Genomic DNA, 144,179 nt, shown 5'->3' on the forward strand with positions numbered 1-144,179 from the left:
TACGTTACGCCAGCAGAAAGATCCGCTGATCTTTCTGAATCTGGCCCTTAATTTTTTACAAAAATTTCGGTATTTTTTTAGTTGTTGCGCAAAAAATAAAAATTGCAGAGGTGATCAAATACCACTAAAAGAAAGCTCTATTTGTGGGAACAAAATTGTAAAAATTTAATTTGGGTACAGTGTAGCATGACCGCGCAATTGTCATTCAAATTGCGACAGTGCTGAAAGCTGGCTTGGGCGGGAAGGTGCGTAAGTGCATGGTATGAAAGTAGTTAACCTGCATAATGGTCCGGGTCTTAAGTGGTTAAAGCGGTGGTTCACCCTCCTTGACATCATTATACCATTACATTCGGCATCGTAGCGCGAGCTACAGTATGCCGGTCTTAAATTTTTAATCCCCGTACTCACTGTGCTATCGATCATTGAAGAATCCGACTCCCGCGGGGAATGGGCGTGCCTATGGAGAGGGAAGGGGATTGACGGCCGGCTCTGGCACGTCACGCTCCCCGAAGACAGCCGGAGTAGGTCTCGGCTCTTCACGGCGCCTGCGCACAGGCTATGCGCAGGCGCCGTGAAGAGCCAAGCCTATTTCGGCTATTTCCGGAGAAGCGTGACTTGCCAGGGCCGGCCGTCAATCACCTTCTCTCACCATAGGAACGCCCATTCCCCGGAATCTTCAATGAGCCATAGCACAGTGAGTACGGGGATAAAAAATGTAAGACCGGCATACCGTAGCTCGCGCTACGATGCCGAATGTAATGGTATAATAAAAAAAAACATTTTTTTTTTTTTTAACAGGGTGAACCCCCGCTTTAATGACACCCCCAAATCAGTTCGCATTTCGCAGTAGGATCTGCTAATTTGGACAGGAATCGGATCGCATGGGTGTGAACACCCATGCGATCCGATTCTGCTACGGACAAAAAAAAGGGTCCTGTGCGAGTTTGATGCGAATTCAGCCAAATGATTTGTATGGCTGAAATCGCATCGCACAGAGATCGCATGTGATTTGCAGTGCGGTGCGAATCACATCCGAACTCTGACATCGCAGCAGTGTGAACCGGCCCTTACAGCAGAAAGTAAAATATATATATTTTTTTTTTCAAAATTGTCTGTCTTTTTATTTTAATAGCGCAAAAAAAAAAAAAAAAAACGCAGAAGTGATCAAATACCACCAAAAAAAAGCTTTATTTGAATGTGAAAAAAAAATAATTCTATTCGGGTACAGTGTCACACGACTGCACAATTGTTCAAGTGTTACAGTGCCATATTGGAAAAAAACGGCCTGGCTGTGAAGGGGGAGGGGGTAAATCTTCCGGGGCTGAAGTAGTTAACAGACCAAGCTGATCAGCAAAAGTGGAAGTTAGAGGGTTGAGACAAACTATTTAACACTGACAGGAGTCTTTTACACCCCAGATCTCATATTTAAGAGGTGCTGTCCTGCTTTTTTTTCTATTACAAGGGGTGTTTCCATTTCTTATAATAGGAATAAGTGACACAATTTTTTTTGTTGTTCTTTTTAAAAGAACAGTGTAAAAATAAAAAGGAAAAATAAATTAGAAAAATAAAAATGTAAAACTGAGCTTGCGCGCAGAAGCGAACGCATACGTGAGTAGCCGCTGCATATGAAAACGGTGTTACTTTTTGTCTACTTCCTCGGTACTGCCTTATTTACTTTGCGACAATGGGCTAGATTCAGGTAGCTGCGCGCAATATTATGGCAGGGCAGCGTATCGTATTTACGCTGCGCCGCCGTAAGTCCCTAACTTACGGCGGCATAGCGTAAATGGGGCCGGCGTAAGCGCGCCTAATTCAAATGATGATGAGGGGGGCGTGTTTTATTTAAATTAATGGTGACCCCGTGTATTTTACGTTCGTGAAAGAATCCGAGTGCGCATGCTCGAAATTCCGCCGCAAATAGTCATTGCTTTCAACGTGAACGTAAATGACGTCCAGCCCTATTCGCGAACGACTTACGCAAACGACGTAAAAAATTCAAAGTTCGAAGTGGGAACGACGTCCATACTTAACATTGGCTGCGCCTCCTAATAGCAGGAGTAACCTTATGCCGAAAAAGCCTAACGGAAACGACGTAAAAAAATAGCGCTGGGCGTACGTACATTTGTGAATCGGCGTATCTAGGTCATTTGCATATTCTACGCCAAAAACGACGGAAGCGCCACCTAGCAGCCAGCCTCAATATTGCACCCTAAGATACGACGGCGTAGGAGACTTACGCCGCTCGTATCTTAGCCTAATTTAAGCGTATCTGGTTTCCAGAATACGCTTACATTTACGACGGCGTAGATTCAGAGTAACGACGGCGTATCTACTGATACGCCCAGCGTAACTCTACGTAAATCTAGCCCATATTCTCTTACTTGATATGTAAATGATTACTCGAGTAACCCATGGAGAGAGGATTATGTAGACAGATATGTGCAGCACCAGCCATGGTAGAAAGGCATAGCAGGGTCCGCAGCTGTAGATTCCAGGAAAGGATCAGGGTAGAGTTATGGCTGCAAGGACCACAGATGGAAACTGGTAATGGTCTGTAACACACAGTGGGAAACAGCAGGAGGTAGGGAACATGCAGATGTATTTTCAGGCACATGGCATTGATTGATGGAGGGCGTGGTTTCTATTAAAGTGGCTGAAGGCAGAAATTATACCGTGAGATAAGCAAAATGTTAAATGTAGAAATACTGTACGATGGATCCCACTGCTATATTACAACATATCGGTTGAACTGGATGTACTTGTTTCAACCAGACTATATATTATATATATCTGTATTTTTTTTAACCACTTCAATACAGGGCATTTTCACCCCCTTCCTGCCCAGACCAATTTTTAGTTTTCAGCATTGTCGCAATTTGAATGAAAATTGCGCGGTCATGCAATAATGTACCCAAATGAAATCTTTGTTTTTTCCCCGCCACAAATAGAGCTTTCGTTTGGTGGTATTTGATCACCTATGTGATTTTTATTTTTTGCGCTATAAACAAAAAAAGACTGACAATTTTGAAATAAAAACAAAGGGCTAGATTTAGAAAGCCTGCCGTAAGTTTGTGCGGGCGTAGCGTATCTCAGATACGCTACACCGCCGTAACTTAGTGAGGCTGGGGCTGGATTTACAAAGAACCTGCGCCCTAAGTTACGGCGGCGTAGCGTACATCTGCCGGCGTAAGCACACCGAATTACAATTCTGAAGAGGTGGGCGTGTTTTATGTAAATAAAACATGACCCCACGTAAATGACGTTTCTCACGAACGGCGCATGTCCCAGTGCGCATGCTCCTAATCACGTCGCAAATAGTCAATGCTTTCGACGTAGCGTAATTTACGCAAAGCCCTATTCGCGAACGACTTACGCAAACAGCGTAAACTACGCAAAATTCGACGCTGTCCCGACGTCCATACTTAACATTGGCTATGCCTCATATAGCATGAGCAACGTTATGCCGGAAAAAGCCATACGCAAACTACGTAAAAAAATCCGCCGGGCGCACGTACGTTTCTGAATCGGCGTATCCAGCTCATTTGCATATTCTACGCTGAAATCGACAGAAGCGCCACGTAGCGGCCAACGTAAATATGCAACTAAGATACTACGGCGTAAGAGACTTGCGCCAGTCGGATCTTAGCCTAATTTCAGCGTATCTTGCTTTCTGAATACAGAAAGAAGATACGCCGGCGCAGCTTTGAATTTACGTGGCGTATCAATAGATACGCCAACGTAAATTCTTGCTGAATCTAGCCCAAAATTTTTAATTTTGCTAAAATAAATATACACAATTAAAAAAAAATAATAATTCTGCGCAAAAGTTAGTGTCTACAAACTATGGGATTTTTTCTTGGCATTTATATTAGTTTTTATTACTAGTAATGTCGGTGATCAGTATTTTATTCCAGGCCTGCGACATTGTGGTGGACAGATCGGATCGGACACATTTTTTACTCGTTTTTGGGAACCAGTGACCTTATTAAAGTGATCAGTGCTAAAAATATGCACTGACATTGTACTAATGGCATTGGCAGGGAAGGGGTTAACATCAGGGGCAATCAAAGGGTAATCAGTGTTCCCTCAGTGTGTTTCTAACTGTATGGCTGATGGGCTGCCTGGGACAATACACAGATCTGTCTTCCTGCATAGCAGAAAGACAAGATCTTTGTGTGATCCCTTGTCAAAACGGAGATCTGCCTTGTTTACTTTGGAAGATCCCCGTTCTGCCACTGCGGGGAATGATCGTGGGTGGCCGGCGGACATCTGATTGGCTCACCCCCTGACCAATCGGCCTGCACCCACATATTGCTGTGTATGAGCCAACGTACCAGCACAGTGATTTGCGCAGCTGAGCCAACCTACCACAGTATAACTGCGGCGGCTGGTTGGCAAGTGGATAAACAAAAAAAAGTCAGACAATTAAAAAATAAATACAAATATTTTTTACTTTCTGCTATAAAAAATATCCAATAAATTAAAAGAAATCAAATTTCTTCATACATTTAGGCCAATAAGTATTCTGCCACATATTCCAAAATAGCGTATATTGATTGGTTTCTGTAAAAAAATTGCTTCTACAAACTATACTGAAATTTGAAATTTTTACATTTTGGCTTTGTTCACATTAATGCCTATGCCCTACACTTTAGTACACCTCGTGTGAACAAGGCCTCAAAACAAAGCTATTTTTATTTCTACATTTCTAAATGTCTTAAGCCTGGTACACACGATCAGATTTCCATCGGACAAAGCGTAGGACTTTTGTCTGAAGGGCGTTGGCCGTGAACTTGTATTTCAAACAGACGGCAAATCTTTGTTAGCCAACAAATACAAAACTATGTGTTTTTTAAGCTCTTTAGCGCCACCCTTTGGGCAACTTTTGCTAATGTTGTGTTATGGTTAGCATTGCTTCTGAGCATGCGTGTTAGTACTTTGGATTTTTTTTGGACGGAGTTGTATACACACGATCGGATAATCCGATATCACATATTTGTTGTCGAAAAATTTTAAAAGCATGCTATCCCACATTTGTTGTCAGAAAATCCGTCAACAATTTTCCGATGGAGCGTACAAATGGTCGGATTTTCCAAGAAAACCCTTCTATCACACAATTTCCATCAGAAAATCCAATTGTGTGTACGAGGATTTAGGGCTCATTTACACTTGCTTTGGCTTCAACATACATTAACCGGTTAAGCCCCGGACCTTTAGGCAGCTAAATGCCCAGGCCAGGTTTTGCGATTCGGCACTGCGTCGCTTTAACAGACAATTGCACGGTCGTGCGACATGGCTCCCAAACAAAATTGGCGTCCTTTTTTTCCCAAAAATAGAGCTTTCTTTTGGTGATATTTTATCACCTCTGCGGTTTTTATTTTTTGCGCTATAAACAAAAATAGAGCGAAAATTTTGAAAAAAAATCAATATTTTTTACTTTTTGCTGTAATAAATATCCCCCAAAAACATATATAAAAAAAAAAAAAAAAAATTCCTAAGTTTAGGCCGATACGTATTCTTCTACATATTTTTGGTAAAAAAAAATCGCAATAAGCGTTTATCGGTTGGTTTGTGCAAAATTTATAGCGTTTACAAAATAGGGGATATTTTTATTGCATTTTTATAAAAAAAAATGTTTTACTACTAATGGCGGCGATCAGTGATTTTTTTTGTGACTGCGACATTATGGCGGACACTTCGGACAATTTTGACACATTTTTGGGACCATTGTCATTTTCACAGCAAAAAATGCATTTAAAATGCATTGTTTATTGTGAAAATGACAATTGCAGTTTGGGAGTTAACCACAAGAGGGCGCTGATGGGGTTATGTATGACCTCATCTGTGTTTCTAACTGTAGGGGGGTGTGGCTGTAGGTGTGACGTCATCGATTGTGATTCCCTTTATAAGGGAACACACGATCGATGACGGCGCCACAGTGAAGAACGGGGAAGCTGTGTTTACACACAGCTCTCCCCGTTCTTCAGCTCCGGGGACCGATCGCAGGACTCCAGTGGCGATCAGGTCCGTGAGGCCCGCGGCCACAGAGCTTCGGACCGGGTCCTGTGCACACGCCCGCGCGACCCCACGGCTGGGCTTAAAGGGCAACGTACAGGTACGTTGATGTGCCCAGCCGTGCCATTCTGCCGACGTATATCGGCGTGAAGGGGTCCTTAAGTGGTTAACAAAGCCTGTCCGAAGCCATGTTTTAAAGCAACTGTAAACTAGCCCTTAGTCTTCTCATTTACAATACAATCTGACTATACGATCAACTTTAGATTCATCAAAAATATGTAACATCTACATTTTCCAGTTCCTTATATAACCACTTCAGCTCTGGAAGATTTTACCGCCTTCATGAGCAATTTTTTGCTATTTGTCATTGCGCTACTTTAACTGGTAATTGCGCGGTCATGTGGAAAACAAACAACTGCGCTAATAATCCCAAGACAGACACACTAAGGCAGCAGCTGGCGTGCGATACACAAAAATTATACAAGAAACAGAAAAGCCGCGCCACAATTATTACACAATTCTTGACAAGATTCCTAGAGAGTTGGAGTATTAAAATCAATATGCATGTATATTACACCATAAATCTCTTTTTTGAAAAAAATAGTCCATAGGAAGGCAAGGTGTAGCACTTATTCATAAGGTTCTCCTTGCTACAATCCTGTAGATAATGTCCCAAGCCCACACCACCAAGTGACATATATGGCAAATACGTGACCCTCCACCGGAAAATGAATGGCCGCTTACCAGAGGGCAAGCAAATCGGACGTTTGGCTATAGCCCAGCCGCGGCCTTTAACTCCTCGGTGACCCGGGATGAGAGAGGTTTTAACAGCAGGCACTCGATACAAGACCACTCCGATCCGATCGTTTTTAGGACATGAAAGAAAGGTGTACCATAGCGTGACTCCGTTTCACAAAAGATTTATTTAAAAAAATTGAGAGATATACTCACAAACATAGGTTTAAAAACAGCATAAATTCAAACAACTGCCGGCCGGCATACAAGGAGCCCTCCTCCTCTGCGTGGCGACGTCACTGCGTGGCCTCCCAGATGCGTTTCGTCATCAACAGACGTTTTCAATGGGGGTCATGCAATACTGTATTATTTTTTTGCAATATAAATGAAAAAAAGCAAACAATATTTTTCACTTTTTACAAAACATATCCAATAAAATACTTCATACAATCACATTTCTTTAAATTTTGGTCAAAATGTATTCTGCTACATATTTTTGATTACAAAAAAATAAATAAGTGTATATTGAGTGGTTTGTGTGAAAGTTATAGTGCCTACAAACTATACTGGAATTTTTTATTTTTTTTATACTACTAATGGTGGTGATTAGCAAACTACAATGGGACAGTAATAGTGCGGCGGGAAATCTGACACTGATGCTGGGGGGAACTGACTAACTACCACTGACAGTGATCAGCTTTAATACTATACAGTTGAACCTTGTATTGCGAGTAACGCGCTTAACGAGTGTTTCGCAATACGAGCACTGTATTTTTAAAAATCCTGACTCGGTTTGCGAGTGATGTCTAGCAAAACGAGCAGGATTCAAGCCACAGGGGTATGCAGTACCACATTTGGCCTGAGGTGGGGGGAGGGTGCCGGAGCCGTTCGGAAATGCTTGGAAAATCTCGGAAATACTCTGTTTTCGAGCCTTTCCGAAGGTTTCCGAGTTCAGCCGAGCTGTCCTCTGTCCTTTCCAAGTGTTTCCGAGGCTCTCCAGTGCCCCCCATCTCTGGCCACATGCAGTATTGCATGCCATTAAAGTCAATGCGGAACAAATTATTTTCGTTTCCATGGACTTCTATGGGGAAACTTCTTTGATATGCAAGTACTTTGGATTACAAGCATTCTCCTGGAACGGATTATGCTCGTAATCCGAGGTTCCACTGTACACTGTCACTGTACTAATGACACAGGTTGGGAAGGGGTTAACATAAATAAGACCATCAAGCGGTTAAAAGTGTGCCTAACAATGTGTAATGTGTGTATTGTGTGCTGCTTTTTACTAAATGTCTCTCGGTTTCTCATCCCTGAACTGACAGATCACTCCCTCTGTACAGAGCTCTGTGTTGTTTACCAATACAGAGCCGATCAAGCAGGTCCTGGCCATGAATCATTGACCGTGACTTGCCGACAGTCTCCCGCTATGCACAATCACAGCAGGAGACGGGCGGGTGTGCACATGCTCTTGCCCTAAACCCGGAAAGAGGCAGTGACGTAAGGATACGTCGGTTTGCCTACAGGGGCTGCTTATCCTGATAATTAGGGCACCGATCATCAGTGTCCTGATGATCATTGCAGCCCCAACAGTGCCCACCAGGGCTGCCAATCTGTGCCCATCAGTAATGCCTGTCAGTGGCCATCAGTGTCACATATCAGTGCCCATTAGGGCAGCCTATCAGTGCACATCAATGAAGGGGAAAAATTACTAATTTAGAAAATTTTATAACAGAAGCTAAGAAAACCTTTTTTCTTTTCCCACATTTTTTGCTCTTTAATTTATCTCTATCAGGCTAAAAAAAAATTGGCCTGGGCAGGAAAGTGGCCAGTAGGCAAGTGGTTAAAGAGGAGCTTCAATCATTTTTTGGTGTTCATTAACCACTTAAGCCCCGGACCATGTGGCTGGCCAAAGACCATAGCACTGTTTGCGATTTGGCACTGCGTCGCTTTAACTGACTGTCCTAGGGAGTGATTCTAACTGTTAGGGGGCGTGGCTACGAGTGACACGTCACTGATCGCTGCTCCCGGTGAGAGGACGAAACCCCAGTGCGCATGCTCAGAATAACGTCAAAACGACTCCCTAAGATACGACGGATCACTGCCTACGACGTGAACGTAACCTACGCCCAGCCCTATTCACGTACTACGTAAACAATGTAAAATACGACAGCTGTGTTCCCTGGTCCATACGTTTGCATGAGTTGCGCCTCATATATGGGGAATAACTTTACGCCGGGCGTATGACTTACGTAAACCGCGTATATTATGTGCCGGGCGCATGTACGTTCGTGAATCGACGTATCTCCCTCATTAGCATATGTGAATAGGAAAACAATGGGAGCGCCACTTGCGGCCAGCGTAAATATGCGCCCACGATACGCCGGCGTAGGAAAGTTACGCCGGTCGGATGAAGCCTATTTTTAGGCGTATCTTGGTTTCCGAATCCGGCGCATTGATACGCCGCGTAAGTGTAAATATGCGCCTTCGTATCTCGAGATACGTCGGCGTAAGTGCTTTGTGAATCCGGGCCTATCAGTTTTCCTGCAGGTTTTTCTCTTCAGGTTTACCAAAACCATGTAGTACAAGGGCCTGCCTGATTGCATACAAATTGAAACTCTTAAAGCGGTGGTTCACCCTAAAAACTACATTTTCTTATTCCACTGCCCCCCCCCCCCCCCCCACATTACAATCCGATTAAGGCTCTTATTATTTTTTTCATGCTGCACATACCTTAGTACAGCATATTCACCCGTGCATCCGGGTTGCGAGTCCCGCGGGAGTGGGCGTTCCTCACATGCCGGTGATTGACATTTTGCCCAAAAACGAGCTCCCCCCCGTCGCGTAAGCCGCGTCACGGTTGGCGAAAGGAGCCGAACGGCGAGTCGGCGCTATACTGCGCATGCGCATCGCCGTTCGGCTCCTTTCGCCAATCGTGACGCGGCTTACGCGACGGGGGGGAGCCTGTCTTTCGGCAAAATGTCAATCATGTGAGGAACGCCCACTCCCGCGGGACTCGCAACCCGGATGCACGGGTGAATATGCTGTACTAAGGTATGTACAGCATGAAAAAAATAATAAGAGCCTTAATCGGATTGTAATGTGTGTGGGGGGGGGGGGGGGCAGTGGAATAAGAAAATGTAGTTTTTAGGGTGAACCACCGCTTTAAGGTTTGACCTCATATTAGATGGTTTTGGTAAACCTGAAGAGAAAAACCTGCAGGAAAACTGTTTTTTTTTTTTTAAAAGCCTATGGCGTGTGAAACACAAAAAACTCCAGCCGGTGCCAAAAAAATGTGCACACACATCAAGAGTGAAACGCAAAACGTGCAACGGGTGCTATGTCTATCCTCCATAAAGAAGGACCTGACCCTGATCCCCCGGGGCGTTAGGCTCCAGACAGGGACTGAGGTACTTCACATGGTCCGTGCAGCCGAAGCCACATGGACCCCATTCTTTGGAGGGTCTGCCGAAACAGAACCCACCCAAGTACTAGGTGGGGCTCCCCCAAAGGGAGACTCCATGAGAGCAGGCGAACTAAGCCAGAAGTCCATGTCCACCCACTCGCGGTCTCCTCCTGGTCCCTTCCGTGATAGGCGGAACTTTGTTTGCTGAGAAACGCCTATAACGAACGTTCTCTCATCCTCGGGTTTCCCAGCAGACACTGTGTTCAGTGTTCCACCAATCACGGACGCCTTTTAATCCTCGGACAAGAGGACGTCCGTGATTGGCGGAACACTAAACACAGTGTCTGCTGGGAAACTGAGGCCGAGGATGAGAGAATGTCCGTGATAGGCAGAACTGTGTCTGCTGAAAAACGCCTATCATGGAACAGACCAGGAGTTTTAAACAATGAATGGACGCACGCAGCCTGTCAATTTCAGGTACAGTGAAGATGGGCACAGTGAGGATGCAATTGGCACAGTGAGGTTACAATGGGCACAGTGAGGTTGCAATAAGCACAGTGAGGTTGCAATAAGCACAGTGAGGTTGGCACAGTGTGGTTGCAATGGGCACAGTGAGGCATGCAAATGGGCATTGTTGACCCTCTTTTCCGCTTACAGTAGCTGCTGCATTCTCACCCTAGGCTTATACTCGAGTCAATGCGTTTTCCCAGTTTTTTATGGTAAAATTAGGTACCTCGGCTTGTACTCGAGTATATACGGTAACTAAACAAGCAGACATTAAAAAATCCATGTAAAACCACGCTATTGCCATCAACGCAAAACTATTTAAGTTCCCAACTGGGGGCATATACTTTATAGCAATGCACAAACACATATAATGTATTTTTTTTTGGATAGATGGAAAGTGTGCTAGGATACTTGCAATGTTGTATATATATTGCAATACCCTTTTTTGCTAGGTTCAAACAGACTATCTGCCATTGTTAATTTTTGCATTTGGTTCAGACATGCATTTAATCAGATGTTTATAATATGAGCATCTACCAAAGCAATCCATTCAATCAGACAAACATGTTTTTGCTGGTTGGTAGACCTAAAGAACGATTAGACAATCATATTGTAATGTAATGTAAAGCACCACAACAGGATTTGTAAACTACATGTCCAAAAATGATCAACAACAGATCGAAGATCTAGGCCAATAATTGGGTACAATACTATAAAATTGTCAAAGAATGATTTATGTTAGGTCAGCATTATAAATGTGAATGGTGCCAAGTGATCTTATTCCACTAGGAGAAGAAGGGGTATAGGGAGAGAGCCTTCCTGAGGACAGGTACCATTGATACAGTAAAAGCAACTAATACGGCTTCAAAATAAATTCATACTAGGACAATGAGGGCAGTGATGTGTGACATGAGCATTTTCTGTGCTCACTATGCATATAAAAAGCACCAGGCGGTACTCGCCACTAAACAATACAAATACAAGGTTACAGAGCTGAGAAGAATTTCTTCAGTACATAGTATACTCGTAATCACACGTTTCCCTACATCCCTATTCAACAATATCTTACTCTACTAGCCAACCAAGCAACATGACTGGATATACAAAGTTTGACTTCTTAACAGCTTCATAATGTATTTTTTCTGTAAAATGCACAGAAACATTAACAGAAAAATGCATAGCCTCTATGTCTCAGCTTTTGGAGGTTAGTCTCTAAAAAATGGACGAGTTTTACCACTTCAGCCCTTCCTGACCAGAGCATTTTTTTGCGATTCTGCACTGCGTCAATTTAACTGACAATTGCGCGGTCGTTCGACGGTGTACCCAAACAAAATTTACGTCCTTTTTTCCCCCACAAATAGAGCTTTCATTTGGTGGTATTTGATCACCTCTGCGGTTTTAATTTTTTTGCGCTATAACCAAAAAAGGAGCGACAGTTTTGAAAAAAAAGCAATTTTTTAACTTTTTGCTATAATAAATATCACCCAAAAAAATATATTAAAAAATGTTGTTTTCCTCAGTTTAGGCCGATACGTATTCTTCTACATATTTTTGGTAAAAAAAAAAAAAAGAAAATCGAAATAAGTGTATATTGATTGGTTTGCGCAAAAGTTATAGCGTCTACAAAATAGGGGATAGATTTATGCCATTTTTATTTATAATTTTTTACTAGTAATGGCGGCGATCTGTGATTTGTATCCTGACTGCGACATTATGGCGGGACACATTGGACACTTCTGACACTATTTTGGGACCATTGTCATTTACACAGTGATCAGTGTTATAAATAGCCACTGATTACTGTATAAATGACACGGGCAGGGAATGGCTTAAACACTAGGGGGCGATAAAGGTGTTAAGTGTGTCCTAGGGAGTGATTCTAACTATGGGGGGGATGGACTACCACTGACATGTTAGGGAGCAGTAGATCTCCGTCCTGTCACAAGGCAGAACAGTGCCTTGCTTACATCTTGCATCTCCCCATTTTGCCTCTCCTCACTGCAAGCCATACAGCACCACCAGATTAAGTAAATCATCACTTCTATCAGCTTGAATGCAGAAAGTGACAATTTAACCACTTGCCGAATGCGCTATAGCCGAATGACGGCTAGAGTGTGGCCAGATAGTTCTGGGAGACCGCCATGTGATGGCCTCCCGTGATTGTGCCTGCCGCCGGAAGACACTGCTGATCACAGATTGAGGTAAAGAGCCAATCAGCGGCTCCTTACCACATGATCAACTGTGTCCAATTGCAGCTGATCACGGATGTAAGCAGAAGCCAGTTATCAGCACTCCTTTCTTCATGCTGAGAGCATGAGGAGAGGAGAGCCGATAACCAACTTCTCTAAAAGGAACATGTACACTGATAATCAGGGAACAGAGAATCAGTGTCCTGATTATCAATGCAGTCCCAACAGTGCCCACCAGTGCTGCCAATTTGTACCCCCCCAAGTGCTGCCAATAAGTGCCTCCATATTTGTGTCACCTATCAGTGCAGCCCATCAGTGCCGCCTCATCAGTGCCCATCAGTGCAACCACATCAGTGAAGGAGAAAAATTACTTGGAGGTCCACCCGGAATTAAAGCACTCTGCTTAACCACTTAAGCCCCGGACCAAAATGCAGCTAAAAGGACCAGGCCCCTTTTTGCAAATCTGCACTGCGCCGCTTTAACTGACAATTGCGCGGTCGTGCGACGTGGCTCCCAAACAAAATTGGCATCCTTTTTTTCCCACAAATAGAGCTTTCTTTTGGTGGTATTTGATCACCTCTGCGGTTTTTATTTTTTGCGCTATAAACATAAATAGAGCGACAATTTTGAAAAAAATGCAAGGTTTTTTACTTTTTGCTATAATAAATATCCCCCAAAAATATATATATATATAAAAAAAAATTTCCTCAGTTTAGGCCAATACGTATTCTTCTTCGCAATAATCGTTTATCGGTTGGTTTGCGCACAATTTATAGCGTTTACAAAATAGGGGATAGTTTTATTGCATTTTTATTCATTTTTATTTTTTTACTACTAATGGCGGCGATTAGCGATTTTTTTCGTGACTGCGACATTATGGCGGACACTTCGGACAATTTTGACACATTTTTGGGACCATCGTCATTTTCACAGCAAAAAATGCATTTAAAATGCATTCTTTATTGTGAAAATGAAAGTTGCAGTTTGGGAGTTAACCACTAGGGGGCGCTGTTGGGGTTATGTGTTCCCTGAAGTGTGTTTACAACTGTAAGGGGGTGTGGCTGTAGGATTGAAGTCATCGATTGTGTCTCCCTATAAAAAGGGATGACACAATCAATGCAGCCGCCACTGTGAAGAACGGGGAAGCCGTGTTTACATACAGCTCTCCCCGTTTTTCAGCTCCGGGGACCGATCGGGGGACCCCCGCGGCGATTGCGTCCGGGGGTCCCGGTCACGGAGCACCTGTACGTACATCTGCCCAGCCGTGCCATTCTGCTCACGTACATATGCAGGAGGCGGTCCTTAAGTGGTTAAACCAGATGACTCTGATCTATCCTTAGCTATATGACAACAGACACCTCTGTTGATCTGACCACCAAATGTTTTTTTTTTCTAGACCTCTTCAAACTTACATAGTTAAAAAGGTTGAAAAAAGACACCCAAGTCCATCCAGTCCAACCACAAAAAACAAAAAAAATTAAATAAAAAACACAGTACAATCCCATAAACCCAAGTCCATACCCACAGGTTGAAAAAAGACACCCAAGTCCATCCAGTCCAACCACAAAAAACAAAAAAAATTAAATAAAAAACACAGTACAATCCCATAAACCCAAGTCCATACCCACAGTTGATCCAGAGGAAGGCAAAAAAAAAAAAAAAAAACAGCAGAGCATGATTTGCTACAGCAGGGGAAAAAATTCCTTCCTGATCCCCCGAGAGGCAATCGGATTTACCCAGGATCAACTTTACCTACAAATCTTAGTACTCAGTTATATTCTGTACATTTAGGAAAATATCCAGACCTTTCTTAAAGCAATCTACTGAGCTGGCCAGAACCACCTCTGGAGGGAGTCTATTCCACATTTTCACAGCTCTTACTGTGAAGAAACCTTTCCGTATTTGGAGGTGAAATCTCTTTTCCTCTAGACGTAAAGAGTGCCCCCTTGTCCTCAGTGTTGACCGTAAAGTGAATAACTTAACACCAAGTTCACTATATGGACCTCTTATATATTTGTACATGTTGATCATATCCCCCTTTTTCTCCTCTTCCCAAGAGTGAATAAATGTAGTTCTTCTAATCTTTTCTCATAGCTGAGCTCCTCCATGCCTCTTATTAGTTTGGTTGCCCTTCTCTGCACTTTCTCCAGTTCTCCGATATCCTTTTTGAGAACTGGTGCCCAAAATTGGACTGCATATTCCAGATGAGGTCTTACTAATGATTTGTACAGGGGCAAAAATTATTATTAATACAAGAAAGGACTTTGCTTGCTTTGGAAACCGCACCTAGTACAAACACTCGCCTGAGAACCAGGCAGAGGATCCAGGATTGGGACCCTTGTGTGGAATCTACTACTCTATAAAGGGCTCTCCCACCACCACCACCCTCTTTTCTTTTTCATTGGACACCCCAAGATGCCCCAGAGACTGCTGCATGGCTCTTTGTGATCAAACCCCTCAAACATCTGTGGGACCGCCACAATCTAAACCTCAGTGTCTGGAAATGTCCCTGTTTTATAGTAACCACTCCAGTAAAAATTTAAATTGTTCTTTATATGCTGAGGAAATATAATGACCCTGATTTACTAAAAGAGTAAATGCTACATTTTAAAGTGAATTTTCACTTTGCAAAATCATTACACATTATTATTAGTAAATTAGGTGGAACAGTGGAAATTCACGTTACAAAGAAAATCCAATTGTGCAAGATTTTTTTTTAAATAATTTAACTTGAATGGTTGAAGTCAGCACAACTTCACCTTATTTGCTAAACTTGAAAAGGGCTGGGGCTACCCCTATTCTGCCCCTAGCAGAGAAGAAAATGGACTCTTTGCACCCAGGTAGTGCCGGTAGAAATTCATTTGAAAAATGTATTTTGCAGAACATTCCTTGGACTTTCTAATGGTTAGTAGGGTCACATCGTTCAATGTTCATTTTTTTTACTGCAGCGAAAATTGGAAGGTGCAGGATGGAAAATATTTCTCAAACATACAAAATGCAAAAGTGCGGTAACCCAGGGCCACACTTGGGATTGCATCACAGTATCCTGGTACAGGTTACTTACCTTGGCCCTAGTATCCTGCGATGTCCTCCCGCTGTGTCCTCCACCCGATGTATTACTGTTTCAGGCTCCATTCCCTGCGAGCGTCGTGACACATGGGGGCGGCAAATTCAAAAAAGGTACAAAACACATAGTGATTTGTCCAGTGCCCAGCATGCACTTTTATATTATATATACTGTTCTTTCTGCCTGGAAACTTGAGAACATCCATAGCATCTAAAAAGCGTCCCTCTATGTCAAAAGCAGTTTTAGACCAGCTAGAAAACAGCAATAGTGAATTAGAATCACTTGCAGAATTGAGCGATAGTGATTCGTGGGGAAATTCATCATCAGACAGTGACGACAGCAACAATTCTGCGACTGAGCAAATTTCAGGGTTTTTGGTTTGATTACATTATTGAATAAAATGTATTATTATTATAATATTTTGTATAATTATTTATAGTTATTTATTATAATTTATGATTCTGTGTTTCAATTTATTTATTATACCCGGGATGTCTACTTGTTTGGACAGATTTAAGTGAGTTATTCCTAAGAATTACAGGCCTACAATATAAAACACCAAATTTCCATGCAAAACAATGTACCGCTTTGACATTCAAAAATCAGACATAATCATACCGCCAGGGAGGTTAAATCCTCTTTTTACCATTTTTCTAGCATAATGCACCAAGATAAAAACAAAATCACTTTTCAAAGTGAAAGTTCACTTGGTAGTGGGCTGGGTTTCTTGGAGAATAGGGGTACGAATGGAAGAGTAAGCGGGTGATTCTGTTTTGAAAAAGGCTGCATATGCTGCCAACAAATGACTGATGTTGCCATTAGGCCTTGTTCAAACAGGCGTACTTAAAGGATAACTAAAGGAATTTTTTTTTTTAGCTAAATAGCTTCCTTTACCTTACTGCAGTACTGGTTTCATGTCCTCATTGCTCGTTTTTGCTTTGATGTTGCTGTAAAACTGCTCTGATCTCCACACTTCCTGGTTGTCTGGCTCCTTATAACCATCATACTGGGAGCTTTTCACTGTAGGTCTAAGCTGTCATTACTGTGTGTCTAAAACTTAACAGAACCAATCAGATTCATTTTAAAAACAAAACACTGCCCTGGATTTGTTTGTTTTTGTTCTGTGTGTCTCTTTACTTCACATAAACATGAAACCAGTTTAAAAACAAAAGTGAAACTAACCTGCAGGCACATTATATGATTGAATTTAATCTATTTTTAATCATTTTTAAAAGGAATCAGTTAACTTTTTTCTCTATACACTGTAAACAGTCATTTCAGCAAAAAAAAAATTCCTTTAGTAATCCTTTAATCTACATAATACAGATTTTTCTCTTGTTAAAGGTTTGTTTAGCTCTTCAACTCTAGACTATGCATTTTTAATTGATGTGGGACCTATCTTTGATCTAAATCAATGCCATACTTGCACCAACCTAGGCCGAGGCTCCCTTGGTTTACATCTATACCTGAGGGTTATCCTCCCATTGGCCGGCAGGCTATTTCTAAGCCTACTGATCTTACTCACAGCATATAGTATGCTACATTGTATCCATTTGGATTTGTTTTTAATCTTTGGTGTTCTGATTCTTTCAATGTATTAAACCCCCCTCCGCCGCTCACAGAGGTCATTGGGTCCTCTCCCCTCTGTGGCATGGAGATGAGTGAGAGAAAGATGGCCCCCACCCAGCTCCATACCATTGCAGGGTGGAAGCGACATCAAAACGTCACTTCCGCCCATAGCTCTTAGACCCCCTTTCACACTGAAGTGTTTTTACAGCGTTTTAACGTTAAAAATAGCGCTATTAAAACGCTCATAAAACTCTCTCTATGCATCTCAATGGACCCTTTCACACTGAGTCCTGCAAGCAGCATCTTTGGAGCAACTTTTGGGTGCTGAAAAAAACGCTCCAAAAATGACATGAATTGAAAGCGCTGTAAAAACGCCTTACCCTTTCACACTGAGGCACTGCAAAAACGCCCTAAAATATTAGGGTCTTAGCGGTGCTTTACCAGCACATTGGGATTGCAGATGAGGCTTTGCTCGAATAACGCTTGAAAAAAAGCTCGAAAAAAAAGCTCGAAAAACGCCCTAGTGTGAAAGGGGCCTTAAAGCAACTTTTTTTTTTTTCCAAACAACTTTTTTTTTTTTTTATTGCACTTTAAGTGTAAATATGAGATCTGAGGTATTTTTGACCCCAGATTTAAAAGGTAGTGTCAGGTTTTTTTTCTATTACAAGGGATTTTTACATTCCTTGTAATAGGAATAAAAGTGACAATTAAAAAAAAAAAAAACAGTGCAAACTTAAAAAATAAAAGGTAAAATCATTTATTTATTTTTTTTAACGCGCCCCGTCCCGCCGAGCTCGTGTGCAGAAGTGAAAGCATATGTAAGTCGCGCCTGCATATAAAAACAGTGTTCAAACCACACATGTAAGGTATCGCTGCGATCGATAGAGCAAGAGCAACAATTCTAGCCCCAGACTTCCACTGTAACTCAAAACATGCAACCTGTAGAATTTTTTAAACATCACCTATGGAGATTTTTAAGGGTAAAAGTTTGTAGCCATTCCACGAGTGGGCGCAACTTTGAAGCGTGATATGTTGGGTATCAATTTACTTGGCTTAACATTATCTTTCACAATATATAAAAAAAAAATTGGGCTAACTTTACTTTTGTCTTATTTTTTTATTTAAAAAAGTATATTTTTGCCCAAAAATGTGCGCTTGTAAGACCGCTGTACGAATACGGTGTGACAAAAAATATATTTGGGGGATCCAAGTAATTTTATAGCAAAGAAAAATGGTTAAAAAAAAATGGTCTCCTAACATTTTTAGCTAGCTCCTAGATTCAATGCAATTTTGTCAAGCCCTGTTCTAAACATTCTGGATAACAAAATTCTTTGATATAAACTGGTATATTTTACAGGCATGCATAGATCATTACAACATGTTATTTCCAGCTCTGGAAGGATAAAATGATGGATGTAAAACAGATAGACTAAGAAGACAGATAAAGAAAAGATATAAAAAAAAAAAAGGAAAAGCTAAAGAGAACAGAAAAAGAGAAAAGTAAAAATAAAAGTAAGATACAGTAGAGAAATATATATATATATATATATATATATATATATATATATATATATATTAGATAGAGCTATAGATAGAGACAGAGAGGCAGGCATTTAGACAGACAGAAAGATAGATGGATAGACAGATGGATGGATGGATGGATGGATGGGTAGATATGATTTTGTGGATAATGCAGTAAATTTTGTGGCCTGTACTGGATTCAATAGTCATATACAATATACTGGAACACATGAACATAAAATAACCAGCACAGCAGACTGAGTCAATAGACATGGACAGCCAGGGCAGGGAGGTTGAACAGTCTGTCTGCAGCTCAGTTTTGTTCTATGACACGTCCATTGTTCCCCGCACGTACCAGTGACTGACACTCCAACAATCCCCCAATAGGAGAGGTGCCAGCTGTCATCCTGGGTCAGGAGACACTGGTGACGGGCTTGTCACAGCTTCAGATGTTGCTCTGGTTTCATAGAGACCACAAATGATCTATGTGAGAAATGAACACTAGAAGAGACTTGGCATACTTGCATACTAGGGGACCAATCAATGCACTTATCCCAGGAATATTAACTATAAAACAACAGGGCGCCAAGAATTAAAAAAGGCAGATGTGTATATATACACAAACTTAAAAAAAATAAAAATAAAAAATAAATCCTGGGGCACAAGTTTCTGAAATGAAAACTAACTTATGAGTTATTAAAAAAAAAAAAAAAAAAAATTAGATTACAAAGCATGTAGGACTTTAACCACGTAACGAGTGGCCCATGTAGCTTACTGTTACAGGATGGCTGCTCTGCACAGAATCATGTGTATATATATGCGATTCTGCATTTCCGGGTTGGGGGGGTGCTCGTGCACGCTGCCGGAGCGCAGATTGTGCTGTGATGTGTGATATGTAAACAATACAGAGCTATGTCCTGTCAGTGAGGATGTGGCAGTTTTTGTTTACCTGCAAAACAGGGGATAAAAACCTTACTGTAAACACCTAAACACTGGTTAGGCACACATTAAACCCTTTGATCACCCTAGATGTTTAACCCCTTCCCAGCCAGTGACAGTGATAGCGCATATTTTTAGCACTGATCACTGTATTAGTGTCACTGGTTCCCACAAAGTGTCAGTGTCCCCCATACTATCACAGTTCCGCTATAAGTCGCTGATCGCCGCCATTACTATTATTTAAAAAAGAAAGTAGATACACCATAGTTTGTAGATGCTTATTGGGATTTTTTTTACCGAAGATATGTAGCAGACTACATAAGGGCCTAAATTTATGAAGAAATTAGTTTTTTTTTTTAATTGGTTTTTATTTGATATGTTTTATAGCAGAAAGTAAAAAAATAATCTCTTTTTTCGTTTATAGCACACAAAAGAAAAAAACCCAGGAGGTAATCAACTATCACCAAAAGAAAGCTCTATTTGTGGGAAAAAGATTACATCATTTTTGTTTGAGTACAGTGTTGTATGACCACGCAATTGTCAGTTAAAGTAACGCAAAAAAAAAAGCAAAAATGGTCTGGTCATGAAGGGGGTAAATCTTCCAGAGATCAAGTGGTGAAAGGACATCTGTTGCAGAACTTTTCATGACATACATTGCTATTCATAGAAGACTTGCTATCTACTTACACAATTTGAGCTACCCAACATTATACTCAACACAGCTTTACAACCTGTTCTTAACCACTTCAGCCCCCGACCATTTTGCTGGTCAATGACCGGGCCACTTTTTGCGATTCGGCACTGCGTCACTTTAACTGACAATTGCGCGGTCGTGCGACGTGGCTCCCAAACAAAATTGGCATCCTTTTTTTAACACAAATAGAGCTTTCATTTGGTGGTATTTGATCACCTCTGCGGTTTTTATTTTTTGCACTATAAACAAAAATAGAGCGACAATTTTGCTATAATTAACCACTTCCTTACCGCGTCATTGTGAAATGACGGCGGCAGGAACCCCTCCTCGATCCAGGAGGACGTCATGTGACGTCCTGGGCTTTCCGGGTGGATATCTGAATGATGCCTGCAGCTAGAGGCATCATTCAGATATCCTTCTCTCCTGCCGGCGATTCTGCACAACTTAAGAACGATCATAGCGGCGATTCCGCCGCTAGATCGTTCTTACAGGCGGCGGGAAGGGACATCCCCCCCTCCCGCCGCCATCCGGTGCTTCTCCGGGCTCTCCCGTGCCATCGGGGGCCGGGAGAACGAATCGTCCGGCGCTCGCAGGAAGCATAGAGATGACTGGTGACCAGATGGTCACCAGTCATCTCTATGACCGTCGGAGGACCCGGGCGCGATGTGATGACGTCACGCCCGGGTCCCCGTAAGTAAACAAAGCCGCAATTGCGGCTGCTAAGCAACAGCAAGCATGAGATCGGTGAATTTTTTTTCACCGATTTCATGCTTTCCAGCCTGGAGGAGAGATGTGGGGTCTTATTGACCCCGCATCTCTCCATAAAGAGTACCTGTCACACACATTCCTATTACAAGGGATGTTTACATTCCTTGTAATAGGAATAAAAGTGGTAATAAAAAAAAGAAAAGAAAAAAAAAAAGTGTAAAAAAATAAATAAATATGTAAAAAAAAAAAAAGAAATAAAAAATATTTTTTTTAACGCCCCTGTCCCCAGTAGCTCGCGCGCAGAAGCGAACGCACACGCAAGTCCCGCCGACATATGTAAACGCTGTTAAAACCACATATGTGAGGTATCGCCGCGTGCGTTAGAGTGCCAGCAACAATTCTAGCACTAGACCTCCTCTGTAAATCTAAACTGGTAACCTGTTAAAAATTTCAAAGCGTTGCCTATGGAGATTTTTAAGTACTGAAGTTTGGCGCCATTCCATGAGTGTGCGCAATTTTAAAGCGTGACATGTTAGGTATCTATTTACTCGGTGTAACATCATCTTTCATATTTTACAAAAAAATTGGGCTAACTTTACTGTTTTGTTATTTTTTTAATTCATGAAACAATTTTTTTCCAAAAAAAAGGCGTTTGAAAAATTATTGCGCAAATGGCGTGCAAGATAAAACGTTTCAATGACCGTCGTTTTATTCCCTAGGGTGTCTGCTAAAAAAACATACATAATGTTTGGGGGTTCTGTGTAATTTTCTAGCAAAAAAAATATGATTTGTACATGTAGGAAAGAAGTGCCAGAATAGGCCTGGTATGGATGTGTGTAGAACTGCCCTGTATGGAAGTGGTTAATATCCCCCAAAAATATATAAAAAAAACTATTTTTTTCCTCAGTTTATGCCGATACGTATTCTTCTACATATTTTTCGTAAAAAAATAAATAAAAAAAAATCGCAAGAAGCGTTTACTGATTGGTTTGCGCAAAAGTTATAGCGTTTACAAAATAGGGGATAGTTTTATGGCATTTTTATTAATATTTTTTTTTTTTACTAGTAATGGTGGCGATCAGCGATTTTTATCGGTACTGCGACCTTATGGCGGACACTTTTGACAAATTTTTGGGACCATTGGCATTTTTATAGAGATCAGTGCTATAAAAATGCATTGATTACTGTAAAAATGCCACTGGCAGGGAAGAAGTTAACACTAGGGGGCGAGGAAGGGGTAAATTATGTTCCCTAGGTGTGTTCTAACTGAAGGGGGGGGTGTGGGACTGACTAGGGGAAATGACAGATCGCTGTTCATACATTGTATGAATAGACAAACAGTCATTTCTCCCCCTGAAAGTTTACACACACAGCTCCCGGTTCACGCTCTGTAACGAGCGATCGCGGGTGCCCGGCGATGATCGCGCGCGGCACAAGGGGCGAGCAGGGGGTGCGCGCGCCCCTAGTGGCTGAAATGCAAAATCACGTAATATTACGTGATTTTACGCAGCCGAGCCGACCTGCCGCCGTAAAACTGCGGCGGCTGGTCAGCAAGCAGTTAATCACTTAAAGGACGCCTAACGCACATTTACGTTACAGCTTTCAATGGTATACCATTTTTGTAAAAGCCATCCGAGCATGCATGCCGTTCCTGAAAATACCGTTGTTATGGCAGCAGCTAGCTGTCATACGCTGGTATTTTCAGGAACTACATGCATTTCTCTTTAAGATAAAAGTGGTCTCTGCAGCGGATTCACCATGAGATCACTTTTATCGGTGGCGGTAGAGGACATCCCCCTCCTGCCGCCCTCTGGTCGTCTCTGCTGCTTACATCAGTAGTGGCAGAGACTATCGCGTCCGCTCCCCTCACTGCCTGGATGCCAATTGAGGGAAAGATGGCCCCCGCTCAAGGTCTTTTTGACCCCAGGACCATATCAAGAGGTCCTGTCATACTTTTTTCTATTAAAAAGGGATGTTTACATTCCTTTTATTAGGAATAAAAGTGACCAATTTTTTTTATTTTTTTAAAGGACAGGGTCAAAATAACTTTTCACATATTTATTTGTAAAAAAAATGAAACCATTTATCATTTTCCTTCCATTTCACAATTTTGTGGCACTTTGTGTTGGTCTATCACATAAAAACCCAATGAAATAAATGTAAGTTTTTGGTTGCAACATGACAAAATATGGAAAAAGTTTCAAAGAGGTATGAATACTTTTTTAAGGCAATGTATGCAGCTATGTTCCACAGTCCCTTTGTTTTGTGAAAATTTTGCAGCACAATACCTTAATTAACAGTGTCCTGACATTCTCCTTCCCTGTTGTGAGGACTACAGCGGGAGGGGCTTAGATTCCCCTCTGACATCAGAATACAGCACATCCATGTGTTTGCAGAGAATCAACAGACAACCCCCACACTGGAAAGTGGGGACATACCAAGGAGGGCTTGTGGGTGGATTTGGCAGCTTTGGAGCCAAAACGTATGGCTGGATGGGGAGCCAGCCTTGGGGGAAGTCTCCATGTGAAAGCTGATGGTGAACTGAAATTAAAACAGCATCCTCAACGATAATGTCCAGAGCCATTCGAAAGAGCGTTTGTCCCTCAAAGGCCATATGGATCAGCTGCTTGTTGCAAGAAAATTCTGCAGTCCAGCACTTTAGTTAAAAGGACATTATACACGTTATTTAAGTGAACATTTTATTGATGGAATTTGTTATTTTGATGTTTGTTTTGTCACACATTATGTTTTTAGCACGTTTGATCACATATCATAAGACAGCACGGCACTAAGCCAACGGTATACTTTATCCAAAGGATCCTACAAATATATTCTCAAAAGAGTGGGAAACAAGCTGAGTGGCTTCTAATTGGGCCTTTGCACCTAAGTTTATCACCACGGCCATCTGTTCCACATCCTCAACGATTCGATAATCAATGGCAAGGGCAGAAAGATACCTTTCAAAGGATTTGAACTAGTCAAATGTGGTTTGACAAAGCAAGATTACATCTAAAATCAGGTGTAATACAGGACATGTCAAAGAGAGCATAGTTCTGGAAAGAACCTCCAGCTGCCTATTAGTTGCATGATGGATCCCTAAAAGCATAAGCATCCTCCATGGGTATAATAGTTACCTTGTTAAACCAACATGGTATCCTTTTAATTTGGGAGGAATAGCCGTAGACTGCATCTCCTCAGGGGAAAGCGCATCAATCAAAGACTTGAGTCAATGGCTCAGAAGCCACTATGGCTTCAGACAAATTGGATATAGCAATTGCTTGAGAGGATACAGTAGGGCTCTTGTGGCCTCAGCAGAGTCTGAAGACAACTGTGTAATTTGGGTCAAAAAGTCCTACATGATCGTGGTAAAAATATTAACCGAATAGGCAAATGACCCAGCCATAGCTAACTATGTGAAAGAAGAGAGGCTCCAAAATAAGGACATACTTATTTCAGGCTACAGATGACACCACTATCAGGCAGCAAATTGCAAGTGATCCATGATTCATTAGTAGAGAGTGTACTGGGGGCACCCTATGCCCCATTTCAAAAGTCAGACATGTTGCAGCAATGTAGAGTCTCAAGGTCCGAGGCAAGGCCACGAGTACTCACAAAACCAGGTGGGAGAGTCGCTTCCAGGCTCACTCCACAAATGTCCAGTCCAGCAGGGTTCAGATGCGGTATGGTCCAAAAGCTAGGCTAAGAACAGCTGTGAGTCAGTGGAGACCATTATCAGCTTTGTAGAGGATACTCATGATTAATTAAAAAAAAATTATAAAAAAATAACATGGTTAGCTGGTTCACATCTGTACAGTGCTTTGTAGGTGTGTTTTACATGTGTTTTTGGTGCATTACCATTTATACTCTTTAAAACATGCATTTTGATGAAAACGCATCAAAGATGCAGCAAGCAGGACTTTTTTTTAATGCACCTCACATAAAACGCACAGGTATTCCAAAAGTTCTTTGGTGTGGGCCTTTTTTGAGACGAGTGCATCAGATCACACCGCTGCCATTTGCAACATATGTCTCAAGCGTATCTCACGTGGCCAAAACATCACCCGCTTGGGCACCACATGTTTGACCAGACATATGTCAACCTGCCATGCAGTTCGTTGACGAGCGTACCTCTAAGACCCACACCAAAGAACAAAGCGGACCTCCCCTTGCCCCTCATCAGCTGGCATCTCCAACCCCACTATACACTCAGTCCTCTCTGAAGCCTGCACTGTTAGGACTGAAGGTGTAGAATTAAGTGTGTCACAGCCTAGTACATGCGGGCAATCTACTATCGGTACACCAATGGAAGATTGTACCAGGCAAATTTCCCTGCCCCAGCTACTGCAGCGCCGAAAGAAGTTCTCTCCCAGCCATCCACATGCCCAGCGGTTGAATGCTAGCTTAGCTAAATTGCTAGCACTTCAACTGCTGCCTTTTCAGTTGGTAGATTCTGCCCCCTTCCGTAAATTTGTGTAATGTGCAGTACCTCAGTGGCAAGTTCCCAAACGCCACTTTTTCTCATGGAAGGCGATTCCGGCTCTCTACCACCATGTGGAAGGCAAGTGGTAAGTGGTAAGGTGCATATTACCGCTGACTCATGGTCCAGCAGGCATGGACAGGGACGTTACCTATCTTTCACGGCGCAGCATTGGGTGACTCTGCTGGCAGCTGGAAAGGACGCAGGACAAGGTACAGTAGTGTTGGAGGTTGTTCCGCCACCACGCCTCCAAAATGCTACTACTGGTTGACACACCTCTCTCCTCCACCCCCTCCTCTTCTTCTTCCTCTGTTGATGTGTCCTCGGAACCAGCAGTGCTCCGTAGGCGTTCAAGGGGGTACGCAGGCAAAGAGATGCCATGCGGTGCTTGAGCTGGTGTGCTTGGGGGGAGCCACACTGGGCCAGAGGTTCTGTCAGCTCTGCAGGGGCAGGCTCAAAGGTGGTTTACGCCACGTCAGCTTAAGCCAGGAATGGTGGTTTGCAACAATGGCACCAACCTCCTCTCTGCCCTGCGACAGGGACAACGGACCCATGTGCCCTGTTTTGCTCATGTCCTTAAAGGGGTTGTAAAGACAAAAATATTTTCCTCTTAAATTAAAGTCTGACAGTAGTTAATAAGATAAGGCTTAGCCTCCATGCCTGTGAGGGATAAGAGAGCATCTTCACGCAGGGCTGTAGTCATAGGGAGGGGGTGAGCACATTCTGCTTTCCACCATGCAAAACAGCTCAGATGCTGGTGGAAAGCAAGAAGAGGAGAGACAGGAAATGGCATTTTCAAACCTGGATTACAGTATTTTGGAGGTCAAAAGGAAAAACGAGGTAAGTGATATTTAAGTGCTCTAGCTTACAGCAATCAATTGATCTAATAAAAAACAAACCTTTATAGCTAGATTCAGAGAGAGTTACGCCGGAGTATCAGTAGATACGCCGTTGTAACTCTGAATCTAAGCCGTCGTATCTTTGAGGCCCCGTACACACGACCGGATCTATCCGCTGGGATTGATCCGCGGATCAGTTCCAGCAGACAGATCCGGTCGTGTGTAGGCCCGAGCGGACATTTTCCAGCGGATAAAAATCCAGCTGACGGATTTCCAGCGGATACAAATTTCTTAGCATGCTAAGAAATCTATCCGCTGGAATCCAGTCCCTCGGACTTATCCGGTCGTCTGTACAGACTCACCGGATAAGTCCGCCCGATCCCCATCCCTCGCATGCGTCGAAGTGATTCGACGCATGCGTGGAAGTATTTACCTTCCAGGGTCGCGCACGTCGCCGCGTCATTGTCGCGGCGACGGCACGTCACCGCGGATGTTTTCCGCTGGGATTTTGATCTGATGGTGTGTACAAGCCATCAGATCAAAATCCGGAGGAGGAATGTCTTTTGGAATGTCTTTTGAGAATACACTTAGGCCTCGTACAGACGAGAGGATATCCGCTGGAAACGGTCCGCCGGACCGTTTCCAGCGGATATCCTCTCGTCTGTACGAGGCCTAAGTGTACGAGTGTACGAGGCCTAAGTGTATTCTCAAAATGAGATACACTTAAATCTAGCTAAGATACGACGGCCTGCGCCGTCGTATCTTAGCTTTCTACTTAGGCCGGCCGCTAGGGGCGTGAACGCTGATTTACGCCTAGAATGCGTAAATCAGTGAGATACGCCTATTCACAAACGTACGCTTGCCCGTCGCAGTAAAGATACGCTGTTTACGTAAGACATACGCCGGCGTAAAGATAAAGCTGCTCCCTAGGTGGCGCAGCCCATGCAAGGAATGGACGTCGGAACAAGCCTATCTTTTTATGTCGTTTGCGTAAGTCGTACGCGAATAGGGCTGTACGTAAGTTACGTTCACGTTGTAGGCAGTGTTCGACGTATCTCAGGCATTCTATCCGAAGCATGCGCACTGGGATATGTCCACGGACGGCGCATGCACCGTTCCTTAAAAACGTCAATCACGTCGGGTCACGAATCATTAACATAAAACACGCCCCCCTGTTCCTCATTTGAATTAGGCGCGCTTAGGCCGGCCCATTTACGCTACGTCGCCGTAACTTAGGAGGCAAGTGCTTTGTGAATACAGCACTTGCCTCTCTGACTTACAGCAACGTAGCGTAAATGCGATACGCTACGCCTGCACAAAGATAAACCAGTCTTTCTGAATCTGGCTATTAGTGTTCCTTTAATTTGGTGGTGCAGCGGTTCTTGGGCAGGTACCGGGCTTACAGGGTGTCCTGAAGCAGGCCAGGAAAGTCTGTGTGCATTTCCGACAGCCATATAATGCCAGTGCTCGGCTGGCAGACCTCCAAAGGGAATACAACCTGCCCAAGAACCGCCTAATCTGTGACATGCCCACCAGGTGGAACTCTACGTTGGCCATGCTGCAGCGGCTGCACACACAGCAGAGGGCCATCAATGAGTATCTGTGCCAATATGGCAGCAGAACTGGGTCAGGGGAGCTTGTTTTTTTTCCCCCACGCCAGTGGGCCATGATCAGGGATGCATGCACTGTCCTGTCACCATTTGAGGAGGCTATGAGGATGGTAAGCAGTGACAGTGCATGCATCAGTGAGACTGTCCCTCTTATTCACATGTTGGAGCACACGCTGCATGGAATAATGGACAGGGCCCTTGAGGCAGAACAGAGGGAGGAAGAGGAGGACTTCCTTACCTCTCAAGGCCCCCTTTATTCAGACAGTGTTCCTGCTTGCCCGCCTATCACACAGGAAGAGGACGAGGAGGAGGATTGTGTCAGCATGGAGGTGGAGCCTAGCACTCAGCATCAGCAGCAGTCTTCAAGGAATCACTTACAGTCCCAAGGAACCCGTGGACTTGTACGTGGCTGGGATGAGGTGGCTGCGGATCTTGTCGTCCTCAGTGACCCAGAGGACTCCGCACCGAATGCCTCAGCAAACCTAAGTTGTATGGCCTCCCTGATCCTGCAAAGCCTGCGCAAGGATCCTCGTATTCGTGCTATCAAGGAGAGGGATCATTACTGGCTGGAGACTCTCCTTGATCCACGTTACAAGAATAAGGTTGCGGACCTTATCTTGCCGGCGCAGAGGGAGCAGAGGATGAAACATCTTCGGGAGGCCTTGCAGAAAGGTCTGTGCAACGCGTTCCCAGAGACTGGGGGGGTTACAAAATCCAGGTCCTGGACAACGTGTTGCTGAGGCTTCGGTCAGTCACAGAAGGAGCGGTGGAGAAGGTGTCCGTCTGACCGATGCGTTAAGACAATTTTTTAGTCCGCAGCCCCAAGGTATGACCGGTTCCAGGAACCATCACCAGCGTCGGTTTTACATGGTGCGGGAATACCTAGGGGCAAGATCAGACTTGGGCACCTTTCCCACTGAAAATCCTCTGGCTTACTGGGTCTTGAGGATGGATCACTGGCCAGAGCTTGCACAGTACGCAATTGAGCTACTGGCTTGTCCTGCATCTTTCAGAACGCACATTCAGTGCTGCTGGAGGCTTTGTAACGGTTCACAGGGTGCGCCTCTCCACCGACTCGGTCGATCGACTGACCTTCATAAAAATGAATCAGGCTTGGGGCACCACCAGCTACCAAGCACCTGATGCTGATGTAACTAAATCATTTTTTTTTTTAAATGTCAGATCCCTTCAAGACTGCCTATGCTGATGCTGAGTGACTATACTATTATGCTTGCTGAGTGACTATCCTTTTCCTCCTCAATGATCATGCTGATAGTTTGTAAGAACATTTTTGGTTCTGGGCACCGCCACCAGTGGCTAAGGCCCAATTTTTCTGCCCCTGTTTAACAGGGGCGTGTAATTACAATTTTTGATGCAATACTTTGCAGCGGTCTCATTCCTGTGCTCCAACTAGAGTATCTGTGAGAGGTTGCAGTGTTGTGGCACCAGCACCAGTGCCCAAGACCCAATGTTTCTGCCCCTGTTTAACAGGGGCGTGTAATTACAATTTTTGATGCAATACTTTGCAGCGGGCTCATTCCTGCGCTCCAACTATAGTATCTGTGAGGGGTTGCAGTGTTGTGGCACCAGCACCAGTGCCTAAGACCTAATTTTTCAGCCCCTGTTCAACAGGGGCATGTAATTACAATTCTTGATCTAATACTTCACAGCAGGGCCCATTCCTGTGCCCACCAAGAGTAACTGTGAGGGCTTACAGAGTTGTGGCACCACCACCAACTACAAAGGCCCAATTTTTCTGTCCCTGTTCAACAGGGGCATGTAATTACAATTCTTGATCTATTATTTCACAGCAGGGCCCATTCCTGTGCCCACCAAGAGTAACTGTGAGGGCTTACAGAGTTGTGGCACCAGCGCCAGCACCAAAGGCCCAATTTTTCTACCACTGTTCAACAATTGCATGTAATTACAATTCTTGATATAATAGTTCACACAGCAGGGCGTTCCAGCGCCCACCAAGACTTAAGCTGGCCATACACCATACAATTTTCTTATTTAATTTTCTTTAGATTTACCTTCAACTGTGTAGTAAAAGGGCCTGTCTGATTGCATACAAATTGAAAGTGTTTAGATTTGACCTCCATATTATATGGTTTTGGTATATCTAAAGGAAATCTATAGAAATCTATAGACGAAAGTTGTACAATGTATGGCCAGCCTAACTGTAAGGGCTCTTTCACACGTCCGTTCCGTTCGTCCGTTTTTTGGACGTCCGTTAACGGACCGCAATGCTTCCCTATGGGCTAGCGTCCGTTAGCGGATGAGCATCCGCTAACGTCCGTTAGCATCCGTCTGCGTTCAGTTCCGTTTTTTTGGACGGAAGAAAACCCTATTTTTCTTCCGTCTAAAAAACGGAACGGACGAAAAACGGACGTTAACGGATGATCCGTTTATCATCCGTTCCGCTAACATCCGTTTTTCTATGTAAAAAGCCCCAAAAGAAAAAAAAAAAAACGGATGAAAAAACGGATGGAAAAACTGATGCAAAAACTGATGCAAAAACTGATGAAAAACTGACGAAAAACGGATCAACTGATGAACAAAAAACTGATCTGAAAAACTGAACGGACGTGTGAAAGAGCCCTAAGGGCTTACAGTGTTGTGGCCTACTGTCAAACATCCAACTTACAAACGACTCCTATTTGCACATGGAAGGAGACAACAGGAAGTGAGAGGAAATCTACCCATAGGAAGGGAAATTCTCTTCTGTAAGAGGTGTCTCCTGTCCACTGATGCTTTATCACCAATCCTTGTTTCACTAAAAAAAACACATTTTAAAAACATCATTTGTCATTGGGACAGAAAGTGAATTGCAATCTTCTGAACAGATGCACACAGACAGCAAAACAAATGTTTACAGGGGTGATAACCCTTCTCTATGTTTTCAGAAAAGCTTAAAAATTGATTTTATGGCTGGAGCTACACTTTAAAAAAGTACCAGTTCAAAATTACAAACAGATTCTACTTAACAACAAACCTACAGTGCCTGTCTTGTTTGCACCGCCTGTATAATGCTGTTCAAAGTATATAGGGCCAAATGGGCTTGTAATGACCTGGGGGGAATGCTATTTTCTCAATGATTTTCATCCATATTGCAGGGACCAGATATTACATTAAAGCTGCAAGCAGTTTTAAATAACTTTTTTTTATAGTAATCTCATTTTGTGCAGGGACGATTCTAAACACGTGCCACCTCACAGGCATACTATAGACACCCATCAGGGGGGGGCTGCCGCAAATTTAGAAGCGGGGGGCCCTTTACAAAAAAAAAAATAAATAAATAAAAATAAGGAAATATATATATAAAAAAAGGGATGTAGCCACCCGGGCCCTGGGGACCTCTGAGCCCTTTAATAAAAAGAAAAAAAGAAATAAAATATATATATATATTTTTTTTTTAAAAAGGGGGTTGCCATCTGGGCCCTTTAATAATTCTTTTTTTTATAAAAATAAATGACAAAAAAAGGGGGTTGCCATCCGGGACCTCTGGGCCCTTTAATAAAAAATAAAAATATATATAAAAAATAAACATAATAATATATTATATATATATATATATATATATTAAAAAAATTATAAAAAAAGGGGGGTTGTCATCCGGGGCCCTGGGGAACTACGGGCCCCTGGGGACCCCCAGACCTCTAAAAAAAAAATTGTCCCTTTAATAAAAAATAAAATAAAAATATATTAAAAAAATATATATTTTTTATTTAAAAATAAATAAAAAAAGGGGGGTTGCCATCTGGGGCCCAGGGGGCCTCCGAGCCCCTGGGGACCTCCGGACCCCTAAAAAAAAAAAAAAATTTTTTTTTTTTTTTTAAAGGGGGTTGCTTTGGGCCCCCAACAGTGACAGGGCCCTGGGCAGCTGCCCCATTTGCCCTGTGGTAAAGACGGCCCTGGTTGGATCCTGATGTGAGAGTGATTCATGTGGGGACGTCGTCCTACCTGTCATAATCACGGAGAATCTCTGACCAGCCTTAATCCATCTATGTTTCATCCAAGAGTCTTTTGAAGTGCTTACTGGCGCTGGTGAGGCGGGTAACATGCAGCCAGGACTACCCTCCACTGGGTATCCAGGAACATCACTCAGAGGTCAAACCAACAGAGGGAGTGACAGACTACAACTGGGAGTTGTAGTCCGTGGTTGTGTGCTGTGATGCTCCCGGTGGGTGGAGTGAGAAAAGCGCAGCAAGAATCAAGGAAGGAGAGGAAAGAAAAGTTGTGCTACAGCTCCGGGTTTGGATTCTTATGCTGCAGGGCCTGCCTGGGCACGCTGTCGGCTGCAATCAGTGCATGTAATAGAAAATTGACCCCAGCACAGAAGCATCGCCAAGCCCCCCTCCCCCCCAGGAATGGAGAAGACCATGCAACTTTCAAGGAGGAGGACCTGTCCTGCTGAGCTGGCAGCTGCCATCGGACCATGGCTGAGGTGAGAGACCCTGACCCCCACATGATCATCCTATTTATTTTACCCCCTGCTGGGAGCTGGTCATGACCTGTGGGTCCTGCTGGAAGCTAGCCATGGTGGCTTACAGGCCAGCAGGATCCACGGGTCATGACCAGCTCCCAACAGGACCCACAGGTCTGCAGACAGCCCCCTGCAGGACCCACAACCAGCCCCCTGCAGGACCCACAGATCCAAACCAGCCCCCTGCAGAACCCACAGCCAGCCCCCTGCAGGACCCACAGATCCGCGGCCACCTCTCAGCAGGACCCACAGGCTGTAGGTCCTGCTGGGAACTGTCTGAGGACCTGTGGGTCCTGCTGGCTGCTGACCTGTGGTTCCTGCTGACCGCAGCAGAAGACACCAACCCTAGCGATGACACTGCTTGTGTGTGTCTCGCACATCGCACAAGATTTGGTCTGAAATTCCTGGCGGCACTGTGAGATAGACGGAACACTGATCCAATGCAGTAAAATAGTGACGTGTATCATAGAAGCCGCAAGCTGGTCTAGGAGGCGGGACTTTTGTTATAGTGGCTGCCCGGGAGACTCAAATCCAAGCTCTGTGACAGCAGGAGATCATCGCTGCTCTTTGTGATCCAGGAGCACTGACAGGCTGCAATTGGTGTGCACTGATGAGCTGAATTTGGTGGGAACTGGTAGGTTGCATTTGATGGGCACTGATGGGGCTGCAATTGGTGGGCACTGGTAGGCTGCATTTGATGAATTGATTTCTTGTATCATTTCCGCAGTCTCTGACCATCTCTTGTATCATTTCCGCAGTCTCTGACCATCTCTTGTATCATTTCCGCAGTCTCTGACCATCTCCTGTATCATGCCTGCAGTCTCTTACCATCTCTTGTATCATGCCTGCAGTCTCTGACCATCTCTTGTACCATGTCTGCAGTCTCTGACCATCTCTTGTACCATGTCTGCAGTCTCTGACCATCTCTTGTACCATGTCTGCAGTCTCTGACCATCTCTTGTACCATGTCTGCAGTCTCTGACCATCTCTTGTATCATGTCTGCAGTCTCTGACCATTAGTGTACTCTCTTCCTGTAATTTGTTTATTGTTAAGAGATCACTGGAGTATCCAAGGATAATAAAGACCCCTTAAGGGAGCATCTCTGTGTCTGAGTCCTTGCCATAGAAACATTTGTAACGGGGAGGAGTTAGTAAGATGACCACGCCCATGTGGGGGCGCCAGAAATATTTCTGCACCCAGGCGTCGGTGACCCTAGGATCGGCCCTGCTACTGGCGTTTTTATAACGTTATTTTAACGTCCAGTGTGTATGAGGCCTCAATGTTGAAAAAGCAATACAATAGTAATTTATTCTATAACCTGCCGCACAATCAAAGTTGACACTGCTACTTTGTACATGAATACTTTATGGAAAAAAAAAACACTTTTCACAAGCTTTACTGAAAGAAAAAAAATAGAACAGCATTTGGTAGCTTGAAAAAAAAAGAGCAAGGGAAACGTTAAGGGTTGAGATAAGTATATTAGCCGAGTGAAGACAAGTCTTGGTGACACACATTAATACAATGAGACTATCTACACAATCTGCAAAGGCGCACACGTTGTCCAGGGGTCTCAAGTGTGTATATGCTGCAGTTCAACTAATTGATTGAGCAGCACAGCAGACGTTTAATTAAAGGGAAGGAAAAGCCCAGTGTCACACAGGAGCAGATGGACTGGGCCCTAATTGGTAATTATCTAGTGAATGCCAGCTGAGAAGTCATTGCATCCAATGCAAAGGGGACACAGACTGTCACAACTGACATGTGACAAAGTCCAGGAAACAGAAGGATGTTGGGAAAACAAGAGGTGGTCACAGCAAAGAGAATTAAGGGGGATGGTATCCAATGCAAAGAAAACACTCAGGAAGCTATGAGATGTGTACAATATGCAAGCAATCCTATAAGGATAGGTTATTGGTTGACGACAATTTTATTTAAGCAAATTAGATCATATCAGTGCTATACAAGCTGTACTGCTCTCTGGAGCTGAATCATATAGCCCCATTGAGATTTTAGATAAGGGTTTTATTGTGTATATACTTACTGTATTTACAAGAGTACTCGTCTTGTTAGTAAATGTTTGAATCAGTCCGAAAAAAAAGAAAGACACAAAAACAAAAAACATAAAAAGATACTACTGCATGACCATATGTTTTGCTTAGCAATTACTGCAAAAAATGCAAAGTGCATTAACCTATAAAAGTCAATTACCGTACTACACATATTTCACTAATTTGACATGAGTAGACTGCATAACAACTTAGGAGCAAATTTGGTTTAATTTAGAGGAGCTGTGCCTGGCAGAAATGTCCAGCTTTGGCTGTAGTGACGGGACTTGGAGGCTGCTGCACAAACACCTAAGTGTCTGTAATTTATAAAAATGCATGTTTCTTTACACTAAAACCCATGTCTATACAGTGAGAAAAAAAAACTCCAGCATCAACTTATCCTTGGAGGAACTACAGCATAGAAATGACTTCAAGCAAGAGCAAAACACATACTCATGGAAAGAATGTAACACTGACTTGCGACTGTTGTTAAACCCACCAGTAATTGATAAAATCAACTGAAACTTATTTATAGGTACCTTAAATTGGAATTAAAGTCCCCCAATAATTGTTAATATAGTATATAATAATACAGGACCATCAAGCGGAAAATCTTCTATCCTTTACAACCAAGGAAGTTGCCATCTTTTGTTTGATCTAAAGTTGCCATAGTGTTGCACATATAATCAGTTAGGACATCAGCCATTTAATGGCTTGACAGTTCGGTTGAGAGCACAAGCAACCATTGCAATTATCACTATTTGCAGATTGCCGTCGCTTCCGCCCTGTAGTGATATGGAGATGAGTGGGGGCCATCTTCCCCTCAATTGTCTCCATACACAGGCAGGAACAGGATCCGATCGCCTCCACAGCTGCTGACGGCTCCGGTAAGTGGCGGAGAGCACCGAAGAGCGGCGGGCCCTCTTCAGCCACCGATAAAAGTGATCTTGTGGCGTATCTGCCACAGAGACCACTTATCTTGAAGTGAACCGCCCGCTGAAGAAGAGTATACCGGGGTTATAGTAGCTAGCGACAGTACTCCTTTTTAAACAGCCAACGTATTCCTGCGGCGGGCGGTCCGTAAGTGGTTAAGGGGTGCCAAGGCCTACTCTGGGTTCAAATAGTGGTTTCTGAAGCACAGGAAGATTTAGAATGAAATCCCACAGAATCACAAGAGAAAGTACAGGGTAAGCTACATGGAAGACCTCCTGTTCAATGGTCTTGAGATTGATTGAGAGCCCAACAGTCCCTGAAATAAAATAGCAAGAGCAGCAATCTGAACTATGAGGCTCCATTTCCATTGACGTTTTTACAGCCACTTTTCTGAGCGTTTTTTGCAGCTTAAAAACAGCTCTCCATGTTAGTCTATGGCCTCATGCCCACCATGACGTTTTTGAGCTGTAGATGGCTGAGCCGTTTTGAAGCTGCAAAAAAAAAACAGGACCAGTGCGTTCTGAAGCTCCAGAGTAGAGCTATAAAAACGCCAGACGTTAAAAAACGCTCAAAAACGCTATCGCAGCGTTTTTGAGCTCCAGCTCAAAAAATAAATAAATAAATAACATGGATAGGCGTTTTTAAGCTGTAAAAAAGGCTAAAGAAAGTGGCTGTAAAAACGTCCATGGAAATGAAGCCTAATAGTGCTGAGAGCCAAACACAAGTCCAGCCCAGCTGCAGGAAGGAAAGGATTCATCTCACAGACAATCTCCTAGGGTGGAAGCCCTAAGGCTCACACCAAGCAAGGCCTGCCATCTACGTTTGATGATGGAAGTCTTACCAGAGTACCACATCCGCCTCGGCCAATCCAGGGCAATGAGGATCACTGGAATGCCCTTTGTCACAAACTTGCAAAACAGATAAATTAGGAAGATGTTTAAAGGGGAAGAAAGGAAAGTTTTTTTCTTGGGTTCCATTATGGGCCACAGGACCAGTATTCAGTTATATTACGTTATGCTGCTACCCTCAGGAAATTGGGCACTGGCAAAGCAAAGCTGTAAGGACAGTTTGTTATAACCATCCCCACTTCCAGCATGCCTTAGTTATGTAAGGAAGCAATAAAAAAAAGTGGATCATAAGAATAGAGGGAAGGGACTTGTGTCCCATAATGTGCTCCAAGAAAAGGATTTTACAGTTAGTCAAAAATCCTGTTTTTAATAATACAATACGGGAGATAGGAACATAATTAATGTACACTGGTATGTCTAAAAGCAGTTTAACGGTGGGGCAGTCAACAGAGCAACAAAAGGCTATTAGGGCCACAAAAACGAAAAACGTCAACAATGGTGGCTCAGCACTCAGCAGTGCCGGTGTTCTGCCGAGCTGGTTCCTCCTCTCGAGATGGTTCCCTCCGGAGTGCGCAGGCGCAATCCGAGGCAACGGAAATCTCTGAGCGGGAACAGCTGTAGACGCGCTCGCGCCCAAAGCCTGATTATAGACGCCACCGATGCTTGATAATACACGGCGCTCTATACAGCAAGGGGCAGCAAGTGGTGGATGTGATTATTGACCAGTGATTTTTTTTATTCGTTATCCACGCCGCTCTTTACAGCAAGGGTCGGATGTGATCTTGAGCAGTCCTTTTTTGGGCTTGGTTTTCTCAATAAAATAGACATCTTACATCTGCCCCTTGCTGTATAGAGCGGCGTGGATAACCAATTAAAAAATCACTGCTCAATATCACATCCACCCCTTGATGTGTAGAGCGGCGTATACTATAGAGCGCAGTGTATAAGCAGGCATCGGGAGCAAGCTCATCTAAGCTGACAATCAGCTGTTGAGGCTCGGAGATTTCCATGGCGTCCTATTGCGCATGCGCTGCGCCTGTGCAGTTGAGGCAGAACCCTATCTGATAGAGGAACCAGCTCGACAAGACACCGGCTGAAGACCCTTATGGCTGAAGCAGACATCAGTTGAGGTTGGACGATACACCTGGAAAAACCTAATGAAAGTAGGAACAGAAGACTAGCTGGCAGCTTTGCAAATCTGTAAATACAGATGCCTGCTGCTGAAAAGCTCAAAAAGCACTAACTGATCTAGTAAAGTTTGCTCTTACTGGGAAAAGGTGGAACCTTGCACTTGAGGTCATAAACTTGAATGGTGAGCTGACAATCCACCGAGCAATAATAGAACGAGACACAGGCTGTCCTCTAAGGGGCCGTCAGGCACAACAAAGAGAGATAGAGAGAGTCGAACTGTTTAAAATTGCTGTAGCTGGGAGATAAACTCAAACAGAGCATACTGCCTCCCAACAATGCAGACAAATCTCCTAAGATGAAAAACTCTGCTACGTATGGGACTTTAAGGTGCCCAACTAAGTATGCGATATAGACTGGTAAAATATCACCAATTTATTCACGATTAAAAAACAATTAAAATTACAAAATATTTGTGCAGAATATGGCCTATTTGAAAACCCACAGTGTATTAACATTAAAACATACACTCACCAGAATCTTTATTAGGTACACCTTGCTAGTACCGGGTTGGTCCCACTTTTGCCTTCAACAAGGTGTTAAAAACATTCCTCAGAGATTTAGGTCCATATTGACATGACAGCATCACACAGTTGCTGCAGATTTGTCAGCTGTACATGCATGATGCGATTGAGATCTGGTGACTGTGGAGGACATTGGAGTACAGTGATCTCATTGTCACGTTCAAGAAACCAGTGGTGAGATGATTTAAGCTTTGTGACATGGTGCATTATCCTGCTGGAAGGAGCCATCAGAAGGGTATACTGTAGTCATAAAGGGATGGACATGGTCAGCAACAATACTCAGGTAAGTCGTGATGTTTAAACAACGCTCAATTAGTACCAAGGGGCCCAAAGTGTGCCAAGGAAATATCCCCCCCCCACCATTACACCACCACCAGCCTGAACCGTTAATACAAGGCAGGATGGTTCCATGCTTTCATGTTGTTTACACCAAATTCTGACCCTACCATCTGAATGGCGCAGCTAAAAATCAAGACTCAGACCAGGCAACTTTTTTCCAATCTTCTAGTGCACAATTTTGGTGAGCCTGTGCTAAATGTAGCCCGAGTTTCCTGTTCTTAGCTGGCAAGAGTGGCATCCGGTGTGGTCTTCTGCTGCTGTAGACCATCTGCTTCAAGGTTCCATGTGTTGTGCGTTCAGAGATGGTATTCTTCATACCTTGGTTGTAACCAGTGATTACTTGAGTTACTGTTGCCCTTCTATCATCTCAAACTAGTCTGTCCATTCTCCTCTGAGGCCCCGTACACACGACAGAGGAACTCGACGTGCTTGGCACGTCGAGTTCCTCGTCGAGTTTTGGGATGAAGCCGCCGAGGAGCTCGGCGGGCCGCCTTCTCCCATAGAACAACGAGAAAATAGAGAACATGTTCTCTATTTTCTCGTCGAGCTCCTCGGCGGCTCCATCGATCCAAAACTGTACAGACGACAGAGTTTCTCGGCAGAATCCGGGTTTTGACCGAGTTTCTCTGTGAATTCTGCCGAGAAACTCTGTCGTGTGTACGGGGCCTGACATCAACAAGGCATGTTCCTCCACACAGCTGCTGCTCACTGGATATTTTCTCTTTTTCGGACCATTCTCTGTAGACCCTAGAGATGGTTGTGTGTAAAAATCACAGTAGATCAGCAGTTTTTAAAATACTCAGACCGGCCCAGCTGGCACCAACAACCATGTCAAAGTCACTTAACCACTTAAACTCCGGAAGGTATTACCCCCTTCCTGACCAGATATTTTTTTGCGATACAGCACTGTGTTACTTTAACTGACAATTGCGCGGTAATGTGACGCAGTACCCAAACTAAATTTGTGTACTTTTTTCCCCCTCCAAATAGAGCTTTCTTTTGGTGCTATTGAACCACTTCCTTACTGGGCACTTAAACCCCCTTCCTGCCCAGAGGACTTTTTGCGATTCGGCACTTAGTCGCTTTAACTGACAATTGCGCGGTCGTGCGACGTGGCTCCCAAACAAAATTGATGTCCTTTTTTTCCCCCACAAATAGAGCTTTCTTTTGGTGGTATTTGATCACCTCTGCGGTTTTTATTTTTTGCGCTATAAACAAAAATAGAGCGACAATTTTGAAAAAAAAAAATAACATTTTTTTACTTGTTGCTGTAATAAATAGCAATTTTTTTTTTAAAAAACATTTTTTATCCTCAGTCTAGGCCGATACGTATTCTACATATTTTTAGTAAAAAAAAAAAAAAAAAAAAATCACAATAAGCGACTGGTTTGCGCAAAAGTTATAGCACCTACAAAATAAGGGACAGAATTATTTTTTTTTTATTATTTTTTTTTTTACTAGTAATGGCAGCGATCTGCGATTTTTATTGAATAAATCACTCAATTAACAAACTACTGAACCCAAGTGTCCATTTAAATTTCAAAATGTGCTTAAACAATAATGTAGCAAAATCCATCATATGCTTATCCACTACATGCAAATCATTCACTGTGTTCCCTTCCACTGGTGCACAAAACACACTCCCCAGATCTCTATGCTTATCTCTCTTAAGAAAGGCATTTAAGCTTTACATTGCTCCCCGGGGCACAGTATCCTCGATCTGTAAACAGTCTCCCTTCAGGATGCCGAGTCGGTGAAGCATACCGGTTATGCAGACTGTTTACAGATCGAGAAAATCCTATGATGTAAATACAGTAAGCCCTGGTTCACACTGGGTACGATTTGGAACGATTTGAGATGCGATTTGACATGTCAAATCGCATCTCAAATTGTCGGCAATGGCACTGTCCTAATCAGTGCGACGCCGCATCTGCGATTTCAAAAAGTAGTTCCTGTACTACTTTTTGCGATTTCGGGCCGCGATTTACATTAAATTGCGGCCGAAATCGCGGCAAAATCGCAGCCGCGAAATCGCGGTAAAAATCGCGCATTTTACCGCGATTTTGAATTTGCAGCAGTGTGAACCTAGGCTAAGACTGCTTTCACACTCTGCTGGCCGAGCGTCGGCGGTAAAATAGTGGTAATACGCCGCTATTTTATTGTCGGATTTGCGGCGCGTTTCGGCCGCTAGCAGGGTGCTTTTTACCACCACTAGCGGCCACGAAAGGGTTAAAACCGCCCGCAATGCGCCGCTACAGTGGCGTATTGATGGCGGCGCTGCCCATTGATTTCATCGGGTAGGAGCGGTGAGTTTACCTCTCCTAATGCGCTCCAAAGAAGCTGCTGGCAGCACTTTTTCTGACGCCCTGCCAGCGCAAGGGCTTTCACACTGGAGTGAATAGAGCAACTGTTTAAGGGCGGATTGCAGCCGCTATTATTAACGTTATGGCATCTGCAAAATGCCCTCAGTGTGAAAGGGCATTGTTTTGGGGAAGGTAACATGTTTTTTGTTGGGATTTAATTTTTGTTCTGTGTTCTGTCACAGTTGGTATGGTTAAAAAATTCTTACTGCTATGAAGTATTTTCCTCATTAATATACAATATGTCAGGGGTTCATAAAGCAAAGCAGCTGATTTTGTAAATTCTCTGCACAATTTTTGATATATATTCACTATTTGATTGATTTTGGTAGCCATAAAGATAAGGAAAGAAAGCTGTAGTGTGGAGTGCGTCAAAGCAATTGAAATAGATCTTCAGACATCTCTTAAAGAGAAGATCCGGGAAAAAAATTAAATTTAATTAAAAGTCAGCGGGTAAGGGAACCCGGCAGTGTAGCCTTACGGCTTCACGCCGGGAACCCTTCTGCTGACATCGCTGGACTCCAGGACAGGTAAGTGTCCATTTATTAAAAGCCCCCGGTCCTCTCTCCTATTAGCCCAGTGGCCAGGGGAGGAGGAGGGAGCCCCGCGGTGATGTCACTGCCGCGTCACGGTTGCGGCCGGACTCCCGGAAGTGGGAAAGGATACCTGTCAAAGACAGGTATCCTGTCCCTCCTCCCCCCGAAAGATGCCAATTGTGGCACCGAAGGGGGGAGGAATCCTATGAGCAGAAGTTCCACTTTAGGGTGGAGCTCCGCTTTAAGGATGTTTACAACAGTAGAGAGACATGGTAGAATAATGTCCCTGTTAAGGTGTAGGGAAGAATCCTTCTTGGGGAATAAAAAAAAAGAGGCCCTGAGTTTTAAAACGGGAGTTCAACCAATTCCTTTTTTTTTTTTTTTTTCCCCCTTAGCTTCCTGCTCGTTTTGTCTAGGGGAATTGGCTATTTGTTTTAAAATATGATCCGTACTTACCCGTTTTCGCGACGCTTCCGGGTATGGGTCTTCGGGAGCGGGCGTTCCTTCTTGATTGACAGTCTTCTGAGAGGCTTCCGACGGTCGCATCCATCGCGTCACTCGTAGCCGAAAGAAGCCGAACGTCGGTGCGGCTCTATACTGCGCCTGCGCACCGACGTTCGGCTTCTTTCGGAAAATCGTGACGCGATGGATGCGACCGTCGGAAGCCTCTCGGAAGACTGTCAATCAAGAAGGAACGCCCATTCCCGCAGCCCATACCCGGAAGCGACGGAGAGGATGCATCGGGTAAACGGGTAAGTACTGCTCATATTTTAATACAAATAGCCGATTCCCCTAGACAAAACGAGCAGGAATCTAAGGCTAAAAAGTGCCCTCTAAGGGTGAACCCCCGCTTTAAGACAACCTTGTTCTGGAACAGGAAAAACAGAACTCGGGTAAGTATTTGGAGGCGACTGATTATGAAAGTTTTTTTTTATCTTCATGGAGAGAATGCATTAAGCTAAAAAACCTTATGCCTTTACAACCACTTTAAAGCCATCAACCTAGAAATTTGCTTCACAAGGCCCCTGAACAGTGTTCCTCGTCCCGACCAATCTCTCTCCTTAAAGTAGATGCCAAACTGTTGGCCAAAGTATTGGCCGGACGACTGAACACTGTGATCACCGCATTGGTACATGCAGATCAGTCTGGCTTAATGCCGGGCAGGGGAACCGATATTAATATCCGTCGCCTCATCACCCATCTTTCCAGGGCAAGTGGGGACGGTACGGGGGTGGTGGCCTCAGACACAGAGAAGGCTTTCAACTCGGTCTAGTGGTGCTACCTCTGGGCCGTCCTGTGTAAATTTGGGTTTGGCCCCGATTTATCGGATGGGTTCAGATGCTATACTGCAATCCCACAACCCGTATACGCACAAATAACTCGCTTTCATTGTCTTTCCCCCTGTCTAGGGGCACCAGACAGGGCTGCCGGCTTTCCCCTGGTCTGTTTGTGCTAGCCATGGAGCCCATGGCGACCCGCATCAGATCTGCCCCCTCAGTGGAAGGGATCCCTTTATGCTGATGACACCCTCCTTTCCTCAAAGATAATTCCTCCCTCCCACCTGCACTCCAAATAGAAGATATATTCGGCTCGTTCTCGGGCATCAAGGTTAATTGGGGAAAATCACTCCTTTACTCGCTACACGCGTCGGGCCCTCACCCACCAACAAGCAGCCCCCTGAACTGGACACCTGAATTTAAATATCTAGGAGTAAGGCCGGGACTCCACTATACTATGAGCTGAATCTCCAACCACTACTGAAAAACTCTTCGCAGAAATGTACAACCTGGAGGACTCTCCCCCTTTCACCGGTGGGTAGGGTAAACTTGATTAAGATGGTATATATGCCTAAATTTCTCTACTTCTTTCGAAATTCCACTCTGATCCCCCCCCCGCCTCATTTTTTGCCAAGCTAAAAAGTACAATATCCTCCTTTATCTGGAATGGGAGGCCCCAGCGGCTGGCAGTCTCCACCCTTCAGCTCAGGGGCGATTGTTCCTACCAGACTTCCAGGTCTACTTTTGGGCAGCTGTCCTGGTGACGGTCAGATGGTGGTTCTCCCAACCCCACAATAAACCAGCAGTGACTCTGGAAGCGGTTATAATGGGGTCAAATTCCTCCCTTAGTAACCTGGTGTTCAGGGGGACGAGATCCCACCCTGGCATCACGGACTTGATGCGTCCAACCATTACGATATGGTACAGGGCTAGGACCCGTTTTGGCTCCCCCGAGACATTCTCACCTCACATCCCCCTCTGGGGTAATCCTAACCTGCCGCACATGAATTATGTTCCGGATCCACAGATTTGGGCGAGAAAGGGTAAAGTGAAACTGAGGCACATTGTCAGGGAAGGTAAACTGCAATCTTTCTCCGATCCCCGGGATGCCTACTCACTACTGGGGTGGATGTTGTTCCAATACTATCAACTCTGGCATGCCTATGGGAAACAGTTCCTACCACTTCTCACACTGGAATCAGACTCTGTGGAGGGATTTCTTAATGCCAAGATCATAGACAAACCTCTGTCCTCCCTCTATCTCCATTTGTCCATAACTCCCACAAACAAACTTGAAAAAACTCTGGACAAATGGAAGATGGACATTCCTGATCTGTCAGAGGACAAATGGGAGACATGTGTATCCTCCTTCATTACCACTAAGATTTTGGTTAGAGAGCGATTTATGCAGGTCAAATTCCACAGGGCCTACACTTCACCCCAAAACGATGGACAATTATGAATCCTAACACCCCGGGGGCTTGTCCCAGATGTGACCTAAGGGCTGCCTCCTTTTTCCACATGGTCTGGTCCTGCCCCGCCTCGGAGACTATTGGTCGGGAGTAGTTGACTCCCTTGACCAGATCACCTCCCTGGATTTGGGAACCCTAAATCAATGCTGTTGAATAGGGTTGTCCCGATACCCATACTAGTATCGGTACCGATACCAAGCATTTGCCCGAGTACTTGTACTCTGGGAAAATGCTCTGATGCTTCACCCGATACCTGACTGTCCCTGTATCCTCCTCCAGTTCCCCCATCTGTGCTGCTCTCCCCCTCCGCGCTCCGTGTCCCCCCTCCGTGCTGCTGCTGTCCTTCTCCGTGCTCCGTGTCACCCTCCATATCCTCCTCGGCCCCCTCTGTCAGTATGGAGAGCGAAGGTAGGAGCCGCTAAACCCAGCTCCTACCTTTTCCGAATGAACACAGTCAGTGATCACTGACTCTGTCCATTCATATAACTGAAACATGTCGATGCTTCAGTTTATGAACGGAGAGGAGTTGCTGTCTTCTCTCCATTCATTTTCAGTGCAGCTGAGAAATGGACTCGGGAATCTGTGTCCTTGGTCCCTTTCTAAAAAAAATGTTTCCCTAAATAGCTTCCATTACCTTAGTGCAGTCCTCCTTCACTTACCTGATCCTTCGATTTTGCTTTTAAATGTCCTCATTTCTTCTGAGAAATCCTCACTTCCTGTTCTTCTGTCTGTAACTCCACACAGTAATGCAAGGCTTTCTCCCTGGTGTGGAGTGTCGTGCTCGCCCCCTCCCTTGAACTACATGAGAGTCAGGACGCTCTCTATGTTGCAGATAGAGAAAGGAGCTGTGGGTTAGTGGACGTCCTGACTCTCCTGTAGTCCAAGGGAGGGGCGAGCACAACACTCCACGTCAGGGAACAAGCCTTGCATCACTGTGTGGAGTTACAGACAGAAGAACAGGAAGTGAGGATTTCTCAGAAGAAATAAGGACATTTAAAAGCAAAATCGAAGGATGAGGTAAGTGAAGGAGGACTGCACTAAAGTAAAGGAAGCTATTTGGGGAAACATTGTTTTACCTTCACAACCCCTTTAAGACCCCTGATACCTATATAGGGCTAAAAAAAAAATGTTTTAAAAAATAATAAAAATGTAAATAAAAACACACCGACACCATCCACCCCAACCACCCCGAGGAAGCATTGTAAAAAAAATAACAAAAAAATAAAATACATAAATACTGACACATCTGCCACTGTCACATGACATTAAAGAAAAAAGTATCGGTATTCGGTATCAGCGAGTACTTGATAAAAAGTATCAGTATTTGTACTCGGTCTTAAAAAAGTGGTATCGGGACAACCCTACTGCTGAACATCTTCAACCCTGGGGTGCGGGGTAAATACACAAAATTATTCCTCAGGTACGCTATGTTTTATGCCCGTAGGGAGATATTCCCCCACTGGAAGAGCGCTGCTCCTCCCACGCTGTCCTCCTGGCGCTCGGTATTGAACTCGGTGCCTGCACTGTACAAGATCACCTTCGCTAATCGAAACTGTCCTACTATGGTCGGGGTGGATAGATGCTTGGGGCACAGAGTTCACGGGTGACAATGATGATAATGGCCCACTGTTATGATTTCCTGAAAGCTATTCGCTATCTGTTTAAGGTGTATTCAACTGCTTAGATGAGGTCCCTCCCCTAATCTGTATAATGCTTTCTATGTGACTGTGTTTATGCATCGCTTGTACTGTAAAAATTTGAATAAACATTTTTCTTGTGAAAAAAAAAAAAGAAATTTGCTTCACAGAAGTGATTGTGGCAAGAAAGGCAACCTTGTGATTAAGGAGAGACAGAGGAATATTCTTCATAAGTAGAACCAGTTTAAGATCCCAAAGGGTCACTGGCGAATGTACAGGAGGAACAATGTGAGTAACGCCCTTTACAAAGGCCTTCACTAAGGAGTGAAAAGCAAGCGGTCTCTGAAAAAAATTAATAAAAATAAAACTCTTACGTTGAAAGTTGATCCTTGCAGGAAGCTAAACGCTGATCCAGAGCAGACCTGAGGAAAGATGAGATTCATCCCATGGAGTACTTTCTTGAATTGTAATTTTCTTGTGTTGCACCAAGAGAAATATACTTTCCAAGTGCAGCAGTAGACTTTGCAAAAAGTAATTTCCTCAGCTTTCAAAAGCATAGAAATTACCAAAACCAACAAGCCCAAGTCCCTCAGAACCTGGGCTTTAGTGGATAAACCATTAAAGACAGCAACTGAAAGGCAGGGCAGCAAACTGGCCCCCTGGAACAGATGATCTGGACGATCTTGGAGAGAGTTTACCAGGTGCTTGACGAGGTCAGAGTACCATGTCCTCTAACAGAAATTACCTTCATCTTGGTCCTGTGGAGTAGGCAACAAAGGTGCTGGGGGGGATAAAAGAACATATTTCAGGTTCTTTTCACCAGCAACAGAGGCCTTTACAAATCGGGATGAAAAGATCCTTCTCTGGAGTCCAGATGTTGACGATTCATTGCTTTAAGACCCCTTTCACACTGAGCACCTGTGGTGTTAGCGCTAAATCGCCGCTCGTTTTAGCGCTGTTTAAGCTGCCCTTTTCAGCCACTAGCGGGGCGTTTTTAACCCCCCAAAAAAAGGATTAAAAACTCCTGTTCTGCGGTGCTTTCAAACCCCTTTTAGGCGCTGCCCATTCATTCCTAAATACAGCGCTCCCAACCCGCCCCAAAGATGCCGCTTGCAGGACTTTTCAGAATGTCCCGCAAGCACACTGCCCTAGTGTGAAAAGTCATACTTGAATGAATGGGAGGTGGTTTTCAGGCGCTAAGCAGAGGCTACTTCCAGCGCTAAAGCGCCTGAAAACCATCCCAGTGTGAAAGGGGTCTAAGTGTAGTAGTGTAATTTTAATGTGGAACTTCTGGATATTCCCACTGCCACTCTGCTGGACATTCCTACAGTAGGACACAACACCTCTTTCCCACCTTGCATGCCTGATTACAGCTGTTACCACAAAATTGAGGCTCCCTTTGTCATCACTGCCCAGGACTGTTCTCTGAGAGCAGGATAGAGTCTTCAGGGCCTCAGTTTTTTAACCATCTCCTTTCTATGGTTGAAGCCCCCACACTATCTGTTCCCTAAGTACAATGACATTACTGTACTCTGAAGGCTGGGTGGACGAGCAGAATTATCAAGCTTTGCTTTCAACTGAAACACGGAATGTTTATTTATTACGCCATTTGATTGACTATATAATATATATATGATACCTCTCATGACCCAGATGAAGGTGGTGTATACAGTGATGGAAAAAAGTATTTGATCCCCTGCTGATTTTCTACGTTTGCCCACTGACAAAGAAATGATCAGTCTATAATTTTATAACTTTTTTGAAATGCGTTTTTCTGGATATTTTTGTTGTTATTCTTTCTATCACTGTTAGGACTTATAGGACTGATCATTTGTTAGTGGGCAAACGTACAAAATCAGCAGGGGCTTAAATACTTTTTTCCATCACTGTTTTTCTATGGGTGGAGAAAGCTATACCGTTTCATCATTGCTTCACACAGTTGGTGTATTAAGTTGTTCATACCATGTACACATTGTTTTTGTGTTTCTTTTATCCAGTAATGTATTAATAATATATATATATATATATATATATATATATATATATATATATATATATATATATATATATATATATATATATTTTTTTTTATGAACTTAACTCTCCATATACTATATGACTAAAGTGCCTGAAAAGTCCCACCACTAGGGGAATTTTTGTATTTCTATTTAAAGTAAAGTTGTATGTTCAAAAGCAGTTGCAGGCTTGTTTTAAAATTGTTTAGTGAGCTATAGGCTATACTGTAGAAGTAAAGCTGTAAAGGCAATTGTAGAATGTGCTAGTATGCATCGCATACTAAGACATTATGGAAAACTTACCTTAGAACAATGCCCTCCAGCAGCAGCTGTGATGAAGTCACACTCGAGCCCTCAGTTCCAGCGTGAAGCTCTAAAGTTCCAGCACGGTATCCCGCGCCTTCAGAGCGCATGTGCCAGTGATGTCACTGGCTGCATGCAGGGTGAATATCTCCTAAACGATGCATGTTTAGGAGATATTAATTTTACCTATGTCTTATTATATGCTTATCTATAGGTAAAAATAACAAAGCAGGCTTTACTATCGCAGTGCTCTGTGTATGAATGAACTACAAGTCCCAACAGCCTTAGTGGCTGTCGGCTTGTAGTTCTCAATGAACTACCATGGCACTGTGGAAGTTCACAGAGTCTTCCTGTCATCGAGTATCAGCTTACCCGTACAGATAAGCAGATACACCGACAGTGTGCAGGAGACCCGCATGGCATCAGTGATCTCCTGATCGCTGGTGCAATGCTTTACAGGACCCTACTACAGAAAATGAAAAATGCACATTTTTTTTAACCTGCAAAAATATGTGCATTTATAATTTTTTGTACAAAAGTTAAAAACTTATCCTTTGAACTTAATTAATTTGTGCTAAACTTGGCACAAGTGATGGCCTGAATGTGCCTGGCAGGTGCAGTCATTGCACAAGATTTGATATAATAACTTAGGTATGCAGTCTTTCAATTGTGGCAATTTAAAACAATTAAAAATATGTATTTTGGAATTATTATGATACAAATAGAATTGGAAAAGTAACATTTTTTAAAATTTGGATCACATATAAACAAGGATTACATCTTCCATCAAGACCGGAGGTGCCAGTGTTAATGTCAGAAACAAACTACAGTGTCTTCATTCATTTAGTAACCTGCCCTTGAAAACAGCGGGCACCTGATTGGTTCATGGCTGCTCTCGATGATCTCTATTCATTCTCAGCAGGAGGAGGAGGACCACAATTGAAATTCAGACTTGAAATTGAGATGTCCTTAATTGCTTGCTCCTGGTTTCTGTGCTCCTGTGGCACTCTGGAACCGGTGTTCCTGCTGGAACATCAGGTTTACTTTAACATACTGGGAGAAGACATCCCATGAGATTAAGGAAAAGACCCAGCCAGATGTCCAAATGTAGTTCTCATGTAAATGTTCATATAACCATGCTGTATTTCCACAGAGGGCACACAATGCCCAATCAACGCATTCTTACCTTGCCTAGAAGCCTGAATCTGACTGTTGAGAAATAACTGCAGTCCGTAGGAAGATTACACTGGGAAATCAGGCCTGAATTACATTGTAAAGGACTGATGGCACTATGAGAGTAAAAGTTAAAGATAACAAATTTATTAGGTAAGGGCCGACATTTAAGGGTCACCTTCTGAAGGTGAAAAAATGTTATCTTTACCTTATACACTTATTTCCTACAGATAGCATCAACATAGTTCCGTTTCTAGAGCTGGGCATGTGTAGTACAGTTATATACAGAAAAGAACTCTCTCTGCAAATATTCTAAAGCTCACGCAGTCACAATCAATGTTTCTTTTTCTATCTAAGCCAGGCAATAATGTCTGCCTTAACCCATTATCAGCAGTGGAGCAAAGTGTCACAATAGCCAGAAGTGTTCAGTCACAGACCCACAAGGTGATGCTCCCTTATCAACTTTTCAGGCAAATCCTGCAGTGTTGTTCTTTTATTCCAGCCACTCAGAACCTGACAAACCATGGCATCCTGCCTCCTGGCAGAGTTGCACGCTCTGTAGCAAGCTGTGGTTACAGGTATTGCTCTGTGAGCCTGCTGATTAATAGATGCCATCACTCAATGTCCAGCTGGAGGGTGCTGCTCCCCCCTAAGCACTGAGATAACGAGCAGCCAGAATAATGAGCAGTGACAGGTCACTCGTCATTCTGATGGGATGTAATTAGAAAGCCAAGAAGAGGGGAAAGGTGCACATCTCGCACTGCGGTAATATGAAGAAGTGGGGATGGAGATAGAATGTGTCATCCTCAGGATGGAGAGATAAAAAGGGGTGCATTGTGGATTTCGAGGGACAGCACTATAAAGACAGGAGATTCAGCATAAGCGATTCCATAAAAATAAGATGTTTTAATGTATGAACCAATCATGAAGTCACAAGACAAAAAGGTCAAAGTCCAGTGCCAATTACTTTCACAGGTCGGTTGTTATACTTCCACGAGATTTCTGCTTCGATCTGCAACAAAATGGAGGCACATGAAAGCAGACATTTCTATCAGAATCTTTATTGACACACCTTGTAAACTTCTGGTTACCCCTTCACACCATGTGTGTAATCTGTCCCAGAACTTACCTGCTTCTGGAGTTCACGGCTTCTCTCCAGAAGGACTTGTAGCTTAGGCTCCAGGCTTTCCCTCTCCTCCTGGGCAGACTTTCCCCTCTCCAGCCATGCTTCTCTCTTCTTCTCCAAGAGTTCCGCTTGATTAAGCCTCTGCCGTAGTAGATCAATTACTCTATCTACATACCTAGGAGAGACATTGCAAGAACACAAGTCATGCTTAACCATACTATGATGATGCTGATCTACTAAATTTTACTTAAAAGGAAAAAGGAGAGAAATGATTTAAAAATATTCGAGACATGTCTGTTACATTGAACCTCTGTATGGAAAGAAGCACAGAACAGGGTGCTGGATCGAACACCATTTTATTAAACATAGCACACTTTCAGGTTAAAAATCTCTGACTGGTATGGTAACCATAAATGGAACAGCAGACAATAAAAGGGGCAACGGCTGATCATACAAAACCTGGAAGCCGATTGGTTTCTCTGCAGAATTGTGACTACTTTTGCCCTCTCTAGCTTTAGTAAATAAACCCTTTTGTGTGCCAATGATTACCCTATCAGGCTGGATTCAGAGATTTTAACCTGTAAGTGAGCCATGTTTAACCACTTAAGGACCGCCTCCTGCACATTTACGTTGGCAGAATGGCACGGCTGGGCACAAGCATGTACCTGTACGTCCCCTTTAAGTGCCCAGCCGTGGGTCGCGTGCGCCCGGGACCCGGTCCGAAGCTCCGTCGATAATGGCAGATAAATCGTTCAGTGGACATAAATGAATCAATTTGTTGTTCGTTTTTTTACATATACCTAGTGGAGACAGTTCTAATGGGAAACACATTAACCTTTCAATTTATCGCTTGTTTGGCAGAACATTTCCAAACTTGCCCTACGTTTTTTTTTTTTTGGCTCAAAAACCTCATAACGATTATCGATTTTGTACCCATTAACTGCCCGAAAAACGAACGAACTGTCGAAACGATCGAATTTCGGACAATTTTTTGTATAGTATATGTCAAGCATAAGGGTTAAAAGAAAATAAGACTTTCAGCACAAAACAACAGTACTTTGGAGAGGTGGAATATGTTTGACCTTGCTTAACTCATGATTGTCAGGCATAGGTATCATAACTAGATACCCGACAATAAGCTATTCATTATCTATCCAGGGCTCTCCCCCTCCCTATCTCCTTCCCCTTCCCCACCCTTTTCACGCCCCCTTTTTTTTTATTATTATTGTTTTTGTCATTTAGAAAATGGAAAACAGATAGGGTAACCCCGGGTATAGGGACTCGGGGTGTTCCCTGTGGTAGCTGAAATATTGGAGCCAATTCTCACTGGATGTATATTGAGGGTGCTATGAATGATCCGATTTCTATTTTTGGACTATTGTTCTATTTCCTTAAATATATCTGTTAAAGTTGTTAAATATATCTGTTGTGAGAACCTAGACTCGCCTTTGATGATTAAGAATTAAAATATTTGAAAAAAAAAAAGAAAATAAGATTTTTGTAATGGACTTCAATTTTTTTTCTTTAAATTTACTAAGAAATCCAGGATGTGTAGAAATGGGGCACTGGCAGACAAAAGAACAAAGCCAGCCCTCATATAACACCACCTCCAACTGACATGCCTCAGTTCTATGAGCAATCAGGGTCAATAACAAAATAATAACCTCAATAGACCGCAAGAAAAAGATTTTACAGCAAGTACAAATAAACGAGTAAAGTACAAGAAAAAAACAAACACTTTTTTCTTTATTGATTAATTGAAGGGTTTAGGAACTGTATAAATTCTTAAACAGTTGAGATGTGTAAAAGCGAGGGGTGGGCAAAAGCCACTAAAAGACCCAACAAAATGAAAATCATGCTGCCATACCACTTGAGGAGAAAAAAGTCTAGAACAACAATTTGTGGTAAAAAAAACAAAGGTTTTCTGAGCCAAGCCCAAAGAAAAAAAATTCAGACATACAGGCCCAGATTCACAGAGAGCGGGCGCACATTACGCCGCCGTAGCGCAAACAATGTACGCTACACCAATGCAGCGCAGAGAGGCAAGCATGGAATTCACCAAGCCAGTGCTCCCAACGCTGCGCTGGGTTTCGAAGGCGTACGCCGGCGTAGGTGGAAGTGGGCGTGAGTCATGCAAATGAGGCGTGACCCCATGCAAATGATGGGCCGAGCACCAGACAGATACGTATCACGAACTGCGCATGCGCAGAGACATGGACGCATCCCCCTGTGCATGCTCACAACCACGTCGGAACAACTGCCTAAACTACGCCGGATCACTGCGTGCGGCGTGAACGTAACCTACGCCCAGCCAGACACGTCCAACGTAAAATACGCCGGCTTGTGTTCCCTGGTGCAGACCTTTGCATGTCTGCTGCTGGGTTACACCTCCTTTATGGAGAATAACTTTACGCCGGACTTACAACTTACGCTCACTGCGTCGGGCGCACGTATGTTCATGAATCGCCGTATTTCACTAATTTGCATATTTGAATAGCTAATCAATGGGAGCGCCACCATGCGTCCAGCCTAAATGTGCGCCCACCCTACGCCAGCGTAGGCAAGTTACGTTGGCGGGATGAAGCCTATTTTTAGGCGCATCTTAGTTTGTGGGTCCAGCGCACATTTGCACTTACGTCGGCGTATCTTGTTATACGTCAACGTAAGTGCTTTGTGAATCTGGGCCACTATGTCCAGTAGTGAAGACCAGTAGGACAACAAATACCTACAATACATAACCCTTGATTCCAGGGAAAGAAAGCTTGGACAGAAAATATATCTAGGATAAAGACCAATCTTTACACTTCCATAGGTGAAGTTGAAAATTTCAGCCCCTTGACTTTGGAGAGAGGGAGGTCCAAGAAAAAAATGGTTTATACCCAACAGGCAACTAATCTCTTAAATTGGAAGTAAAGTTTCACACATTACTTTTACCTATAGCTAAGCCTATAATGAGGCTTAGCTATCGGTAGGATAAATACCTCCTAAACAAGCACCATTTAGGAGATATTGGACATTACATGCAGCCAGTGACGTCACTGGCACATGCGCTCTAAAGGAACAACCAGCTGTGCTTTTCCTTCCAAGCCCTGTGACATTATCGCATCTCCGGCCAGTCACAGAGTCAGAGTCTGCAAACCTGGAAGCAAGATGGGTAAAAATGGGAGCCCGCTGCAGCCATGAGATCTCAGCGCAGGAGGGCTTTGTTTTAAGATAGGTTTAACATAATGTGCTAGTAATGTGATGTATACTAGCACATTATGCCTTTACCTTGCAGGGTGTAAAAAAAAATAAAGTCCAGCGTTTTACAACCGCTTTAAGATGGTATCTATGAATATGAGAGCTCTCACATCAAATTTAAATTGAGAAAAGGGCAAGGAACCTTAGCTAACCAAAACTAAATAGTGCTAACCCTGAATCCTCCTTAAAGTTGTAATAAACCCAAAAATTTATTTTTATTGTATTGCAGATTGCCAGTCCTTAGATGTGGTGTCTATTAGCATTAAAACATCAGATAAAAAGGATGAGAAAGAATCCTTCCATCCAACACTCATAGGTTAAAAAATGACCTAATACTAGATAGATGTTACCTTGTATCTCTAGATGATGGAAGATAGGATCCTCAACATTGCACAAAACTCAAAGTGTAAGCTGAGGGTACGGCAATTCAGAGAGCCGCTTTGTAGAGACTAGCTCAGTGTATCTGAAGTCTTGGTTGAAGACACCAAACATCTATCTTGACTGAAGAAAAATAGTTTGCAAAAAACATGTTTAGAACTTTCTCAGCAGAGGCGAGAAAAAGACGTCCAACCTCTTAGGACACTAGCAAGAGAATTGAGGCATGGCGGTTAGAGGCGGGGTTACGCAGAGGATGACTTAATGCCATGTCCCAACCTCCTGAAGGTGACAGTATAACTCGACTCAAATAATTCCTGCAATTCTTATGTCCAGTGGACAGTAAGGAAGAAAAAAAAAAAAGGCACTGGTCTCTTACCATCACAGCATATGGTTACCTTACATCACCCATCAGGGGAACAACAGTCTATGGATCAAAAAATAATGAACTTCAACCAGCCTATGCTTTCTCTGTCAAAATGTTTATCATGGCCTATAAAGAGTGATAATGGCAATTTCTAGATCATAATGATCTATGAACATGGTTTGTTTCCAAGATTCCACAACTGTATTCTCTTGTAAGAACAGAGCTAATAAAACTTACACACAAACCCATCCTCACATAAGAGAAAACACTTACCGTGGCGAGGCCAGAATGAGAAAAAGATGACGCATTTTCACATCTGTTAACCTGCCAATTAGATCTCTAACGTGTGACAACATTGTGATCACTTTCTCCCGGGTTTGGCCCTGCAGGATGACTGGAGCATTCTGGAACTGTGTGACTGTGACAATGTCGGCATCATTATCTAGATCCTGGAGCCACTGAGACAGGAAAAGCTCGAGCTTGGATGGAGAGAAAATAGAACAGTGATGAGAAGAATGTTATTGGGGAAACTAGAGTATTAGAGAGACATGACAAGGCTAGAAAAGGGGAAGAACAGTGTGAATAATAACAAGGAATAGCATGGAGAAAAACTGATAAGTAGGACTAAGGAACAAATCACAGTAGCACAATTGTATTTGGATAATTAAAGTGATATTAAAGTCTTGTTTTTTTTTTGTTTAAAAATAACAAACATGCTATACTTACCTGCTCTTGACTGACAGCAGTGGGAGCCAACAGCACCCGCTGCTGTCTCAGCCAATGAGAAGTGAGAGTCCTGGACAGCCGAGGCTCTCACGCAACATTGCTGGATTGAGATTGGGCTCAGGTATATATTAGGGGAGGCTGCTGCACACAGAAGAAGGTTTTATTATCTTAATGCAGAGAATGCATTTAGATATAAAAACTTCAATCTTTAGAAACACTTTAACTGTGGCTTTTACTAAATCAGACATACTCAAATCTGCATGCACACAATTATCCTTATTTTTTGAAAATCCATAACCAGAGATCATGCTTTTGTTGTGGAAATAATACCTTACCTCCCCTTCTCTCCCACCCCCACTTCACTCCCTAGAACACAGTCAGAGGTCAACAGTATTATCAAATCTTCGGCAGTATGGACAGGCTATATTGTATGACTTTTTTTTTTTCTTTCAACCCAGGTTGAAAGAAAGAAAATGGCTTGATTCCCCTGCAGCACTATTGTGTTCTGCCAGCAGGGAGCCTTCCCCACTGGCAGAATACAATGATCATTGCTGGTTCCTATAGCCAACAGCAGTGATCTGGCCAAAAAAACAAACAGGCTGGTTGTACTGAAGTTGATCAATGGATCAAATTCGGTGCAACCAGCCTGCCTATAGACCGATCGAAAGTCAGCCAATTTCTGCTGAATTGTCTGAATTTCGATCCTTCTATGTCCGGCTTTGGCTTCCTCACTCCACAATGCTGTGTTTATTGGCTGAGTGGTCTTTTTCAAAGCCTGAGTACAGTCATCTGAGACGCAAGTCTGTAAGAAAACAGATCTGATACTGTACCTCATGGGATCTTATAACCTTTCCCACAATAATTTACCTTAAAAAGGAACTAAACATGGCAGACATGGCAGACCAAAAGAAAACAGATACTAAAAGGAAGAGGGATGTCATGCAGGAAAAAGATTATAAAGGTTCAATTTAAACAGAAAGATGGCAAGACCACAATTTTAAAATGTAAGGTTTAACCACTTGCCGACTGTATAACTTACATATGCAGAAGCAGAGCGGTCTCTCTGCGCTAGATCACGTACCTAGTATGTGATCTGTGCGCACGGGCAGGTGGGACATGCCCACCGGCCTGGCTGTGCTGTGATTCGTCAAAGCACATGCCGATCACTGGGTCCCAACCAATGATTGACCGCCGTCACCGGGTGATCAGCTCTGAGCTTCACCAAACACAGCTTTGTAAATCTGAACACCACAGAGCTTTGTTCAGTAACAGGGGATCTCATTGATTGTTCATTCCCTGCTAAGCAGGGTATCAAAACTAGATCCCTAGTATACGCAGAACACAGTACACACCAACACTGGCTAGGCACATATTTAACCCCTTGATCGCCCCAGATGTTAACCCCTTCCTGCCCAGTGTCATTAGTACAGTGAAAGTGCATATTATTAGCATTAATCTGTGTAATAATTGTCATTGGTAGTGTCAGTTAGTTCCCCCCAAAGTCAGATTTTGGATAAAAAGTCATTACAAGTGGAATTTCATTTAAGAATTTAATTTCTATACCATAAAAAAAAAGTGGATTACATAAAGAAAAAGCCAACTCACCTCCAAGAGTTCATCCACAAATTGGTTTCGGGTCTCTGTGTTTTCCAGAACTGTAATAGCGTCAGTTCCTCGTGCCACACCAGGGGGTACTGAAATAGTTAAAATCCTCAATTTAATAAATGGATGGGTACAATTTATTAAATGAAATTTCACGCTTCCAAGGTTTCTACATTATTTACTCTTATTAGACCTTAATGGCAGCAAGCTATAGGTGGACGATAAAGTCACCAAACTATCTTTCTAACAAGATTGTAAGCACGTTCTGCAAATGTGTATACTTCTACATCAAATTTCTGGGCAAAAAAGGCAATTTTCTATGAAAAGCCATCCTTGACAATCACTTTGTACCTCAATAGTGAGCATTCTCTTTTCTCTATGCACTTCAAAGTGGTTGTAAAGGCTTAAGGTTTTTAACCTCCATGCCCCCCCCCCCCCCCAGGTCCCCCTAATACTTACCTGAGCCCCATCGTCGTCCAGCGATGTGCACGATAGCCTTGGCTCTCTGTGCACTCTTCGTATTTGCTGAGACAGCAGCATGAGCCATTGGCTCCCGCTGTTCTCAATTGCAGCCAGAAAGCAGATGAGAAGTGAGGGGTGGGGCCATGGTCCGGCTCTATTTTCGTAAAAACCTTGGGCCAGATTCACGTAGAATTCCGGCGGCGTAACGTATTGCATTTTACAAGTTTTATGGGCAAGTGCTTGATTCACAAAGCACTTGCCTGTAAACTTGCGGCGGCGTAGCGTAAATCCGTCCGGCGCAAGCCCACCTAATTCAAATGGGGCGTGTATCATTTCAATTAGGCGCGTTCCCGCGCCGAACGTACTGCGCATGCTCCGTTTTGAAATTTCCCGCCCTGCTTTGCGTGAAATGACACGGAGTTATCCATTATTAGGCTGGGTTCACATTTATGCTTCTTCAGGTCCATGCACATTGGACTTAAAAATCGCTGCTTTTACAGGAGTTTTGCCTGTAGAAGCAGCTCAATGTTCTCCTATGTGTCCATGCACATTAGGGCTCTCCCAAATATTTGTGCAACACGAGCAATACTATGAGCATTTTTTCTGCCAATTTCTCTGGTTCTGGCATTTTCTTTCTGCTCCTATTGTGCATTGACCCTTCAAGTGTTTTTCAATAGGTTTTTATGCTTGCGTTTGCAAATTTTTTTGGGCTTGAGTGTTTTGCTTTAGCCAATGAAAAGCTAGTTACTAAGAAAAGGCGAGGCAAGAAATTGCACAAAAAAAAGCGCATTAATCGGCCACCCCCACTGAGGTCTATAGGGAACAAAAACAAGCGACTCTGGTGTGAACTGAGCATAAATAAAGGTTACCATTCACAGAGTTTAATTAAAAATGCAAAATTCAGGCACTATTTCTATTGTTCCTTGCTAAAACAGTAGTGGTAAACTGGCACAAGGGGGCAAAGCTGGGGGTAAAACCCTTTGGTAAGCTCATCTGTCAAGCAAGGCAAAAGGGATATATGTTTTAATATCTGATATAATGGAACAATTTTCTCATGTAGGAGTACATTTAGAATGGGCAAGGCATCCGCTGTAATACAGGAGGACTATGCTAAAAAAAAAAAAAAAAAGGAAGGAGGAAGAAGAGCAGAAACAGCAAATGACAGTTCCCTTAACAAATTAAACAGTACCTATCCAGATCCCAGATAAACCCCCCCGTAATGTTTAGGCGTCTCACCATCATGACCAGCTTCCACAACAGAGATGATTTCAGAAGGAGAGGTTTCAGTAATATCCCAAACAATGCCATCGGTACTCGTGGCCTGAAATATATAATACCCACCAATCACTGTTATGTAAGTTAAAGCGGAGGTTCACCCAAATAAAAAAAAATTTTGAGCTTTTTCTGAAAAGACGTCAATCATCTGGGCGACCTCCCAGATGACATGCCTCCTCAGCTTGGAAACGCCTACTCCCGTGGGGAGAAGTACCCGGATGCCGGAATGAAAAGATAGATTATAAAGTATGTACAGCGTAAAAAAAAAAAAATATTTGAGGACTGTACATGTTAGAAGTCTAAAGAAGTTGTTCTGAGAAAAATGTTATTTGGGTGAACCTCCGCTTTATTGGAATGAACAGCCAATATCACCTATAGCCTGAGATAGCAGAATGGTGGTCTGCTCTAGCATCATTAGCATATTTAAAAACATGTATAAAGAAATGTAAACACTTTAAAAACAAGCATGCAACAAGTTGTGCATCATTATAACATGATCAAAAATATAAAAAAAAAATATCTGTACCCATTGGCCCAGATTCACAGAGAGCAGGCGCACATTACGCCGCCGTAGAGTAACCAATGTACAATACGCCAACGCAGCACAGAAAGGCAAGCAATGCATTCAGCAAGCTATTGCTCCCAACACTGCGCCAGCGTGGCGTGGGATTCAAAGGCGTATACCAGCGTAGGTGGAAGTGGGCGTGACCCATGCAAATGAGGCGTGACCCCATGCAAATGATGGGCCGAGCGCCAGACAGATACCTATCACGAATTGCGCATGCGCCGTGACGTGGACGCATCCCCCTGCGCGTGCTCACAACCACGTCGGAACAACTGCCTAAACTACGCCGGATCACTGCGTACGCCGTGAACGTAACCCACGCCAAGCCAGACACACGTCCAACTTAAAATACGCCGACTTGTGTTCCCTGGTGCAGACCTTTGCATGTCTGCTGCTGGGTTGCACCTCCTTTATGGGGAATAACTTTACGCCGGACGTACAACTTACGCGCACCTCGCGTAGCCTGCGTACGCAGGTTCGTGAATCGCCGTATTTCCCTCATTTGCATGTTTGAATGGCTAAAGAATGGGAGCGGCACCATGATCCCAGCCTAAATGTACGCCCACCATACGCCGGCGTAAGCAAGATACGTCGGCGGGGTGTAGCCTGGTTTTAGGCGCATATTTGTCTGTGGGTCTGGCGCACAGATACAACGGCGCACATTTGCACTTACGTCGGCGTAACTTGTTATACGTCGGTGTAAGTGCTTTGTGAATCTGGGCCAATCTATTTAAGGCCTGGTTCACACCTATGCATTTTTTAGCACGTTTTCACTTTTGCAGAAACACATTACAATCATGGTTTCCTTTGGATGTAGTCCACATCTGTATTTTATGGAAAGGGCCAGGGACTTTTTTCTGTTTTTTGGTTCCATAGACTTAAATGGATCAAAAATGTGTATTGAAAACACAAAATGCATCTGGAATATGCAAACTGCAACCTGCATAGGTGGGAATCAGGCCTAAATGTGACTTTAACCCCCTTCGTGCCTGCAAACGTTAAAGGATACGTTCACCTTTGGGAATATGTTACATGTTTCAACCCGAATTTAGTGGTCTCCCACTGCTGCAGCCGCTGCCCCCCGTACTAGCTGTCACGGTTTGAAAATAAAGCTCCGCCCACATGGCCACACCATTCATATGCGAAGCTCTGTGTGTCTGCATAAACAACACGCCGCGACATTCTTAGCAGCTGTGGGCTTGTAGTTATCAAGGAACTACCACAGCGCTGTGATTGTTCATAGAGTCTTCCTGTCAGGGAGTATTGGCTTACCCGTATGGAATGTACAAGAAAGTCAATATACTGACTGCGCAGGAAACCCACATGGCATCAGTGATCTGCTGATCGTCGGTGCAATGCTTTACAGGCTTCAATTTTTTTTAAAGCAAACTTATCCTTTAAATACAAGTTCATCAGCTGGTATGTCTCCAACTCGGCTGTCATTCTATGCATTTTCCTGTTACGTGTGTCTTATATTAATTGATTCACTGGCATTAAATGTTTGGTGAATGCTATGTTGACTGCTTTATAAATATGTCCTACAGATTTTTAGTCAAGTTAAAGTGGTTGTAAAGGCTTGAAGATTAAAATCTTCTGTGTGCACCAGCTCACCCAGCCCCCCTACAAAAACGTACCTAGCCCCATCTCACTCCAGCAATGTGCACAAGTGCCTCGGCTCTCCTGGGTCTCTTCCTCCTCATTGGCCGAGACAGCTGCGGTAGCAATTGTCTCCCGCAACCGTCAATCACAGCCAGTGAGCCAATGAGGAGAAAGCGGGGTGGGGCAGAGCCACACTCTGTGTGTGAATGGACACACAAAACAGTGGCTCGGGAGTGAGCCTGCTCGGGTGCCCCCATAGCAAGCAACTTGGCACTAGTCAGGAGGGAGCAGCCTGGAGCGCTGGCGGGGGACCCGATGAGAGGAGGATCGGGGCTGCTCTGTGCAAAACCATTGAATAGAGCAGGGAAGTATAAAATGTTTATTTAAAAGAAAAGAAAAAAAAAAAACACAAGAAACCTTAAATGTCACTTTAACCAACAAATGAAAACTGCAAAATTTGGCCTGGGCATCTAAGCATCAATGACTAATTATCATGAAAGGATTAAATGTGGATGTAAACCCTAAGGCCTTGTACACACGCGTGTTCACAGGCGTACTACCACTTACACCCATGTGAGATCTGTGTTTACTCGCACCGGCATACACAGATGTTCTGTTAATCCCCTCAAAGGCAGTCCTATTCATTTCAATTGGGACACAGAGGCTGCATGGACACAGCCACTGCCCCCAATTTCACATCTGTGCAGGTGCATGACACCGAATGCAGTATGTTTTTGGGCACATGCGTCTACAATTGACATGAATAGGGATGCATGGAATATCCATCCATTCATTCCTGTGCAGGTAAACATGGCCACCACATACGGGTGTACGCTGTAGTACGTCTGTGTGAACGAGGCAAAACTGAATGCCATTTAGTTTGATGAAGCATTGTGTATCATTTAAACTCCATGGCTTTTTTTTCATAAAAAAAAAAAAAAAAGGTTTTCAGCTTTTTTATATCCAGTTTAACAGCTTAGTGGTGATGAACTCCTTTAGCCAATTCCTGTAAACATGCACTCACACCACCATTAGCAATGAACATCATTGATCAGGACTAACTTTCTTATAGTGACAACGTTGACCCATGTCTGTGTAATGTGCGTTATCACAGCAGTAGCACAATTTGGAGACAGCTGTGCCCCTTACACAATGTGCATAAACAAGGACTTTCATGGAAGGATCACAACTTTTAATGAAAGCTGTAGATTAAAAAAAAAAAAAAAAAAGAAACTTTAAGGCTGCATTCACACCTTGGCGTACCTAATCGCGGTGTATTGTCCCGCGAATTGCGGCGACAAATTGCGGCGTTTTGTACCACGATTTGCGGTGACAAAACGCCGCGATTGTGAATGCAGCTTACCCCCAGGTCCACATCTCCTATGCCGAACGCCGCCTGAAAAAAAGGTCCGGGACTTGTTTTCAGGCGGCAGGCGGCAGGCGTTCGGCGTGGAGATGTGAACCATCTCCATAGAGGGGCAATGTAAAATCATCACTCCAGCGTCTTAGGGGCTGCTGCGGCGTCGCGCTTCAGGCGTATATACGCCTAGGTGTGAACAGAGCCTAAAAGCTTATTTGAGATGTTAATGGTTTGATTTACTTTAAATCAAGTGGACCAAAGGTAAACAAAACATTACAGAATTTCAGGACACATCGGGATTTATGGAATAGGGCAATGCAAAATGCTGTGACGATGTGCATAATACAATAGTATACTATTACCAGTACCACCATTATTAAAACCTTTCAGATGTTCAAAAAAAAAATGTAATAAAAAAAAAATGGCTGCTATACCTTACTGAACTCAATATTATTTCTAATAGTAATAATAATTAAAAAAAACATACTGTCTTTATAAAGGGACTGTGTCTCTATAGTAAGTAGGTAGGACCCAATATGTGTTGTTATACAGATGGTTCTATAGCAAAGGTCAATTTTCTATTTACTCTGAACTATCAGAAAAGGACATGGGGCATGTGGCTTATCCAGCTAAAAACCATACACACCAGGCACCCATTTCTTCATAAAGCCAAGCACAGCATCTTACCTCTGAAACAATGCCCCAGTTTATTTCCTCTGATGTCTGCAGAGCCTCAGTCTCTGTAGTTACTCCAAGGTCACCCCAGTCTATCTGAAAGGCATACACAGAGTATTTCAAAAGGACAAAGGCATCAGCATCCATGATGTTTTATAGGCCAAACATAAAACCACTTACCTCCCCCTCTGCTACATGCTGGGATTCCTCAATTTCTTTCACTTCTGGTCTTTCTACAGTTTGTGGAACCTGACCAGTGCGCCATTCATAAACTGTAGTATCTCCCTTTTTCTGCACAAAGCGAAGAAGTGGGAGAGCCTCCTCAGGAGAACTGAGATTAAAAAATTAAGGTGTAAGCATTTAAGGACATCTTAACTCCTTTTATAGATAAAGGCAGACCAAGCAAGTTTATAGACAAAGAGATTAAAGTGGAGTTTCCATCCCAAATTTTTTTTTTCATTATTGTGCTCATTAGACCTAAAAAAAAAAAAAAAAAAATACCTGGAAATACCTGTTGCTATGCAGTCCCACGAAATCTGCCTTTGGAATCACCTAGGTTTCTGACCTCATCTCCCTCAGCACGCTAATGCTCCTGGGAAATGTGTGTCATCATTTCCCAGGATGCAGTGCGCTACCCAATTATAACTCCCCATCCAAGACTTCCAGGAAGTAAGTGCTTGTGGGCTTCACAATGCCCACAAGCAAAATGACAACGGTGTAGACATAGTTTTATAAACTATCTTTTTTGAATAACTATGCGGAGCGGCGGCGGATTGTAAAATAGTAAGTGACCGGATTTATATTATAAAAACGCATGATGAAAGGACATACATTTAAAAAATGCTAATTGTGGTTGGAACCCCGCTTTAACTTTAGCCGACGAGGCTAGATCTAGTAGTCAGAATGCTATACCGCATTTTGGCCACTAGAGGCAACAAATATGCTTTACAGACACCTTAGAATTAGATTTTTTTAACTCAAAAGGGATCCAAGCACGACTACTGTGTCTCATATAGGAAGCAGGGCATGTAAATATATTGAGCAATTATGTAAGCCTTCATGTTCAGTATACTAACATTTAAAAGTTTGGAATCATCCAGACATTTTCAAGTTTTTGACAACAACTGATACTTTTATTCACCAAGGCAGCACTTATTTAATTACCAGTTTAGTATTTAAACCACAAGCCATACAACGTCATTCCATTTCTTTTCATTCATATAAAATTGTTCTATTCCTGACTTTACATTTATCAGTTGAACTTTCATTTGCAGTAATACCATTTGTTTTTACATATCTTTGCCATTCTAGCCATCAGTTGTTGAAGATATTTGGGGGAAATATGACCAGTTACACTTACCGGTAGCTGGATTTCTACGATGTCTTACAGGACGGCACGCTGAGAGTAGACTGGCCACCTGACAGGAAACACAATCAAAAAAAGAGGTTAAAAGGCCCCACCCTTCCCATGTGCCTCAGTTTGTAGATAAGTAACCGCTATTAGAACACGGTCCTAGGACCTAATAAAAAAATAACTCCGAATAGCAGTAAATAACAGGGAGGGAAGTAGGCCTGCCGTCCTGTAAGACATCGTAGAAATCCAGCTACCGGTAAGTGTAACTGGTCATTTCTCCCTCGTCTTCCAGGACGGCACGCTGAGAGAAAAGCAAGCAATCTTTGGGCCTACCTTAGGGCGGGACCACCGTCTGTAGGACCTTCCTACCAAACATCAGATCTTGCGGTGACAGCAGTTCGACTCTGTAATGTCTGACGAACGTATTCTGGCTTGACCAGGTCGCCGCTTTACATATTTGTTCTATGGAAGCTCCTGCTCTTTCTGCCCAGGAGGCTGCCAGTGATCGGGTGGAATGGGCCTTGATAACAGGAACTGGTCTACCTGCTAAGGTGTAGGATAAAGAAATAGCCTGCCTGATCCATCTGGATATAGAAGCTTTTGTTGCCTGCTGACCCTTTTTCTGACCAGAAAAATTAACCAAAAGATGAGGGGAATTCCTAAACTCACTTACCCTCTCTAAATAAATCAAAAGACAACGTCTTACGTCCAAGCAATGAAAAGTAGCCTCCTTCTCATTCTTGGGATCTGCGCAAAACGAAGGGAGGACTACCTCCTGGGATCTGTGGAACTTAGTTGCCACTTTGGGCAGGTACAGAGGATCCTGACTCAGTACCACCCTGTCTTCAAAAACCCGAAGAAAGGGTTCCTTAATGGAAAAAGCATGCATGTCTCCAACTCTTTTGGCAGACGTGATAGCCAACAAAAAAGTAAATTTAAAGGAAAGTAATTTAATTGGAATACTATCTATAGGTTCGAATGGTGCCTTAGATAGCTGATTCAAGACTAGGGAGAGGTCCCAAGGGGGAACTCTAGAGACTTTTATAGGGGAAAGTCTGTCCCTGGCTGTCAGAAACCTCCTAATAAGAGGATCCCCAGAAAGGCTCCTGTCCAAAAAATAGGACAAGGCCGTAACTTGGACTCTCAAGGTCTTAGTGGCTAAGCCTAGTTCCACCCCATCCTGGAGGAAATCCAGGATGACGGGGATGTCAGGGTAGGAGATCTGTTTCGCGGAGCACCAGCGCGAAAAGACCCCCCAGATTCTTGCATAGATGAGTCTGGTGACTTTCTTGCGACTAGCCAACAGGGTTCCTATCACCTTTTCCGAACAGCCTCTCTGCTGCAGGTTCCACCTCTCAAGAGCCATGCCGTCAGGCTGAAGAATTCTGGGTTCGGATGAGAGACCGGCCCCTGCCGCAGAAGACCCGCCGGGGAGGGAGAGGAAGCGGGGGAGCTAGAGCCCAATGTTTCAGGGTGGGGAACCAGGACCTCTTGGGCCACCAAGGAGCGATTAAAATCAGGTTGGTGTCTGAGGCGTTCAATTTTTGCAGAACCCTTGGGATGAGATTCAAGGGAGGAAAGGCGTAGGCCAACCGGAATCTCCAGGGTTGAGCCAACGCATCCACCCCCAGTGAACCCTGCTCTCGGGAGAGGGAAAAGAACCTGCTCACCTTTTTGTTCCCCTTGCACGCAAAGAGGTCTACTTCTGGGCGACCGAGCTGTTGGCAAATCCAGCTGAAGGTCTCCGGGCATAATTCCCATTCCCCCTGAAGGATGGGCTGACGGCTCAGAAAATCGGCCTCCAGATTGAGGGTCCCTCTTATATGGACCGCTAGAAGAGAGGGCACCCTCTGTTCTACCCAACTTAGGATCCTCAGGGAGAGGGCTAGGAGAGAGTGTGACCTGGTGCCCCCCTGCCGGTTGAGAAAGGCGATCGTAGTCGCGTTGTCGGAGAGGACTAGGACCTCTCGGCCCTGAATTCTCTCCTCGAAGGCTTCCAGAGCCTCCCCAACCGCCAATAACTCCCGGTAGTTGGAAGAAGCCCGCCTTTGCTGGGGATTCCAAGAACCCTGGGCTCGAAGTTCCTCCGTATGGGCTCCCCACCCCCAGCTGCTGGCATCTGTAGTGACTTTGATCGGGTTGACCTGACTCCACAGACGACCCTTTAAAAGGTTCTGGGGCAATAGCCACCATTGTAAGGTGTCTTTTACTGGAACCGGGATACTGACCCTGGTATCCAACGTCTCTTCCGTTCCCCCCCAAGATGAGAGAAGGAAGGCCTGCAGGGGCCTTGAGTGGAGTTGTGCCCAAGGAACTGCCGGGATGCACGAAGTCATCCGTCCCAACAACCTCATGATTTCTCTGAAAGAGGAATCTACAGCCGCCACTAGGGACCTGACCGCTGTCATAAGACCCTGTGCTTTGTCTTGGGATAAGACAAGCTTCCTTTCTAGGGAGTCTATAAGAAAACCTAGGTACATCTTCCTTTGTTCTGGAAGGAGAGAAGACTTCTCCCTGTTCACGATCCAACCAAGGGATTCCAGGGTGGTTATGACAGTGGCCAGGTCCAGAAGGAGCTGATCCCGACTCAGGTTGAAGAGCAAAAGGTCGTCCAAGTAAGGGACGAGGGAGATCCCCTTTAAATGTAGAAAAGCCATCACCTCTGCCAGGACCTTCGTAAACACCCTCGGACTGGAAGCCAGTCCGAAGGGGAGGGCCGAGAACTGCCAGTGCTGAACTCCTTGGGCAGAGGTGAGGGCGAATCTGAGGAATCTCTGGTGATCTGGACAAATAGGAACGTGAAGGTAAGCATCCCTCAAGTCTATTGTCACCATGAACACGCCTTCTAACAAGAGGCCCCTGAGACTGTACACATTCTCCATACGAAATTTTTTGTATTGAAGATGAACATTTAGGGGTCTGAGATTGATGATCAATCTGAATTTCCCGAGTGGTTTGGGAACGACAAAAATATGGGAGTATACTCCCTGGCCCTCTTGATTTGGAGGGACTGGGACTATGACTCCCTGTTCGGCCAGGCTGGCAACGTTCTGGGAAAGTCCAGCGGCTTTGCGAGGATCGCTTGGTAGGTGTGTGAGGAGAAAAATGGGGGGAAGAAACTGGCGGAATTCTAGCCTGTAACCTTCCCTGATGATCTGAAGGACGTGAGGACTCCTGGTTATCTCCTCCCAAGCGGGAAGGAACCTGGAGAGCCTGCCCCCTACCCTCTCGTCACTTGGGATCCTTTTCACCAGGCTTGGGGCTGGAAAAAAGGATCCCACTCTTTGGCTTATCCTTTCCAAACCCCCAGCGCCTACCGGGTGCCGATTTCTTCCCTGGGGGGGGGTTTTTCCTCTGGTTGGGACGAAAAAACTTCCCCCTATTTGCTCTAGGTTTGGAGGGAAATTTATTTCCTTTTTCAGAGGATCTCGCTAGGGCCTGATCTAATGCGGTGCCGAACAGGAGGGAACCCTCAAACGGAATCGCACACAAGCGGTTTTTTGACGCAAGGTCGCCCCTCCAAGTTTTCAGCCAGACAGCTCTCCTAGAAGCATTAATAAGTGCTCCAGTCTTGGCTGAAGCGCGAACCGTCTCAATAGCTGCGTCTGCCAAATAGGCTACCGCACTGCCGATCACCTGGAGGGACTCTTGAGTTTCTCTAGACTTGGAAGAACTTGCTAGATGATCTAACAGCCTGGAAGTCCAAGCGGCAGTGTTCCTTGCGACGCATGCTGAAGCTAACGCAGGACCCAAAGCGGCTGCATTGGCTTCCCAGGCTCTACGGAGGGAGGTATCAGCACGCCTATCCATGGCATCCCTTAAACTCCCTGCATCCTCAAAAGAGAGATCGGATTGTCTAGAGACCTGAGCTAAAGATGCGTCAAGACGAGGAACTTTAAAAAAGGTATCCTCCACCTCATCTTTAAAGGGGCAGCGGCGTTTCCAGGTCTTAAACTTGGGAAGTTTCTTTTCTGGCTCAGCCCATTCCCTCCGGATAATATCCTTGAGGGATTGATGCACTGGGATAGTCTTAGACTGAGGCTTAATTAAACCCAAATACATCCTGTCCTGGGCTGAAACCTGCTCCGCTGGATGTTGGATCTGCTCAGAGGCGTAAATGGCTGCGAGAAGACCCTCCATATCATCTGCGGAAAATATATATTTCCCAGACCTGGCATCCTCGTCCTCTTCCTCCGCCTGGCTTTCCACCAGGCCCTCTTCTTGAAGAGTGACCTCAGAATCCTCGGAGTCAGAGGAAGGAGCCTTCCTAGTTCGCTGGCGGGAACCCAGCCGCGCAGAAGTGGATCCCTCCTGAGACGACGGACCAGGTACAGGGGGATCAGACTCCCTACTTTTCAAGGAAGATTTAAAATCCTTGAGAGTGGCGAGCATTTCTGACTGCACAGAGAGAAAATCCTTCATGATTTGCGAGGTCTCTTTCCCAGCTAGTTTAAGGATACACTTGGAGCAAAAGGGTTTGCTATAGTCTGTCGGGAGCTTATCATTACAATTCCCACATTTCTTAATTTTTTTAAGGGGTTTAGTAGATCTACTGGCTTCCCCCTGGGCAGAAGGGTCCTCTCCTAAAACATAATGTAAAATAGAAAGGCCCATTAGCAACATACTCTCACAGCTGAGGTTCTACAACAAGAGGGGGGGGGGGAAGCCCCCCACCCCCGAACACAAGGAGGACTCACCCCGGGTGGACTCCTCAGCAGCCAGGTCTGTCAGACGGTCCTCCATGATGAGGGCGCCCGGCCCTTCTCTCTCCCCGGCTGCGTGTTGCTCTGCCTCTGCTGTGCTCTGCAGCGAAATGTGGCATCCGTCGGTGGAGGCCGCCATCTTGTAGGGGCGGAGTGACGTCACGCCGTCGGACGGCGTGCGCATCATCAATACGCGCCCAGCAAGTGACGGCGCCGCTCGGAGCGGCGCCCAGCCCAGCCGACACCACGCTGCAGAGGGGAAGTCTCCCTGTAAGGTAGGAGGGAAGACGGGGGGGGGAGAGAGGTACGGCCGCCTCAGAGCACTAGGGAAGCCCTGCTAGCTAGGAGGCTCTGGCGTCCAGGGAGGCACTCTTCTTAGTTAGCACTTTCAGCCTCCCTAGACCATAAAGAAGGGATACCCCCCCGGGAAAGTGCAAGCACCTTGACCGGACCCAAAAGCACCCAGTACCTGTGGTCTAGACTCCGGGGGGGGGACCACCAGCCCCAGGCCTTAGGTCAGCTTGAAAATAAAAAACTGTTTCGCTGTAGGGGAAACACAATCAGAAACTGAGGCACATGGGAAGGGTGGGGCCTTTTAACCTCTTTTTTTGATTGTGTTTCCTGTCAGGTGGCCAGTCTACTCTCAGCGTGCCGTCCTGGAAGACGAGGGAGAAATATATATATTCCCCCAACTTCCTATATATTCTGCATCTCTTTTCAAGGCTCTAACTGGCTTAGAGGGCATTTTCTCTGACCTTACAGTAATGGGGGTAGCCGATAATCTATCAAAAGCTGTTCCTGTTTCTTCATCTAATAGTCTCAAAATATGTTTGGAATCATTGACATGACGCATTATGAAATTTGCTCCAGTCAATCACTAACCACAAGGTAAGGTGTGATGTTGTAAAACAGAGTGGTAACATTTCAGGCTCATTCATTATACTGTGGAAATCTACCACCTTACCAGCACCATAAGCAGACCCAGGGACCATGCAAGACATAAGTCAACAAACGCTCCTACAGCCTCCTTTCATTTGCTCCACATGGCCTTTCCCTTGATCCAAACACCTTCAAACTTTGACCGATCTATCTATTGTCCCGTTTTACACTCACCCACAACCCAATGTTTCTCTTCTGCCTAAGGCCCCTTTCACACTGCGGTGGGAGGTGCGGTGACGGTCTTTTATCAACAAGACTTTTTGGAGTGTGGCTGTCCATCCATTCTCCCACCTGCGGTGACGGTAAAGCGCCGCTATTTTTAGCAGGCTTTACCGTCGGAATTGCAGCAGTATTCGGCAGCTAGCCGAGCAGTTTTACCCCCGCTAGCGGTCGAAAAAGGGTTAATACTGCCCGCAATGCGCCTCTGCAGAGGCACATTGCCAGCAGTATAGCTGCGGTTTCCCATTGCTTTCAATGGGAAGAAGCGGTGGAGGAGAGGTTAACACACCACTCCTTCACCGCTTCAAAGATGCAGCTAGCAGGACTTTTGGAGCGGTCCTGATAGTGCACCGCTCTAGAGTGAAAGCCCCCCCCCCCCCCAGCAACGTCTTATCTGAGCTGGATGTTAATCCAGCACTGTGCATGAGCGCAGCATCGTTGCTCTCTCTCTCTTCTCTGGCTCAGACACAGCAGGGGAAGCCATTGGCTCCCACTGCTGTCAATCACAGATAGTGAGGAGGCAGCAGGGGATGAAGGCAAGCTACACTGTGTGCATCAATGGACACTGGAGCGAGCCAGCATGAGTGCCTCCATAGAAAGTGGCTTGATATGGGGGCACTTAGCAAGGGGGAGGAGCCCCACAATTATTTGCTCCAACCTGATTCTCACAAACCTTAATTGTAATCATATGATGCCAAAATTTGGGGGCCCAACACCTGGCTGGCGCCAACTGCTGGCTTCTCTTGGGTATGCAACTTAGTGACCATTTCCCCTCCACCATCATTATTATTACATATGTTATGCAATGTGTCATTATGTTTTTGTTACAGATGGTACTTTATATTATTCCTCTAGAAAAACATTTGGAGGATTTATTATACACTGAGGATTGATTGCATCTTGTGCCCCTAGCGGACATCTGAGGGTATTATATTACCAGCATAAATTGTTCTTATTAGTTCAATAACACATGATTTGAAAAGGTTATTGTTGTCTTTGCTCAGTATGTGAATATATGCTCTTTTTAAATATTTTGTATCAATAAAAATTATATTTTTATTATTATGCTACTGCAAATGTTTGGGTACCGAGATAGTCCATTTTCTCTTTGGTTCTGGGGACGCAGTGGGGATTGTCCCCTGTTTTCTATAATCACAATTTGGGGGAATGGGGGGGCATTTGTATTCTTAACATTTCCCTGACTTCCACCCACAGCACGGAGATGAGGGTGAAACCATCCTTTTGGAAAGATTTAGAGAGTGCAGAGTACCTTAAATCTAGCCTTGAAGATTATCCCAGAGCTGTGCTGCAGCATCTTCTAGTGGAATTTCCCCTTTCCCCAGGATATCGTCGCCAGAAGGATGACGTCAGCCACTGGCACCAAGGAACTGAAGAAGAGGCAAACAAAGTCTATGCCCCCCCCCCCATCTTTTTTTTAAAATGTTCATGCTTTCTTTCAGTGGAAGGAGGGGGGAGCAATTTAAAAAAAAAAAAAAAAAAGGAGGGCCTTGCAGAGTGCAACATAGCAATTAATACTAAATGCACGGTTTTAATTTTCTATTTTTCAATAGACTTAAATTGGACAGGAAACACTGAAAACTATGCGATTCTATGAATAGCAACCTGTTATAACTATAGCCCTGATAGCCCTTTACAGAACTCCTTTTCTTCTTACCTTTCACACACAAATGACACACAGGCCTGATATAACTCGATTGCAGGTAACAGCCCTGCTGCGTCTGCTCCAACCTGTCTTAGCGATGATGGCACATCACACACAAGCATCTGAAGCTCTTTACGGACGTCCTCTCCCTGCACATAGAAATAAAGGTCACCTTGATAACTTTATCATAGCAGTTCAGAGAGTAGACACTTTCCAAACAGACAAAAGCTGTTGCTCAGACAGGAGAATATAAAGGCTGTGAGCACTTACAGTGATGCCATAGCGCTTGCAGCTGCTATAATACTGCTCCCTTTGCTCAGCTGCACCTTGAACACACTCTTCTGCCCGCCGTTCACTCTCCAACGCAAGCTGCTGACACCGAGTCATCTGCTTCTTCAGACCTGGGATCTCGTAACTCACACTGCGCATCAAAAGGCTGCCGCTTTCCGCTACAGCAAAGAGAAACACAGACCCTCATGTATAATGTCTGCTAGAGAAGTCACAGTCAAAACTTTTTTTTTTAGTATAGGTCTGCTAAAGTTTACCAGCTGACCTGCATCTAATTTTCTGCTACGGCAACAACGCCAAAATAAATGTATTTCAAATAAAAGCACCAATAGTTGTACTCCCATACAAACGTGGTATAAATGCATATCACCACACAGGCTGATGCAAACAATCACCCTTAAGTCAAATGTAGATGGCTGATACTTCTGGATGATCAGGTGGTGTTGGAAATGGTTTACGCATTTTGAAGGAGACCCCTTGTTGGAAGCAACCTGGGGTAGTCTGGAATTTCTTGCTGGCTCCTTTGTGTCTATGACAATAAGATGAGAATCAGTGATTCTACAAGCAAGCTTCAAAGAGATCCAGGGCTCATGGAGATATGGGCAATACTGCCACCCAGAGACCAATATCTCTGGCAAATATCTCATTGGACAAGATGCAAGTGGGGGTGGTTATGAGTGGGGATGTATGATCAGGTAACAAGCTCACAAAGAAGGAATTCAGTCTCTACTTCATTGAAGACCTATGCTGAAGCCACATGGCTCTCTGGAAGGCATGATGGCTTGGGCCTAACCATGCGGCCCAGGCCTTCTTTCTTTAACATCTGAGACCAGCCGATGAAGAGTATCTAGGGGATGTGTTAAGTATCTTTCATTATTATTATTATTATAGACTGTATAGATATCTGTTGTTAGAATATGATATTCCTATTTTAAAGGAAATAAATGTAACGTATGTTTTACTAAGCAACTGCGTCTGTCTTCAAAGCTAGCATTATAGCATTAGGCCTAGCATACTCTGGAAATATATTAGTTAATAAAGGGACATACAAATACAATGAATACATAGATGCAATATACTATAGGTTACAAGAGAGTGTATATTATTGTATCGATTACATCACCCCTCTTCCTCCAAGCCAAAGTAATGAATCAATAACTCTGAGAAAGAGCGGTCTCCCTTGAAACGCGTAAGTAACACCCCCTGGTCTTCCAGGAATTATCGGCCATCTACATCTGACCTGAGGGTGATTGTTCGCATCAGCCTGTGTTGTGATATGCCTTTATACCACATTTGTATGAGAGTAGAACCATTGTTGCTTTTATTTGAAACAAAATTTACTTTGTTAATGCGCCCTTCTCTCGTTATTTTTCTGTCCTAAGGATACCCATTATCCCAAGGAGGGCATCAGGACCACTGGTGTAGAAGTTGCCTGTACAATGCATCCCCGGGCTTACTACTCGAGCGCAGAAGAATTACTTTGAAACATAGAAACATCCTCATCAGTAACTTTTATTGGGTAAACTTCAATATGATGAGGACAACAAGGGGAAACAAAGCCACTGCAACACTCTGATATCAACACAACAAACTCTATAGAAATACTGGGAAAACCAGATTGATCAATTTCCTAAAACACAAGGCTCCATGCACACTAGCGTTATTTTAAGCTCCGAGAAGCTGTTTTTAGAGGAGCTAAATAGTGTTATCCTATGTGTCCATGCACACTACTGTAGGCCATTTGCATGTTTTGAGCTTCAGTGTCTCGAAGCAGGAAAAAAAACACGTTAAAGCGGGGGTTCGCCCGAAAAAACATTTAACAGTAGATTGAGGCCAATTACGGGAAGCACAATCAGGTGTTTTTTTTTAAATCAATGCAGTACTTACCGTTTTAGAGATAGATGTTCTCCGTCGCTTCTGGGTATGGTCTTCGGGACTGGGCGTTCCTATTCGATTCACAGTCTTCCGACAGTCGCATACAGCGCGTCACGCGTTGCCAAAAGAAGCCGAACGTCGGTGCGGCTCTATACGGCGCCTGCGCACCAACGTTCGGCTACTTTCCGAAACTCGTGACGCGCTGTATGCGACGGTCGGAAGGCTGTCAATCAAATAGGAACGCCCAGTCCCGAAGACCATACCCGGAAGCGGCGGGAGAACATCTATCTCTAAAACGTTAAGTACTTCATTGATTTAAAAAAAAAAAAAACACCCGATTGTGCTTACCGTAATTAGCCTCAATCTACTGTAAAAAAAATAGTTTTTCGGGTGAACCTCCACTTTAAATGCTCCTAACAGCTATTTTCGAGCAGTTATTTTTTTATGTAAAGTGTAAAAATAAAAATGCTAATAAAACGCTAACACTCCTAAAACGCTACTAGAAGCTGGCACAAAAACATTATCAGCCAGCTTTTTAGTGTTTTTTGAGCTTTTTACAAAAACACTAGTGTGCACAGAGCCTTACAAATTCACAAATTAGAAGTTTTCAGCTACTTTTGATATAGAACACCGCAATACTAATATTATACAAGATTTATATAGCGTCTACAGTTTGTGCAGCGCTTTACAACACGAGGCAGACAGTACAATTACAATACAATTTAATACAGGACGAATCAGAGGGCCTTGCTCATTAGAGCTTACAATCTAAGAGGGAGTACAAAAGGCAAATAACATTTTATGTACAATATAAATCAAATTGCGTCGACATCTCACACTCACCCAGATATGTATTATCAGCCTGGTATAAAGATATCACCTCCTGCCAGTCCTGTTTCGGGAGATATAATACATTTGTGAAATATGAATTGCTGCAAAAACTAAATAATTGGGAACACAAGGCGAAACATAAAACAAGATGTTTTTGTATTGTTCATATATGTGTGTAGTGAAAGCAAGCTGGCTGTAAAACAGGATTCCTGCAGACTACGTTTTTGGAAGCTCGCCATTATGGCTCCCAAACAAAGTTGACGTCCTTTTTTTCCCACAAATAGAACTTTCTTTTGGTGGTATTTGATCACCTCTGCGGTTTTTATTTTTTGCGCTATAAACAAAAATAGAGCGACAATTTTGAAAAAAATTCAATATTTATTAACTTTTTGCTATAATAAATATAAAAAACTTTTTTTTCCCCCTCAGTTTAGGCCGATACGTATTCTTCTACATATTTTTGGTAAAAAAAAAAAATCGCAATAAGCGTTTATTGATCAGTTTGAAAAGTTATAACGTCTACAAAATAGGGAATAGTTTTATGTCATTTTTTATTTTACTAGTAATGGTGGCGATCAGCGATTTTTATCATGACTGCGACATTATGGCGGCCACATCGGACACTTTTGGCACATTTTTGGGACCATTGACATTTTTACAGCGATCGGTGCTATAAAAATGCATTGATTACTGTGAAAATAACACTGGCAGTGAATGGGTTAACCACTAGGTGGCGCTGTAGGGGTTAAGTGTGCCCTAGTGAGTGATTCTTACTGTAGGGGGGATGGGCTACACGTGACAAGACACTGCTTCCGATTACAGGAAGCAGTGATCACTGTCATTGTTACCAGGCAGGGGAGATGCTTGGTGTCGCTTTAACTGAAAATTGCCCGGCCATGCGACGTGGCTCCCAAACAAAATTGACGTCTTTTTTTTCCCCACAAATAGAGCTTTCTTTTGGTGGTATTTGATCACCTCTGCGATTTTTTTTTTAATTTACTTTTTGCTATAATAAATATCCCCAAAAAATATATAAAAAAAATTTCCACAGTTTAGGCCGATACGTATTCTTCTACATTATTTTTGATAAAAAAAATCGCAATAAGCGTTTATTGATTGGTTTGTGCAAAAGTTATAGCTTCTACAAAATAGGGGACTGTTTTTTGGCATTTTTATTAATAATTTTTGTTTTACTAGTTATGGCGGCGATCAGCGATTTTTATTGTGACTGCGACATTATGGCGGACACATCGGACACTTTTGACATCATTTTTGGGACCATTGTCATTTGTACAGCGATCAGTGCTATAAAAATGCACTGATTACTGTCAAAATGACACCGGCAGTGAAGGGGTTAAACACTAGGTGGCGCTGCAGGGGTTTAAGTGTTCCCTAGGTAGTGATTCTTACTGTAAGGGGGTGTGGCTACACGTGATACATCACTGATGACTGTTCCCGATCACGGGGAACGGTCATCAGTGACAGTGTCACTAGGCAGAATAGGGGAATGCCTTGTTTATGCCAAATTTAAATAGTAAATAGTAAATAGTCGTGCGGCGGTCGGCAAGTGGTTAAACAAAGTACTAATGCATGCTCCTATTGGCTATAAATAGATCAGTTTGCATTCGAACACTGTAGGGAGATGCAAGATATAGCTGAACCTCTTCGAAACCTAAGGTTAAAACAAATGTTAATGCCTAAGCACAACTTTGTAACTCTGACATGTCTTAGTAAAACCGTACATATCATCACAACTACTTAGTGCATCCAGGGGGATTATACCTTTTTTTTTTTTTTGACAAATTTGCCTTTTTATTTGGAGGTAAATGTTAAGGGATATCTCCTGATTATTTTTTTTATTATCAAAAGGAAAACTTTTTTTAAATGTAGATGTAGATTTCTTGTTACTACCATAACCTACCACCAAAGAACAACCCAAAATAAAATTATTCTGTTCCTAACAATTACAGCGATACCACATATGTGTATGTTATTTGCTGTTTGTACACATAGTGCACATTTTGATTTTTTTTTTTTTGTCCTACCTAAAATACACTGACGCAAATATGTGTATTTGTTTATTTTTTTTTTTACACACTGTTGTCTGTTTATCTTTCTCTGTGTGGAAAGAAATACAAAGTATCTTTCCTCTCCATTCAAAGACAGAGAGAGAGAAACACAGAAGCGAGATTTCACAATGACTGATCACTGCGATAGCCAATCACAGCCATCACTGCCAGTTCCGGGTCTTGATCGTTCGTACGGGACCCAGGGCTCCGGCTGAGACCCCGGTCTCTGTCGCTGTGCGGTGCACTCCCAGAACAAAGACAGATAGCATATATGCGACCTCACAAAAAAAAGCCCAGTTTGGTGAGGCCGCATATTTGCATACAGTCAGCAAAAAGGGGGTAAAAACAGTGCTGGGACAGGGAACTGGGAAAATGTCTGCCACCACAAGAGGATAACATGGTCCCCTGATTTTTGGTCACATGTCCTAAACCCATCATCATGTTGAAGAGCCTGCAGCAGCTCTGCCTTGTTGGTCCAAACATTAACAATGTCTACATTCACTTGTTAGAAGTCTGCCAACATCAGTGCCTACTCTGGGCTAAACAAATATGGTTTGAAAACAAGATGTATAGTATGTTTTCTCACTTGAAGCTTGGTGCCCTTTGTGTATTTCTTCTATACACACACACACAGTACCTCACAAAAGTAAGTACACCCCTCCCATTTTTGTAAATATTTTATTCTATCTTTTCATGTGACAACACTGAAGAAATGACACTTTGCTACAATGTAAGGTAGTGAGTGTACAGCTTGTATAACAGTGTAATTTGGTTTTGCCCTCAAAATAACTCAACACACAGCCATTAATGACTCAAAAGTGAGTACACCCCTAAGTGAAAATGTCCAAATATGGACTAAAGTGTCAATATTTTGTGTGGCCACCATTATCACTGCCATAACCCTCTTGGGCATGGAGTTCACCAGAGATTCACAGGTTGCCACTGGACCTGAAATACTGACAGAATTCTAGGATTGGTACAGGCGATTGCAATCAATGTCCAAGCTGAAAGTGAACATGAGTATTATGTATTAATAACCAAATTAAATCAGGAGCGCAACCCTGGATGACAATGAGGCTCCTGCATAAAGACTATGCATTGAGTAAGATTTGTCACCCTAGGATAGGAAGCGTGTCATTGGCAGGATCACCAGGTGAAAATAAAGAACAGAAGCCTAAAAATAAGTAAAATGCTACCAAAATTTAAGACCAGTAAGTTGCGGTATAATACATTTTTGTTTTTGGGTTTAGGTATGCTTTTAAGTGGTTCTAAAACGAAAATGTTTTTTTACCTTTTTGCATTCTCTGCATTAAAGTAAAAAAAAAATTCACACTTGCTGTGCCCCCATCCCCAACACTTACCCAAGTCCCCTATTGATCCATCGCTGTGCCCATCTGCAGGTCTTCTACCCGTGTCTCTCTTCTCACAGAATGGCATGCTGCTGTCAATCAAATACTGTGACGCACAAGGTGGGGGGCAGGGCCAAGACGTGCAGAGTGTGGACACACACAGCCCAGGTCAGAAGCGAGCCTGCATGTCTGTCCCCCATAGCAAGTGGGTTGATATGAGGGCAGACACAGAAGGGGAGCGAAGATTGCCAGCGGGGAACCCTAGAAGAGGAGGTTTGGGGCCACTCTGTGCAATACCATTGCAGAGAGTAGGTGAGCATAACAGGTTTGTTATTTTAATAAAAAAAATGCCTTTAGAAACCATTTAAGTCATGTGACCTGGAACTGAAGCACCACAGAATCTGCTGGTTATGTAAAAGGTATTTTGCTCACCCCAACGCCCATACGCTACTGTACCATCTCAGAATTATTTAATTAAGAAGCTTATTCTTTAAATCACCTTCATTCTTTGTGAAGAGTATCGTCCAAAGAGGTTCTTAGTGGCAGCTTCTGTACCCTTCAATATCTCCACAATCTTCAAACAGTGAAAGTAATTAATATCTGGAAAAACAAGGACATATATATTTAGCCTACTGCACTAATGAAATATGACAGAGATGAGCAGCCAGGTTGGAGCCAACTTCTCATTGTCTGGGAGCTATGGACAAGATCACTCAAGAGCAATGCAGACTGTGGTCCTCAAACAGCTGCCTTTTCCATCACGGACACTATGGGGGTTATTTACTAAAGGCAAATCCACTTTGCACTACAAGTGCAAAGTGCACTTGAAATTGCACTGAAAGTGCACTTGGAAGTGCAGTCGCTGTAGATCCGTGGGGGACATGCAAGGAAAAAAAAAAAACCTACATTTTAGCTTGCACATAATTGGATAATAAAATCAGCAGAGCTTCCCCTCTTTTCAGATCTACCCCTCAGATTTACAGCGACTGCACTTTCAGTGCAATTTCAAGTATACTTTGCACTTGTAGTGCAAAGTGGATTTGCCTTTTGTAAATAGCCCCCTAAGTATCAGAGCAGATATATCGTGGGTTTAGAAGCTAGGAGGTAGCCCATACAAAGACAGGTTATTGTCAGGACAGGACTTTTCTCTGCAGATTAATTGTATGAACACCTTTATTATACTGACATGACTGAATATTAGCTTTTAATACATGATTTTAACCACTTGACCTCCAAAAGATTTACCCCCTTAATGACCAGGCCATTGTTTTGCGATACGTCACTGCGTTACTTGAACTGACAGTTGCGTGGTCATGCAACCCAAATAAAATTGATGTCCTTTTTTTTCCCATAAATACATTTTCTGTTGGTGGTATTTGATCACCTCTGGAGGTTTGTTTTATGCTATAAAAACAAAAAAAGGCAGAAGATTTAGAAAAAAAAAAAATATATATATATTTTTTTATAAAAAATATCCAATACAAAATAAATAAAATGTTATCATAAATTTAGGCCAATATGTATTCTGCTATATATTTTTGATAAAAATAACACCAATAAGCATACATCGATTGGTTTGCGCAAAAGTTATAGCATCTACACACTATCGGATATTTTTATTTTATTTCCTATTAGTAATGGCGGTGATCAGCGACTTATAGCGGGATTGCCAGGGCCAGATTAAGAACATTGTGGGCCTGGTGCTGAGGATTTTGGTGGGGCCGTTTATAAATAATAAATAAAAATGCAAAACATTTTTGTTATAACAAATTAAATGAAAGAGAGAGAGGGAGGATGAGACAGAAAGGAGTGAGAGAGGGGTGAGGGGGGATTGAGGAGGAGAGAGAAAAGGGGGGGTGAGAGAGAGAGTGGGATGTGCATGAGCATGCGTGGGAATGACATCAACGCAGCCCAGTCAAGGCAAGTGACCGAAGACACAGAACCAAAAAGGAAGACCAGGTGAAGATGGAAGCGCCCGGGAACCGCCAGATTGATCACAGCGCAGCACTGGATGGCTCAGTCTGACAATTTAAGTGTACTCTAATGTGCTGTGCATACTTGTACATTGTGGCATAACCTACCTCAGGGCCTCTAAAAATGTGTAATATTAGCAAAGTTTACTAACGCTTTATTATCACAGGATCCCAGGAGCCTCTCATGGGGCCCCCTACTGACCCAGTGGCCCTTTGAGCAGTGCATAGTTGCCGACATTTTAAAAATATTTTCAGGAACAAGTGCTATATTTAGAGAAGCTGAGATCCCCAATACATCACAGTAGTAACCACAAAATTAAATGAGTACTAATAATGGTCAGAACAAATATGAGGACTGAGAAGATTTCCTTTAGTTGAACTAACAAAAGTGTGCCCATTTAGAACTGGTAACATTGAGGATATTCAGTGTAATTTTAAGAAGTGCATTTGTGGATAAGAGGCATAGGGGAGGAGTATAGATGGTAAAAAAGTGGGAAGTATGTGCAGGCGAGGTAGAGGAATGTGGAGGGTCTAACAGTGGGCACTATGTACAGGAGAGGAATGCGGAGGTTATGGCAGAAGGCACTATGTACAGGAGAGAAGTGTGGAGGTTATGAAAGTGGGCATTATGCACAGCAGAGGAGCAGTATGTACAGGAGAGGAATGTGGAGAAAAAGATAGTCGGCAGTATGTACAGGAGAGTAGTGGGGGGTATGACAGAGGGTAGTATGTATCGGAGAGGAGTGTGGAGGGTATGACAGTGGGCAGTATGTATTGGAGAGGAGTGTGGAGGGTATGACAGTGGGCAGTATGTATAGGAGAGGAGTGTGGATTGTATGACAGTGGGCAGTATGTACAGGAGAGACGTGTGTGACGTGGGCAGTATGTATAGGAGAGAAGTGTGGAGGGTATTACAGTGGGCACTATGTATAGGAGAGGAGTGAAGATGGTATGACAGTTAGCATTACGTACAGGAGAGGAGTGTGGAGGGTATGACGGTTGGCACTATGTATAGGAAAGAAGTATGGATGGTATGACAGTGAGCAGTATGTACAGGAGAGAAGAGTGGATGGTATGACAGTGAGCAGTGTCAGAATTGGCCTGGGTGGCGAGGGGTTAATTACCATAAGTAATATACAAAATAATTATTATAAGCACTGTGATCTCATCCTCTCAGTCTGCTGCAGAGTGTCAGCTTGTATTTAAACTGCTGCTCTCTATGTAGCTTCTAACAGGCTGTGCAAGCCGCCCCATATCTCTGGAACCCTAAATGATAGGAGCCCCATGGCTAGTGGTGGAGTAGGTCTTCAGCTACATACCCCCCAAATGGGGGGTCTCTGTGACCCCTGGTTGCCGAGCTACAACCCTCAAAGTCGATCTTTTTTTGTGATTTTTATTTTGGGCAAATAGGCCTATCTTGAGGAAGGGACCTGGAGCTGCAGCTCAAATAGCCCCTATATTAATTCGGCCCTGGGAATTGCGATATTACGGCAGACATTCTGACACATTTGACACAAATACAGTGATCAGTGCTAAAAAATATGCACTGTCAGGTGCGATAAAAGGGTAAACTGTGTGCCTAGCCAGTGTTTTACTACACTGTGAGAGTTGCTTTTACTAGAAGAGATGGAATGTATTCCATCTGCCTGACCTATCGGCTTCCGGCTTCCACATATATATACATATAATGTGGTCCGGAAGCGGTTAATACAGCCACAATATTTTTTACTGGTAAGAATATACTGTATGATATTAATGCCAGAGCCAATCATATGTTCAGGTATCATCTAACCTGAAGCTATGGCCCAAACCTGATGCTTACACACAATGCAGCTTTTTGCTTGCAAAGAACTAGTGTCATTGTCAGTCCAACATTTCTTAACCTAAAAATGTTTACATCTGACAATATGAACTGTCAATTATATTCCACATACATGTTCCGGACAGCAGCTTTCTGATATCCTCATGTTCCGGCATGTCCTGCAATGCTTGATTAATCTTCTCTCTGATCTGCTGTACCTTGTTCTGCCACTTGAGGGTGCAATGCCTTCTATCCACCAACCAGTCTGCAAAGGACACAAAAATAAGATAAAGAGGCATATGTGACATTATTATATAGTTTTCTTTAGAGAGTAAGGGTCCTTTCACACAGGCGTTCCGTATATCCGTTTCATCCGTTGGCGGATGAAAAACAGAAATACATGTATATCTATGGGCTAGCAGATGATCATCCAAATCAACATACTCGTTTTATTTGCGTTTACATCAAATATGGCTCCCCCCAAAATCCATACTAGACCCTTATGCGAGCATGCTCTTAACATGTCTCCCCCCCCCCCCACGAACCACTTTTTTTTTTTTTTTTAATAAAGGAAATCGTCAAAAACTTGTGTTGCGTTTTTATTAACTTTTTAGGTGAATGAGTAGTGGTCCCATGTACCCCTTACTTATTCACAATGGGGGGGCAGGTTTTGGGAGGGGCTTCCAGATTTCAATAAGCCCCCTGCCCGCAGATCCCCACAACCACCAGCCAGGGTTGTGGGGGAAGAGGCCCTTGTCTCGCTCACCCCCCTTTCCTGGCCTGCATGGTATGGTCTGGTATGGATTTGGGGGGGGAGACCCCACGCCAAGTTTATTTCTCCCTGAAATCCATACCAGAATGGAATGGATTGGGGGGAGCCACATTGTTTTTTGTAAGAATATTTAATTGCCGGTGACTTGTCCTTAAGGTTCCCCTAACGGGAAAGTTCCTTCAAGGACTGCGCAGGCGCAAACTTGCCGACGGAAATCTCCGAACCTCGCCCGGCATCCAGGCTTATTCTTTGACATCCCCGTGGTTTGGAGGATGTTAAAAAAAGAGCCAGGAGGCCGAGCGAGCCGTCCGAGCGAAGCGAGGACGTGAGGCCGACTGGCCACTTTCCTCGAAATCCACGTCGCCCTGGATGCCGGCCGAGGTTCGGAGATTTCCGTCGGCAAGTTTGCGCCTGCGCAGTCCTTGAAAGAACTTTCCCGTTAGCCAGAACCATCTCGGCAGATCACATTGCGCCTGCGCAGGAACTTTCACGATAGCCAGAACCAGCTCGGCAGATCACCGGCATGATCTTTTTACATTCAGCTGTCAGCGGGAAACCAGCTGACAGCTGACGAGTCATTGGTCTTTAAGGACATGGCAACCAGCTTCCCAGCCCGCCCCTAAAGTGGAACTCCCGCTGATCGGAACCCTTCCCCCCTCCGGTGTCACATTTGACACCTTTCAGGGGGGAGTTCGTGCAGATACCTGTCTAAAGACAGGTATTTGCACCCACTTCTGGCCACACAGTCTCGGGCAGACTGCTGGCATGACGATACCTCCCGCACCCCCCCCCCCCCCCGTTGTGTTCTGGGAACACTCGGCTCCCAGTACACAGCGGGAGCCAATCGGCAGGCGTAGCGCGACTCGCGCATGCGCCGTAGGGAACCGGGCAGTGAAGCCGGAGCGCTTCACTTCCTGGTTCCCTCACCGAGGATGGCGGGGGGCAGCAGAGTGACGAGCGATCACTCGTCCTCTGCTACGGACGGCGCTGGACTCCAGGACAGGTAAGTGTCCTAATATTAAAAGTCAGCAGCTGCAGTATTTGTAGCTGCTCGCTTTTAATATTTTTTTTTTCAGCGGACATCCGCTTTAACAACCAGCTATTGTGGGCGGGACTCCCACACGGCAACTGAGCACAACCGCATGTGATATCGACAGCAAAACCCTGGTGATAAATATTGCATATTTTTTTTACTTTCTGTTCCATTGTAAAATGGTCTTAACAGCTTTCTGGGATATTTACTGGCACATTTTTCATTTTGCTTTAAAGTGTTTGTTAAGCCTTTTAAAAAAATAAAAAAGAACTGCCAGCCGCTCTATTAGAGGCTGGCATAAAAAACTGTGTAATTCCTTTCTAAAAACTAGCATTCTAAATAGCTGCTTTTCAGCTCCAATACACGGCTACTGCAGAAGGGACCGTGATCTCCCTGTAACGTCAGCTGGGGAGATGACGTGGCGGCTCGGCTCCTCCCGCAGAAGCAATGTCTCAGAGCTGTAAAGCGGCTGTCACGTGACCGGCCTGAAGCAGCTCTAAAAAGCTATTGAGAATGCTTGTTTTTAGAGAGGCTGGCAGTGACAATTTTAGTTGTTTTTTTTTTTTCAATAATAGCGGTTGGGGGGTGGGACTGAGCAGAGACAGAGAGGGCACTGACAGGCAGGAAGGAAGGAAAGCAGCGCTGGGCAGCGTATCACGGAGGGACGCACTTTGACCACGGTGATCAGGGCTGAAAAGCACCTGGTTATCGTGGTCATTTTACAGAGGGGCATACAGGAAGTGGAGGGTTCAGGTAGTTTTTTTTACAGTTTAGAGGGGGGCATATTACACAGTACAAGCACTGTGCTGTTTAATCTGCTTTAAAGGACCAGGATCTGAATTAGTTTTGGGGGGGGGGGGGGGGATGTGTTAACAAACACGGTAAATACCGCATAGTCGTTAATTTTGTGAATTGGACATTTTTTTTATCACATGCAATAAGTTAGTGAATTTACCCTAATGATAGGAAACAGGATCAGCAGTAGTGTTTTCACAAACTAGGATTCTGAGACTTTACTGCCCCGATATACTGTATGCGAGTGTTTTAGGTGAATACATTAACCTTACTTACCCAGCAGTTTGCTGGTCTGGATGTCAATGGGCACATTCTGAATGTCCTGTGATGAAAAACAATAAGAACAAAAAATGATATCAAAATTCACTTTTATACAATGTTAGCAAAATCGTTCCCTCTTATTTTGTCTCATAAGTGACCCTGCTATTCATAATGTTATTCCTCTTGTACACGGAGGCTGTTGAAGGCGCTCATGTCACAGCTGTCTAATAGAGAATATACACTATATCAGGGGTGTCCAAACTTTTTTCAAAGAGGGCCAGATTTGATGAAGGGAACATGCGTGAGGGCCGACTATTTTGTCTGACATTCTTTGAACCATTAAAATTTGGTCTAAGTGTTTTTGCCCGAGCACTAATACACTGCCCAACAAGAATTACCTTGCCTTTGTGGCCGTGTGTGGTGAAGAGATGAGCGTGGGTGTGTTATTTGGATATACCGTATTTATCGGCGTATAACACGCACCTTCACTTTAGGAGGGAAGTTTCAGGAAAAAAAAATGCAAATAAAGAACTGTGAAGCAAAATAAGGGTCATTGCCCATCAATGCAGCCCAATCAGTGCCATGAATGTAGCCTCGCCATTGCCATTAATGCAGCCTCTCCATTGCCATGAATGCAGCCTGATCGATGCCCATCTGCAGCCTCTAAGGGGAGGGGGGGCGGGATGAGCAAGTTGTTTAGGTGTGTCGCCCATCCATTAGCATCACACAAGTCATTCCAGGATTAATGAATTTTTGTAAAACATCCTTTTTTATCTGATAGGCGGTCAAGGTGAATTTTTAGCATTCCCCCAAATGCCCCTTAAAGCCCAACTTCAGCCTTTTCTTTGAGTTTTTTGCACAGTTGTAGCAGCTCCTCTCCTGTAATGAAATGGCCTAATGTGATTTTGCTTCTCACAATTAACATTAGAAGTTGGAGTAATCCAGATAGAGGCTACCTCATTTCCTGCTGGAAGGAACTTGTCTCCCTAGCTGAACTGTCCCTGGCTATTCCCTTTCATTTATTGAACTTCTCTTCTGCCAATCATGAAGGCTTAGCATCCAGTGATACTTTTTTTTATGTACTCGCCGATACCGAATACCGATACTTTTTTTTAAATGTGTCCCCAAATGCAGCCATGTCCCCCCACAAATGCAGCCATGTCCCCCCCACAAATGCAGCCATGTCCCCCCCCCACAAATGCAGCCATGTCCCCCCCCCCACATATGCAGCCATGTCCCCCCACATATGCAGCCATGTCCCCCCACATATGCAGCCATGTCCCCCCCCCATATGCAGCCATGTCCCCCCCCATATGCAGCCATGTCCCCCCCCCCATATGCAGCCATGTCCCCCCCCCATATGCAGCCATGTCCCCCCCCATATGCAGCCATGTCCCCCCCCATATGCAGCCATGCCCCCCCCCATATGCAGCCATGTCCCCCCACATATATGCAGCCATGTCCCCCCACATATATGCAGCCATGTCCCCCCACATATATGCAGCCATGTCCCCCCACATATATGCAGCCATGTCCCCCCACATATATGCAGCCATGTCCCCCCACATATATGCAGCCATGTCCCCCCACATATATCCAGCCATGTCCCCAAACATATTGCAGCCATGTCCCCCCACATAAATGCAGCCATGTCCCCCCACATATATGCAGCCATGTCCCCCCACATATATCCAGCCATGTCCCCCCACATATGCAGCCATGTCCCCCATACCTAATGATGATGCCGCCGCCGCCGCGTTAATCACCGTGCGGCGAACATTACAGGCAGCTTTTGTTTGAATAGCTGTTTTCCCTGCCACGCCGTGTAAAGGACACTCCCCCTTGCTCGGGATTGGACAGATCCGTCCCAGGGGGAGTGTCTATATACGGCGCGGCGGGCAAAACAGCTATTCAAACTAAAGGTGCCTGTAATGTTCGCCGCACGGTGATTAACGCGGCAGCGGCGGATTTGCGATATACTGCGGCAAGTATTCTATTTAGGCATCGGGGGTATTTGCGGGAGTACAAGTACTCCCGCAAATACTCGGTATCGGTACCGATACCAATACTGGTATCGGTATCGGGACAACCCTAGTTTTAATGAAGTTATCTGAAGCTCCTTCCACCAGCCATGATCTGCCTGGAATGCATAGAGAAGCACTGAGACATCACTGAGTCAAAAATATGGTAGATAATAAAAACAGAGAGGTTTTATTAAATCAAATCCGTTAGCATGTTAATAAGCAGAGTAACCTTCAGCACCCCTTTTGGGTGAAGTTCTGCTTGTCGGCATCCTCCTCTGCCACTTTTGGGGGGGTACCTGGTTTTGACAGGTACCACTCCCACTTCAGATTAGATCAGATCGCTGCAGAATTTCGGCCCTCTCTGCTTCCCCGGCAGCCTTCTGGAACACATCACAGGTCCCAGAAGACTGCAGGACCATTCAAAAAGCGCAACACGGCTCACGCATGCACATAAGGAAACCGCAAGGCTTCACTGCCGGTAGGGGCGAAACAACTAATCGATTAGGAAATTAATCGATTACTATTTTCATAATAGATTAATCGGCCAGTAACATAATGGGGGTTAAAAAAATAAAATTAGCCCTTTATAGTACAAAAAGGGCAAATAATCGCTACTGTAAATATTACTTTCACTGTTCCACAATAAAATAAAAAAATTAACCCCTTACAGTAGCGATTATTTGCTCTTTTTGTACTATAAAGGCATAATTTTAGTCTAACCCCATTAGGTTACTAAAAGTCTTGGGCCTGGGTCACACCTCTGTGTTTTTTGGTGCTTTTTGCAGAAACACACTCCAGTTCATTTACATGGTTTCCTATGGGACACGTTGACAGCTATGCTTTTTTCAGCTGCTGCGTATTTGGAAAGGTTTAAAGACTTTTTACTTGGTTCAATATACTTCAATGGAGAAGCTGCAGAAGGGCATGTAATGTGTTTATTGATTTGATTTGTTTTTTGATTTGCCCAACAACAAACTGGCCCAAAAAAAGCATAAAAATGAAAACTTGCAAATCGCAGCAAAACTGCATAAACAGATCAAAAGCAAATTGCATAGGTCTGTACTGAGCCTTATGCTGGCCACACGGATCAATTTTCAGACCAGAATATCCATAGGAAAAATCTTTGTACATTCGCTGAATGAAAGAATGGTGTTTGAAATTTTCACTTGCTTTTAACATTCAGTTTTAAAATGAATGTAAATTCTGAATGAAAATCACATACACTGTCTGAGAATTCCTTTCACCAAGAAGTTTTCTATTATTTCTAATAATGATATCCGATGATATTTACCAGATTCTGCCTCTAATAGTATATTCAGTAAAGAAAAGACAAAAAGCCAAATAGACAAATAGAACAAAATACAAGCTGCCAGTGTTCTACAGCTCCTCCTTCTGGTATTATGAGGAATTGCACTTTCCTTGCCATTTCAAATTCTTATCTGCCATAATAAATGACGATGGATCTGTGGGTCGCCCGCACAGAGGAATAATTGGGAGCAGTGCGTCCATCCCAGCATTGAAGGCCCCTTTCACACTTGCAACTTTTCATGATTCATGATTCCCAATGAAAAACATTTATATTTGGGTGACTTCAAAGTAGTCCCTGTACTACTTCAGTCCGACTTTGATGCAAGTTTAGGTCCATAGACCTCAAGTTTACACAGACATTCCCCGAAATCGCATCAAAAACACATGACTTTCAAGTCACGACAGTGTGAAAGGGGCCTTAGGGATTGATATCTGTGCGATGCGATTTCAGCCATACAAACTGTATGGCTGAAATCGCATCGCATTTGCACCTAAATGGTGCAGGACCCTTTTTTTGGTCCGCACTGGAATCGGATCGCATGGGTGTTCACACCTATGCAATCCTATTTCTGCACCATTTTACAGTTCGCACTGCGATCTGGGAACCGATCTTGGGGTGTCAACCTTACATTGACACCCGTAGCGGTTCGCAGATTTCAGTGTGGACCACTGTGCGATTGAAATGCGATGCGGGAACCCGCACTGGATTTGCAGGGTTCTCGCATCTCACCAGTGTGAACCAGGTCTTCGTGCATCCAAAAGGGACAGGTGCATCATCCAGCCCTGTTGCAATGACAAGCTGCAGGTGGACAGGACTGAACGCTGTTGCTGTGGTAACCACATTTAGGGTCATGTGTTCAGGGACAAAGGTTCCTAAATGCACAGGGTCCTGAATATGGGTACTAAGTGGTACAGCCTTTGACAGGGATGGGGCTGTTAGTGTTGTACCTGCACTAAGGGCCCTATGCATTGAGGAAACTTTGTCCCTTAGGGCTTTTAAATGTGGCTACCACTCAGTGCAACTTTCATCCCTGTCCAGCTGCAGACTGCCATAGTCTGTAACAGGCTTCTTGCAATGGGGCTGGACGCACTGCTCCTAGACGTGTGCAAGGGGCCTTAAAGTAATACTAAACTCTGTTGTTTTTCCCATTTAAAATAACAAACATGTTAAACTTACATGCTCTGTGAAGTGGTTTTGCACAGAGCAGCTCGGATCCTCCTCTTCTCAGGTCCCTCTTCTGTGATCCTGGCACCTCCTATCTGCTGAGTGCCCCCACAGCAAGCAGCTTGCTATGAGGGTACCTGAACCAAGCCCCTGCTCTGTGTATCCATTCAGACACAAAGCTGTGGCCGGGCCCCACCCCCTTTCTTGCTCATTGGCTCAATGACTTTGATTGACAGCGGTCAGAGCCAATAATGCCATGCTGCTGTCTGAGCCAATGAGGAGGGGAGTCCAGGACAGCTCTCGTGCAACATTGCTGGATCTAGATGGAGCTCAGGTAAGTATTAGGTGGGCTGCTGCTCACAGAAGGCTTTTTATCTTAATAGAATGCATTAAGATAAAAAAAAACCTTCTGCCTTTACAATTACTTTAAAGTGGAGGTTCACCCAAAAAATACATTTTTAACATTACATTCAGCCGAGTTGTCCTAATGACAATCGGCTGTTTTTTTCCCCCCGTACATACCTTATTTTCACCGCCGCGTCCGGGTATGTGTCTTCTGCGGGACTGGGCGTTCCTAACCGATTGACAGGCTTCCGACCGTCGCATACTACGCGCCACGAGTTGCCGAAAGAAGCCGAAAGTCGGTGCGCAGGCGCCGTATAGAGCCGCACCGACGTTCAGCTTCTTTTGGCAACTCGTGACGCGTAGTATGCGACGGTCGGAAGCCTCTCTATCGGATAGGAACGCCCAGTCCCGGAATAGACATACCCGGAAGCGGCGGTGAAATACGGTATGTACGGGGGAAAAAAAAACAGCCGATTGTCATTAGGACAACTCGGCTGAATGTAATGTTAAAAATTTATTTTTGGGTGAACCCCCGCTTTAACAGCTTGCCGACCAGCCGCCGTCGTTTTACGGCGGAAGGTCGGCTCCCCTGCGTAGATATACGTCGGCTCTCGCGCAGACCACTAGGCACAGGCCGACTCCCGTGCCCGGTGGGCGCGATCGCCGCCGGGCACACGCGATAGCTTGTTACAGAGCGGGGACCGGGAGCTGTGTGTGTGTAAGGTCCTGTCAGGGAGAGAAATGCTGATCTTCTGTTCATACAACGTATGAACAGAAGATCGGTCATTCCCCTAGTGAGGTCACCCCCCCCCCTACAGTAAGAACACACCCAGGGAACATACTTAACCCCTTTCCCGCCCCCTAGTGTTAACCCCTTCACTGCCAGTGGCATTTTTATAGTAATCCAATGCATTTTTATAGCACTGATCGCTATAAAAATGCCAATGGTCCCAAAAATGTGTCAAAAGTGTCCTCCATAATGTCGCAGTACCGAAAAAAAAAAAAAAAATGCTGATCCCAGCCATTATTAGTAAAAAGAAATATTAATAAAAATGCCATAAAAATACCCCCTATTTTGTAAACGCTATAACTTTTGCGCAAACCAATCAATAAACGCTTATTGCGATTTTTTTTAAGCAAAAATATGTAGAAGAATACGTATCGGCCTAAACTGAGGAAAAAAAATGTGTTTTATATATTTTTGGGGGATATTTATTATAGCAAAAAATATAATTTTTTTTTCAAAATTGTAGCTCTATTTTTGTTTATAGCGCAAAAACTAAAAACCGCAGAGGTGATCAAATACCACCAAAAGAAAGCTCTATTTGTGGGGGAAAAAGGACGCCAATTTAATTTGGGAGCCACGTCGCACGACCGCGCAATTGTCAGTTAAAGCGACGCAGTGCCAAATCGCAAAGAGTGCTCTGGTCTTTGACCAGTAATATGGACCGGGAATTAAGTGGTTAAAGTGGTTGTAAACCCCTCCATATAACCACTTACACAGTGAAGTAACTGGCCTCAGTTGATACACAGAGATGAAACAAATCTCCATAACACACTATTTTCACACAGAGCTGTGGCTTGGCACTGCCCTCTCTCTTTCCTCATTGGCTCACTAGCTGTGATTGACAGCCAATGAGGAGGGAGAGCTCCAGAGAGTCGGGACTCTCATGCACATCACTGGATCCCAATGGGCTCGGGCAAGTATAGGGGGGGGGGGGGGTAAAAAAAATCCTTGAGACTTTACAACCACTTGCCCTCTGGAAGATTTACCCCTGTTCGTGACCAAGACATGTTCTTGCTTTTTGGCACAGTGTTACTTTAACTGACAATTGCACGGTCATACAACCCTGTACACAAACTATATTTATATTTTTTTACCCCCACAGAGATTTCTTTGAGCACCTCTGCGTTTTTATTTTTTGCGCTATAAACCAAAAAAAACTAAATTTTTATTTATTTTTAATTTTTTACTATAATACAAAAAAAAAAAAAAAAATTTCTACAATGCTTTGTGTGTATAGTCTTCGCATTGGTTTAACCCTGAAGTGTGGGCTCAGCCAGCTAACCAAGGTTGGAAGATTAGGTTATCTTTAACCACTTAAGCCCCGGACCTTTAGGCAGCTAAATGCCCAGGCCAGGTTTTGCGATTCGGCACTGCGTCGCTTTAACAGACAATTGCGTGGTCGTGCGACGTGGCTCCCAAACAAAATTGGCGTCCTTTTTTCCCCACAAATAGAGCTTTCTTTTGGTGGTATTTGATCACCTCTGCGGTTTTTATTTTTTTCGCTAAAAACAAAAATAGAGCGACAATTTTGAAAAAAAATGCAATATTTTTTACTTTTTGCTATAATAAATGTCCCCCAAAAACATATATAATTTTTTTTTTTCCCTCAGTTTAGGCAGATACGTATTCTTCTACCTATTTTTGGTAAAAAAAAAAAATCGCAATAAGCGTTTATCGATTGGTTTGCGCAAAATTTATAGCGTTTACAAAATAGGGGATAGTTTTATGGCATTTTTATTAATTATTTTTTTTTACTACTAATGGCGGCAATCAGCGATTTTTTTTCATGACTGCGACATTATGGCGGACACTTCGGACAATTTTGACACATTTTTGGGACCATTGTCATTTTCACAGCAAAAAATGCATTTAAATTGCATTCTTTATTGTGAAAATGACAGTTGGCGTTTGGGAGTTAACCACAGGGGGCGCTGAACCTGTTAGGCTTCACCTAGTGTGTGTTTACAACAGTAGGGGGGTGTGGCTGTAGGTCTGATGTCATCGATTGTGTCTCCCCTATAAAGGGATGACACGATCGATGCGCCGTCACAGTGAAGCACGGGGAAGCCATGTTTACATACGGCTCTCCCCGTTCTTCAGCTCCGGGGAGCGATCGCGACGGAGCGGCTATAAACGAATAGCCGCGCTGTCGTCCCGGATCGCTCCCCGAGGTAAGCCGCCCGCCGCACGCAGTGGAGGGGGTCCCAATCGGACCCCTGACCCGCGGAAAGGCAAGGACGTATATATACGCCCATCTGCCTGTCCGTGCCATTTTGCGGACGTAAATAGTCGTGCGGCGGGCGGTAAGTGGTTAACTTGTCCGACATTCCTATGTGTTATATTAATTACTACGGACCCCTGCGATGGCAACGATCAGGGACTTATAGTGGGACTGTGATAAACATGGCAGACAGTATGACACTTTGTGGGAATCAGTGACACTAATACAGTGATGAGTGCTGAAAAATGTACACTGTCACTGTACTAATGACACTGGCTGGGAAGGGGTTAAAGGAGAAGTATAGCCAAAGCTTCTCCTGTGCTGAAGCCCACTGTCGGCTGACTTCACAGAGCTGGCACAGGCTCTCAGCGAGCCACTCCCACCCCCTCCACAGTCCAGCACTCCAGTGGGCACGGGGGGGGGTGAAAAGAGAGTGGTAAGTGATAGTCACCAGCTCTCTGCTCAGTTAACGCTGAGAACAAAGTGATCTGCCACGTTTGAACGCTTGGTTCTCAGTCTTCGAGCTGGCGACCGATGCTGCATCCACCTAAGCGAGCATGATTCTAAATAAAGAAAACCAATACTTCTCTTTTAAACATCTAGGGCGGGTGTGTGACTGGAGCTCCGCACCTGGATGGCCTATTTATCAAGTTCTTACGGGATTTACTGATACACTAACCTGAGTAGTGGTGGCTGGTACCGGGCTTGAAAAGGGGGAATTCCGGATTGCAACGTAAGAGGAAATCGGCTCCTAAAACTCCTTCGCGCGCCTAAACTTTCCAGCATGGCGTCCCAGACTGAGCAGCCTGACTCACCTCTCATGTGGACTGAGCAGTTTAATGCACTGATGCAAGCTGTGATGGCTGCCAAACCACGCTCACAGCAAACATTGAACAAATGCAGATGAAGATGGGATTGATCAGGTGGGACATGAATACGTTTTGGAACAGACTGTCGGAAGTGGAGCGGAGGGTCGGGGACACTGAAGACACGGTCCGCGAACACGATGCCTCCCGTGCAAGTTAAGATGAAAGCCATGGAGTCTCGTGCGGAGGACCAGGAACAACTTGCGGCTGGTGGGCCTTCCTGAGGGAGTTGAAGGCCGCCTACACAGAGCACCTACTACGCATGCTTCTCCCACAGGCTCCATTCTCTCCTCACTTTGCGGTGGAAAGGGCACAATGGGACGACTCCTAGATAAGCGAAAACGACCCTGCAGCTGCCTGTCGCGTTGGGGGGCCTAGCCCTGCCTTGTTTCATAAAATACTACTGGGCATCGGTCCTGGTTACCGTTAAGTGGTGGCTATCTGAGGTGCCGGTCAACCCTGCGTCTACTTTGGAGGCAGCGCTGCTTGGTTCCTATTCAGAATTGAGAAATCTGATACAGAGGGCCCCCGATCCAACACACATGTGACTCCCTCCATGCATGCGACTCTTACAGTATGGGACGCTGTCAATCTGAAACTTGGTACACCGAACACCTGGTCCCCCGCAACCCCGTCATGGGGTAATCATCGCTTACCCCATTTTTACTCCATTTCAGACCCGATATTATGGGCCAGACATGGGATCACGACCTTGAGAGACATAGTGGCCCAGGGATAGTTGACTACCTTTGATACTCTTAACCCCTCCCATACCGCGCCAAAGGGAAATGACGGCGGCAGGAACCACTCGCCGATCCGGGTGGACGTCGTGTGTTCCCGGCGATCTAGGGCGCACGCGCCAGCGCTCGTGACCCGGCGCGGATGCCCGGCGGCCGCGATTGCCGCCGGGCACCCGCGATTGCCGGTAATCACGGCAGGAGTGTGGATCTGTGTGTGTAAACACACAGATCCACCTCCTGTCAGCGGTGAGGAGACCAATGTGTGTTCCCAGTACAGAGGAACACACATCGGTCTCCTCCATTTGAGAGTCCCCTCCCCCCTACAGTTAGAACACACCTTAGGGAACATATTAACCCCTTCAGGGCCCCCTAGTGGTTAACCCCTTCCCTGCCAGTCACATTTACACAGTAATCAATGCATATTTATAGCATTAATCGCTGTATAAATGTGAATGGTCCCAAAAACGTGTCAAAAGTGTCCGATGTGTTCGCCGCAATGTCACGGTCACAGTAAAAAAACACGAATCGCCGCCAATACTAATAAAAAAATTCATAAAATAATAATGCCATAAATCTATCACCTATTTTGTAGACGCTATAATTTTTGCGCAAACCAATCAATATACGATTATTGCGATTTTTTTTTTTACCAAAATATGTAGAAGAATACGTATCGACCTAAACTGAGGAAATTTTTTTTTTTTTTTTTTTAAATTGTGATATTAAATAAAAAAGTAAAAAATATTGAGTTTAAAAAAAATTGTCGCTCTTCTTTTGTTTATAGCGCAAAAAATAAAAACCGCAGAGATGATCAAATACCACCAAACGAAAGCTCTATTTGTGTGGGAAAAAAACAAAGATTTACTTTGGGTACAGTGTTGCATGACCACGCAATTGTCATTCAAAGTGCAACAGCGCTGAAAACTAAAAATTGGTCTGGGCAGGAAGGGGGTGAAAATGCCCTGTATGGAAGGGGTTAAGAGAAGCCAAGGCCTTCTGAACCAAATGTTTTTTAGATATCTCCAATTGCGCCATGCGCCCCTCCTCTATAGTATTAAAGATGTCTGACTTAGAGAGTGCGCTCCAGTCCTCGGATAGGGGGAGAACACTCTCTATTATATAGAATATGCTGGCTGTTCTTGACACATCTAGGGTCTCCCAACTGTTTACGCTTTGGCAGAGAGATATTCCAGACTTAGCAGATGATGATTGGGAGGAGGGTATCCAGCAATATCTACCTTTGATGATTTCGGCAAGGGATAGACTTATCCAACTGAAATTCATACACCGCGCCTATTACTCCTTGGCACGCTTGGCGAGAATCTACTCTCACCATATGCCACTCTGCCCTAAATGTGGCTCGGATAACGCCAATTTCTTTCATGTGGCCTGGTCCTGCCCCAAAGTGGAGGGGTTCTGGAGGGCAGTTTTGGACGACATCAATTCTATAGGAAACATAAAAGTCCCGTATAGTTCCGTCCCTCTCTTTTTAGGCATATGCGATTTCCTCAGAGGAAAAAAATGTTTGACTTTTATGTGACATTTTACGCTAGGAAGGCAGTCCTTCTCCACTGGAATCAAGCTCAACCCGCAACTCTGGCTATCTTTGGTAAATGCTGCCCTGCCACTCTATAAACTGACATACAGTGAGGAAAATAAGTATTTGAACACCCTGCTATTTTGCAAGTTCTCCCACTTGGAAATCATGGAGGGGTCTGAAATTGTCATCGTAGGTGCATGTCCACTGTGAGAGACATAATCAAAAAAAAATTTCCAGAAATCACAATTTATGATTTTTTAACTATTTATTTGTATGATACAGCTGCAAATAAGTATTTGAACACCTGTCTATCAGCTAGAATTCTGACCCTCAAAGACCTGTTAGTCTGCCTTTAAAATGTCCATCTCCACTCCATTTATTATCCTAAATTAGATGCACCTGTTTGAGGTCATTAGCTGCATAAAGACACCTGTCCACCCCATACAATCAGTAAGAATCCAACTACTAACATGGCCAAGACCAAAGAGCTGTCCAAAGACACTAGAGACAAAATTGTACACCTCCACAAGGCTGGAAAGGGCTACGGGGAAATTGCCAAGCAGCTTGGTGAAAAAAGGTCCACTGTTGGAGCAATCATTAGAAAATGGAAGAAGCTAAACATGACTGTCAATCTCCCTCGGACTGGGGCTCCATGCAAAATCTCGCCTCGTGGGGTCTCAATGATCCTAAGAAAGGTGAGAAATCAGCCCAGGACTACACGGGAGGAGCTGGTCAATGACCTGAAAAGAGCTGGGACCACCGTTTCCAAGGTTACTGTTGGTAATACACTAAGACGTCATCGTTTGAAATCATGCATGGCACGGAAGGTTCCCCTGCTTAAACCAGCACATGTCAAGGCCCGTCTTAAGTTTGCCAATGACCATTTGGATGATCCAGAGGAGTCATGGGAGAAAGTCATGTGGTCAGATGAGACCAAAATAGAACTTTTTGGTCATAATTCCACTAACCGTGTTTGGAGGAAGAAAAATGATGAGTACCATCCCAAGAACACCATCCCTACTGTGAAGCATGGGGGTGGTAGCATCATGCTTTGGTGGTGTTTTTCTGCACATGGGACAGGGCGACTGCACTGTATTAAGGAGAGGATGACCGGGGCCATGTATTGCGAGATTTTGGGCAACAACCTCCTTCCCTCAGTTAGAGCTTTGAAGATGGGTCGAGGCTGGGTCTTCCAACATGACAATGACCCGAAGCACACAGCCAGGATAACCAAGGAGTGGCTCTGTAAGAAGCATATCAAGGTTCTGGCGTGGACTAGCCAGTCTCCAGACCTAAACCCAATAGAGAATCTTTGGAGGGAGCTCAAACTCCGTGTTTCTCAGCGACAGCCCAGAAACCTGACTGATCTAGAGAAGATCTGTGTGGAGGAGTGGGCCAAAATCCCTCCTCCAGTGTGTGCAAACCTGGTGAAAAACTACAAGAAACGTTTGACCTCTGTAATTGCAAACAAAGGCTACTGTACCAAATATTAACATTGATTTTCTCAGGTGTTCAAATACTTATTTGCAGCTGTATCATACAAATAAATAGTTAAAAAAATCATACATTGTGATTTCTGGATTTTTTTTTTGATTATGTCTCTCACAGTGGACATGCACCTACGATAACAATTTCAGACCCCTCCATGATTTCCAAGTGGGAGAACTTGCAAAATAGCAGGGTGTTCAAATACTTATTTTCATCACTGTATCTAGGAAGGAATTGCCCAAAGAAATTAGATAAAATGTGGGCCGCTTGGGTGAAGGCGAGGCAGCTTACCCTTGAGTAGAGTTCGGAGGCTCTTCTCTACACCCCCCCCCCCCCCCCCGCTGGTTCTTTTCAACTTTGGTCTAAATTTGAGAGATGTATGACTTGACTAGCCATGTGGGGTTCGCCTGTCTCCCCCCCTCCCCATGACATCTAGCTCCTGGGATTCACTTATACCAGTTGCTAGCTGCAATCTAATTGACTGCTATATTTACTGTACCAACTTCTACTTGAAATGTTTGTACTACCGCTATATGATTTCTGTCTGAGTGTGTTTGTACCTTGTTTTTTCTGTATGTTTTGTTATAATTAAATAAACTTTATGTTAAAAAAAAAATCTAGGGCGATCAAAGGGTTAAATATCTGCCTAACCAGTGTTTGTGTGTACAGTGTGGTGCTTTCACTAAGGGATGTGCTGGATTTTACTCTCTGCTTTGCAGGAAAACAAATACTAGCACATCTCCGCTGACTGGACAGAGCTCTGTTCCGTTTTCCTCCTCGCTGATCAATGGGTGCCAGGCGTCATCTATTCGTCAGCTTGTGACGTGACTAATCACAGAGCGCCACCCTACCTGGAAGTGCCGGATCACATACTTGGTACAGTGCCTTGAAAAAGTATTCATACCCCTTGAAATTTTCCACATTTTGTCATGTTACAACCAAAAACATTAATTTATTTTATTGGGATTGTATGTGATAGACCAACACAAAGTGGCACATAATTGTGAAGTGGAAGGAAAATTATAAATGGTTTACAACATTTTTTTTAAAATAAATATGTGAAAAGTGTGATGTACATTTGTATGGCGCCCCCCTGAGCCAATACTTTGTAGAATCTCCTTTCTCTGCAATTACAGCTGCAAGTCTCTTTGGGGATGTCTCTACCAGCTTTACACCTCTAGAGAGTGACATTTTTGCCCATTCTTCTTCTACAAAATATCTCAAGCTCTGTCAGATTAGATGGAGAGCGTCTGAACAGCAATTTTCACGTCTTAAAACAGATTCTCAATTGGATTTAGGTCTGGATTTTGACTGGTCTATTCTAACACATGAATATGTTTTGATCTAAAACATTCCATTGTAGCTCTGGCTGTATGTTTAGGGTCGTTGTCCTGCTGGAAGGTGAACCTCCGCCCCAGTCTCAAGTCTTTTGCAGACTCTAATAGGTTTTCTTCTAAAGACCCATACACACGATCAGACTTTTTGACAACAAACTTCAAAATGAGCAGATTTTCAAAAAAATGTATACCACCCTCCCAACGCATTCTGGTCATCTCCACCGCTTACCAGATGCATCAGTAGCGGCGGAGATGATCCGATCCTTTCCCCTGCTTGGCACTAAGTCGAGTGAGGGAATGATGGTCCCCCACTCAACTCAATGACGTTGAAACGGCACTTCTGCCCGATGGCCTCAAAGGGACATTTTTTTTTTCCTCACTAAACATTTTTTTTTATATTATTTTATTGCATTTTAGTGTAAATATGAGATCTGAGTTTTTTTTTTACCCCAGTTCTCACATTAAAGAGGTCCTGTCATGCTTTTTTACTATTACAAGGGATAAAAGTGAGCCAAAATTAATATATTTTTTTTTTTTTAAAAGGGACAGTGTAAAAATAAAATAAATAAGAAAAAAAAATTGAAAGCACCCTGAGCGTGCGTGCAGAAGGGAACACATACTTAAAGCGGGAGTTCACCCATTTATAAAAAAAAAAATTTTCTTCCCCTTAGATTCCTGCTCGTTTGGTCTAGGGGAATCCGCTATTTGTATTAAAATATGAGCCGTACTTACCCGTTTTCGAGATGCATCTTCTTCCGTCGCTTCCGGGTATGGGTCTTCGGGAGCGGGCGTTCTTGATTGACATTCTTCCGAGAGGCTTCCGACGGTCGCATCCATCGCGTCACTCGTAGCCGAAAGAAGCCGAACGTCGGTGCGGCTCTATACTGCGCCTGCGCACCGACGTTCGGCTTCTTTCGGAAAATCGTGACGCGATGGATGCGACCGTCGGAAGCCTCTCGGAAGACTGTCAATCAAGAAGGAACGCCCATTCCCGAAGCCCATACCCGGAAGCGACGGAAGAAGATGCAGCTCGAAAACGGGTAAGTACTGCACATATTTTAATGCAAATAGCCGATTCCCCTAGAGAAAACGAGCAGGAAGCTAAGGGGAAAAAGTGCCCTCTAAGGGTGAACCCCGCTTTAAGTGGTGCCCGCATATGTAAATAGTGTTCAAACCACACATGTGAGGTGTCGCCGCGATCGTTGGAGCGAGAGCAATCATTCTTCCCCTAATTTTTAAAAGTCGCCTATGGTGATTTTTAAGGGTCAAAGTTTGTCAAGATTCCACGAGCAGGCACAATTTTGAAGCGTGACATGTTGGGTATCAATTTACTCAGCGAAACATTATCTTTCACATTTTAAAAGAAAATTAGACTAACTTTACTGTATTTTTTTCTTATCAAAAAAATAAGAAGTGTATATGTTTCCAAAAAAATTGCGTTTGTAAGACCTCTGCGTAAATACAGTGTGACAGAAAGTATTGCAACGATCGCCATTTTATTCTCTAGGGTTTCAGATAAATAAAACAATATATAATGTTTGGGGGTTCCAAGTAATTTTCTAGCAAAAAAAAAAAAAAAAAATGTACTTGTAAACAACAAGTTTGAAAAATAGGCCCTGTTCTTAACCTCTTTGCGACCGCGCTATAGACAAAACACGTCTTCAGCGCGGCGCTCAATTGCCGGGAGAATGTCCCTTGGGCGTCCTCCTGTTTACCAGTTCCCTGTGCGCCGCCGCAGGCGCGAATCGGGGAAAAGCTGTGCCCGCCAGTCATGCGCGTGCCTGGCGGCCGCGATGTCCTCCATTTGCCCCGCAATCGGCATTTACAGAGCCAGGGACGTGGAGCTATGTGTGTAAACACAGAGCTTCATGTCCTGTCAGGGAGAGGAAACCGATGCTGTGTCCCTTGTACATAGGGACGCCAATCGTTCACCGGACCTCCCCTCCCCCCACAGTAAGAATCACTCCCTAGATAACACATTAACCCCTTGATCGCCCCCTAGTGTTAACCCCTTCCCTGCCAGTCACATTTATACAGTAATCAGTGCATATTTATAGCACTGTTCGCTGTATAAATGTGAATGGTCGCAAATAACCGCCATTACTAGTAAAAAAATAAATCATAAAATCTATCCACTATTTTGTAGGTGCTATAACTTCTACGCAAACCAATCTTTTTATGCTTATTGCGATTTTTTTTAACAAAAATATGTAGAATACGTATCGGCCTAAACTGAGAAAAAAAAATGTTATTTAAAAAAAAAAAAAATGGGATATTTATTATAGTAAAAAGTAAAATTGAGTTTTTTTTTTTCAAGATTGTTGCTCTTTTTTTGTTTGTGGAGCAAAAAAATTCAAATCGCAGAGATGATCAAATACCACTAAAAGAAAGCTCTATTTGTGGTAAAAAAAAAAAAAAAAGGAGAACGTCAATTTTGTTTGGGAGCCACATCGCATTCAAAGCGTGACAGTGCTGAAAGCTGAAAATTGGCCTGGGCAGGAAGGGGGTGAAAATGCCCAGTAGGCAAGTGGTTAAAGGGGTTGTAAAGGTTCCTTTATAATAAAAAAAAAAAACACACAAACAACAAACATATTATACTTACCTCCACTGTGCAGCTCGTTTTGCACAGAGTGGCCCCGATCCTGGTCTTCTGGGGTCCCTCGGCTACACCCCCCCCCCCCTCTGTTCTGGGAAGCTCTCTCCTAGGGGGGTTAGCTTGCTTGCGCGCTCCCAGAACGGGGGTTAGCTGATGCGGGAAGGAGCAGAGACAGCCACCGAGGGACCCCAGAAGATGAGGATCGGGGGCCACTCTGTGCAAAACGAGCTGCATAGTGGACGGCGTGCCGCATCATTGATTTGACAGCAGCGGGAGCCAATGGCTGCGCTGCTATCAATCATCCAACGTGGTCGAGAAGCCAGCGTGTTAACGACGTGTGACTTTCGAGGGGTCAGGTAAGTAAGCGGGGGGGGGGGGGGGGCACTAATCGTTAGATGTTTTTCACCTTAAAGCATAGAATGCACCAAGGTGAAAAAACATGAACCTTTACAACCCCTTTAAGTGGTCAATGATCTGGCCTGCACCAGACATCTAGATCAGGCAGCCGTGACATTCCAGCTGTTGTGGAAATACAAGTCCCAGAAGGCATTGCAAGACCCTGTCAGCCACAGGCATGACTCCCTGAGCCAGAGGCATGATGGGAGATGTAGTTTCACCACAGCTGGAGTGAGTGCTAAGGTACACGTAGGGGTGAGGTGAGGGCAATCCTGACACAGTGTCACCCCAGGACAGGCAGGTTCTGCACCTCCTAATAACACTATAGCAAGTGACTGGTCACCATAGTTGGAGGGGGCGCTCCAACTATGCATTCCTAGGCCTCAGGTGTTCTCTCAGAAGAGGACATGCAGGCTCTTGTAGTTCCCTGACAGCTGCTGGGGCACAGGCAGTGCGGCCTACACATAACACACACCGAATTGTAAGTCATAAGTCCGGTACGTTCAGCACCTCCTGTCCACAACTCTCCTCCACCTCATTACACGGCTCCCCCCCTTCTCTCAGTCATACCTGCATCCCGGCTCCGGTGACTCCTAGGACACGTGTACCGGACACACAGCTCTGCACCAATCACAGCTTGCTGTACGTCACACCAGAACCCGCCCACAAACGTCACCATACCAAACACAAGAGAACGGCGGGGGGCGTGACGTATATGGAAGAAAGATGGTAGTGCAGTACTATAATCCACCACTAAGTGGCAATAGAGAACCAAAATATTTGTGTGCATGAGCCATTCACGACCGCGCACAGCATCACGAGAACGCGCATCTAATTTGTAGCCTTTCTGGTGAAAAAGGCGACTCCATTCACATCATGAAGGTGGAAGCACACTTTCTGGAGCAGAAACTGGGGTCATTTATTTTATTTTTCTGCACTTTTTTGCGCGTGTTTACTTGAACAGTGCGACAAACGCATCAAACTATTTTCAGACATGGAGCTTTTGCTGCAAAACGCGTGTTAGTTTGGGGTGCGTTACTTAACGGCACCGCAAGCATGACGTGCGTTTTCCGAAAGGCGTGTTAAAATGTGACATGTGAGCAGGAGCGGGTGCATGGATCCGAATGCAGAGCCTCTGTGTTCAAAGCCTTGCACCTGCTTCCGCCTGCGATTGTGTCTGTGCATCCACTTCTACGGGCTGCCTACACACAGCTTTAAATTGTGGTGTGTTGCGTTTCTTGTAACACGGTCTGCATTTTATGTGTAGCGCTGGTCTCCCAACGAGTTGGGCGCTATTGTAAATTTAGGGGTGTCTGAGCCAATAGTTGGGCTCAGACTCTGTTAATTCTATTTAAATTAGCCTCTGTTCTGGCTATGGTTGTGCTCGGTAGAAGTTTTCCCTTGTTGTCTGAAGGTGGCGTTACCACTTCAGGCCCATGTTGGAACTCAATCAGACCATAATGTGTTAGGTGACCCCTCTCGGCAGCAGCACAGTGGGAGTGGTCAACCCACTGTGCATGCTGGGAGGGGGTACTTAACCACTTAAGCCCCGGACCAAAATGCTGCTAAAGGACCTTGCCCCTTTTTGCGATTCGGAACTGTGTCGCTTTAACAGACAATTGCGCGGTCGTGCGACGTGGCTCCCAAACAAGATTGGCGTCCTTTTTTTCCCACAAATAGAGCTTTCTTTTGGTGGTATTTGATCACCTCTGCGGTTTTTATTTTTTGCGCTATAAACAAAAATAGAGCGACAATTTTGAAAAAAATTCTATATTTTTTACTTTTTGCTATAATAAATATCCCCTAAAAATATATAAAAAAACTTTTTTTTCCCTCAGTTTAGGTCGATATGTATTCTTCTACCTATTTTTGTTAAAAAAAAAATCGCAATAAGCGTTTATCGGTTGGTTTGCGCAAAATTTATAGCGTTTACAAAATAGGGGATCGTTTTATTGCATTTTTATATATTTTTTTTTTACTACTTATGGCGGCGATCAGCGATTTTTTTCGTGACTGCGACATTATGGCGGACACTTTGGACAATTTTGACACATTTTTGAGACCATTGTCATTTTCACAGCAAAAAATGCATTTAAATTGCATTGTGTGAATAAATGTAGCGCCTAATAAATGAAGAAAAGAACCCTTAAAAAAGGATCTCTAAAAAAGAAAAAAAGAAGTAATCCAATGGTGGATATTCTTTCATCCACTCAGAGAATATGTAAAGTGCACAACCATGTGAGGTGAGTATTTAAACCATGTATAAAGTGGTGGGTAAATGATTAAACCGAGTGTTTAATGTGAGCACCAGGTTATAATATTTAATCCAGTGATCCGGGACTAAAAGCCTTCCCTGAAAAAAGGGGGGGCACTAATATAGATGTCCCAAAAAATTCACACTAGTGGTAACAATCAAGTGATAAGTGAATGCATCAGCTGTTAACCGACAAGGCTAAAAGTGAATAAAGGAAAAAACTCTTATTCACCAGAGTGATAATGTAGTAGCCAGGGCTTTTTTTCAGGGGGAACTTGGGGGAACTCAGTTCCACCACCTTTGGCTCAGACCCTTTGGTGCCTGCTCACCACAATCACTTGTAAACACAAAAGTCTGATTTCTGTGTTTACAAGTGACAGCTCTGCACTCTGTGTGTAACCCCCCTGAACTCTGAACTCTGTATATAATGCAATCCTGGTATTTAATGCCCCTTTAAGACCCTTCTACTGTTTTTGAAATCTGAACGGGGTCGTGGTTGAGTTCCTGCACCTATTTTCTGAGAAAAAAAGCTCTGGTAGTAGCATATACAGTCCTAAGCTTACATGACACTCGTGCAACTTGTTTGAAAGTTCAGAATATGGCAATTCTTTAACCCAAAAAAAATATATATATACATTGATCTAGGTTCAAACAATTATAAAGAACAGAGTCTTTGTAAAAACAAGTCCCGTGTAGGCAAATCAAAAGTGTCTATATGGCTGACATACACACAGCAAAGGTCCTTGTGAGTGATGTGAAGTGGATGTATATAGAAATTCTTCCAATTGTGAGATAGAGCAGATATCTTCAACCCGACAACTTATCAAAAGATATTTCGATAAATAGAATAGGTGGGTACTCTTACCAGAGCAGTTGGACCCTCTACTCACCGTACGGTGGGAGGGTCGTCAAGGCTTGTACAGACCGATTGTCTGAATCCAGAAAGTGGTCACTTCTATATTCAAGGATGACTTGGTTGTTCAGAGATATCATGCCAGACTTCTCACTGTCAGCAATGGCTCAAAACACATGCGGAAGAAAAAAATATAGAGGTGCTCCTCATGGTGTAAAACTATTATATTTAATAGTATAAAAATTCCAAAATTCAAATAAAATCATAAAAGAGGCTAACACAGCCACACGTGATGAAAAAACAGCACACCAGAAAAATCGATCACAAAAAAATGCAAAAAAACAATATGCAAAAAAGATGATATAGCAGCAAACTCCCACCTTTGGATAGGTATAAGGAGTGATTCAATAGTTGTAAAATGCAGCGGAGGTACGTTTGGAACGGTCACCCTACCGGTTTCGTCACTATAAGGACTTCAACTGGGGTATCTGACCTACCCACGCTGCTCCCCTGCATTAAAAAGGAACGTGCATTTTTGATGCCTAAAGTTCCCCGTATCCCTACTATATATTTTTTACCAAAAATACATAAGGATAACACCAACCCTCCCGGAAGACCCATCATAAGTGGGATTAATTCTATTACCTCCCGGATAGGGAGATATATAGATTTCCACTTACAACCCATGGTGAGGAATATACCTTCCTACCTTAAAGACACTAGGCATACCATCGCCCGTCTTAATGAGGTAGTGTACAGTGGAGACATCATGCTGGTAACGGCGGACGTGTCTTCCCTGTACACGAGTATTGCCCACCACTTAGGGTTCCAAGCGGTAGAGTGCTTTCTTCGCCGCAATGGGAACATTCCAACGATCCAGAAGTATTTCATTATGGATTTGCTCAGATTTGCGACCACTAATAATTATTTCTGGTACAATGGTGAGTTTTTCTTGCAAGAGAGAGGCGTGGCAATGGGGGCCAAGTTTGCCCCCAGCCTTGCCAACATTTTCATGGCCAAATGGGAGGAGGATGTCGTCTATGCTTCTAACCGGCCAGAGATTGTTCTCTGGGCCAGGTACATAGACGACATCCTCCTCCTATGGAGGGGCGACCGCCAGTCGCTTGACCTATTTATGGCCTTTCTGAATACCAATGAAGTAGGGATTGCTCTCACCTATGAGGCAAGTTACTCCAAAATCAACTTCCTTGACCTCGAAATTCAGGCCCTTGATGAACGTCTAGTAACCAGAACATACTTTAAAAACACTGATCGCAACAGCTATATTCCGATCGATAGCTGCCATCACCCTGCCTGGCTTAAGTCCATCCCAAAAAGTCAGTTGCTACGGATACGACGCAATTGTTCAGACGGAGATTTCTACACACAGGCAGAGGTACTTAAACAGAGGTTTTTGGATAAAGGTTACCTGGAGGAACAAATTGAGGAAGAAATAACAAGGATTGGAAGTATTGACCGTTCAACCCTCACAATAGAGAAAACTAAAGCAGTCCAAGACCCGAAATTCAGAAATGCATTCTTTACCACCTTCTCAAGTCAGCATAAACAGATTAAAGATATTATTTACAAACACTGGGGAATTTTAAAAGAGGACCAAATCCTTGGACCCACGTTGCCTAACAACGCTACAGTGATATATAAGGGAGCCACTTCTGTAAAAAATCAGGTCGCCCCCAATGTCATTGACCCCCCTGTTAGACCCTCCTTTTTTCCGCTATCTAAAGGCTACCACCCATGCAGGAAGTGCAAAGTGTGTCTCAATAATACACACGGGAGAAGGAAGACCATTTCCTTCCAGTCTAGTATCACCAAGATTGAACACCCCATGAGACAATTTTTTACCTGCGCATCTACGCACATAGTGTATTTGATCACCTGCCCTTGTGGAAAACAGTACGTTGGTCGGACCATTCGGAGCTTTTCCACAAGGGTAGGTGAACATGTTGCGAAGATCAAGAAAGGATGTGATAAACATACAGTGCCCAGACACTACTTACAAGTACATAACAAGAGATTGGAAGGCACTACTTTCTTGATTATAGACAAATTCATTCCACACTGGAGAGGGGAGCCAAGCACCAGAGGTGTTTCTAAATTAGAGGTCTTCTGGATCTATACGCTCAAAAGTTACACACCATTCGGCCTTAACGTCGAGTGGGACGTAAATGCGTTCATCAACCAATCCTAACCAGGTTTTTGATAGATATGGAGTACCATCATATGCATTTATATGGGGTGCATATTCTGCACCATTGTGTAAATTTTAACCTAATTTTCATTTTTTATGTTTATATGCTGTATGAGGGTATTTTTTCACTCCATAAACCATGCATGTCTATTATGATGTCTTTTTTTACCATATCCTGAATCCGTGAGAGCCAACTACTATTATTTTTTATATTTTTATATTTTTATATATATAGATTTTTATACATACTGCGGTTTTGATATAAATGATGGCAACCAAGGATGATCTATTATCCCATTGGAGCGAGTGTCATATTTGGAACCTTGTATGATGCAGCTGGTCACAGGATTGTCATGCAACAACAATAGGGTGCTATAGATGCATTGACATTTATCCTTGGAACGCACCGTGAGATGCAACGCTAACGCGCTGACGTCAAGACGAGGCGATACAGCTATTGACAGGCTCCTATTGGCCAGCTAAGCTCCATTTCCTCCTATGTGAGATGGAAGTGACTCGTTTGCCCATATCCAATCCATCCCCGCTTGGTACGCATTTTGACACGCGGCGCTGTCGTGCTGACGTCATCGCGCGGCGCTGCACCCTATGTGAGACTAGGATTGGCCGTATTGTCTCCGTCTCTCTCCCTATGAGTTATGTTAGATAAGGGAAGTGACATTTGAAACGCCGGCCAGTCATTAGGCTGATTGATTTGGAACGCACGCCATTGCGTCAGGTGTGGACACTCACGGATCAGGATTTCAGGTACATAATGCAGGGGAGCAGCGTGGGTAGGTCAGATACCCCAGTTGAAGTCCTTATAGTGGCGAAACCGGTAGGGTGACCGTTCCAAACGTACCTCCGCTGCATTTTACAACTATTGAATCACTCCTTATACCAATCCAAAGGTGAGAGTTTGCTGCTATATCATCTTTTTTGCATATTGTTTTTTTGCATTTTTTTGTGATCGATTTTTCTGGTGTGCTGTTTTTTCATCACGTGTGGCTGTGTTAGCCTCTTTTATGATTTTATTTGAATTTTGGAATTTTTATACTATTAAATATAATAGTTTTACACCATGAGGAGCACCTCTATATTTTTTTCTTCCGCATGTGTTTTGAGCCATTGCTGACAGTGAGAAGTCTGGCATGATATCTCTGAACAACCAAGTCATCCTTGAATATAGAAGTGACCACTTTCTGGATTCAGACAATCGGTCTGTACAAGCCTTGACGACCCTCCCACCGTACGGTGAGTAGAGGGTCCAACTGCTCTGGTAAGAGTACCCACCTATTCTATTTATCGAAATATCTTTTGATAAGTTGTCGGGTTGAAGATATCTGCTCTATCTCACAATTGGAAGAATTTCTATATACATCCACTTCACATCACTCACAAGGACCTTTGCTGTGTGTATGTCAGCCATATAGACACTTTTGATTTGCCTACACGGGACTTGTTTTTACAAAGACTCTGTTCTTTATAATTGTTTGAACCTAGATCAATGTATATATATATTTTTTTGGGTTAAAGAATTGCCATATTCTGAACTTTCAAACAAGTTGCACGAGTGTCATGTAAGCTTAGGACTGTATATGCTACTACATTATCACTCTGGTGAATAAGAGTTTTTTCCTTTATTCACTTTTAGCCTTGTCGGTTAACAGCTGATGCATTCACTTATCACTTGATTGTTACCACTAGTGTGAATTTTTTGGGACATCTATATTAGTGCCCCCCCTTTTTTCAGGGAAGGCTTTTAGTCCCGGATCACTGGATTAAATATTATAACCTGGTGCTCACATTAAACACTCGGTTTAATCATTTACCCACCACTTTATACATGGTTTAAATACTCACCTCACATGGTTGTGCACTTAACATATTCTCTGAGTGGATGAAAGAATATCCACCATTGGATTACTTCTTTTTTAGAGATCCTTTTTTAAGGGTTCTTTTCTTCATTTATTAGGCGCTACATTTATTCACATATTTTTCACAAACCATCCTTTTGTTATGCTGGCAGCCTAGATCTACTTTTGTCTGCGCAATATTATATATACTTTTATTTAACTTGCATTGTTTATTGTGAAAATGACAGTTGCAGTTTGGGAGTTAACCACAGGGGGCGCTGAAGGAGTTTCGTTTCACCTAGTGTGTGTTTACAACTGTAGGGGGGTGTGGCTGTAGGTCTGACGTCATCGATCGTGTCTCCCTATAAAAGGGATCACTCGATCGATGCAGCCGCCACAGTGAAGAACAGGGAAGCCATGTTTACACACGGCTCTCCCCGTTCTTCAGCTCCGGGGACCGACCGCTGCACTCCAGCGGCGATCGGGTCCGCGGGACCCGCAGTCCCGGTCACGGAGCTTTGGAGCGGGTCGCGGGATCGCGCCCCCACGGCTGGGTACTAGTACAGGACGTACCTGTACGTACATGTGCCCAGCCGTGCCATTCTGCCGACGTATATGTGCAAGAGGCGGTCCTTAAGTGGTTAAGGGGCAGACACCGTTTTTCGGGGTCCTTCGCCTCGCTGCCCTCCTGGCACGAGGTGAGTGTGCGTGATGTCAGTCTCTGGACCATGTTTGGTCTGAGGCTGTGTTCCTGTCAAGTTGGCCCGCTATGCTGGCTGGGGCCTATGGTTCTACAGAGGAACCCAAGCTGTAAATCCAAGTGGAGGAAGCTGCTTAGCGAAGGAAACCGGGGGAGGACCTGCCCTGGAGGAGACAAGCGAGCCAAGCTGATGTCTCGGGATAGGCCTGGGAACCGCGTTAAGGAAAAGGGATCCACTACACAAATCACCTTACAGTCCGCCGAATTGGCTTAAAGGGGTTGTAAAGGTAATTTTCTTTCCCCTAAATAACTTCCTTTACCTTAGTGCAGTCCTCCTTCACTTACCTCATCCTTTGATTTTGGTTTTAAATGTGCTTATGTCTTCTGAGAAATCCTCACTTCCTGTTCTTCTGTCTGTAACTCCACACAGTAATGCAATTCTCCCTGGTGTGAAGATAGCCTCTTGAGGGGGGAGGGGGCGAGCAGGAGTGTCAGGACACCTACTAACATACAGCTCCTTTTTCTATCTGCAAAGTAGAGAGTGTCCTGACTCTCCTGCTCGCCCCCCAAGAGGCTTTCTCCACACCAGGAAGAAAGCCTTGCATTACTGTGTGGAGTTACAGACAGAAGAACAGGAAGTGAGGATTTCTCAGAAGAAATAAGGACATTTAAAAGCAAAATGGAAGGATGAGGTAAGTGAAGGAGGACTGCACTAAGGTAAAGGAAGCTATTTAGGGATTTTTTTTTTTTACCTTTATGTAGCGCTACCCCCGAAGGAGCCGCTGATTAGATTTTGGGATCTGCGTATTTAAGTTACCTCCATGATGTGTCCAGGGGTAGGATAGTGATGAGAGCAGTAACGGAATGTTCAGACTGTTGGTTGACGTTTTCAATGCTTTATTTCTGGTCCAACATGACCAACAGTCCAACTGAGGTAGATAGAAGTAGGTTGGTGAAAGAAGAAACATGCAGATTCAGGCCTATGGATAGATTGAAGCAGTCCTGCTTCTAGTAGCAGCTTTTACTTCGTCGCCACTTCAGCCAAAGTGGGTATAGTGCCCCTCTCACAGGCCTGGCAGCCGGAGCGTCACTAGAACTTCTGGGAAGGAACAAGTCTCTGCCACAGACTTGGCTCTAATAGGATTAGGATTTAGTGATGAGACCTCTGCCACAGGCCTAGTACTTGAGAGCATGGATAGTACAGCGAATCCTCCCAGTAACACAATCTTGCCTGAATCTTCCCCAGGTAGACTTGATAGTTTGGGGTCACTGACTGACAGTTTGCAGCATACAACCTGTCAGTGTCCGTTCACCCAGATCCCCGATGGTTCGTCTAAGCCCTATTGGATCACCTGCCTCCGGGCTCACCTCAGCCCGACTCCCCACCGAACAGCACAACTCGCTTGGGATCTTCTTAATAAAGTTGGGGGACCCAGTAAATCACTGGGGCCCCTTTGGCAGCATCAGTTGCTCCGGGCCATGAGGGCCCAGGGTCAGGAACTCCGCGTAGCACGTGCGCCCCGGCCTGGTAGGCCATATCGCCGGGGGCCGTGATGTGCGCACACCCTAAAGGTGGGTGCCGCCCCTGGAACCAGGGACCCACGAAAAACCCCAAGCAATGGCCTCCGCCACAGAAATACCTCTCCCCAGCATGCTCCGCGAGGAAAAACTCCTCTAATTGGCTGCTGGGAAGAAGCGGCTCTGCCCAGACCCCTCTGGCGCCACCTGCCATCCAGAGATGAAGCGGCATCTCTGAAGCACAGAATGACCCACAGAACAGTTCAGGGTTGGCGACAGCCAGATTTGAATAAATCAACATGGATGAGAGCAAGTAAGTCTCTCATCCCACTAAATTTACCGATAGCACCTGTACTGATAAGTACACAGGCGCTACATTTACAACCCCTTTAAAGGCTCTTTGGCTGTAAGGCAGGAAGTTCGGGACTTTAAATCCTGTGGCAGAGGATTCCTGACTATCCATCCTGTGTTCTCAGACGGTCTGTGGCAGAGACGGTTTCTATACTGTCCGTCCATTCCGGCTGCTAGGCCATGTGAGAGGGGTCTATGCGGTGAGCAATACCCACTCAGGAGTGAGTGGTGAATACTGGAACTTTGAATACTTTTGTGCATTCTGTACCGCGTACCTGAACCTTCCCCTTCTCTCTATACTCTCTACTTCCTTCACAAGTTTATGCAGCAAAAATAAAACCTACAGTTGAAGGTTTTACATCTTGTGTGGACATTGCAATTTATACAGACTTTCTTCCCTGGACAACGAACCTAGAGGTAACGTGCAAACCCAATCTAAACCAGCAGCTCCTTTGGGGGTAGTGCTACACTTACCTTGCAGTGCATTGCGTTTTAGGTGTGTTTGCACGTGTAGCAAACCCCAGAGGGAGCTGCTTTTGTTTGTTCCGTCCGTTACGCTGCCTTTCAACCCCAATGAACTGTCCCAGCCCCTCTGGCACACCTAGCAATGTGTTTAATGGAATAACTCAGCAGGAATATACAACACGGTTCTTGTAGTTTACTTGAAGAAAAGTAAAATTCAGGTTAACATTAGTCAGCCAGGACCTGTATAAGTACCCAGGACTTAAACAGTTTAAAGAAAATACTTGGCTCAGATTCTTAGAGGAGATACGATGGCCTATCTCCAGATACGCCATCGTATCTCTGCGTCCGGCCGGTCGTATCTATGCGCCTGATTTTTAGAATCAGTTACGCATAAATATCTGTTAGATCCGACAGGCGTAAGTCTCTTACACCGTCGGATCGTAACTGCATTTTTAAGCTGACCGCTAGGGGAGTGTATGCTGATTTACGCATCAAAATATGTAAATCAGCAAGATACGCGAATTCCCGAACGTACGCCCGGCCGACGCAGTAAACTTACGCCGTTTACGTTAGGCTTTTCCCGGCGTATAGTTGCCCCTGCTATATGGTAGCATAAGTGCGGCGTATCAATGTTAAGTATGACCGTCGTTCCTGCGACAAAATTTTAAAATTTGCGTCGTTTGCGTAACTCGTCCATGAATGGGGCTGGACGTAATTTACGTCCATGTCAAAACCAATACGTCCTTGCGGCCTATTAGGAGCAATGCACACTGGGAGATTTCCACGAACAGCGCATGCGCCGTTCGTGAAAAACGTCAATCACGTTGGGTCACAGAAGATTAACATAAAACACGCCCCCCTGTCCCACATTTGAATTAGGCGGGCTTACGCCGGCCGATTTACGCTACGCCGCCGCAACTTACGGAGCAAGTGCTTTGAGAATACAGCACTTGCCCGTCTAAGGCCGCGTACAGACGGTCGTTTTTTTGATGAAAAAAAACATTGTTTTTGAAAACGTCATTTAAAATGACCGTGTGTGGGGAAAACGTTGTTTTATGTCTTCTGAAAAACGACAAAAAAAAATTCGAACATGCTTGAATTTTTTGTGTCGTTTTTCAAAACGTCGTTTTTTGTGTCATTTAAAACGATAGTGTGTGGGCAAAACAACGTTTTTAAACCCGCGTATGCTCAGAAGCAAGTTATGAAGCAAGCTTGAATGGAACAGAGTGCCGTCGTACGTGCTGAACGTACCCGCGCTTTGCTAGAGCATTTTGAAAAAACGATGGTGTGTAGGCTACGTCGTTTTTAAAAATGAAGTTTCAAAAACGTAGTTTTTTTCATCACATAAAACGTAGTTTTTTTTCTATCACAAAAAATTACCGTCTGTACGCGGCATTAGTTGCGGCAGCGTAACGTAAATCGGATACGTTACGCCACCGCAGAGATACGCCGCTGGACGAGAATCTGGCCCTATGCAAACAACGAAAGCAATAGGTAAAAATATGTACAGATTAAATAGACTCCCCAATAACTTTTGGTGTGTGTGGGATGCTGTGGCTAAAGGGGAACCCCAACACCCAGTGAAATGATATCAATACTAGGGTGGCCACATTTCCAAAGTGCCATTCAGGGACACACACCCTCTCTCACCTTGCCCCCAAAGAAGATGAGGGGGGGGGCAGGGGGAAATGTAGTCTCGGGGTTGATGGGGAATTTGGCAGCAGGTTATTTGTCAGGTGAATGTGCCACTTGCTACCAGATGCAGTGCCGCTTGCCACCCATAGCCTGCCACCAGATGCAGTGCCGCTTGCCACCCATAGCCTGCCACCAGATGCAGTGCCGCTTGCAACCCATAGCTTGCCACCAGATGCAGTGCTGCTGTCATTCCCTCTGCATGAGCTGTGTGCATAGAAGGAAAGGAGTGGAGTCACTATCTGGAGAGTAAAGATCACACCAGTCCCTACTGCTTACAGCTGGGTGTCGGAGAAGGTTTCCGAGGTGGGTGGAGACAGCAGTGCTGCACTAGGTGCAGGCCTCGATCCCGGCCTCACTGTCTAAGAGTAAATTGTCACTGGTTGCAAGATGCCAGGCAGAGCCGGCCCTAGCAACCAGTTCCGTAAATGTAGTTAGTAGGGGGTGGCTATGTCCTCTATTTCATTCCAGGACACTGTATTGTCCCCAGGGGTCAAGTCCTGGGGAAAAAAGTGTGGGAACTCCCACCCAAGATCCACTCCCCCACCAAAAAAAAAAAGGATACGCTCATATGCATAATTACTAAAGCGCATGTTTTTTTTTTTTAAGCAAGTTCTTTCTAAATCCCACGATAACTCGCGGCAGACCTCCACAATGTCTCCTGGGAACAATGACAAAAGCTCCCAGGAGACATTGCGGCATCAAGGAAGTGACGGAATACCCGCACACTACCTGATGAATCCATATACAGGAAGCGGCCAGTAACATAAAAGATTCTTAAGGTTTGCCTGCCCCTGACAATGAGTCAAGCTGGGCATCGCCGCTCAGTGAAGGATTGGCTCGGGTGGCTCGGCTGCTTTAGTCCTGCAAAGGGAACTGCGTTCCTGCTGTGAAAAAAGTGCAGGAACTCCGTTCCCACGCGTTCCCGCAGGACTTGAGCCCTGATTGTCCCCGAATGAAGGTGCCTGGGACCCAGGACAGACATGTCAATTGCGGGACAGTCCCGGGCAATCCGGGACATGTGGGCACCCTAATCAATACCCGTGGTGTGTCCCCTTTAAGAGCAACCGCGGTAATGTCCTGGAGGAAAAGCTTTGCGTTTTATTATCTTCACCGGCAATGTAGGAGCTCTGTGGACAATATTTGGATGTGGTTTTCTATGAAAAGCATTAAAGGTTCCTGGGCAAAGCCCCCTCACAAAATCCTGTACACAGTCAGCGGTCCTCCCCTAAGCGATCGATCGATTCTTAGATGCAGGTGTGTCACAGTGTCATTCAGTCCTTGAGCTGTTGCAGGGTGTCCTTCTTTAGCATGGACAGTCTGTTCCTCTGGGCTGGAGCTGCATGAACAATCTGTTCCTCTGGGCTGGAGTTGCAGGCTGTGTGTCCCTTGGTAGGCCACGATTCCACACACACATAGAGTGCAGGAGATGCTCCCTGATGGGGTGCAGGCAAAAAGAGGCTCTGGCCAAGCATGAGCCATTAAAGTTAAGTGTCAGCTTGTAGTATCAGGAACTCATTTGCAGGGCCCCCACACACACCTCACATAATACCAGCGCCCAGGGAAAATGCTCCTTCTTCTGCCCCCCCCCCCCCGCCCCCCCCGTCCCAGCCCTGGCTATACCAGAGAAGCCAGCATGAAGTCATCTGTCAAGACTTTGTTTTCTGACTAAAGTTCCATTGTAAAATGTAAATGCATACATCATATAAAGAGTACGGCCCGGATTCAAAAAGGATTTACGAAGGCGTATCTCCAGATACGCCGTTGTAAGTCCAAATCTGCGCCGTCGCATCTATACGCCTATTCAGAAAGGCATTTACGTTAGAATTTGTCCAAGATACGACTGACGTAAGTCTCTTACGCCGTCGTATCTTGGGCTGCATATTTCCGCTGGCCGCTAGGGGCGCTTCCGTATATTTCCGCGTTGAATATGCAAATGAGCTAGATACGCCGATTCACGAACGTACTTGCTCCCGGCGTATTAAAATACGCTGTTTACCTAGGGCGTACGACCGGCGTAACTTTACCCCTCATAAAGCAGGGGTAAGTCACGTTAAGGTATGGACGTCGGAACAGCGTCGTATTTTACGTCGTTTGCGTAAGTCGTACGTGAATGGGGATGGGCGTAGGTTACATTCACGTCGACTAAGCATTGAGCCGGCGTAATTTACGGAGAAAATTTGACGTGATACTGAGCATGCGCCGTTCGTTAGGCGCGTCATTTACGTGGGGTCACGATTCATTTCCATACAACACGCCCCCTACCAGCCTACTTTGAATTACGCGGCCCATATACGCTACGCTGCCGTAACTTTGGGCGCAAGTTCTTTCTGAATACAGTACTCGCCTCTCAAAGTTACGGCGGTGTAGCGTATATGAGATACGCTACGCCCGCATATAGTAACGCCATTCTATCTGAATCCGGGCCTACATATTTATCGGTGCCCGTATTCTCCACCAAAAAAAAAAGTACATATTTAACTCTTTTATACACCCAACAAATCTTGTTTATCCATGTAATATATTTTATATAAAGTGCAAAAATCTTATAAAGTGCCATAAATCATCCAATCTCTAGCATGTAATAAAAAATAAATAAAGGTAATTTGTGCAACATATTTTATTGTGCCAAGTACATATAAAGTTGAACAGAGGGATACTGGGCCAGATTCACAAATGAGATACGACGGCGTTTCTCCTGATACGCCGTCGTATCTCTGTTTCTATCTATGCGGCTGATTCATAGAATCAGTTACGCATAGATATCCCTAAGATCCGACAGGTGTAATTGTTTTACACTGTCGGATCTTAGGATGCAGTACCGCAGCCGCCGCTGGGGGGAGTTCGCGTTGTAAACCAGCGTCGGGTATGCAAATTAGGAGTTACGGCGGATCCACAACGGTTTTTCGCGTTCGCTACGTCGCCGCTAGTCTAGTTTCCCATCGCAAAGTTAGTCGTTTTTTTTGTGCCCTAACTTTAGTCAGCAAGTGTATTGCTGTCTAAAGTATGGCCGTCGTTCCCGCGTCGAAATTCAAAATTTAACGTCGTTTGCGTAAGCCGTCCGGGAATACGGAAGTGCGCGTCGCCGTTCAAAAAAATGACGTCACGGCGCGCAAAGCACGGCGGGAGTTAAGAAACGGAGCATGCGCAATAGGTCCGGCGCGGGAGCGCGCCTAATTTAAATGGCACACGCCCATTTAAATTGGCCCGCCTTGCGCCGGAGGCCGCCGGTGTAGTTTTCGGCGGTGTAACGTATCTAGGATACGTTACGCCGCCGCGATTCTGCGTGAATCTGGCCCACTGTGTCTACACACAAAACTTTTCTTTACTTCATTTGTGCTCCACCTGCACACTTTACCCTTTTTGGGGGTGAACTCATCAAGAACCAATCCCCTCCCCTATATCAATTAGCAGGTCAGAACAAGCGCATAGATATTTCCACAGGAGATTGTACTTTGCATTGCCCACTTCTCATTCCAAAATATGTAAGCTCCAGCAAGGTACTTTACATACTGTAAATGATTACAATATAGAAGAGGGAGACTTTCATAGCACCAAGCAATCTTTATTAACCACTTCACGAGCCTCTTTCTGAGATTTGGTGTTTACAAGTTAAAAACATTTTTTTGCTAGAAAATTACTTAGAACCCCCAAACATTATATATATTTTTTCTAACACCCTAGAGAATAAAAGTGCGGTTGTTGCAGTACTTTTTGTCACACCATATTTGCGCAGCGGTCTTAAAAGCGCACTTTTTTGGAGAAAATTCACTTATTTGAATTAAAAAATAAGACAACAGTAAAGTTAGCCCAATTTTTTTATATTGTGAAATATAATGTTACGCCGAGTAAATTGATATCCAACATGTCACGCTTCAAAATTGTGCCCGCTCGTTGAATGGCAAAAAACTTTTACCCTTAAAAATCTCCATAGGCGACATTTAAAATGTTCTACAGGTTGCATGTTTTGAGTTACAAAGGAGAAGAATTATTGCTCTCACTCTACTGATCGTGGCAATACCTCATATGTGTGGCTTGATACCGTTTTCATATAGGGGCACTACTCATGTATGCGTTCGCTTCTGCGCGCTAGCTCGTCGGAACGAGGCCCCTTAAAAAAAAATTCTTATTCATTTTACTTAAAAGTTTTCATTTTGACACTGTTTAAAAAAAAAAAATTGGGTCCCATTTATTCCTATTACAAGGAATGTAAACATCCCTTGTAATAGAAAAAAGCATGACAGGTCCTCTTAAATATGAGAGCTGGGGTCAAAAAGACCTCAGATCTCATATTTACACTAAAATGTCATAAAAAATAAAAAAAGTCCCTTTAAGAGCACTGGGCGGAAGTGACGTTTTGAAGTCGCTTCCGCCCTGCAATGATTCCGGGTCGCTTCCGCCCTGCAATGATACGAGTCGCTTCCGCCCTGCAATGATACGGGTGGGGGCCATCCTCCCCTCACTCGTCTCCATACCCAGCAAGGGACAGCATCTGATCGCCCTCGCCACTGCTGACGGCTCCGGTAAGCGGCGGAGAGCACCAGAGAGTGGCGAAGGGGGGCCTTTCCCGTCGCCGATAAAAGTGATTTTGCGGCGAATCCACCGCAGAGACCACTTTTGCAATTTATTATATCACATGGTATTTGTGCAGTGGTTTTTCAACCACAATTTTTGATAAAAAATACACTTTTTTAAACAAAAAACACGAAACATAACCCAATTGTTTTGTAAAATCTAAAAGATGACATGCCAAGTGAATAAGTGCCAAACATGTCATGCTTTAAAATTGAAAGGTGGGGGGGGGGATTGGGACTTTGTGTGAAGCATGCAGTGTAGACTGGCTACAAATATTTGAATGTACAATGTATATGTAAAGCACTGTGTAAATTGACAGCACTATATAAGTACCTGAAATAAATCAAATAAATAAGTCTGGCCAGTACCATATTTATCGGTGTATACCGCGCACTTTTTTGCCCTGAAAATTATACTGATGTAAAAGGGGAACTCTGTGGACTCTGATGTAAAAGGGGAACTCTGTGGACTCTGATGTAAAAGGGGAACTCTGGGGACTATGTCATAATGGATTCTCTGGGAACCCTGATTTAATGGGGAACACTGAGAACTTTGATGTATGGAGAAGACTGTGATGTAAGGGGGAACTCTGTGGACTCTCATGTAAAGGGAGACTCTTGCGACTAACTGCATATGATTAGAAATGTTATTAAATTGCAAAATACATGTATAGTTTATAGCATAACAAAGATTGCTGGGCGCTGCTAAAGTGTTCAGATTTGACTTGAAGAAAAGGTGGCAACGCCACTTGCATACAGTATACCAGTGTGATGGTCCATTGCAGGGCAATGCCCCACTCCCCAGCTGTTGATTGGCATTGTAAATCGCAGAATGCATTTCCAGCAGGTGTCTACCACTGAATGTTGTGAACAGATGGAGTGCTGCCATCTCCCTGTGTCGCCCGTTCTCTCAGACCATACTACCTTACTATTTAAGAAAAAGTAAACAAAGCCATAGGATCTTGACTTTCACCTTTATATACAGTACGCGTGTGGGTTGTGCAAAGACACCGTCCTGATTTCTATTGTTACACACTACTGTGACATTCACCTGCTGAACTCTGTTACAATGTGACAGGTGTGTCCTCCCTATAAATATTCATGTTCCAGTTCCTGTTCACTCCTGTTTGTTGAGCTGGGAGGGTCAGGTTTAACCTTCACAGAGACGGAAAGAAACCGAGACACCTGTACCAGGCGAATCGAGACTCTTGTACCTGGGAGAACGATATAAACACCATTGTACCTCCAGGCTTTTCTCAGAAGGACACCAGCAAATCGCAATCTACTGAAGATATTGGTGCTTCAGTGACACCAAAACATCTGGTTGCTGAAAGGAAAGCAAATTCGGCTGAAATAATTCTGGGAAATTGAACATTTGTATTGACATCACTTCTTCTTGAGAGGCAAACAACGCGCCATACTGCAGACGGATCTGAGACAAGGCACCTGTAGCCAAGGGAGGGAACCAAAAACCTTGGTTCTAGGGCAACGCAACATTGAGAACGCGTAAGTGTCAGAGTGTCCATTTCTTGTCTCAGTTCAGCGATCTCTCCCATGACTTGGCATAGGAGCCAAGCTTAAATAATACGTTTGTCATGCTGCCATTATTATGCAATTTTTTTTTAAATCATTTTATTATTTATTATTCGTATAGAATGCATCTGTTCCACTTGTGGCTTGTAGTAGCTTCTCCAAACAAAGTCTCTTCCTCCCATTTGAATAATGCAGGTGTTGTGTATTACAGCAGGTGTCCTGTTGTGGAAGTATTATAATTACTCATAGCTGGCACAAGGCCACCAGAGTTGTAGCTCGTCTATGAAACGACTGCCTGTTTGCCGTTGTGTATTACTGGTTTTTAATTAAGATGTATATCAATGTTGGCTTCTTTTATTATAGAAGTCAGAGGGATCCAGTTGGAGATACTACTCCTGGGCAGTCACCAGATCCATCCAGCAGGAGCTTGTAAACACTGGGGTAGATTCAGGTACCTTTTGCGCCCTCTTACGGAGGCGCAGCGTACCGTTTTAACGCTGCGCCTCCGTAAATTACGTGCGCTACGCTTCATTCATGAAGCAGTAGCTACGTAATTTGCGCGGGCGCTCCTTGAAAATGCTTGGCGTAAGGGCGCGTAATTTAAATGATCCCGTAGGGGGCGTGGATCATTTAAATTAGGCGCGTTCCCGCGCCGAACGTAGTGCGCATGCTCCGTCGGGAAACTTTCACGACGTGCATTGCGGCAAATGACGTCGCAAGGACGTCATTTTCTTCAACGTGAACGTAAATGGCGTCCAGCGCCATTCACGATTCACTTACGCAAACAACGTAATTTTCAAACATCGCGACGCGGGAACGACGGGTATACTTAGCATTGGCTGCCCCTGCTAATAGCAGGAGCAGCCTTACGCGGAACCCGACGAACGTAAACGACGTAAACTGCGTACGTAGGGCGCGCGTACGGTTGTGAATCGGCGTTAGTATGCAATTTGCATACTCTACGCTGACCACTACGGGAACGCCACCTAGCGGCCAGCGTAAGAATGCAGCCTACGATACGACGGCATAAGAGCCTTATGCCAGTCATATCTTAGGCTGCAGTCGGCGTATCGAGCTCTCTGAATCAGGAGCAGTCGATACGCCCGCGCAACTAAGCAATTGCGCTGCGTAACTATGGTTACGCAGACGCAATTGCTTTCTGAATCTACCCCACTGAAAAAACTCAAAGGGTCCTTTTCACATGGGCTTTGTCTGCTTTAATTATCAGGGGATTCATGAATATCACAATTATGCAGACCAAAACGTGGGTCGAATAAATTATTATTATTTTTTCTATTTAGTGGTATGCGACATACATTGAAAAGGTAACGTCACAGATTATGTGGTACAAACATAGTAACATACATATGATCACTAATCAGTGGTATCTGAACTAAAGGTAAGTATACTGAGGATAATAACACAGGGACAACTCTGTAAATATATAAGGTACCGGATACCTAGGTGTTGTGAGACTAGGGCATGGGTGCTCAACCCCTAGCCAGGGCCGCTGATAGGGGGGGACCACCAGCCCTCCTGTAGGGGGCCCCGGCACACAGAGGGGCCCAGACAGCAGGAGGGTTGGTGGAGAACAATGCTCTCTGTGTCTCTCACCCAGGTTTTTCCCCCTGTCCCTCCCGTCGGCTTTTTGCTGCTGGGTGAGAGACATGGAGGGATAATGAACCTGGCCAGCCCCCGCTGAGCTTCTTCCTCTGCCCCGAGAGGGCATTGTGCTAGGAGGAGAGATTTGTGGGAATGTGTCCTAGGAGAGGGATTGAAGAAAGAAGATTTGTGCTGGAAGGGGAGATGCGGGTGATTGTGTACCAGGAGCCGATGAGGGAATTCGGGGCTAATAGGAGGGATTGGGGGAATTGTGCAGGCAGGGGAGATTTGTACTAGGAGGGGGAATTTAAATGGAATTTGTGTCCATTAATAATGTATTTTTTTGTGAAAATATTGTTTAGAATACCGTCAGGTGTGTGTGTGTGTGGGGGGGGGCCCATGATTCCTAACAGCGGCCCTGCCTGTGGCCATCCAGCTGTTGCAATACTACAAGTCCCATGAGGCATTGGAAGCTGCTGACAGTTACAAGCATCACTCTCAAAGGCAGAGGCATGATGGGACTTGTATGTCCGCAACAGCTGGAGGTCCACAGGTTGAGCACCCATGGACTAGGGCTTTGCCTTGAAGGATCAACTGATCACTTACAGTACATTAGGGATTAGCCCCGGTACCCTTGGAGAATTTGGGTATCCGTACATGGGGGAAGAGTACTTTGGGGTGGCCAACTGGGGTTGAAACATACCAGATTTGGAGTTAAATGGAAGAAAATTAGTATAGGAGAAAAAGGAAAGAAAGAGAGAGAAGAGAGAGAGAGTGAGTTAGAGAAATGGAGGAAAAGGGAAGAGGGTGGGGGTTTATTGGTGAAGTGGGGGTGTAGAAGTCCACCTAGGTAGCGAGGGCCACCCTCAGTTCACCAAACCGTCTGATGGCCATGGTTTGGAACAAGAGCCTCTGGCAGTCAATAGGGCCAGACTACAGTGGGGATCGAAAGTTTGGGCACCCCAGGTAAAAATTTGTATTAATGTGCATAACAAAGCCAAGGAAAGATGGAAAATTCTCCAAAAGGCATCAAATTACAGATTAGACATTCTTATAATATGTCAAAAAAAGGTAGATTTTATTTCTATCATTTACACTTTCAAAATTACAGAAAACAAAAAAATGACGTCTGCAAAAGTTTGGGCACCCTGCAGAATTTATAGCATGCACTGCCCCCTTTGCAAAGCTGAGACCTGCCAGTGTAATGGATTGTTCTTAATCATCGTCTGGGAAGACCAGGTGATGTCAATCTCAAAGGTTTTAAATGCCCAGACTCATCTGACCTTGCCCCAACAATCAGCACCATGGGTTCTTCTAAGCAGTTGTCTAGAAAACTGAAACTGAAAATAGTTGACGCTCACAAAGCTGGAGAAGGCTATAAGAAGATAGCAAAGCGTTTTCAGATGTCAATATCCTCTGTTCGGAATGTAATTAAGAAATGGCAGTCATCAGCAACAGTGGAAGTTAAAGCAAGATCTGGAAGACCAAGAAAAATATCAGACAGAACATTTTGCAGGATTGTGAGAAAAGCAATTCAAAACCCACGTTTGACTGCACGATCCCTCCAGAAAGATCTGGCAGACACTGGAGTTATGGTACACTATTCTACTATAAAGAGATACTTGTACAAATATGGTCTTCATGGAAGAGTCATCAGAAGAAAACCTCATCTACGTCCTCACCACAAAAATCAGCGTTTGAACTTTGCAAATGAACATATAGACAAGCCTGATGCATTTTGGAAACAAGTTCTGTAGACCGATGAGGCTAAAATAGAACTTTTTGGCCGGAATGAGCAAAGGTACGTTTGGAGAAGAAAGGGCACAGAATTTAATGAAAAGAACCTCTGTCCAACTGTTAAGCATGGGGGTGGATCAATCATGCTTTGGGGTTGTATTGCAGCCAGTGGCACAGGGAACATTTCACGAGTAGAAGGAAAAATGGATTCAATAAAATTTCAGCAAATTTTGGATGGTAACTTGATGCCATCTGTGAAAAAGCGGAAGTTAAAGAGAGGATGGCTTCTACAAATGGATAATGATCCTAAACACACCTCAAAATCCATGGGGGATTACATCAAGAGGTGTAAACTGAAGGTTTTGCCATGGCCTTCACAATCTCCTGACCTCAACATAATTGAAAATCTATGGATAGACCTTAAAAGAGCAGTGCGTGACAGACAGCCCAGAAATCTCAAAGAACTGGAAGACTTTTGTAAGGAAGAATGGGCAAAGATACCTCAAACAAGAATTGAAAGACTCTTGGCTGGCTACAAAAAGCGTTTACAAGCTGTGATACTTGCCAAAGGGGGCAGTACAAGATATTAACTCTGCAGGGTGCCCAAACTTTCGCAGACGCCATTTTTTTGTTTTCTGTAATTTTGAAAGTGTAAATGATGGAAATAAAATATAACTTTTTTGACATATAAGAATGTCTAATCTGTAATTTGATGCCTTTTGGAGATTTTTCCATCTTTCCTTGGCTTCGTTATGCACATTAATATTTTTTTTTACCTGGGGTGCCCAAACTTTCGATCCCCACTGTATGTATCGCGGAGGTATTCCTCTGAGAAGTGGAACTGGGTCCAATAAAACCACCTGGTCTTATGTTCCTCAGATTTACCCCGGATCGTGGCAGTCAGGTCTTCCAAAAAAATATTTTTTCTTGAAAATCAGAAATGTTCATTATGTGATCCGATGGTGCCACCATTGATTTTGAATTTCGACAATCCAAGCCTTCAATGTCACCTTATGTTGCTACAGAAAATAACTTTCCTGGCCAGGAATTTTCTTTTCTTGTGCTCATGTATTTAAATTTTGATTATATTTCTCGAATGATTCTGCCATTATTGATTAAAATATGGTTTGTTTTTCAAAAGATTTCCTCCATGCCCGATCACTCAAATTCAATGTCCGCATGGAAATGAGCTATTGCTGTGGACCACTAATGGTGTGAAATTCCAAAGTAAATTCTTAGTTATGATTTACGCTCAAGTGTGAACAGGATCTCAGAGCAGAATGGGATGGATGTGACTTTTGCGACATCCAAGCCTGTATAGTTTGTCTGCATTTTGACAGTGGACCTGTGTTGGTTCTATGTGTGGCCGGATAAAAACGGACTTGAGTCAGTTTATATCAAGCCACCTTAGATCCGACACAAGTAGGTCAAGAAGTATGGAAAAGGGCCTGGAAGGACACTGTTTACATCTGTCCACTAACATCAGAATGTTAGGTTTGCCACCTCATCCCTTTAACCACCTCAATACAGGGCACTTACACCCCCTTCCAGCCCAGGCCATTTTTCAGCTTTCAGGACTGTCGCATTTTGAATGACAATTGTGCAGTCATGCTACTCTGTAACCATGTGAAATTTGTATCATTGTTTGAAAAAAAAAAACACAATATTTTTTTACTTTTTGCTATAATAAATAACCCAATTTATTTTAAAAAACATTTTTTTTCCTCAGTTTAGGCCGATATGCATTCTTCTACATATTTTTGGTAAAAAAAAAAAATCGCAATATTGATTGTTTTGCGCAAAAGTTATAGCGTCTACAAAATAGGGGATAGATTTATAGCATTTTTTTTTTTTTTTTACTAGTAATGGCGGCGATCTGTGATTTTTAACGTGACTGCGATATTGCGGCGGACATATCGGACACTTTTGACACTATTTTGGGACCATTCACATTTATACAGCGAGCAGTGCTATAAAAATGCACTGGTTACTGTATAAATGTCACTGGTAGGGAAGGGGTTAACACTAGGGGGCGATCAAGGGGTTAATTTTGTTACCTAGGGAGTGTTTCTAATTGTAGGGGGGGGGGCACTCACAAGGGGAGGAGACGATCAGTGTTCCTATGTATTGGAAACACACCATCGGTCTCCTGTCACCTGACAGGACGTGGCAGGACGTGACAGGACAGGACATGGATCTGTGTGTTTTCACACACAGATCCACGGTCCTGCTCTGTTATCGGGCAATCACAGTTGCCCCGTGGACATTACGGCCGCCAGGTACGCGCATCGGCTCCCGAGTCATGTGGCTGGCACATGCCTAGAGGTCCGGGAAGCCGAGGACGTCATATGATGCCTGCCCAGAACGAGAGCTGCACCGCCCAGCCGTCATTTGATGGTGGGCGGATGGCAAGTGGTTAAACCCGAACACATATGAATTACACAGGTTCTGAGGCTAATTTAATGCAGATAAGGCACCAAGTGAGCTTAATTACCACCTTAAGGCTGCATTCACATCTGAGCGACAGCCGCGTTCGCGTGTAGCGGCGTATTTTGCCGCGAGTACAAAACTTTCACTTTTTTTTTTTTTCTCAAAGTCTTCCCATTGCTGTCAATGGGAAAACGCCTATGTCGCCTGAAAAAAAGGGTCCGGGACTTTTTTTCAGGCGATAGGCGTTCGGCGTCTATGAGATGTGAACCATCTCCATAGACAGCAATGGGAATTCTCCCCTCGAGCGACAGAAGCGTCCGGCGTCGGGCGTTTTGTCGCTCAGATGTGAATGGGGTCTAATAAGCCACAGAACCTGTGTAATTAATATGTGTTCGGTTTTAAAAGGATGAGGTGGCAACCCTACTGAATGTCTATGAACTTGCATGGAGCTTCTGATCTGAAAAACTTGCAAGTGGACCTGATCAGAAAGTCGGTGTGAAAAAAATCCAAAAGAGAATGGGACCCTCTAAGACAGGGGTGTCCAACCTTTTGAAGAGCGAGGGCCACTTAAGCGAAATGGTAACCGGTCGCGGGGCACAATGAGCAGAGCGAGAGGATGACGGATCCGTGTCCATGGACACAGCCCACTCTACTCTATGGGCCCTCTGATCCAATCTGCCCAGGCGGAAGGGGGCAGATCCCTTTCTATTTTTTTTATTAGGTAGGCGGGTGTAAACAGACACAAGCCTGTTTACATCTGCTGCTTCATAGAGGTAAATAGTGAGTCCGATTGGGTTGAACTGACCATGTGAAAGGGGTCTAAGGATTTGCCCAAACTGTGGGCGCAGCGCAGTGCACCTGTGAATTTTCTGCGGGTTAGCTGCACTTTGCCGTAAACTTCTATTATTTCCAGCAGGTGTGGCACACTTTCTGAAAACGCAACAAACCCGCAGGTAATAACAAAGTCTATGGCTCAGTGCAGGTAACCTGCAGCTGCACTGCACATGCGGATCAGTTTGAAAGCAGACCAGTAACCACTGCAGAACAGATATACCCATATATACACTGTGGATTTAGTAGTAAATGTACCTTTTATAACAGTTTTCCATTCAGGTATTGCCGGCTGTTGCTGTCCCAGGCAGAGTGCATTTATTATCACTCCACCTGTGACAAGAGTTGGCGCTATACGGCTTATGTGGCTCTGCTCCGCAGCCACTTGCTTCCTCTACCAGCGGCTTCATTCACAAAACTGCTGCTCTGGGATGGCGGGTCAGCAACCCCCGTGATCTGGGCTTGCCAATCTGCCATCCCAGAGCAGGAGGTGGAGGGCTACATCAGAGGGCTCCGCGGGCCACATGTGGCCCCCGGGCCACTGGTTGGGCACCACTGCTCTAAGAGTATCAGTGGGTCAGGGAATGATATTACTTTAATGGAAGGTGCTCATCTTTTAAATTAGCTTGTAAAACACAGTCTTGTGTACCACAGCAAGCAGGTATAAGTAGTTATTTTTTATATGGTAAGGTGAAATGGATTGGTGAATTTTTCCTGAATGATCTTCAGTAAATTGGAGTCAGGTAGCTGTTTGCATGAAGCACGATAGCTTTGATTGTAGCACTGAAATAAGACTCGCACAAACCCAACATTGTCTGCAACAGTGGTCCTATGGCACCCACATGTAAGGATGCCATCCCATCCCTACATCCACCTCTTATCCCTAGCTTAGAAGGATAGAGCTTACACATCCAAATGTACAATGGCCCCAGTAACAAAGGCTACAGAAATTACACTTTTTTTCCAGTTTGACCAGTAATGAGTTTAAAGTATCTTTTGGGCTAGTTTCATAATTACGATTAAACTTCTTTTCATTTTTGGAGCTTTTCTATGTGCATTTGTAGCAGTGGCGGCTGGTGCTCAAAATTTTTGGGGGGGCGCAAAGGAAAAAAAAAATTGCAGTCTCACTGTGCCCAAACGCAGCCACTGTTACATGCCATCAAACACAGCCACTGTGCCATGCCATCAATTTGCACCACTGTGCCATCAATTTGCACCACTGTGCCATGCCATCAAATGCAGCCACTGTGCCATCAATTTGCACCACTGTGCCATGCCATCAAATGCAGTCACTGTGCCATGCCATTAAACGCAGCCACTGTGCCATACATTGTCACCACTGTGCCATGCCATTAAACGCAGCCACTGTGCCATACATTGTCACCACTGTGCCATGCCATTAAACGCAGCCACTGTGCCATCCTTTGTCGCCACTGTGCCATCCTTTGTCACCACTGTGCCATACATTGTCACCACTGTGCCATGCCATTAAACGCAGCTACTGTGCCATCCATTGTCACCACTGTGCCATGCATTGTCACCACTGTGCCGTGCCATTAAACGCAGCCACTGTGCCATACATTGTCACCACTGTGCCATACATTGTCACCACTGTGCCCTTTAATGGTCGCCGCTGTGCCAATTGTCCCCACTGTGCCCTGTAAATTGCTTTCTTCCCCCTCCGCCCGGCACTTACCTTTACTGGTTTTAGGCATCCACGTCCCACGATGTCTTCTCCCGCCCTCGATGACTGACAGGCGTCTCAGCCAATCAGGTTACTGGTAGCCAGAACCGGCCAACCTGATTGGCTGAGGCGCCTGTCATCTTATTCAAGGGGCGTACAGTCTGTGCGCTCCGAGAATAAGCTTCCGGGACCCGAGGGCTGTATTGGGAAAGCCTATCAGAGCCGCTGGCTTTGATAGACATTTCCCTACAGCCAACCAGCTGGCGTTATTCAGATGGCCGGACATTGAGCGCCGACCATCTGAATAACAGCGGCAGCGGCGAAAATAACATAGATTCGTGCAATGCATGAATCTATGTTATTTGACTCAGTGGCGGTGAGAGCCAGAGGGGGCGGCGCTCCAGCGCCCTCTATGGACGAACCGCCACTGATTTTTAGTACAGATATGTTTCAGGCCTACATTTATTTGTTCTAGTCAACAAAATGCTAGTTACTAGAAAAAGAAGAGGCAAAGAAAACCACAATAAAAGATGCTTTAAGTGTTTTTCAGATTATAGGGACCATAAATGTGTGACTGTGCGCCAAATAAGGTTCTGTACTATTCCGGTAAAAGGTGACCAGTGACATAGCTTTTCAAAATGAACAGAGGCTATTGACATGAATTAAATTCTACCTGTTGAGCGTTGTTGCACTTCGGCATAAGTGCCACAAAATGCTCAGGTGTGAATGGGGCCTTAAAGCGGAGGTTCACCCTAAAAAACATCTATATACCATTACATCCAGCATACTTCCGACATCTACAGTATGCTGTTTTTTTTTGCCGTACATACCGTTTTATTGTTATTTTCCCCCCGGCTTCCGGGTTCTGGCTCCCGCAGGAGTGGGCATTCCTATTCAGAGGTTAGATGATTGACGTCTGGTGAAAAACTTCCCCTGGCGCATAAGGCACGTCTAGAGTTTTCCAAACTCGAATCGGCTCTATATGGCGCCTGCGCAGTCAGCTCTACACGGCGGGCGCAGGCGCCGTATAGCGCTGTATAGAGCCGACTCGCAGGTTGGCTACTTACGGAAAACTGGTGACGCTCCTTACACGTCAATCATCTAACCTCTGAATAGGAAAGCCCACTCCCGCGGTAGCCGGAAGCCGGGGGGAAAATAACAATAAAACGGTATGTACGGCAAAAAAAACAGCATACTGTAGATGTCGGAAGTATGCTGGATGTAATGGTATATAATTGTTTTTGGGTGAACTTCCGCTTTAAGGGCCCTTTCGCACGGACTGTCCAATCAGGTCCGCCTGTCAGTTTTTCAGGCGGACCTGATCGAAGCCTCTATTCACTCCTATGTCCGCTGACATGTGCCATTATCTGATCTGATCCTGTTCGAAAAATCCAGACTGATGGTGGTACTATTTTTCAATCCATCTGGCGGATCAGATGAAAACAGACCGTCTATCCGTCTGTCTGTTTTCATCCGATCTCTACATAGAGGAGAGCAGGACTGGATCCGTCTCTGCTCTGCACCTGTCTCCGCACCTGTAATCCGCCTGCTCAATAGGGATCATCCGAGTGCGTGTTACATTGTGTTCGGGCGGCTCTGGCAGGGGGTGTTCCTGAGCAAGTCATGTGATCTCATGGTGCAAGGGAGCCAAGCAGAGCGGCCAGAGCCTCGTGTGTGGGTCGGGAGCAAGGCAGACCAGAAGCGGGAATGTCTGTGCTGTTTACACTGGAGTGGACTGGAGGGACCACCTGGCTTAGAGAGAGACTGTCACTGTGACTCAGGAGGGGACATGTCGTGTCGGTGATCTGTGGTGCTGCACACTGCTGTCATTGTGAGAGTCAGTTTCATGTGTGTGCTGACCCAATCAAATTTCTTATCCTCCTGTCCTGTCCCTGAGCTACTTACTATATCGAAAATAATATAAGAAATATGTTTTTTGCCTAATTATCTACCTTAAATCATATTGCTAATTGCATACTTGTTTGTAGCCGAAATACAAAAATTTGCACTTAAAGTGGTTGTAAACCCACTTTTTTGACTTTTACCTACAGGTAAGCCTATAACAAGGCTTACCTGTAAGTAAGGAGAATATCTCCTAAACTTGCACGGTTTAGGAGATATTCCCCTCGCAATGCGCCGCGGCGCATGCGCAGGGGGGATCTATGGCGAAAGGACCGGCAGCCGCCGGACCTTGCCGAGTTTTAAATCTCCCGCGCGCACGCGCGGGAGTGACGTCATCGCCGCTCCAGCCAATCACAGCGCTGGAGCGGCGATACCCGGAAGACACGCCGAGGCAAGATGAAATCTCGCTCGGCGTGGACCAGGTAAGTGCTACACACCTCGTTTGGAGGTAAGTATTTCATAATGAGCTAATATGCGGTGCATATTAGCTCATTATGACTTTTGCCTTACAGGAGAAAAAATAAATAAAAAATTGATGCGGGTTTACAACTGCTTTAAGACCCCTTTCACACTGAGGCGTTTTAAAGGCGCTATAACGCTAAAAATAGCGCCTGCAAATCGCCCTGAAAGAGCCGCTCCTCACACTCCGGACTCTCACACTGGGGCGATGCGCTGGCAGGATGGTAAAAAAAAGTCCTGCTAGCAGCATCTTTGGAGCGGTGATGAAGCAGTGTGTATACCACTCTTGCCAATTGAAATGAATGGGCACCGCAGCTATACCGCCGGCAAAGTGCCGGCTTTGCGGGAGGTTTTAACCCTTTCTCGGCGCACCCACTGCCCCAGTGTGAAAGGGGCCTAAAACAGTAATTGTTTTTTTACTTTTGGAAATGCCAGGCTGTGCCAGTAAATTGTGGGTGTTGTGTCAGTAAATTTCAATCTGGTAGGTTGGCAACAATGGAAAGGGGCCTTTAGTAGAATTAAACTTTAGGGGGAAAAATCGCTCCGATAGACTTATTAGAACATATGTGAAATTTTTATTGTTACTTGTGACCTTGTTAGGGAGACACCCTTTCTATTTCTCTTGGTATCACTGAAATTGAAAGTAAAAGAAATCCCATATTTTGAGTTGTCACCCGAAACAAAAATAGAGGGGAAATCTTCCAATGGGGGAGACTAGTTCTGGTGAGGACAAGGGATTCCCTCACTTTTGGGGATTGCCCATCACTTCCTGTTTTGTCTGGTGGACAGGAAGTGAAGGGAAATCTACTTATTGGGACACAGATAACAAAAAAGAAGAATACTTGTGTTTCAGACATATGTCCCTGAACACATACACAGTTAACCACTCGGTACTTTGTTCAGCCATGTCCAGCCAAAGCATATTTCAGCCTGCCTTAGACTAGATTTGGATAGGCTCCAGGCAGCAGACCTGGACAAGGCATCTGTGCCTCCTGGGTGCATTAAAGCACCAGCGCACAATGACCAATGGAAGTTTACAGGTTTCCCCAAAACACTATTAGAAAATAAATTATCTTATGTAAGTTCTTAGTAGAATCGCTAGTCACTGCTGAGGTTACTATTGGTTTTAATGGGTTTTCATGTTGCGCGGAGCTGATTGTGCATTACATCTAGGATACTCATTTCTAAACGGGATTGCAAATGTTAAACTAGAATGCACAACTTCAGAACTAAAATGTGAAGGGCCAGTGGTGTCACCCGGTGCGGTAAAACATGGTGTCCCCCCCCCCCCCCCTCTGTCTAGGCTGCCCAGGACCAAGCAGGCAGCGCACGGGGGCACCCCAAACCAGCCCCTGTAAATGTTAGTATAGGGCAGTAAAGTGGCAGGTTAGGGTAGTATAGAGTGGTATAGTGGCAGGTTGGTGTAGTGGGTTGGTATAGGACAGGTTAAGGTGGTATAGGACATGTTGGGGTGATATAGGGTAGTTTGGGGTGGTATAGGGCAAGTTAGGGTTGCATAGGGCAGGTTGGGGTGGTATAGGGCAAGTTAGGGTGGTACAGGGCAGGTTGGGGTGGTATAGTGCAAGTTAGGGTGGCATAGCGCAAGTTAGGATGGCATGGGAAAGGTTGGGGTGGTACAGGGCAAGTTAGGGTGGCATTGGGCAGGTTGGGGTGGTATAGGGCAAGTTATGGTGGCATAGGGCAGATTGGGGTGGTACAGGGCAAGTTAGGGTGGCACAGGGCAAGTTGGGGTGGCATGGGAAAGTTTGGGGTGGTACAGGGCAGGCTGGGGTGGTACAGGTCAGGCTGGGGTGGTACAGGGCAGGCTATGGTGGTACAGGGCAGGCTGGGTGGTACAGGGCAGGCTGGGGTGGTACAGGGCAGGCTGGGGGGGGCACAGAGCAGTCTAGGGTTGTACAGGGCAGGCTGGGTTTGCACAGGGCAGGCTGGGCATGTCAGCTAAAAAAAACAAAACAAAAAAAACAGGATGGTATCACCCCTCTAGCGGGTGTCACCCAGTACGGATCGCACCCCCCTAGCAACGCCTCTGTGAAGGGCCAATAGCTAATGTGCATATCAGCCATATTAAGTAGTCTATCTTGCTGGCTTCATACTGGCACAGGTAATCGGGTGGACTCCAGGCTTTGCTGCCCTCTTCAGATTGAGAGGTCTTGTGCATTAACTAAGATACTATTAAAAGAATACACAAATGGTTATACTCACAAGCCACTTTAATCACAAGTTCGCATAATTGCTGGGAAATCAGCCTTGTTGCAGAACAAGAACAGTAACAAAAGATGGACCGGACCCAGGCAACACTGCACAGCAGAAGCAAGGGCTAACGCGTTTCGAGGGATATACCTGCTTCTTCAGTTGATTTGTGAGTATGACCATTTGTGTATTGCTTTAATAAATTGTGTCCTAAGTAATGCGCAAGGCTGCTGTGTCCTTCTCATTCTTTGTCATGGGTGAAAATATGGTCATTATGTTGTAAACTTTAAACTGACGTTTAGGAAATGCATTGTAAGTATATAATATATGTACCATACCTGTGGGATCCCTGTGGAAGCTGGAAATCAGTATAGTAGGCATCATTAGTACAGTGATCCCCGAAATCATCTAGGTCAGGGGTCTCAAACTGGCGGCCCTTTAGCTGCTGCAAAACTACAAGTCCTATGAGGCATTGCAAGGCTGGCAGTTACACGCATGACTCCCACAGGCAGAGGCATGATGAGACTTGTAGTTTCTCAACAGCTGGAGGGCCGCCAGTTTGAGACCCCTGTTTTAGGTCCTTTGCCGAGTGGCTGCCTTGCTTCTTACAGAACAAAGAAGGCTGTTCGCTTGTCTTGGGTACCATTCGCAAACTTTTCTCCGATTGGACAAGGTGGAGAGTGTGACAACACCACCCTACCTATCTTCACCTTGTCCAATCAGAGAAGGCTTTGCATTCATTGACAAAATGCAAAGTTTTTTCCAAATGGCACCCGTGCTGAACCAACGACCACCTGTATTCACAGTGCAACAGGGCATCCACTTGGCATGGGATGAGCTTCCACAGGGATCCCAAAGGTATTGCACATACATTGTCCAAGCTGGACCAATGTAACATTGCAAAAATTGGCATATCTAAACTTCAGCTTGAAAGTCAAACCCACAGAGAGATAACGTAAGTTGTTACCTTCAAACAAAAGTAATCACAGGAAAATATTTTTTTTTTGGACTGTAACACATATATATATATATATATATATATATATATATATATATATATATATATATATATATATATATATATATATATTGGCTGCCTGTCATCACTGAATCCCTTATAATTTGGTAATTCATCCAGTAGTAATGTTAGTAGTAATGCACCATATTAAGCCCTGTACACACGATCGGTCCATCCGATGAAAACGGTCTGATGGACCGTTTTCATTGGTTAACCGCTGAAGCTGACTGATGGTCAGTCGTGCCTACACACCATCGGTTAAAAAAACATTTGTGTCAGAACGCGGTGACGTAAAACACAACGACATGCTGAAAAAAACGAAGTTCAATGCTTCCAAGCGTGCGTCAACTTGATTCTGAGCATGCGTGGATTTTTAACCGATGGTCGTGCCTACAAACGATCGTTTTTTTTTTCTATCGGTTAGGAATCCATCGGTTGAATTTAAAACAAGTTGGCTTTTTTTTTAACCGATGGATAAATAACCGATGGCATCAGACCGTTCTCATCGGTTTAACCGATCGTGTGTACGCGGCCTTAGCTGTTCATTAATGCAGAAAACTTGGAGTTTAAAAGAGAAGTATAGGAATTTTTCTTTTTTTTTGGAATCATACTTACCTAGCTGGATGCAGCTTCGATGCAATGCTGCATCTGTCCCCCACTGGCTCTAAGACTGAGAACCAAGCGATCTAACACAGCTGATCACTCAGTTCTCACAGTTCTGTGAGCAGAGAGCTGGTGACTGCCAGTCACCGCTCTCTCTGCTCTGCCCCCGCCCCCATGGAGGATAGCGGGAGCGGCTGGCCCAGCCGCTCAGCGGCTCGCTGAGAGCCTGAGCTGGGTGTCGGTTCAGGCATGTGGGTCGATCCCGACTTCATTGTCACAAACTTGCACCAGCCTGGACCGGCTTTGTGATGTTAGAAGACAGCAGGCTTCAACTTTGGCTGTACTTCTCATTTAAGTAATACCTATTATTGGCTAACTTTAGGGTATCTTAGATCCCTTCATCAGGCTTTATATGTTGTAAATGTCAAAGCCAGACAACGGGATCTGAGTTATTCTGAAAACTTGCATCGTTAATGACTCAAGTGAGCCAATAAAGGATAATTCATCAAATAATCTGATCCACTTTGCTAATCAAAGTGTTTGAAATACATCTAACCAACCAGATAGAACTACATTTCGTGTAAGCAACCTGAACCGCACACAGATATATGGCTGGTTGTTTTGAATAATCCTGATGAAACAGAGCAATGGGCTCATGTAGGGAGAATCTGCCCCCATATTTACATATTGTATATCAAAGTCATTTTGCATTCAGGTATGAAGCTGAAGAGGCAATACAAACAGAGGTCAGAAAATCCTTTGGGAAGCTTGGCTGGCTTTTCGGTTCAACTCCGTCCTCTTTGACTCTCATTTAGATGCAATTTTTTACCAAAAAGTGCAGAGCCAGAATTTGTTTTTTCTTAGACATGCTCATATATTGTACAGCCGTGGCCAAAAGTTTTGAGAATGACACAAATAAATTTTTACAAAGTCTGCTGCTTCAGTGTTTTTAGATCGTTTTGTCAGATGTTTCCATGGTATACTGAAGTATAATTACAAGCATTTCAAAATCGTCAAAGGTTTTTATTGACAATTACACGAAGTTTATGCAAAGAGTCAATGGGCTAGATTCAGGTAGGGCCACGTAAATTTGTGCGGGCGTAGCATATGTTATTTACGCTACCCTGCCGCAATTTAGAGAGGCAAGTGCAGTATTCACAAAGCACTTGCTCCGTAAGTTGCGGCAGTGTAGCGTAAATCTGCCGGCGTAAGCGCGCCAAATTCAAATTGTCAAGAGGTGGGCGTGTTTTATGTAAATAAAACATGACCCCACGTAAAAGACGTTTCTCACGAACGGCGCATGCGCCCGCCGTGAAGGTATCCCAATGCGCATGCTCCTAATCACATCGCAAATAGTCAATGCTTTCGACGAGAACGTAATTTACGCAAAGCCCTATTCGCGAACGACTTCCGCAAACGACCTAAACAACGTAAAATTCGACGCTGTCCCGACGTCCATACTTAACATTGGCTTATGCCTCATATAGCAGGAGCAACGTTATGCCGGAAAAAGCCTTTACGCAAACGACGTAAAAAGATCCGCCGGGCGCATGTACGTTTCTGAATCTGCGTATCCAGCTCATTTGCACATTCTACGCTGAAATGGACAGAAGCGCCACCTAGCAGCCAGCGTAAATATGCACCCTAAGATACGACGGCGTAGGAGACTTACGCCGCTCGTATCTTAGCCTAATTTAAGCGTATTCCAGAATACGCTTAAATTTACGACGGCATAGATTCAGAGTTACGCCGGCGTATCTACTGATACGCCGGCCGTAACTGTCTCTGAATCTAGTCCAATATTTGCAGTGTTGACCATTCTTTTTCAAGACCTCTGCAATTTTCCCTGGCATGCTGACAGTCAACTTCTGGGTCACATCCTGACTGATGGCAGTCCATTCTTGTATAATCAATGCTTGGAGTTTCTCAGAATTTGTGTTTTTATTTTATTTTTTGTTCACCTGCCTCTTGAGAATTGACCACAAGTTCTCAATGGGATTAAGGGCTGGAGAGTTTCCTGACCATGGACCCATCATTTTGATGTTTTGTTCCCTAAGCCACTTAGTCCATCATGCTGGAAAAGGCATTGGTCCTCACAAAACTATTCTTGGATGGTTGGGAGAAGTTGCTCTCGGAGGATGTTTTTGTACCACTCTTTATTCATGGCTGTGTTCTTAGGCAAAATTGTGAGTGAGCCGACTCCTTTGACTGAGAAGAAACCCAACACATGAATGGTCTCAGGATGCTTTCGGAAAAACTGCGATGAGAGCTTTTCGTCGGGAATCCCGACCGTGTGTATGCTCCATCTGACTTTTTCCCACAGGGAAACTGCTGGGAAAAAAAAAAAAAAAAAAAAAGAGCAGGATCTCTTTTTTCCCCGTCAGGAAAAATCCTAGTGGGAAAACCGGTCGTCTGTATGCTTTTCCAATGGGAAACATGCATGCTCGGAAACAATTCGACGCATGCTTGGAAGCATAGAACTTCATTTTGGCGGCTCGTCGTAGTTTTTTACGTCACTGCGTTCTTGGCAGTCAAAAGTTCACCGGACTTTTGTGTTACTGTGTGTATGCAAGGCAAGCATGAGAGGAATTCCGTCAGAAAAATCATCGTTTTTTTCCCCCGACGGGAAAACCGCTTGTGTAACTTGCCACTTCTCCCAACCATCCAAGAACAGTTTTGCGAGGACCAACACCTTTTCCAGCATGATGAACTAAGTGGCTTAGGGAGCATTACTGTTGGCATGACACAGGACTGATGGTAGCGCTCACCTTTTCCTCTCCGAACAAGGTTTTTTTTGGGTGCCCCAAGCAATTGGAAAGTGGATTTATCAGAGAAAATGGATTTATCAGAGAAAATGACTTTACCCCCCCCCCCACCCCCCACCCCCCAGTCCTCAGCAATCCAGTCCCTGTACCTTTTGCAGAATATCAGTCTGTCCCCGATGTTTTTCCTAGAAAATAAGTGGCTTCTTTGCTGCCCTTCCTGACACTTTTGTTACTTTCTTGGGCACCCTGAAGCTTTCTTCACAAATGCGGTGGACTTTTTTTTTTTTATGGAATTAAGTTAATTTTCACCACAAGGAGGAACTTTACAAATAATTACAATGTATCTAAACACTCTTCATAACATTCTGGAGTATATGTGTAGGGCCCTGCTCCTGATTATCAGGCGCTATGTTTTAAATTTAGTGTGTGTCGGAGCTGATAATTAGCTCAGACTTTGTTAATTAAGGCTAAATCAGCCTCTGTTCCAGCTTTGGCTGTGCTTGGAGGAATTTCCCTTTGTTTGCCTGTGGGTGGCTTTGCCACCATAGACCCATGTTGGAACTCAAGCAAGTCAGGGTGTATTGGGTGTTTTTCTCCGGGAACAGCCTAGTGGGAGTGGTTTCCCCGCTGGGCATGCTGGGGAAGGATACTTAAGGGGCAGAAGCCATTTCTAGGGGCCATTTTTCTGCTTCGTGGCCCTCCTGGCGCGAGGTATGTGCTGCATTATTTTTGGCCTCGGGGCTATGTTGGCCCGAGGCTGCGTTCCTGACTGGGGCCTACGCTTTGAAGGTGATCCTGTGCTGTCTGTTCTGCGGGTGGAAGCTGCTCAATGGAGGAAACCAGGGGAAGACCTGTCCCGGAAAGGACCGAGCGGAAGGCTGATACTTTGGGAGAGGCCTGGTAACTTTATTGGAGGATGCATCGTAGTCTACGAAACCTTACAGTGTGCCGGGTTGGCTTAAAGGCTCTAAGACTGTAAGGCTGGATATCCAGGTACCAAATCCTGTGGCAGAGGATTCCGGACTGTTCATTTTTGCTTAACACCAGTCTGTGGCAGAGACCTTTGCTGATTATTGTTCGTGCTTCATTCTGGTGGCTAGGCCAGGTGAGAGGGGCCTATCCAGGTGAGCAATACACACTCGAGAGGAAGTGGTGAATGACTAAATTGGAACTTAGAAGTTTTCCCCAGTGATATGTACTATGCACCTGAACCTTCCCCTGTTCCTCCATCCTTCTACTTTCTTGAAAGTTAAGAGAAAAATAAAACCTAACAGCTAAAGGTTTTACAACTTGTGTGGACATTGGAGTTCTTTAGACTTTCTTCCCCTAGACAACGAACGTTGAGGTAACGTGCAAGGCCCAAATCTAATCCAGCAGCCTCTACGGGGGTAGTGCTACATATGCAAATTGCCATCATAAAATCTGAGGCAGCAGACTTTGTGAAAATTAATATTTGTGTCATTCTCAAAACTTTTGGCCATGGCTGTATTTGTTCTTTAACAAATCTCTGTTTAAAAAATACAGAATTTTTTGTTTGTTCTTATAGAGTAAAGACTGGAGAGTTTTTCCTTCACTTCCTGTCCCAGAGACACAACAGACAATGGGAGGAAATTTCCAAAAAATTAAAGGAATAATTCTCATAGATAGCTGTCACTGGCACAGGTGTCCCCATCAGTAGAGGTACTGATGGGGACACCATCTTGTTCTGGTGATAATGGCGGTGGCTTAGTGATTACCTTTCAGCACTGGGTTCCAATCCCGGGCCAGGACACTATCTGCATTGAGTTTGCATGTTCTTGCTGTATTTGCAAGGTTGTCTCCCACAATCCAAAGATGTGCTGGTAAGTTGATTGTCTCCTGTCTATATTGGCTTTAGTGTATGTGCGTGTGAGATAGAGCCCTTTATCGGAAGGCCTTTGAAAGAAGGGACTTATGTACAGTATGTAAATTGGTGCCTAAATTGTCTGCGCTATATAAAGGTCTGTAATAAACCATAAAAGTGTTTATGGCTCATCGCTTACCATTTAGATAATCATGTTACCAGGCCAAACAAAGAGGGTAAACATCCTTGGGGGCACGGGCAGAAATACAAACATGACCAAGGCTCCAATAATTCTCTGTTCTATGTAAAACTATCAAACAAACAAAAAAAAAAGTTTTGGATATACATGCTCTTCACCCCCTCCCTGCCCAGACCAATTTTTCGTTTTCAGCGCTGTTGCACTTTGAATGACAATTGCGTGGTCATGCAACACTGTACCTACATGAAATCTTTGTTTTTCCGCCCACAAATAGAGCTTTCGTTTGGTGGTATTTGATCATCTCTTACTTTTTGATTTAATAAATATCAAAATTTAAAAAAAAACATTTTTTTCCTCCAGTTTAGACCAATAACTTATCTTCTATATTTTTTTGGTAAAAAAAAAAAAAAATCGCAATAAGCGTATATTGATTGGTTTGCGCAAAAGTTATAGCGTCTACAAAATAGGGGATAGATTTATGGCATTTTTTGTTTTTTTATTTTTTTACTAGTAATGGCGGCGATCTGCGATTTTTATTGTGACCGTGACATTGCGGCAGACATATCGGACACTTTTGACACGTTTTTGGGACCATTCACATTCATACAGCGATTAGTGCTACAAAACTGCACGTATTACTGTGTAAATGTGACTGGCAGGGAAGGGGTCAACACTAGGGGGCGCTGAAGGGGTAATATGTTCCCTGGGAGTGATTCTAACTGTAGGGGACTCACAAGGGGAGGAGACCGATGTGTGTTCCTCTGTACTGGGAACACACATCAGTCTCCTCACCTCTGACAGGAGGTGGATCTGTGTGTTTACACACACAGATCCACACTCCTGCCATGTTTGCCGTCAATCGCAGGTGCCCGGCGGACATCGCGGAGCGCCGGGCATGCGCACCGCATCGCGAGCGCGCTCGCGCCCCCTAGCGGCCGCAATGCAAAGGACGTCATATGACGTCCACCCGGAGGGAGAGAGTTCCTGCCGACGTCATATTATTATGGCTCGGTAGGGAACTGGTTAATGAGTAAAACTTACAAGGAGTGTGTTATTGGAATACATGGGTATGGATTGGGCCTAAAGTGATAAGGTGATTTTGCACTCAGTAATAAAGCCGAGAAGAAAATGTACATCATCTTCCTTGAGTCACATAAGAAATTGTACAGTGTTGCTTTATTTGCTTGACTCGTAGTTACTCTGTAAATCCTATTTTTGTTCAGTAGCAAATAAAATCTCATGCCTGCTACACACTATTGAGGGTTTGCGGCCCACATTTGCACAGGCACGGCAGCCCAAACCCTTAATGCGTGAGCCGCACGGCGCTACGTGAATGGGCGATGTCTCCTGGGGGACACACAAGGTCCCAGAAGACACTGTTCCTTTATTCCCCAGGAGGCAGTGCGAGGAGGAGAAGAAAACAGATGGACCGCGGATCAGGAAGTGGCAGATTAGGAACAGCATTTTGGAAAAAAAATTTCAGGGTGGAGCTCCGCTTTAGGTCTATGATCTACCAGAACACCCAGATCCTTCTCCACCATTGGCTCCTCCATTTGAATTCCCCCTAGTATGTATGATGCATGCATATTCTTAGCCCTCAAGTGCATAACTCTTCATTTATCAACATCAGACCTAATTTTCCGCATAGTTGCCCAATCAAACACCGCATTGAGGTCAGCATGTAAATTGAAGACATCCTGTAAGGACAATATTACACTTGGTGTTATCTGCAAAAACTGAAATGGTACTTTTAATACCAAACAATATAATTTATAAATATTTTAATAAGTAAGGGTCCAACGCCCCTCCCTCCCCTGATCTTTCAATCTCCATCTATAAGGAGAGAAGAGACGGTGGTAATATCCTGTCTGGCTCACTGCCCTCACTCTCTTCTATAAAACTTCTGACTGTAGAAGTTAAGCTAACCAGTCTACTTGCTTGGTAAAGACTTTGATCCCTTTTTAAATATAGGCATCACATTGGTCTTATGCCAGTCTAGTGATAATGAGCCAGTCATTAAAGGGTCTCTAAAAAACAACTTAGAAATAACAGAACTCTTTCAGAACACAAGGGTGTAGGCCATCTGGTCAATACGCCAGATAGCAACAATTGTGCTGCAAGTTTGAAAATGACTTGCTAACTTGCCAGGCATCAGAAGTTTGTTGCACAATTGCAGCAAGTATGCATTGCGTGACTTCAAATCAACTTTCTGTGCAAACATTCTAAACGTCTACTGCAAGTTCTGGTTCAGTTACATTGTGCAGTAGTCATCCCACCACAGGGGTCACTGTGGCTGAATTTGGAAAAGTGTCAACTATAACTTTTGCCTTTTTTATGTTTATTAAAAGTCAGCAGTTACAAAAAGTGTAGCTGCTGGCTTTTAATAAACAGACACTTAGGGCCCTTTCACACATACGGACAAACGGTCCGTTTATTACAAGTCCGTTTACGGACTTGTAATGTATCCCTATGGGATTGCAAACGTTAGCGGATGATGCATCCACTAACGTCCGCAACCGCAAAGATCCGCTTTTGCGGACGGAAGAAAACTCTATTTTTCTTCCGTCCGGCGGAACGGATCGGATGAATACGGACACACGGTCCGTATTATTCCGATTCCCCATAGAGGAGAGCGGAGGAGAGACAGGGCGGTCTCTGCACTGTGTGCGGGGACCGCCCTGTCCGCCGACAGCTCAGCGGGGATTTACGGAGGAATCCCAGCTGAGCCAAACGGGCTAACGGAGCGGATCAATACGGATCCGCTCCTTGTGAAAGAGCCCTTACCTGCTCCACTGTTCAGCGACGTGGCTGCCTGGAGGGTCACTCCTCCCCCCCCCCTCCGCTTGTGCCTCCATTCAGACTGTGGGCACCCGGCCGTGACAGCTTTCGTCTTAACGGCCGGGCACTCACTGCGCATGTGCGATTGCCTGGGACCTGTCACGTGTCCCAGGCGATCGCCTACAGGGAGGGGCTGCCTAAGGCAATATGACGAGTCGCCTAAGCGGTCCCTGGGCGGAAGGAGGAAGTGGGACAGGAAGTCGCACTCCTACCAAAGCCCCCACCCCCCCCCCAAAAAAATTACATGTCAAATGTGGCATGCAAGGGGGTGAGGAGTGGTTTAAGTGGAAGTTCCACTTTTGGGTGGAACTCCGCTTTTAAGTGCTTTGCAAGTGTACAACTAGACAGTGAAAATGTGCAGCAAGTTAACAAGACTTACAATTCAACAATGCCACAAATTTGTGGCACGTCATCTTTGCTATCTGGGTTGTGATCTGCATAAGCACCAGGATTTATGTCATTTTACCATCTCTAAAGCCCTGTACATACGATCGGTTTGTCCGATGAAAACATTGTGTGTGGGACCCATCGGTTTGTTTTCCATCGGTTAAAAAAAATAGAACATGGAAAAATAGAACATGGAAAAATAGAACACATTTTTCCTATGGATAAAAACAGAATCAAGTCGACGCATTTTTCTCAGCACGTCGTAGTGTTTTACGTCACCGTGTTTGGACACGTCAGATTTTCTTGTGTAAAGGGCTTTAACCACATCTAAATTCTGGAGGTAGATGCAGAACAAGGATGACTCAGGGGAGCACATGCACATTAGTGGCACACTTATGGGCCGTACACACGACCGAACATGTCTGCTGAAACTGGTCCGCGGACCAGTTTCAGCAGATATGTTCGGTCGTGTGTAGGCCCGATCGGACAGGATTCCAGCATACATTTGCCCGCCGGGCCTTTTTCCAGCGGGCAAATATTTCTGGACTTGTTTTAAAACAGCCCGCTGGAATCCTGTCTGCTCGGACATGTTTGGTCGTCTGTACAGACCTACCGTACATGTCCAAGCGCCCGCCATCCCTCGCATGCGTCGAATGACTTCGACGCATGCGTGGAAGCATTGAACTGGCAGGGCCGCCCACGTTGCCGCGTCATCGTCGTGGCGACGGCGCGGACACGCCCCGCATATTGTTTACGCGCGGATTTCTGTATGATGGTGAGTACAGCCACCATACAGAAATCCCCGGGCAGACATGTACGGTGAAAACGGTCCGGCGGACCGGTTTCATCATACATGTTTGGTCGTCTGTACACGGCCTTACACATTACTTAGCATGCATACAGTTAACTTGGAACTAGTAACAATAGTTACAATGTGAGCAAGGATTTAGGTTTCCTTGCTGGCCAGGGAAAGAAAGACACCATACTAAAGGTTTTCACAGACCTAAGGTCAGCCCTGAGTAAACGTATCAGATCACAACAATTATGGAGAAATATTGATCCACAGAATCACCAAAGATAACTGCTACAGTCATGATTTATTGTCACCAGATTCTCATACCTCTGCCTTACCAGCAGATTATCCCGGTTGATCTTTTGGTGACCAGCTCAACAGAAAAAATAAAGCACAAAACAAATACTTAGCTACATACCATAAGCAACAAGGTCAACAGATAAAGCAAATAAAAAAGAAAATACCGCCTACAAATTTTCCACTTGACAGCCGCCCAACTCTACTTGCAGAGTCACTATCTTAAATGGTAATGGAAAAAGGCTGCCAAAATGCAAACAGAGGGAGATTGTAGCCACTTGTCCATAATGGGTCAACCATATAAACTCCAACATCAAACGTCCTTTGGTGAAAATATTAGTAATGTGCTGCTAAGGGATACCTCACCCATTTTCTAATTAAGTATTGAGCCAGAGAACAATACAACTTTCCTAGTAAAAAATCAAGAAATATTAATAATATCATAATAAAGCACGAATCAATCTTTATTGCTCCCAAACATTACATTCTAATGTCTCGTATAGTTACTGATCCCCATCCAAGACCTATTAGTCATTTGTGTCACACATTATTATGTTTCTAATGTTACACATTATGTGGCCTGTGGCTATTTGTGAACTATTTGTAAGTATGAATTTAGCACCTTATGTTAATACACTTTATATTAGGGTAATGCACTAGGCCTTTGCACTCTCTTGTCTTTGTTTTGTTGTTTATTATCAAGATTCCCCTATCTGAAGAGGCCAGCATTGGCAAAACGAATGGACATTAGTATGTCCCTATAGTAAGGCTTATCTTGTTCTCATTAACCGTAGCACTATGGTGTTATGTTTATATACACATTATGTTCCTATACAATCAAAAATACTTATTTTTTTTAAAGTATCAGCAAGTTTTCATATTGGCTAGATAGACATGAGGGTAAAAACAAGGACACAGAGACAAAAACCTCAAATACAGACAGGAAGTGCTGCCATCCCCTTCTTTTATACCAGGCATGTCCAAAGTCCGGCCCGGGGGCCATTTGTGGCCCCCCTGGTGATTTAATATGGCCCCCCTGGGGATTTGTATATATATAGCCATTGCAACCTCACATGTAA

General features: G+C 44.4%; 1 protein-coding gene across 2 annotated transcripts; it reads right to left on the reverse strand.

The window, feature by feature from the left end:
• Window positions 1-49,535: 49,535 nt before the first annotated feature.
• Window positions 49,536-102,190, reverse strand: CDK5RAP3 (CDK5 regulatory subunit associated protein 3). 2 transcript variants are annotated; one of them, XM_040331325.1, is made up of 14 exons: window positions 102,091-102,190; window positions 84,723-84,768; window positions 81,980-82,111; window positions 78,572-78,672; window positions 74,667-74,715; window positions 71,931-72,109; window positions 71,673-71,809; window positions 62,963-63,113; window positions 62,795-62,878; window positions 58,545-58,629; window positions 56,850-56,938; window positions 54,792-54,997; window positions 50,540-50,711; window positions 49,536-50,422 (listed from the first exon to the last, which is right to left on the reverse strand). In XM_040331325.1, the coding sequence occupies exons 1-14, from the start codon at window positions 102,094-102,096 to the stop codon at window positions 50,357-50,359; spliced, it is 1,503 nt and encodes a 500-aa protein (XP_040187259.1). In that variant the 5' UTR covers window positions 102,097-102,190; the 3' UTR covers window positions 49,536-50,356. The 2 variants fall into 2 exon arrangements, with proteins under 2 accessions (XP_040187259.1, XP_040187258.1); XM_040331324.1 differs by lacking the exon at window positions 102,091-102,190 and adding an exon at window positions 101,996-102,055.
• Between the last annotated feature and the right edge of the window lie 41,989 nt (window positions 102,191-144,179).

This window comes from Rana temporaria, chromosome 12 (genome assembly GCF_905171775.1).
Source record: "Rana temporaria chromosome 12, aRanTem1.1, whole genome shotgun sequence".
NCBI classification, from domain to species: domain Eukaryota; kingdom Metazoa; phylum Chordata; class Amphibia; order Anura; family Ranidae; genus Rana; species Rana temporaria.

Coding starts and splice junctions, on each gene's coding strand:
- CDK5RAP3 (XM_040331324.1), bottom strand. Junction 72,110..74,666: donor GGCTGATAATACATATCTGG/GTGAGTGTGAGA, acceptor TCTTTGCTGTAG/CGGAAAGCGGCAGCCTTTTG. Junction 71,810..71,930: donor GCAAGCGCTATGGCATCACT/GTAAGTGCTCAC, acceptor TTCTATGTGCAG/GGAGAGGACGTCCGTAAAGA.